This window comes from Fundulus heteroclitus, unplaced genomic scaffold (genome assembly GCF_011125445.2).
Source record: "Fundulus heteroclitus isolate FHET01 unplaced genomic scaffold, MU-UCD_Fhet_4.1 scaffold_53, whole genome shotgun sequence".
NCBI classification, from domain to species: Eukaryota; Metazoa; Chordata; class Actinopteri; order Cyprinodontiformes; family Fundulidae; genus Fundulus; species Fundulus heteroclitus.
In genome coordinates this window covers 1,158,402-1,296,837 of record NW_023396956.1, presented here as the reverse complement: position 1 = coordinate 1,296,837, position 138,436 = coordinate 1,158,402, and the positions used below count along the sequence as shown (strand labels likewise).

Sequence of the window (138,436 nt, the reverse complement as noted above, 5' to 3'; positions counted from 1 at the left end):
TAACATCTGCATTTCATATCTTCATTATGGAGGGAAATAAAACAAAGGCACAACCTTATTGTTCATGAATTTGATATATAGTCCCAACCTACAGCCCAAATAAAAAAATTTAATGTCCCAAAAAAGAAGTTGTGCAGTATACATCCATCGTCTACTCATCTTTATTCCTCCACATATACTTTGTGTCATTACTGTACAGATTCTCCTGAATTAGCATGCAGCAAGTCAACAGTAGACGGGTGCTTTCTCATTAATTTTACAGAAATCTCTCATAGTGAGCAAGTATATGGAAACAGTGGAAGGAAACACGTCCCTTTTAACAGGACAAAACCTGTAGCAGATCCAGATTCAGTGTGAGCAGCAATCTGCAGCAACTGACTGTGGGCTTGAGAAGACAGAGAACACAGCATTGTTCCAGGAGTACTTTCTATTTAAAGAAAGAGTAAAGAGCTAATAAGAGGAGGAACCAACCAGAGAATTACAGCTAAATAGATTAGCTTTAATGGGACCCTAATAAAATCTGTGGGATGAAAAAAAAACTGAGCATATTTACAGTTCTAGGCAGCAGAACAGTTCCTTCAGTGGCTTTGTCCAGGAGAGAGACGCGGTTAAAAACAGAAAGACGTGAGCACATGTATTATATACAGAGGAAGAATATGAAAGTCTTAAAGACAAACTGATAAAACGACTTGAATAAATAACCCACAGTAAATCAAAACCTGTGCCCCCAATTCTACTTTTTCAAAACTTATTGGAAATAAAACACTTCCATACTAGCAAAAGAACGGCATAAATAAATAATGAAAAACCCCAAATAATCAAGATTTGTAGCTGTTGTGGGTGGATGCAAACCGCTGTATACTATTAAAAATTAATTATTGGTTTAAAAAAAAAGCTGCTATGGTCTAGTTGGATCGGTTCTGGCACACGTGTTTATTTTTACACTCGTTAACAAATCGCAGAATGTGTCCATACGACCTTCCCAATATGGCGACGTCCATGACGTCCTGAACGTTTCATCTGCAGTACCACGTCCCCTCACCAGGAGGCGGTAAGGTCCTGGCTGGCTGTTTTCTGTAGCGGCACCAGGCGGATGTGACGTCAGCCGGTATGAAAACATGGTGGAACAGGCTGAAATCCGCGTGGTTCGCCAGGGAGGCAGTAAAATAACCTTCAGGGAGCCGGTTATCAGCTCCGACTCCAGGTTGGTGAGCCGTGGGACTCCGGTTTATGAAGCTAACGTCAGAGATCCGGCTGTTGTTGCCGAGGCAGCGGATGTCCGAGCCTCAGTAGCTAACGCTAACGCTACACCTCAGCGTCTGCGTCGCTGTAAAAGCTGCCGCTGCTGTTGAGATGAAGCCCACAGCTGTGACTCTGTGTCCGCAGGTTCCTCCTCTGCGCCTCCGGACACACCGTGAAGGTGTTCAGCACCGTGACCGAGGAGTGCGTCCAGGAGCTGCGCGGACACACGGACCTGGTGACCGGCGTGCTGCTCAGACCCTCCAACCACCTGCAGGTAAACGGCCAGAGCCCCCGGTGTGCCGATGGTCGCCCGTGGCTAACTAACGTCAGGCTTAATGTAGCACAGAATAGGTTTGTTACCGTGAGAAGAGCTGCTGTCACAGGAAAGAGTCCCCAGGTAATGTGTCGGTAAATAGCCACGCTGGGAAGGTGAGACACAAGCTTTAAAACCTGCCCACAGCGTCAGAATTCATAGAAACAGATCAGTTCTGCCTTCATTTAACCTACAGGCCGAAGGTTTGGGAGTAATTTAAGGTTTTTTCTTCATTATGTCTGTCATAAAAAAACCTAATATGTTCAGACTTACTGAAAGTTTAAGTCTCAAGTGGAAAGATAAAAGCTGGATTTAGGGTCTTAATTAGCTGCAGACCAGACATCAGAGCATGGAAGGAATGACACAGATGTTGGTTATTTCCTGGGTTTGTTGGGATGCAGGCGTGAAGGTTCTGGCCGCTGATGTTTTATTCTGTAGCTCACAGGTTCCCCGCTGACGTCTCTTTAATTAAAGGTGAGCCTTTATGTGGTTAAAGCTGTGTGTGTGTTGCAGGTCTACTCCTGCTCAGCAGATGGCACTGTCAGACTTTGGGACTTCACAGACGGGATTCTCATAAGGGTGAGAAATCCTCCTTCATCCTGTTTAACCTCCTGTCTGGATGCAGGAGGCCTCTAACAGACCCGGTTGGTATTTTAACCGGTTCTGCTCCTTCTTTCAGACGTACGTCATCGGATATCCCATCTTCTCCATCTTTGCCTCTGCCAGCCATGATGGGGTCGTCTTTATCGTTACGGCCTCACAGCGAGATAACAGATCCGGTAGGTTTGGTTTTACTCGGGTGAGTCTGGTTTTCCTGTGATCGACCACTGAAGGAGTCAAAGCGCTGCAGGATCACTTTAGCTGCTTTAGACGCAGAGCCATCAGAAGCGACTCCCTCGCCGTCGTCTCTGAGTAGAGCCGCGCTCTGATTGGCTGCAGACCAACCAGCTGATGTCTCCTCTGTGTCCAGACGCCTTCCAGCTGGTGGCCGTCCATCTTCCTGCCTGCGCCGACCAGCTGGTGGAGACCACGGAGCTGTCGGCGGTGCTCGGCGACGTCAGCGCCAACCCGGCGGCCATCGCCTTCGGCAGAGCGGTACGCGCCTCTGCTCGCTGTCCTGTCCGGCCTCCGTTAGCGTTCTGATCCGGTTTGATCCGGTCTGATCCGGTTTGATCCGGTCTGATCCGCTCTTCTTCTCGTCTCCACAGGGAGAATATCTGGCCTCGGCCAACGGCTCGCAGCTGGAGGTCTACTTCTTCAAGAAGAAGAAGTCCCACAGGTTCCCCCGTTTGTTCTCCTGCGGCGGCGGTTCTAGGCGGCGGTTCTCCTGGCAGGACCCGGTTCTCTAACGGTGGTTCTTGTTGGTGGCAGGTTCTCCCTGAAGGACGAGAACAAGAACGGAGGCAGGAACACGCTGACCTGCGTCGCCTGCCACCCCACAGACGACTGCGTGGCCACGGGGCACGAAGACGGTAAAATCCGGCTGTGGTGAGTTCCTACGAAGCGGTTCTGGTGGAGTTCGGGCCGAGGAGTCGGACCCAGGCGGTTCTGAGCTGCAGCTGAACGTCGGTGTTCTCCCTGCAGGAGGAACTTCAGCCACAGGAAGGAGTACACCTACTCCACGCTGCACTGGCACCACGGCGCCGTCGCCTCCCTCCGCTTCACGCCTGAAGGTAGCTCAGCGTTCTGGTTCTGGCCCGGTACCGGCCCGCTTCCTTTGTTCTGAATGTTGTCCTTGCTGCTCAGGGTCCAACCTGCTGAGCGGCGGCCTGGAGTCGGTTCTGGTCCAGTGGAGATACGAGCAGGAGAGCCAGCGGAACTTCCTGCCCCGCCTCGGCGCCGCCATCACGCACATCGCCGTCTCACCGGACGGGTCGCGGTTCTGCACGTCCCACAGCGACAACAGTAAGGAGCCGCTAGACTGACCAGAACCTGCTAGACTGGGTCAGAACCTGTTAGATGGGTCAGAACCTGTTTAAGCGGATCAGAACCTTTCCTCGGGTTCCATAAGGTCATAGCTGTGGGGAAGAACTAAGTCACCTCACGGTCGGGCTGGGTTCTGGACTTTGACTAGACCACTGCAGCAGCTGGCTTCTTTTTCAGCCGTTCTGGTTCTGTTGATGACCCGGTTGGACTCACTTTTGACTCTAGAATATTCTGGTCCAACGTGTCCGGTTCGGTCTCATCTGTCCGGGCAGCATCGACCCAGAAGTCTTGTCCTTCGTCCAGACCAGCTAATAGGTTTATAAAAACCCAAACGCTGCAGACGGTGTGCTTTCTTTGACCCTGATGAGGAGGTTCTGTTGGACCCGTTCTGTGTTTTTGGGGAAATATTAACAGAAATATTAAAGTTTTTCTCCTCGGCTGAAGGTTTAAAATGTTTTCACTGTTTTTCTCGTTTAGAAATCACAATAATCCAGAGTTGTGTGAAAGTGTCGTCCATCATTCAGGGTCTGGTCACAGGTGAGTTCATTAAAAATGGGCTTAAACTTTCATTTCTACACTTTCTGTGTTGCACGACTTTGTTTTTTACTTTTCCGTGGCCATTTTTAAAAATTATTTAAGTGATTAAAACATTCCACTCAGTTAAATAAGCCAATAAAATGTCACTTTGAAACAGGATTTAATCTGGAATCTGGGTTTATTTGGTGGAAATTAGCAGAATAAAGTCGTAGTTTAATGTGAATAAAGTCATAGTTTAATGTGACTAAAGTCGTAGTTTAATGTGACTAAAGTCGTAGTTTAATGTGACTAAAGTCGTAGTTTAATGTGACTAAAGTCGTAGTTTAATGTGACTAAAGTCGTAGTTTAATGTGACTAAAGTCGTAGTTTAATGTGACTAAAGTCGTAGTTTAATGGGAATAAAGTCGTAGTTTAATGTGAATAAAGCCTTAATAAAGCCGTGGGTTAATGTGAATAAAGCCGTAGTTTAATGTGAATAGTCGTAGTTTAATGTGAATAAAGTCGTAGTTTACTGTGACTAAAGTCGTAGTTTAATGGGAATAAAGTCATAGTTTAATGGGAATAAAGTCGTAGTTTAATGGGAATAAAGTCGTAGTTTAATGGGAATAAAGTCGTAGTTTACTGTGACTAAAGTCGTAGTTTACTGTGACTAAAGTCGTAGTTTGATGTGAATAAAGTCGTAGTTTGATGTGAATAAAGTCGTAGTTTAATGTGATTAAAGCCGTAGTTTAATGTGAATAAAAGCTGTAGGTTAATGTGAATAAAGTCGTAGTTTACTGTGACTAAAGTCACGCAGTCCTGACATTAATACGGTGCTGAACGGTTTTTCCTTATCGGTGAAACCAGAACCGAAGTAAAACCACCAGATACTCAACATTCCTCCTTTCCAGTCGGAGGTTCTGTCTGTAAAGGTTCTGGTCCAGTTCTCCATCCCAGCTAAAAGCACCAGAATCTAACTGAGGTGTCGGTACCGGGCCTCAGCAGAACCAAATGATGCTGATGAGGCGCTGCGGTCGTCGGGCTTAAAACTGACCCGATAGCAGTTCTGGAGGACTGGACCCGACGACCCCTGGCCTGTAGGAGCTCTGGCCCAATCAGAGCGAGCCGTCCAGGTTCTGCAGAACCAAAGCAGCCCGGATCATCTCACTACTACCACTGTGTCTGACTGTAGGTGTGATGTTCTGGTTCTGGGTCCTGTTAACAGCGCCGCTGTGTTCGTCCGTCCCCCTGCAGGTGATGAGGTCCAAACGGACCTGATGGTGGACCCGCGCAGCAAAGCGCTGGTGCTGAACGGGAAACCGGGTCACCTCCAGTTTTACTCCCTGCAGAGAGACAAACTTCTGTTCAACGTGAGTGTGGAGCCGGGCCGCGCCCCGCTGTGGTTCCGGCGCCGGTTCTGAACCTGCCGTCTCTCCCGCAGCTGGACATCGTGCAGCAGGAGTTCATCCACCAATCGGGTCTGGACCAGTACCAGGTGGTCCGGGCGGCGTTTGATGGTTCTGGCAGCTGGCTGGCCACCGTGGAGGAAAGGAAGCAGAAAGCTGCGGAGGTGGAGGTCAACCTCAAGCTGTGGGCGTTTGACGACCACACCCAGAGGTACGGTTCTGCTCCGGCGGGCCCGTCCGCTCCGATCATCGTCCGGGTTTAACAGAACCGCCGCCGTAACCTTGCTGCTGCTCTTGATCTCCTTCCGCTCCAGTTTCGTGCTGAACACGACCATCGCGGCGCCCCACGAGGCCCGGATTAGCGGCCTGTGCTTCGACCCGGCGGCCGGCAGCCGGACCGCCGTGCTGGTCTCCAGCAGCGCAGACGGACACTTCAAAGCCTGGCGGCTGGCGGCGCCGCCGGCCCACACAGACGGTGAGAGAACTTCTGGACCGGTTCCTGTTCTCTTCCAGGTCTGGTGGTCTGGATCCCTCATCACACGACTCTGCTGGCCTGGCGCTGACCCAACCAGGAAGCTCTTTAAATCTGTTTTTCCCACCGTCCTCTGAACGTTTGCCTCTCTGTCACGCTGCCGTTCTTCTGGACCCGACCCGGTGCCGACCCGGCCCGAGTTCTTCCAGGATTAACGCCATTCTCACAGTAATCCCCCTGTGCTGTTGTCTCCTGATCTCTGCAGACGAAGGAGCTTCCTGGTCATGTGACTTTGTGGGAGCCTATCACGGCCTGGTGCCTGGGTGCTGCAGCTTCTCTGCCGACGGCTCACTGCTGGCCGTCAGCTTCCAGGAGGTGGTGACCGTCTGGAGCCCCGCGTCCTGGGAGCTCCTGGCAACGCTGTCGCAGCCGCCGGGAGACGTCAGGTAGGCCAAAACTGACCCTCACCAGTGGTTCTCACTCATAATTTTTTATAATTTATAATTTTTAGCCCTAATCTTACCTACAGTCAAAAACATGTTCTCTCTGGAAAGACGACATGTTGGTTTTAAGCTCCTCATCAATGATTTAGTAATAATATAAACCCGATAATACTAAAGACGAACATCAGTTAGATTAAGTTTTATACTTTTTTAGGAGTTTATTAGTAATATTCATCTACAGACCAAACAGCAGGGGGTGCTGTTGTCACATTTAGAAGGCCTTTATTTTCTGGACAATAGACTGTTCTTACCTCCATGTAATACCTTCACATCCCCCTAGGGGGCGCAGCCTTCTATTTAAGAAGCACTGCCCTGATCTAAACTGAATTCACATCCAGTTACTAATCTTAACACCTAGCAAAAAAAAAGTGAAGCTCAGGAAAAAGTCACTTTGCTGGTAAGATATAAAAAGTGGTCCTGACTCGGCAGCACAGAGACGCGTTCAGCCATATTTTGCGTTGCCTTCCATTCATTTGAGTTACTACCTTCAGCCAAATGTGGTCCGGGGGCCATTTCAGGCCTCTGGACTGATTTGGTGTGGCCCCCAACTGCAATGCAAGAATGATTTGGCCCCTAGCACAGGTGGTTGATGCAGACTGAGACTTTTATTTTTAATCAGGCCAAAATCAAGTCAAAATCTTCTAAATGGAAAAAAGTTTACAACGCAAGTTATTCAACTTTTCACTTGTTAACCCAGTTGGGGCCGATTTGGGGCCCAGCAGAACCACGTCTATTTTATCAGGTTTTAAAGGGTCAGAATTTTTTTTTTCTGTTCTTAAATACCTCTAAGGAGGCGTTTATAAAGCAAGGCCCTAATTTTTATTCACAAATACTTCTGCTTTTACAGCTTTTTAAACATTGCTGAGTGTCTCAGCAATGTGTCTTCTCTCCAAATCCACAGGGAAACTAGGGAGTCCACCCTATAAACTAAATACAGCAGGTCTCGGTCCCATCGGGGCAGGTGAAGTAATTCCACTGCGTAACAAATCTTACAAAACTGCCAGTCACTTCCGCTCGCATGCGCTGGTGAGAACCCTGGGCTGTGATGAACTCAGGTTTCCATGTGAGGACGATCCACAAACCCAGACCTGACACCGTTAACAGAGTCTGGATGCTGAAGGTCTCAGGGGGAGTTGGAGGCTTTGTAATGGATGAGGGATATGAGTGATAAACCACAGGCTCCATCCTCGAGGTCCTGCAGCTGTTAGACGTGTCCCTGGTCCAACACTCCTGAATCAGTTCAATTCAATTTTATTTCTATAGCACCAAATAACATCACATCATCATCAAGTCTCTTTCCAAAGTCAGACTCCATCAGATCCTCCAGGTTGGTCAGAAAGTTTCCTCTCTAAGGAAACCCAGCAGGTTGCATCAAGTCTCTCCAAGCAGCATTCACTCCTCCTGAAAGAGCGTAGAGCCACAGTGGACAGTCGTCTGCATTGTTGATGGCTTTGCAGCAATCCCTCATACTGAGCATGCATGAAGCGACAGTGGAGAGGAAAACTCCCCTTTAACGGGGAGGAGAACCTCCAGCAGAACCAGAACCAGGCTCAGTGTGAACGCTCATCTGCCTCCACCCACTGGGGCTTAGAGAAGACAGAGCAGAGACACAGAAAGCACAGAAGCTCACATTGACCCAGGAGTACTTTCTATGTTAGAGAAGACAGAGCAGAGACACAGAAAGCTCAGAAGCTCACATTGACCCAGGAGTACTTTCTATGTTAGAGAAGACAGAGCAGAGACACAGAAAGCACAGAAGCTCACATTGACCCAGGAGTACTTTCTATGTTAGAGAAGACAGAGCAGAGACACAGAAAGCACAGAAGCTCACATTGACCCAGGAGTACTTTCTATGTTAGAGAAGACAGAGCAGAGACACAGAAAGCACAGAAGCTCACATTGACCCAGGAGTACTTTCTATGGTAGAGAAGACAGAGCAGAGACACAGAAAGCTCAGAAGCTCACATTGACCCAGGAGTACTTTCTATGTTAGATGGTAATAGAGGATGATCTGCCTCCCCTGATGATGTCACAGCTAACAGAACGCCAGACCAGGTGTACCTTCTATGAAGAGAAAAATGACAGAGAACAAAAAGTTAAAAGCTGAAATAACAACAAGCAATGCAAAACTGGAGAACAGCGATATTGAACAAAGCATGAAAACAACAACCTGAAAATCTCAGGAACTCCTTTGGTCTCCTAGCAACCAGCAAAGCGGAGTCTGGGCGCAATTTGGAGGTGTGTGTGTGGTTCCTGGTGCATCGACGTTCTGGTGTGCAAAGTTGTCTTTCCTACCTAAGATACCCAGCTGTGATGTTTCTGTAGATGAGCTAACATGTTGCAGCTAGCATGATGCTAGCACACCCAGTTTCATCAGGTGCATCGCCAATCTGGAGCTTATCCATCTCAGCTGCTCTGCAACCGGACTACAGCTTCTGCTCCTCCAACCAGCACGCATCCTCTTCATAGCCCAGTAAATGTCTGATTTAAGTTTAATATGGATTATATTAGAAAGTGCTGCAGCACGATGCATCATGGACCTTTTTTCTCTGGCTAGACCCGAACATCTTGGATAATAACGGCCTAAATGTGTTTGGAGAGAAAAACGTCTGAGCTGTGAAGTTTTCACTCACATGCACAGACCTAAAATATGTAAATTTAATTCTTTGTGGAAAGTAACGTAAACGTTTGACTCTGAGTTCAGGTTTTCTTTTCTCTGGGTGTGTTGGTGTTTAAAACCAGTTTCCTGCAGCAGAACAGGCCCTCATTGTGAGCTCAGCGAACAGAACCTCTGGCAGCGTCTTTCCTCCTGTTGGCAGCATTTCTGCGCTCACACGGAGCTCTGGGGTCAGCGAGGACACCAGACCACCGCTGCTCAGCTTACTCAGAAATAATCCGGATTCAGCTTTTTACCAACTTCAGCAGAAGGATCAGGGCGAACGTTTTTTCCTCCAGCCGCTCTGACCACATCAACGTCGGCGGTTTGGAAACGTTCCTGAACACGAGGAGAGTCAGGTGGGTCGTCTGAAACGCCCGCAGCTCCTCAGAGGAGCAGGATTTCTGTGAAGTCTGGCTTCAGAGGGAAGACCTGAAGCTCCGCTGTTGTTACAGCTGTGCAGCGCCTCTCTTATATAACCGCCGCCTATAGACCAGGAGGTCAGGTCTCTGCAAACTTTATACGCAACCGCAGACGTTAACGCCCGCGCCTCGGCCTGAGAGCTGCTGACACGGATTAGACCAGAGTTCTCACCCTCTGAGGTTTTCCATGAAGATCCAGGAGAAGATCGTATAAACGGCATCATCACCAATTAACCGACCGCCTCCTCACCAGCAGGAGTTTGGTGTCAGGCGCGTTGAAGCTTCACCAGCAACGCCCCCAGAGCAGCAACTGCTCCTCATAGACATGGAGAAGGTCATCTCCAGACCACCTGAGTGCATCATCCTGCAGAGAGAACATCTCAGCAGGATGGAGGTCCAGCAGCTTCAGCCCAGGAAGCTCAGAGAAATGACTGTTTTTAACTCCACTGAGAGTTTAATGCTGCTGATGGAGGTTCTGCAGCCTGCAGGATGGTGGTGGGCGGAGCTTATGTTTCTTCATGTGCAGCACATGGGTTTGTTTTCTGTTCCATGAAAAGTGGACCTTCAGTTTTCTCTGCAGCTGCAGAACAGCTTCAGGCTCACATCTGGTCCTCCTGAAATGGTTGCAGGTTCCTCTTAGGACGAGGATCCGCTCCAAACGCTTAAACCGCGTCTCTTTGCTCCATCAGGAATCTCTGCTTCGGCCGTCTGAGCTGCTCCAAGTATCTCCTGGGAACCACCACCAAGCTGCTCTGCTGCTGGAACCTCCTCACCTGCTCCTGTAAGCTTCCTCTCTGTGACTCTGACCTTTAAACGCTAACGAGACGCACATGCAGCTTCATGTCCGACCTGAACCCGTTTCTCCTCTCTGTCCTGCAGTGGAGTGGAGCACGTCCATGGAGGTCAGCCTGCTGCTCGCCGACCCGCTCTCTGAGAACATGGCCGCCTTCTGCCACCAGGACGGCTCCGCCGACCGTACGTCTGAACGCTCGGACTTCCTGCGGCGGCGGAGCTGTGACCGTCTGATGAAGCCGCTCTCTGCGGCTTCATCAGACGGTCGCTGCGTCGCTTCACGCCGCCGTCCAGACGCAGCGCTGCCTGAACACGATTAGTCAGAGATCACCGTGATCACAGCGGCACGCTTAGCTGCTTCCTGTCGTCAGGCTGAGGCGCTGCTGCCTGATTGGTCGCTTAGCGGAAAACGGCTGTTTTAGCATTTCTGATTGCCCAGAAGCTTTATTATTATTATTATTATTATTATTATTATTATTATTGTCATTATTATTATTATTATTATTATTATTATTATTATCCTCCTGGAGAAACAAACCATTTCATGTAACAAACGGTTAATTTTAACGTATCGGTCCGATAAGTAAATCGGGGCTGATGTTTATTTCCATCTTGTCATGGGGGGGGGGGGGTGTTATCAGCCACAGCAGCAATAAAAACATGGTGTTTATATCATACGTCTCCCATGGGTGCCTCAGGTTCTACGCAGCAGGAGGAGAAGCGTCTCTGAGTCTCTACCATCTTCTCCGTATTTTCCAGTGTTTGTCTTCAAGCCCAGCGAGCCTCTGCCGCTGTTTTCCCAGAAGGCCGTGTGCCCGGGGCGGGTGACCCGCGCCGTCTTCGCCCCGAGGGAGGTGATGCTGGAGAGCTGCGAGGAGAGCAGCCAGTGGCTGAACCGCTCGCGGCTCTACTTCCTGACGCCGCAGATGGTAAACCCCCTAAACTGTTTACCTGTGCAGGTAACGAGCGGAGGCAGAACCTGCGTCCTGCGCTTTGCTCTGACGTTCATCCTGGCTGGATGAAGCCTCTGGAGGGTTTTTGTTCTTTTAAACCATTAAAGGCGTCTGTTGTTGACTCTCCTGTGCAGGACCTGCTGACGTTCTCCACCAAAGCAGAGGAGCAAAGTCTGCTGGCCTCCAGCAAACAGGTGAGCTCCACCTGGACAGGTGATCAGGGCTGTGGATGAGGCTCAACTTTGCATGATAAACGATGAAAATATGGTTTAAAAATAAACCCAGCCAGCTGCTGCCCTCATATAGAGTCTCTCTGGAGACGATGGGGGGGGGGGGGGGGTCGTTAAAGCGGCTGAAGACGTGTTTTATGACGGAGTCGTGAGGAAATGAGGCCGTTTAGATGATTCTGCAGGGCTTGTTGTCTGACTTGTTTTCTCCTCCCCAGCTCGTGATTGACGACGCCGTCGCCATGACGCCCTTCTACCTGTTGCTGGGGAAACACCAACGGTCCGGAGCAGAGGCGCCGGCGGGCGGCCCGTCCTCCGGGAGCCCGGCTCTGCCTCAGAGCTCCGCGGCGGTCAGAGAGGTGCGGACGCCGCCGCCCTGCTTTGCAGCTAAAGCGCCGTGAACGTTGAGTTTAACGCGTCTGGTTTGTGTTGCAGCTCCTGCAGACGCCGGCACACGTCCTCCCCGCCGCCTCCTTCCTCTGCTCCGCCTTCCTGGAGTCTCTGCTCATCTCCGTCACCGACGACAGGTCAGTGCAACGATCAGGCGGACTATCATCCTCTGCTCCATGCAGAAAATCAGGATCTGAGCTAAAATGTGTCTGCACTGCAAAAAAGGAACTAAAACTATGAAATGAGTATTTTCCCATGGTTTGAGCAGCTAAATTACTATAAAATAAGAGTTTTGCACTTGAAATAAGAACAACTCGTCTCCATTATCTTATTTCAACAGCAGGACATATAATTCTCTGATTTTAGGGGTAAAAATACTGATTCCTTTGGCAAAAAGTCTTATTTTGCTGCTCAAATGAAGGAAAATTATAATTTCAAGAGAATTTTCCATACTTTTAGTTCCCTATTTGCAGTGTGTGATCAATCCAACCCAGTTTATTTAGAAAGCGTCATTTCACAACAAATCCAGATCGTTCCGGTACTTTCTACCAAGTTTAAACCCGCTGGGCTCCAGTTTCTCCTCTTTTCTGCATCTTTGGGAGTTTTTATTTATTTTTTATTTTTTTTAAACGATGAAAATGGGAGCAAATAAAAACTGATTGGTTTTCAGCTGATTCTTTGCTAAAGTTCTGGTTCTGTTCTGAAAGAGAAGGGAAAGGCCCAGAGAACGGCTGAGGAGGAACTTTTAGAGGAGTGAAAGAAAATTTAGCCTCCTTGATGGAAAAATAACGTTCTGGTTCTGGATCAGTAGAACGTCTCAGAACAAACAGGTCGTGCTGCAGCAGATAAAGGACCTGCTGGTTCTGGTAGTATCGGGTCGGTGAGGTTGAGGACCTGCATGTGACTCAGCATCCATGTGTTGTTTATCTGTTTAAAAGTCGCTGAGTCATGCTAACTGCGCTCCTCGTGTTCTCTGGTTCCACTTCAGGGAGGAAACCGGACCTGCAGACCAGGAAATGGAGAGTGAGAAAGAAGAAGAAGAAGAAGGTTCTGATGAGGAAACGGGAGCCGGAGGCACGAGACCGGAGGAGGCGCCGTCGGGCGGGGCCCAGACGGAGGGCGCCGCTCCGGGCCTGACCAGAACCCAGGTTAGGGAACTGAGGAGGGTGAGGAAACTGGACCACAGCTGGCTCGCACGCATCCTGGACTCCTGAAGATGGTTCTGGTGGTCCAGTTAACTGGGCTGGTTCTGGTCAAACCGGTCAGGAAGGAGAAGCAACTGGACACAGCAGAACCCGAACGACTCGGAGCGGTTCTCCAGTCAGAATCATGACTTTCTGACCCGGTTCTGGAGAACTGCAGAACCACCTGTCCTGTTGGACCGGTACCGTCAGGCGCATTTTACCCGCCTTGGTTCTGGCGGTTCTGCAGGTTTCCACCAGCTTGTTTGCCAATGTAACTTTTCACAGAACCAAACTTTTTATATTTTACGACACCTGGAAATAATAAATATTAAAAATAAAAGTTGTGTGTTGAGTTTCTGATCAGCCGTAACATTATGACCAGCTGAGCTGGTGGGGAACCAGCGCTCCGGGATCATTTGGACCTCCCAGGTTCTGTGGGTCCGACTCACAGAACCCCGATGGGCAGGAACCAGAGGTCTCCTCCTCCTGGCCGCCTCCATAAAGTCTCTTTAGTGCCGGACTGACCGGACTTCTCATGCTGTAAAGTGGACCTGCCCCTCCCCCACCTGTTGCTGGGCCCTGCTGGTCAGCTGGCTGAAAGAACGCTGCTCCAACTTTTCCCTTTATTCCAACAACGATCAGTTCTGCTGTTCTGAGGTCCTGTAGGAACTGGAGGAGCGGCGCCACAGGCCGGAATGACTTAGAAACCCAGGATTAAGCGACCGGACCGTTCTGTGTAAATTCTGCGGTACCGAGGGGGTCGACCCGCCGCAGGAACCTCTGATGGACCCGTTCCTGCTCGGCTCTGAAAGCAGCAGAGCTTCCTGCATTAGATCAGGCTTTGTTCTCATGGTAGCACATTTCTTCCCTTCCTTCCTTTGCACGAAAAATGCAACAACTTTTTTTTAAGACTATATATGGTCAGTTTGATGTTTACAGGCCCTACAAAGAAATCCTTTCTTTTGTACAAATATACTAAATGTAAAATCAGGTCCATACAAACAAAACTTCTTAAATTCTGCCTAAAAATAAAGAAATAAATTTACAAGATAATAAACAAAATCTATCCCTCTAATGAATTTATCAGACCTAAATTTAAGTTTGAAGTGTAAAAATCTTATTTATGTAATAAAGATGACTCAACAGAGCGCTTGCTCTTTGGTTGCGAGAAGATTAGTAGATTGTGACAAACTATACAAGAGTGCTTTCATTGTGAGTCCATGAATATAGATTTTAACAGTGATTAAATCTTATGACGTCATAAAATTTGGTATGGTGGTGAAAAAAAAATCAGAATTCTTAGTTAATAGCATTATAATTTTTATTAAGTTCTATATACACAAAAGCAGAGTCACTAAATCCCCCCAACATGGAATGCTCTTAAAACTGAATTTTTTCGCAAATGTTTAAAATTAATTACAACTGCCCATGAAAAAAACTAGATGATCTTATCTCAAACTGCAATTTGATCTAATGCCCCCTTTATCTTATCTCTGCATAAAATCGAATTCATTTTATTTATTTATCTACGCTATTATTTTGCTTTGTTTTTATTTTATTTGTTGAAATATTAAAATTTCATGTCATTCTTTTGTGAAAGCTGGACATAGACACCAGCATAGAACCTGCCTCGGTTCTTCAGGCCGCTTCATCGTCCGTTAGCTTCGTGCTAACTACAACCGGGTCGTGCTGTAGAACCTCATCAGGATGTTTCTGGGTTTTATGATGTGAGGATCGTAACGCTGCTCCACCAGTGAAGAACGTCCCTCAGGTTATTAGCAGAATATTGGAGTTAAACACGACTGATCTGTTGGTTAAGAAGCAGTGAATGGGACAGAAGATCCGGCTGGTTCCTGGGTCAAAACTGTGGTTCTCCACCCTTTGGGTCACGGTACCAGACCCAGATGGACCAGACGCCGTTGCTTCAGTTTAGGGGATTCAGAGATGTCTCTTCAGCACGTTCCTGGTCTCCTGAGAAACTCTGGAGACCAGAAAGGACCAGAGGAAGTTCTGGTTCTGATGGTCACCATCCGGATCTGGTGTCCATAGATGGAGCTCTCATCCATGATCCATCTTCCACTCCCAACAACACATGAAGGTGCAGTACTGAGGTCCAGAACTCTGAGGTCCATTTATCCGCTGAGATTTCAGTGACATGGACTCCAGAACCCTGGAAGAGGAACCGCACACTGCAAAAAGGGGATTAAAAATAGTGTAAATGTTCTTGATTTAAGCAGGTAATTAAAATGATCTGCCAATGGCGTAAGTATTTTGACCCCTAAAATAAGATAATTAAATATCCTGCACTTGAAATAAGATGATGGAGATGAGTTGTTCCCGTTTTAAGTGCAAAGATATTATTCCATTGGCATATTATCTAATCTACCTACTGAAATCAAGGACAAATGCACTAATTTTAGGAAAATATTTAGTTATTTTTAGTTAAATTTCTCCAGTGAAGGACATCTGTAGCTCCGACTCCAAACACCGTCACCAGATATTCCCTATTTTTAATCTAGACCAGCTGCTCTCTCCGTTGTTCTGGTTTCATTTCAACCAAATATCTTCTAATATTTCTGCAGAAACCTTCAGTTCAGCTCTGGATCTGTGTGGAAGACAAAGCTTCTGCAGCCGGCTCGGCTCTGGTGCCGTTCTTCTGGACCCAACGAAGCTGGCCTTCCTCAGCGTTGCCTGAGCTCTGTCTGGTTAACACATTCTCTAACGCTGAGCTGACGCTAACCTGCGCCGCCACCGGCCGGCCTTTCCCATCAGCAGCCTGACTGGGAGGAAAACAGGAAACGTGACTTTTCATTTCTCAGACCTTTGTTTTATCATGACCGCTCATATTTGCTGAACCGTCGCTCATAAACAGGAACATCTCCTCCGCTAACACTTATCTGCCTGCAGACGTTGGACTTTCACCTCCGTCTGCGAGTATCGCCTTCAGCACGATGAAGGTCCTGAGTCATCGTCCCTGATGTTCAACAGCACAAACAGTTCCTCTTAGTTTCTGCAGAGCCAGAAGGGTTCTGACTGTGGGTTCTACAAGCCTCAGCTGGAGCTTAAAGGTCATGACCCTGAACCAATCAGGCGGCTTGGAGGATTGAAGGACGTCCAGAGAAGCTCGCTGAAGCGTGGCCTGTTGCTCTGACCAGCAGCTCTCCATCCTGCCGATGACGACGACGTTCTTCACGCCCTGGAAAGGCTGGAGGCCGTAAATATTTCTGCTAAATGTGACGCGCCTGAAACCAGAGTTTCCTTGGTTGTTACCAAAATGTCGGCCAATCAAATCTGATCCAGAGATCTGTGCAGAAATGAACATCTGCAAACTCCAGAGAGCTGCATGGTGATCGTTGGAGGACACCAACTTCAGGGGATTTTATCTGCCAGACACTCTAGATGATCTTCAACATTTTTTACAAATAAACACCTGAAAGTTGTGGAGAGCAAGTTATCAAGCCCCCTTTACTCTGAGACCCCTAAAGGGAACGTCTTCAGGAGTCACCCAATCAACTGCTCTGCTTCTGGCCTCTGAGGTTCTCCAGAGAACATCATGGAGACAAAGGAACTAGAAGGTTCTGGTCCATTTTACAGCAGGTCAGGTTCTACAGAACCTCCCAGAGTTCTGATCATCATCTGGACCTGGAGAGAGGATGGACCACCTGCAGACCTACCAGGACATGTGTTTGTTCTGGTCCATCACAAAAACTCTTTAAAACGCGTGAAGTGAACGATTTTAACATGAAAAAATGGGAAGAAGGTTCCACCTCCCTAAACATTATGGGATGGTTCAGATCAGAGCTCAGTCACGGGTCAGAGTGGCCTAGTCAAAGTCCAGACTTAGATTCCACAGAGAATCCGTGGCAGCGCTTTAAAACTGATGTTCTCCATCCAGTCTGAGCTGGAGATGTTCTGATGAAACGTTTCGGTCGGCAGACGTTCAGAGCTGGTGGAGACCTGAATGTAATCTAATTCACTCCCTTTCTCTTGTTAATTTTTATTTTTTCTCTAAAAGCTTTTAATGAATGGACTCTTGAACCCTCCGTATCTTCTTCTGCCGGTCACGACTCCTTTGTCTCCTGTGACCCAGTTTCTGGTCCAGTGACTTTCTGAGGCCTCAGCCGTCTCCAGTGTCTGATTTAAAATGCTGCATCCGTCTCATTTACCCGAGTCACCATGATGACGAGTGACTCAGCATTTTCCCAGCCCAGGTTCTTCTCAGCTGTATCAAGCGCTGCATTAAACCTCCAAAAAAACTATATTTAATCACTAGTTCTTGTCATAAACATCTCAAGTTATTAACTTTCAGTTTTAAACTATTAAAGGTTTGTAAGGAATGAGTATTTTTAACCCTGCAGATCAGAACAAGTGGTTCCTGTTTCATAGGAAGGATGCTTGTCTCCTCGGTTCAGGCCAGGCAAGGAAAGACAAGAGGATCTTCATGAAAGTGATGGGTTTCTTCTGTTGTTGGATTTCTGTAAGGCTTTTGATTCTGTCGACACATTTAATTTATCACTTCAAAATTGGTGATAAATTCCTAAACATTATTCTCAGGTTACACACCTGAAGGCACCTGTGCCCGATTTAAAACAAGCAGAGGAACAAGTCCGGCTGTAGCCTTTCACCTCTCTTATTCCTTACAGTTGCAGAAACGTTATTCTGCATGAAAAACAAACCTGCTACATATAAATAGACAGAAACTGGTTGTTAGCCAATTAGCAGATGAGACAACCTTGTTCCTGAATAACAGAGCAAATCCCCGTAGCATTACAAACAGACTTCTTTTCTCAGGCTTCAGGCTTACACCTGAGTTTGGAAAAAGGTAAACTCGTTAGTCTCCACGGCTGCCCATATACATCAATATCGAACATCCCTGTCAAAGAAGAGGACAAATATTTAGGGATCAAAAGATTCAGAAGCAAGAGTCAAAAACAATGTAGAAAAAGCAACAGAAAAAAACAAAATAAATGAAAAAGCTGGCTTCAAAGTGACATATATCTTTAATGGGTGGATCATTATTAATAAAAACAGAATCTATATATAGACTCATTAATCCTGCATACTCACAAGTCATCCCTCCCCAAATTATAAAAACAATAAATTAAATTTGACTTCATCTGGAGACGGAAACAACACTATATCAGAAAGAGTGATTCAGTAAAAGACTTTTATGAAATAATTAACATTTTAAAAATTAAATGGCTTCAATCCCTTTGAGAATTTACAAAGAGATATGGTTTGCATTACCTTCTTTAGTGTTTAATAAATTTGGTGGTACAGAATTCTTATTGAAGTGAGACTTAGAAATTTCTAAACTTCCGATAAAACTCTGCAGTTCATAAACAGGTTCTGCTTTTCTGGAAAATGCAAAATGTTATTTAAGCCCAAATTCAGTCCACACAATGTGGCTTTATGGAATAATAGTCATCTTAAAAATAAGAAAGTCTATGTTTATGGATGAATGGGAAAAAATAAACATTTGGTCAATCAAGCATCTGATGAACGACAGAAGCTATATATACTTAAATTGTTCTTTTGGCTCATACAAAAAAATTATTAGAAACATTCCCAAACTAATTCATTCAGTTAGAAATAATATAGACAATATACCTCTACCCTCATTTAAAAAAAATAATGCTGCATGGTCTAAATATTTTTGCACAAAAAATGCAAAAACTTTTTTTAAGACTATAAATGGCAAATTTATTTATATATGGTCAGTTTAATGTTTCCAGGCCCTACAAAGAAATCCTTTCTTTTGTACAAATATACTAAATGTAAAATCAGGTCCATACAAACAAAACTTCTTAAATTCTGCCTAAAAATAAAGAAATTATTTTAAAAAATTATAAACAAAATCTATCCCTCCAATGAATTTATCAGACCTAAATTTAAGTTTGAAGTGTAAAAATCGTATTTATGTAATAAAGAAGAGTCAACAGAGCACTTGCTCTTTCGTTGCGAGAAGATTAATAGATTGTGGCAAACTATACAAGAGTGCTTTCATTGTGAGTCCAAGAATATAGATTTTAACAGTGATTAAATATTATGACGTCATAAAATTTGGTATGGTGGTGAAAACAATCAGAAAGAATTCTTAGTTAATAGCATTATGATTTTTATTAAGTTTTATATTCACAAAATGCAGAGTCACTAAATCCCCCCAACATGGAATGCTCTTAAAAATGAATTTTTCACAAATGTTTAAAATTAATTACAACTGCCCATGAAAAAAACTAGTTGATCTTATCTCAAACTGCAATTTGATCTAATGCCCCCTTTATCTTATCTCTGCATAAAATCAAATTCATTTTATTTATTTATCTACGCTATTATTTTGCTTTGTTTTTATTTTATTTGTTGAAATATTTAAATTTTATATCATTCTTTTGTGAAAGCTGGAGATAGGCACCAGCAACCCCTGCGACCCCATGAGGGATCAAGCGGGTCAGAAAATGGATGGATGAATCATTCTTTTGTCCCTTGGTTTTATATATATATATATATTTTCCCCTTTTTTTCCCCCTTTGGTTATATTTTGATTAGTGGATACAGCAGGCCTGGGCTCTGATAGCAGTCAGTGTCTTGTTTTGTGAAAATGTGTATATTGATGTCAAAGAATTTTTTTTTGAAAACTGAAAATATCGGGCCGATTTCTCTGTTATAATGAGGTGTGACATACATCCAAAGATGTTCTTACCTAATGTATAGTGATGTTACCGTTTGTTACTACATGGTATATCGGTTAGAAATAAAGTAAAAAAAAAAAAAAACTTCATGAAGTCACAGGGCCCCGGCCGCCATATTTAAAATTACTGTAGGAAATGCACACCGGAAGTTGGTTGTCCTAAATCATCCTAATTAATTTTTTATAAATATATTATAAATGGCTGCTGTTTGTACAGATGTTCTCTGTTCCTTGTTTACTTGATTGTCTACATGTTTGATAAAGTTTTTCAAACACAAAATCTACGCTGACGCTAAGCTAACATTAGGCTAATGCTAAGCTAACGTTAGGCCTAGCCCGGACCTTCTAGTCAAGTGGAAAAGGCTTTGCGATGCATAGTATTTATTCAATGTGTTTATAAAATAGCAAACATCTTAGAGACTATACCACTAGCCTCGTGAGACCATCCTGATCTCGCGAGCTTTCAAGGTTTCACTCGCAGATCAGTCTGGCTACCCTCCGTTAAAGAAAATTTGGAGCCGTTCACCAAACGAACGTCCAATCAGCGTTGGCTTTGAGGCGGGTTGAGGTGTGACGCAACGAGAAGCGCGACAGTTCAGTCTAAAGAACATGGCGGCTTCAGCCGATGAAACTAGCGTTAGCGTGGCTATCGAGCAAGTTTTATCGGAATTACAGAGTATTTCTTTGCTGAGCTAACGAGCCTTTACCTGCAGCAGCAAGAGTAGCTTAGCTTGTGGTTGTGTTTTCGTCGTCGCTCGTAACAGAGCGACGACGAATCTGATTGGTTCATTTGGCCCGTCTATCACCAACATAGGCCAATCAGCTACCAGTATTTTCGCCCCTTCCCAAAATTACTTCAACGGAAGGTTTCCAGATGGATATGCGGAGCAAATCTATCTGGCGGAGTCAGGTAACTATACCACACCAATTGGATGACAATTTTTTTTTTTTTTGTTAAAGTCATGTATTGTTCTCTATTTATGATATACCGAATTGGCTAAGAATAAGTAAATACATCACACAAAGAAATGTCTGAAAGTTCTGGTATGGACTGGATATATGGCGGCACCATGACTGCAGATGGGTTCTTGTCTCGTGTGCTGCTCAGACCGGGTAAACCAGGTCCCTGTCTGTCTCCGGGTCCCCCTTGAAGTCCGTTTTGGTCACTTTTGATACTGAAGACCCAACACACGGTCCATTTTTAATGCTGTTCTTTATTTCAAAACCTCATGCAGAACCACATCCTCATCATCCACTGGAGTGTGATTTTTACATAGAAACAAACCTGATTTCTTTATGATTTCACGCTCTTAACTAGAAAACTACAATACTGTAAGTTTATTTACACACATATTTATGTAAAGAAAGAGGTCATCAGATTAGAGTGGGGGGTATTCAAAAGAAATGCAATAAAAGCACAGATTACCACAGAAACGTCACAACAAGATATAAAAACACTTAAAAAAAACAAACACAACAAACAGTTCACACCCTTTATATTTGTCTACATTAAAGCACGTCTATGTTGTAATGCTACTAACGAGTTAATGGCCGTCTGTGATTTTCTTGGATGGGACTCGCTGAGAGGTTACATTAGAAAGTGACTTGGACCGGAGACTCCTTCAGTCCGGCGCCGTTCTGAGGACATGTGCGTTGATCAGCTGTTGAGGCAGGGTCTGGTGAGGCGCTCAGACGGTGAAAGGCAGCAGATAAAGCTACATTTAGTACTCACAGCAGAGCTATAAAGTGTTATAACATTAAGTAAAGTGGATAAAACTATTCAGAGATAAGAGTCACCTTTGGGATTCAAATATTCAATTGACTTGATCTGGTCAGTAGCTTATATCGACTCGTTTTGTCCCAAAACCACAGATGATCTGGATTATTCTGCCCAAGTCTGAGTTTTACCTAAAAAACTCCCAAATTCTTCAGATTTTCCCCCCAAAGAGCCAGACTCTTCTGAACTGGTCTCAAGCAATAGATCTCCAGACTTCCTGCAGCTTCTCTGGGTTTTCAGAACTCCTAAAGGTTCTTTCTGAGGCTCTGTCAAAGTTGTTCCTTGGACTTAGGCTGCTTCTTTACTATTTCTTCTCCCAAGAAGCCGACTGAGGAGGGAAATTAGCTCTGCCACAGGACTATAAGTTGGACACATACATGCTGACACTGACCTCATTGTAATAGAGAACAGAAACTAGACTGAGAACAAGTGATCAAGCAGCCAAAGTCCAAAGATCAGAACCATCTCCAGAAAGTCCAGAGTTCTCTTGCTGAAGACCCTTTCCAACAAAGTCCTGCACCTTGTGTGCGAAACATCAAGAAAAGTGATTCTGTTTAAGGATTTTCCAGCACCGAACAAAGTTTGACTTAAAGCTTAAACCTCCCAGCAACAGGAACGAAACTCTCTGGCCGGATAACTGAGACCTTCCACGGTGAACCACAGCGGTGCGGTTCCTCCAGGTCAACATGTGCTGTATAAGTGTTAGAATATGTGCCTTGTCTGTGTTTTCCACCACCTCCCGTGACTGTGGGCGGTTAGAGGGCGGGGCTTCGACCTTGTGCAAAGAGAAGAGAAGCTAAAACTGATCGAGTGGCCGGTGATTAGCTAGGTGGAATGACAGATGTCAATCACGTAAAGTGCCTGAGTAACGACAATCACAACAGAAATCATTCTAAACAAGTTAAACATTAAACTACCTGGGAAGAGGATTGTCTTCCTCTATAATCTCAATAAGGAATCTTCACACGAACTCGGGTTGTACTGCTGCTTCAGACAGAGAACGGGTTTCCCTCACTTCCTCTCACACCCCGATGCACACAGACTTTGGTAACTAGGAGCTGATATTGCGGTGCAAGAGTTCTTGTTGGTTTGGCACGAGCAAGAAAACACAATACTGCTGATAAAGTTTGTACAAAAACCGGCGTCTGCACGATGTGAATAAATAGTTAGACCCTTTTCGCCATTAACGAGACCAGTGATGTTTGGTTAAATGCGAGGCGTCCTCCCCGACAGGCGAGGAGACGCAGCACCACCGGGCCAGTCGCCTGCTTCCCTAACCGTCTTCTCCCGACTCGATCCGGGCGAACGGGAGAAGACCTCACAGGTACCGGAAGGCCCCGGTTCTTTAATGGAGTCCATTAAAGCCAGGAGGAGACGGATCCTGGACGAGACTACTGACTGTGTTAATAAGCGCAGACAGAGGCTGTTGGAGGGCCCCGTCTTATCTAAAGTTACGCTACCGGTTAGTTTTCTGAGACTACGATCCGTCTACTACCCCTGCTGCTGCGTTAATGACCGTGGAGAGCATCAGGATCCTAACAGCTACAAGCGTTTGCATTAGTTGGATATATAATTGCATGGCAGGGTCAGGCTGAGACCCGGACAGAGTCTCTGTGTTGGGGTTTCTACACGGTGGTGGGAAGTGAGGGACTGTCGTCCGTCTCCACCTTTTGCTCCGGCGAGCAGCACAGGAAGAGGCGGCTGCCCAGGCTCTTGAAGGCGAACCGGAAGTACATCACGTGACCCATGGCCACGAAGGACACGGAGATGATGACGAGCAGGCCGAAGGCCTCCGGGTTGGGGGCCAGGATCACCATGATGAAGTGCAGCAGGTCTAGGAGGTAGTTCATGGAGTTCTGGACGCCGTTGATTATGCCTCGCTCCGACTCGATCACATTTTCCTGGATGAGCTGGGTCACGGTCAGGTCGAAGGACCACAGGCCTGTGGGACAGAAGCAAGGACCAACCGTTAGCCCTAATCTGCCTTTAAAGCCCATTAAACACAACGTCTGACTCGCTTTCTGGAATCGGGAGCATTATTGGCATCAAAGGTTGCAAATATGGCTCTGGCATCCGGAGGAGACACGTAACCTTGCAATCAGTGTTCCTGCTGGAGTCACGTCAGGAAGTCGTGTCCATAGACTTTTATTATGAAAGGAAGTGAAGGTGCCAACGCAGCACACACAAAGATCCAGTCACTTCTCATTTCCTAAAGAACATCAGCGTCTGTTTGGATTTTGGCTCCACGTCTATCTTTTGCCCCCATTGCTTCATATTTGCCATCCAAACAGCAAGACCTTCTTCTTAATTCTAAAACGAAGCTACAAACAATAAATCTGAAGTTCTTTGGACTCTGGCTGCTGATTTGGTGCGTTTGCTCATTGTTTAAGTTCATACTGTGAACTCATGAGCCCACAGTCAGGCAGAAGGACCAGACTGAGAACCAGACCAAGAAGCAGCTGCCAGAGACCAAAGACAAACTGCACTGCAGAAACCGATCTAAAAATAAGTAAAATGTTCTTAAATTAAATGTATTTATCCTTGATTTGAGCAGGTAAATATGATCATTTGCCAATGGAATGAGTATTTTGACCCATAAAATAAGATAATTAGACATCCTGCACTTGAAATAAGATGATGGAGATGAATTGTTCCTATTTTAAGTGCAAAAATCTTATTCTATTGGCAGATCATCTTATTTACCTGCTCAAATCAAGGACAGATACACTATTTTTAAGAAAATTTTACTTATTTTTAGTTCCGTTTTGGCAGTGTGATGAAGATTGAAGGAAGGTTTGGCTGCTCAGCGGTGAATGCTGTCAGTCAAAGACTCGATGCAACCTGCTGGGTTTCCTTAGAAGACTTTAACCCACCGGTCTGGATGACATGTTGGGTGGAGGAAGTGTAGAAGGGACCAGGACCAAGGCGGTACTGTTCGGGCACAGGAAGCCACTCACCAACTCTTGCAGCGATGACGCCGGCAAACAGCAGGCTGACAGACATGTAGGACTGAAGGGGCGGCATCTCCAGGGCCGGCGGCGCCGTGGTGGCGTTCCCGGCCAGCGCGTCGAGGAGGCTGTGCTCGGCCTCCGGCAGGACCTGCTCCCCCATCAGGTGGGTGTAGAGGTCCTGGAAGGGCGAGACGCTCAGGTCGAAGGGGCTTCCGGGAGCGAAGACGGAGACGACGCAGAGCACCAGGCAGCAGAGCTGGGCCGTGCCCGAGATGAAGCCCGTCCGAATCAGGCCGCACTTCTTGCGGACCCAGGTGAAGGCGACGGTGCCGCAGATGCCGGCGATGGCGGAGGCCCCCATGAGCAGGCTGAGGACGGAGCCGTTGAGGCCCTGGGTGTAGGCGTAGCCCGTGGTGATGCAGTCGAAGCCCAGGACGGTCATGTAGAGGAATGCCAGGGACATGCCGGCCAGGAAGATGTTCTGGTTGTAGTAGGCCACCCAGCCGGCCTTGAAGGTCTGCAGCGGCCTGCTCACCTGCTCGCAGCAGCCCGGCGCTTTGGGAGAGGCGTTGGGCGGCGAGGCCTCGTTCATCAGCGGCTGAGACGACTCTTCAGGGCTCTGGCCGTTCTCACAATCTGTCAGAACCAGAGAGATTCAGACAGATTCCCTTCACAGCTCTCTACAAACATCTGGATGAATAATAGTCTTCTGAGGTTGTCCCAAACATCTGAGGTTGCATTCACTGTGAGGTCTTCTTACCTCTCTGGGGGCTGAGCTGTTTGAGCTCCTGCTGCTCCTTCTGTCCGGCCTTCACAGCCAGAGCCGGCGTCTTCTGGTACACCGTCCACAGCAGGGCGTACTCCACGCACATGGAGCACAGGTTCCAGCCGGAGATGAAGCCGCAGCCGATGAAGTGGGAGCCGAAGGCCATGATCTGGCCCACCAGCATGGGAGCCAGGATGTTGGTGAGCTGGTCGATGATCCGCACCGTGGCGTTCATGTCTGCCAGAGGAAACACGTTCAGGTCAGTCCGTCACTCTCCCGCTGAAAAAAAAACGGATCTAAAAATAAGTAAAATGTTCTTAAAATTTGTGTTTTTGTCCTAGATTTGAGCAGGTTAGTAAGATTATCTGCCAATGGAATGAGTATTTTGACCCCTAAAATAAGATAATTAATTATACTGCACTTGAAATAAGACAATGGAGATGAGTTGTTCCTATTTTAAGTGCAAAAATCTTATTCTATTGGCAGATCATCTTATTTATCTGCTCAAATGAAGGAAAAATACACTAATTTTAAGAGCATTTTACGTATTTTTAGTTCCGTTTTTGCAGAATATTTCACCGTGACGCCATTTCTGTGGAGGTCAGCGGGTTCACAGCTCAGCGGCAGCAAATCTCTTAAAAAGCTTAGAACGAGCAGCTGGAAGCAGCAGGGATATAAACGGCAGAAAATGAGAGCGAGTCAGCAGCTGGGTCCAAAGTCTCCTCCTCAGAAGATAAGGCGCCACCTGAAGCCGACGTGAAGGTGACGCGGAAACACCCACCTGCCAGCGTGCTGCTGTCCGGACCCGCCACCACCACCACCCAGTCCCGCTGGATGGTGATGGAGGTGGCCGTGCTGGCCAGGTTGGCGATGTTGGCGATGGAGATGACCAGAATGTAGCAGGTGGTCTGGAAGGAGAAGATGTTTTCAGAGTAAGTTTCACAGAAGGTCAAACGCTGACAGCGATGGTTTAAAGCGAGCTGCAGACACAAAGCCGCCAGGCTGCATCACTCTGAGGACATTTTCCAGATCTACAGCCAGAGAACTCCTCCTGATGTCTGCAGGAACATGTGCAGAGCAGGAGGAGATTCATGGAGCTCTGATCCAACCCGTTCACTGAAGCGCAGAAACATCTAGAACATCTGCATGTTCTAGATGTTCTCTCTCCGGTCTGCCTCGGGAAAGTATCCGACCTCCGCTACGTCTAGTACGCTAAGCTAAGGCGGCAGCGTATTAGGAAAACACGCAGTTCAGCTCATATTTCTTGATGCTTAATGCAGATCTATCAGATTTTTTCTCCATTCATTGAACGCAACAAACCTGAATGAAGTCATAAGGCAACAGCAGGTTTTCATGCCCTTAGAGCTGAACACAGATCAGTGACAGTTTAAACACACGTGGTTTAAATCTCGTTTAACTCGGATCAGCGACTCGGATCTCAAAGGAGACTGGAAATTCAGTGCATCGCTAAAAAAGATCATTTTCAACCAGAGTGTAAACGTACGTCTCTTGAAATATCAGACAAATTGATATAGTGACTATATTTGGAGGAAAATGGAAGATATGAGTAGAAGCAAAAGCTTTTCTGTTGCCTGGAAGCGCTGAACCCCAGAAGGACGTCCGGGTTGGGAGGATGAAGATGAAGATGAAGATGAAGCTACTTCCTGTGTTAGTTGTTAACATTTGAACGCTTGAAACATCAAAATGTGGATTTTTCACCTGCAGAGGAAATTATCGACCAGTCTTTCCACAGAATTAGTCTCTTATCTCTATTGATTACTACTCACTTCTTTATGCATCTTCTGTACTCTAAAATAAAATCTTCTTCAGGAACTAAAAACCCTGCATTAAAAACAAATATTTTAGAATAAAATAAATAAACTTTACTAACTAATCTCTAAGCTCTGCTCTCCAGGTGGGGTTTGTGAACGGAACAGAATCGATGCCTTTTTTTTGGAAAGGAATCTATAACTGTCTGTAAATAATTAGCTTTTTGCAGCAGCAGAATTTCACAGGTCAGCTGGAGTGATTACGACATAATAAAGGTGCTTAACGACCTAAACGGCACATTCTGACACGCAGTAAAACACGTTTCCACATCAGCTCCGTCTGATCGGCACAGCAGCAGAAATCCCTCAGCAGGCCCGGATAAGGAGGAGGATTTTCCTCCGAGTCACATGAACAACCTGCTGACTGGACAGCCCTCCACCAGCCGCTCTATCTCCAGTTTCACTCCGCTTTCTCCACCAATAGCCCCACACCAGCTGGCGCTCCACAACCCCCCCCCCCCCTTTCAGCCGGCAGACGGACAGGCCGCCTTTGTTTCTGCAGGCCGGCTGCTGAGTCAGCAGTCCTGCAGCTCCTACCGGGACCAGGTCCCAACGGTGCAGCGCTCAGGACGGCCGACGCGGCTCCATCTACGTTTTAGCTCCGTTTAAATGTGAGATCATAAGTTTGAGCTGGAGGTGATCCAGTCAGAACAGCCATAAATCCTATTGATGTGGGAGTTTGTATCAGTGGAGTTTAAACCCTGAGGTCAGAGTGCTGCAGCACGGCGAGCTGGTCGAAGCAGCATGAAGCAACGGCGGCTTTGGGGCTCTTACCAGAATCCATCCGTCGTAGAGCTCCACCAGTTGTCCCTTGAAGTGGAAGACCAGCATGAGGAGGACGCCGCACACGATGACACAGCTGTTCTGGACCAGCAGCGAGGTCTGGGCCACTGTGGAGACACCGGCATCAGCATCAGGGACACCGCTCTGACCCACTCCCTTCACAGCGCTGCCGAGCGGAGGCGGGGGCGGGGGGGCCGTGCGCTGACGGCCCATCCCCCCCCCCCCAGGAGCCGGATCAGCCGCTGCTGCTTTACCTTTCAGTCTGGGGTTCCTGTCCACCCAGTTGCCGATGTTGGCCCCCAGCAGGAGCACGGAGCCGGCCACCACCAGGCCGTACACGGCCGTGAGGAGCAGGCTGTTCCCGTAGAGCTCCACCAGGAACACCGCCACCGCAAAGTTCCACATCCGGTCCCCCTGGAAGGGTTTCAGACATTCCCGTTACAACGAATCCTCTCAAAAACCCAAACATTCCCACAAGCTCCACTTCCTACATCGGTTTTATCTATTTATCTTTACATGAATCCCATTTCTACCATTAAAAGCCTGCTTCACACATCTTAAAACTATACGTTCAAGCTAAAGTCCATTTTATCAGGATATAATGAGTTTTTCTCCTGCTCCTTACGGCAACTAAAGGAATCGTTACCTGAAAACGACCCAAATAAATAAATATATATAATATATATATATATATATATATATATAAAGTTATCAGATCTGAACGGTTCACCTACACTGAGAACAGATTCTTTACAGATTAGTTGCTTCTGCAGATTATTTATGTTTGGGACAAAATGCAAAACAACAGGAGCTTCATTTTTTTGTTTGCCATCTAAACCAGAACCGACCCAGGAACAAACGTTCCTAACGCAGAGGCTCTAAAGGACAAAAGCTTGATTGTTTTTTCTTCTTTATAAAGGACAAAAAAAGACACAAAGCTGTCTGGGACCAAAACTTAAATTGCAATTTTAAGGTAAATTAAGGTAATCTACATAAAGATAGATAGACCTTTATTTTAAAGAGTTTTTTTTGATATGATATAATAAGAAATAAATTCCTTTTTCCAGACTGCATGAACAATGAGAGCAGATCTGTGCTTCCTGTGAGCCTAACCACATTTATTTAGCTCTAAATGCAGTTATATTGTTGCATAAATAGACAATATTCCCCGGACAGGCCGTGTTTCTGCCGTACTCACCCATGTTGACAGGGCATGGCCCATGTAAATAAGAAACTTAGCCGAGGTGAAGAAATCCCGGATGGATTCTGCAAAGATCATTTCACATGATCAAAACTAATTATACAGCTTTTATTATTAGTTATTACCGTGACATGACGTGCATTATAGCTCACCGGTGCATGTCTTCTTCTTGGGTGCAGTAGTTTCCATTTTAAAGCGTCTTTAGGGCTTATTTTTCCTTCTTTTGTGCTGATAAAGGAGGTCGACCCTCGGCTATCTCTGCATTCAACCGTCGGCAGCGAGAGAGGAAAAATAAAAACAACTAAAGAAAACGCGACGTTTCTCCCCGTTTCTCCCTTCCGAACTTAGCTAACACTGTAGCTGAAGTTGGAAAGAAATGATCTTATGTGGTACCGGACGGGTTGGACCCACAACAGACCGGGGACAGAACCGCTGCTCCGACCGTTGCTCCGCTCGTCTCTGCTGCTCTGTTTACGTCGCGGCGCTTTATACCCACGCCGTCACGTGACCTGGCCTAATTTACATGTGCGCGCGCCCACCGCACGCGCTCATAATGCCAGCTTTAACGGAAAAAAAGGGGAAAAAAAGATGGCGGACCACATCTTCACCTTAAGCGGTGTTAGTGGATCAGAAGACAGAGAAAACCGGTTTAGTCGGTTTCTGTTCAGGTTTGGTGACTTTTATTTACAGCCTGGGGCTCCATTAACAACATGTTTACCTCTAAAACGAGCCGGTCGCTGTTTAAAAAAGACCCATAATGAATAAATGATCAGTCCCGTCACAAGTACGGCGACAAAACTGCTTTATAAAATCAAGACATGACAACAAAAACACACATGAAGATGAAGTAAAGTAAAAAACCAAAGAAAAACAAACGTTACACCAAGATCAATTAAACTAAATAAATCCAACAAGGTACATGGAACTGAGGGGCCAGTTTTAAGTATTAAAAAGTCCTGGGGAAATATAAGTTTTTAGCTTTGATTTAAAAAAAAAGGCCAGTTATAGATTAACCAAGAGTAACCAGGAATGGAAATATATTTTCCAGGATGTCTTTTTGTTGTTTAGTAAACAAATCAAACAGTCTTTACTTCCAAAGTCACATGTTAAAGCTACAGTTGTTTCTGTTATACTGGGTGAAACCATCCTTCCATCCTGACACTAGTTAATACATCATCTATTCATAAAAAGAAATAAAAACAAAAAATTAAATCTCTGTGGGAGCTGCAGGCCTGTAAAAACTGACCAATCCCTGCTCTGGTCAAAGTTTTGGTCCTGCTCTCCTCTGTCCCTCGGGTTCTGGGCGTATCACCTTAATTGGTTGTCCCATATGCCAATCATCCTGACATGGTCATGTAACGCCAGTGATCGTTCCTGGTTAGTTTCCTCTTGCTGGCTGCTTATGCGCACTTCTAGTGTTTATGCATCCGGTTAGCTCTACGGTTAGGTTAGGTTAGGTTAGGTTAGGTTAGGTTAGGTTAGGTTAGGTTAGGTTAGGTTAGGTTAGGTTAGGTTAGGTTAGGTTAGGTTAGGTTAGGTTAGGTTAGGTTAGGTGAGGGGTTCAGACCTCCAGTGGACGGGTGACTTGTTTAGGGGGACCTGACTCTGCTTGCAGCAGGGATTGGCTCCTTGACCCAATTTCTGATTTAAATGAGGGCATCAAGTGATTTCAAGTCCAAGTCAAGTAGTAAGTCTTGGTCAACTCACCAAATCTGACTTGAGTCAAGTCATCAAGTCACAGTCCACACCCCTGGAAAATAAATCACTTTACCTGCAGTCAAGACGGGACAAAATATGTGAGCAGACAAGTCCACCAGAACCACGACTAAAGGTTTGACCACTTTGACCTAAAAATTCAATTTGACAGCAGAGCTGGTGAAACATAATGAAACTTGGAATAAAAAACTACTTATTAGCCCAGTGTGCATCTCATCAGCTCTTTAACAAACAGGTAAATCATTGATTTGTTATATTATTTAAATCCATAAAAGACAGACGACTTAGTTTTAGTCATTTTCTTTTCCTGCTTGATGTCATCTTTACCTTCAGATGACACTATTAACATGTTTACCTCTAAAGAAGCAGCCAATCTCTGTCAATCAGTCCCTAAGTGGATAAATGAAGGATTATTGGCCAGAGTAACCGTGCTAGAATTACATGTTCCAAGATGGCCTTTTATACTTAAGTGAATAGCCACATGTTTAACTGATCTATGCATTTTTCAATTATGAAGTGAGTAAAAGGATTACAGCTTTATGATGACATCTGCCAGAGGATGGGACACAGACTGCCCTCCCTCAGGTGGAGGTCAACTGGTTAGGATGTTCAGGAACGACCCAGGATCCCAGGAAGTGCTGGAACACCAGCGTCATTGTCCTCATTGGGGTCAGTTCCACCAGAGAGGACCCCCTGCTCCAAAATAAAGCTGAGCTATAACTTACAGCAGCCTATGTGGACGAGGCCTCAGGCCTGGGTCTGGAGAATATCTTCATGGTCAGACCAGACGGAGCGGTTTGGTTACAGTTTGGGAGGCGAGGCTAAAACCTACAAACTGTCCAACACGGTGCTGGCAGCATCATACTGAGGGGATGTTTTACCACACGCAGTACTGGTGTAATATTTACGCAGTTCTTCAGATGCTCCTCAAATCAGCAGCTAGATGGTTGAAACCTGGACAGATCGGGGCGCTCCGACAGAACCATGGTCCCAAACCGATCCAGACTGGTTTTAAACGAAGCAGCAGGATCGCGTTAAGCATCTGGAACCCTTCAAAGACTTAAATTCAGCTTTTTCCCTCAGGAAACCCACAGATTTACTGTATCAGGCAGCAAGTGGACATTTCCTGCTGGTAGTGGATGCTTTTGAAGTAAGAAGAATGGAGAAGCATGACGAATTGTGAGGCTGTACAACGAGATCCGATGGATCGGCGTACGAAACAACCAAAGCTGTGAAGGTAAAGAGGTTACGGCACCAACAGCCGGTGAAATTGTCTGTTTCCATTCTTTTATTTGTATTTGAGTCAGAATTTCTGTAATCTGGGTCAGAAAATCTGGATGTTGGCTGTTTTGTCACAGGAGCACTTTATTTCTTTATAGGTTAAAGGTAAAATCTACAGTATGCACAGGTTTGACTTGACTTTACAGGTAATATTACCAAGCACTGGTTCACAGTAAGACAATTTTTGCAAAGAAAAAAACTTATAAAGTTATTTTTTTGGGGAAAGAAAACTATTTACAATAACGCAGTTTTTGTGTGTTTGTGTATGGATGAGGGACCTGTTGCATTACGGAAGAACGAAGCAGGAAGACTGTCAGCAACTTTACCTTCATCTTTGTTGCTTCTTTGGTCTTTACTTATTTATCCTGATTCTGTCAGTTATGTACAGAAAAACACAACTTTTAGAAGAAAATGCTAAATATAAAAAATAAAACAAACAAAAACTGTTTCTGGACTTTATTTTAAATGTAAAAAGAATATTAATGCAAATTAATGTTTTCTTTACTTATCTCATAAATGTTTTTTGTGTATTTTTTGTTCTTTTTCTGCCCAGAATCTTAAAGCATTTGTCGTTTATTTGACTCTATTCAACCCATCGAATGAAATAAATCCACAGGCATGTTTTCCACGGCTAATTTGTTCTTTTGTCTCAGCTAAAAACAAAAAAGGTCAAAAATAAAGTAATAATCCAGTGCATTAACAAGTTTTTTGGCAAAAATAAACGTTGTATAACCATAGCGCTACCTCAATTGATATTTAAATATAAACTTTTCATGTAGATAACAGTAATTCTGCATTAATCCTGCAACCTTTGCTTGTCATCCTGATGTTTCTCAGCGCGGTCAGAGGTTCATGAGCCTCACAGAGGTGAAGGTGGAGCACGGCGGAGAGAGAAAAGGTGATCCGGTAAACATGGAGCAGGAAAATCAAGGCCCGTTACTGCAGGCAGGAAGTCTAGAGTTTCATTCAGAAAACACAGAGAGGCTCAGATGGTGCTTAAAGTTTAAAGAGATGGCACCATTTCTCAGAAGGAAGGTGCCAATAATTAATGACGCGTCATCTCAGAGCATCAAGGCGATTTCTGGGCCTGAGTCAGATTTGAGGGTCTTTCGCTGGAGAGACTGCAGATTTATTTCTGTAGCAGGATAAAAATGTTCTTTTTGTGAGTTAGAGGAGCAGAACTGTCCTTTTTAAGAATACTTTAACTGTCAGGATGCTCCGCTGGTAGCCAATAAACATCATCACGGTCTGCCTTCTGTAACAGCGGTCTCGTGTTTCATAGGATTTATTCTGTGACACGACAAAGATAATTAGTGTTCATGACGCTGCATTTTGGGATAATTTAATTAACCAACGTATTAGAGAAGTAACTGAAATAAATCCAATAAAAAATGGTATAAAATAAAAAAAAATGGAAAAATACTAATAAAATAAATTCTAACTTTAAATGTGTAATAGAAAAATAATTGAATTACATTAAAATTAATCCAGCCAGAGTTTTCACAGGCTCACCATCTCAAATCCCAGTTAAATATATTTTAAATGTCCTGCCGTATTATTTCAATTATGTAGCGTATTTCAACCTTGCACATTTTTAACCTTTCAGGTGAAGCTGTTTACTGAGAAAAGGGGGTGAAAGAGGGAAAAATGCACGTAAAGCTCACATTCGGATGACTTGCATTTATGGGCCGTTTGTCAACAGGAGCGAATCAGAGGTGTAATTACACGCTGCAGCAGGAGAGCTGCTCCTGAAGCATTAAAGTAATAAACACTGTGAGGACACAAGGAGCGACGGATCACATGGATCCCATCAGCAGAAAGGGACTCCTGCTGCTTTTTGTCCAAGATGAAACCGTCTCTATTGTTCAAGGAGGTGATTTAGGATAGTCAGGGATGAATAATGCCCACAAACCCTGGGCAGCATTGTGTTGCTGCTTCTCTGTGGTTTCCACGTGTTCAGGAACAGGTTTCTGACTTACCTGTACGCTGATGTTGTTTTAAAGCTAAAAGTCACAAACCTTCCAGGCTGATCCCGTCTCTTTGACAGGCCATCCCTGTCATGTTGTGAAAGCAACAAAAAAAAAAAAGCTCTCTGGCATGTTTCAGTTCTCCCTCGGGGACAAACAAGCGAGGAGGCGCGGCCTCCACATTCTCTTTGTCTTTCGTCTGCAGATTTACGGCTAAAGTCAGCACAAGTGCAACATTTCCCCCAGAATAACAAACAAGAGTTCAAACTCCTAAAGACTTTAACTCTAAATGACCAAATAGTGGATTCTGGAAACTTCATGCATCCAAAAGTGTTCTTATTGTCCTGCAATGTGCAAAGTTTTTATTTGCTGCAGCACAACTAAAGCTGCTGCTTTCCTGCTTTCTTACAAACAACAGAAAACTGCTTAGTGCTCTGGGGCCTGGTCTGACTGAAGATAATACCTGTTCTGTCCTGAAAGCCCTGAGGGGGGGGGGGGGGGGGGGGGGGGGGGTCAGGGCTCCAGGTTCACAAAGAACTGACGTGCAGAAAGTTCAGGGGCGATTTTTCAACGTCAGATTACCAGACAGCTAAGATAAAGAAAATTCCCTGCAGAGTCACAGAAACACTGCAAAAACGTAACTTTAAATAAGTAAAATGTTCTTAAAGTGAGTGCATTTGTCCCTGATTTGAGCAGGTAAATAAGATGATTTGCCAATGGAATAAGAGTTTTGCACTTAAAATAGCAGCAACTTATCTCCATCATCTTGTTTCAAGTGCAGGATGTCTAACTACCTTATTTTAGGAGTCAAAATGGCAAAAAAACTTATTTACCTGCTCAAATCAAGGACAAATGCACTCACTTTAAGAACATTTTACTTATTTTAAGTTCCGTTTTTGCAGTGAAGAAGTCGTTGCTGTGAATGCAGTTGTTCAGGTCATGCTCCTCCTCATGTCGGACCGGTTCAGAACCAGAGGAGAACAATATAGACAATACTGGAGCTGCAGAGAGACGCTTTAAACCTGACTCAGCAATAATAACAATGTGCCATCATGCAGGAGTCCAAAAAAAAAAAAAAAAAACAGAACTGAAAAGTGTGACACTGGTTCCTGCTGAAGGTTCCACATTCAGCACATCTCAGTCCAGAGGAGGTTCTCAGCCTGCAGCTTCATCACGTCAATACGGACCAGAACCTCTCAGGAACGTCTCGGCCACCTTGTTGAATCTTTGGCACCAATCAGGCAGGACGATTGGGTCCAAACCCGGTACCAGCTGGGTGTACCTAATAAAGTGGCCGCTTATCCAGAGCTGTCAGTCAAAAACTAAAAAGAAATCACGACTTAGCTCCAGTTTCTTCATGATCTCCTCTCACCGGCTCTCCAGGGTTTCTGAATCTGTTTCAAAGTTTTTCTTTGGACTTTTTCTGATTTCTCACTAATTCTGGTCCGGTTCGTCCAGAACCGGAGAGGAAGAACTTTTTCCCACATCTTTCATCGACTCCATGCAGAAACTCTAACTCCCACAAAGTGATTCCCAAACACCTGTGAGCTGAAAATGTGACCAACGGCCGATGACAGACACAGATTTTCCTTCCTATCCTCACAGAAGAGAAATGTTTCTCTGCTTTTGACCCACGGGCAACAATCTGGGCTCAGACTGAGTTTTGAACCACCAACCCCTGCAGCCTCAGGACAGACACAAACACCAGCTGAAGCATCTGTCAGGTCAGGTCTTTAAACTGCATTTGCTTTTCTGTTCCTGTTGGAGATCATTTTTTAAAGGCCTTAAACTTCCTTTTGTCCCATTTCAATGTGTTTTTGAAGGAAAACTGCATCCCATGCAAAGAAATTCTGGGTTTCCAGCTTTATGAAATCACCTTGGACCCAAAGACGTGTTTCCTGTTGTGGCAAACTGTGATCTTTAGTATTGTGCCATAATTCAACTAAATAAACGGAGATAAATTGTGTATTTTGGCAAATTGCCCTAACAGTGAGCTTAACTTCACGGTTATCTGCTAAACTGTTGATTATAGTTTAAGGCAACGCTGGGTTTGTTCTTTTAGTAGAAGAAAGGACAGTTTTTAAACGTTGAACATCTATTTTAGACTCTGAAGTCGGTTTTCTTAAGGTTCCTCCTATCTGCACGATTTTACAGAAACTCTCCGATTCAGGCTGGCCATGACGAATTAAAGGCGTCACAGTTATTTACCCTTGGCTTTTAACTCAGTTTGAGAAGTTTTTGTTTTTATTTCATTAGTTTTATTAGTCTGATTTTTTATTAATTGGTGATAGTTTTATTGTATTTTCACTTGCTGTAGGTGGTAAGGGTATTTTATGAATGTACAGCTCTTTGTTCATCGGTGTTGTCTCTAAAGTGCTTTATAAATAAAGTTGTATTGTAAATGAGCAAACGGTGCGTGGCCACATGCGGCGGCTGTAAATGATGATAGAAGCGAGGCGGACGGACCTCTGGGTGCTGTCTCATGGCATGAGGGAGCACAACCTGCAGCTCTGAGCAGCACACGCAGGTATTTTGAGCGCAGAGACAACAATAGGCTCATGAGTGTCTTTGTGATCTATTCAGGGCCCAAACAGAGCCGTGAGCCCCGTGGAAGCCTGCACACAGACCGAGGCCGTGCAAACAGATTAGTGGGCCGGTGTGTCAGCCCGCCGGGCTCAGCTGGCTGTCATCAGCGGTCAGACGGCTGCTCTGTTATTTTCAGCTGCAGGTCTGTCCGCCTGCGTCTGCTGCACAACAAGCTGTGTTTACCGGGGCTAAATTTATCCCCGATGGATAAAAATATGAGAGTGACTGTCCTGCTGCGGCCTCACGCTCACGCTCCGCAGATAAAGGACAGATCCAGGTGGAGGATATCAACAATTTTCCATCTATTCTTCATGTGTGAGCCAAGCTCTTTCCAGCTGTTGCTATAGAGCCGTGAGGCGTTTCAGAGCCGAGCTCTTTGACCGTTTACCAAAGCCGAGCTCAAGCCGAGCTCAAACCGAGCTCAAACCGAGCTCAAAGCGGCCCTCTGAGGTCCCCAAAGGTCCGTGCCGGTGGTTATGATCACCTTCACCCGTTTTAAAACGCTCCAGCGCTGCGGTCTCTTTGTCTCTGGGGACATCTGGGCCCTAAGACTTTGATATGTGCCTACCGACTCCAGCGCAGAACAATAAACATCAAAGGTCACCGTCTGGCCGTGACGGCGTGGCCACCTTTCCCAAAATGACGGCCCTTCTTCCAGGGACAGCAGACAGCAAACATCTGACAGCTGTTTCCGATCAATAGCGCTCTGCAGCTGCGCGGGCAGCGCACCAGACGGGCCGGTCCAGCCCGGCGTTTGACCCGCTGCAGGCGAGTCAACACAGGAGTGACCAGGAAAACAGGCTAAAGGACGCAGAGGGAGGATAACAGGAGCTGCTCCTCCTGGGCTGGAGGTGCTAGTCTGGCCACAGCTAGGGTCCAAAGCTGCAATATCATCCAAAAGAAGTTAAACAAGAGTGCTACAACTAGTGTATTTTCCCAAAAGCTATAGCAGTGGGTGGAGCTTAACTCAAAGCAGGTCTGCAGGCCTCGGTAAGCACGCTAAACATTAAAGTTCATGATGGTTAGAAAAACACTCAACAAGCATGGCTGCCTGGACGGGACCTGCTGCTACTATTCCACTGTAATGTGCTTTCTGTTGCTTTATTTTCTCATGTTCTGTTCATGTTCAGCTCTTTGAATCGTCTTGTTACTGAAATGTGCAACAGGTAAACTTACCTGGCCGTGTTCTGCAGCCAGGGCCACCCGGCACCTTCAGTCACTGACTGGACCAGGACCTCCTCTGAAGACCAAAGCGTTCTAGAGTCCAACATGAGTCTGTCTGTCCAACAGCTGCAGTTCTGCCCCAACCGGGTCATCAACAGAACCGTGTCCCAAACACAGCAGCAGATCTTTAACAGAGCCGAGCAGACGTGAGTCCATCAGGTTACACCACCGACTCACATCCTGTAAACTAATGTTCCTTTTTCTGCTCATACTTAGGAACTGCTAAAGTTCTTCTCAGGGATCTGAATTTCTCAGTTAAACATGTGGTTGATGTTTAAAAAGATCAAAAATATCTCGCCCCATCCAACTTCTAAACCCAATGTAGCTTTTGTTGGTAAAAATACAGAAATAAAACAGTAGAAATTATAGTATAAACTGTTTTGTTTAGTTGGTTTCATGACCTTTAGTAGAGTACCAATTTTTGAAACTCTCTCTCTTTCTAACAAACTTCTTATCAGTTTGTCTTCCTAAGAATTGACTAATTGTCCTGCCGTGTGAACCGGCCTTAAAAACTTATTCTGTTTGCAGAACAATTAACAAATTCAACGGCAATATAATAACATCAAATGTTTTAGTTTAGTTGTTTTAGCTAAGACAAATGTGACAAATGTACATTTATGTGTATCCCTTTTGAACATAGATTATTAATTTAATTTTCCCTGACTCTCTGGTCAAGTTAAAGGTTTAAGAATAACTGTGGATGGGACTATTGTGGTAATAATTATTTATTTTGAACAACTTGTATAGCTTTTCAAAATGGATTGAGTTTGTTTTTAAAAATGTAAAGATTTTATAAACACTGGAAGTCACATTATTAAGGTTTCTAAGTGAAAAGACACTAATAGGTGATTTCAAATAGGAATTAGTCTCATCAGACAAACCCTTAAAATCTAATCTGTTAAAATCCACAGCAAGTTTAGACCAGTTGTATTAATTAGAGCTGTTAGCTCCGCCCACTGTCTGATGGGGAAGGCTAATGAGAATAAGCACTCTCTGTAAACCACATTTTAAAAGAATATTCATTTATTGAATTGTGTTCTTCCTAACAATTTTAATAATTAAGGACACATTTAAGTAAATAGCTTATTTATTGAATTCTGACACTTTTTTTTTACCTCCACATCCTTAATAAATCACAGAACACCTTAGAAAAAGTGAACAAAACTGGTGGATTGAGCAAATCAAGTTTTTTTTCCCCCCCCATTTTCTCTTAAAGCAAACATTTATTTCACTTTTCTTAGATTTCACATATTTCTGTGACATTTCTAAAGTCAAATAGAGAGAGGGATCAGTTCTGTTCTTGGGTCTGTCTGTCTGTTTAGATGCTGTGGAGCTTCTCCAGGATGAAGGCTCTGGACGGGGCGCTGGTGAAGATGGAGCCAACGAAGACGTGCGTTCCCCAGAGGCGGTGCCGGATCGCCCTGCAGCAGCCCAGGTCCTCCAGGTGGAAGCCCAGCTGAGCGTATCGCTCATCCGTCTCAAACAGCGTGTTGTTGGTGTAGGAGCCGAAGAAGGCCAGGCCAGAGGAAGGCTCGATGAAGTCGGCCCAGAAGCCTGCGACCTGCAGGGCCAGGCAGATCTCCTGGGCTCCCTGGACGAACCTCTCCAGCAGCTGCTCCCTCTCCTGCTCCACAGCAGCGCTCCATGACGTCATGTCATTCTGGGTCCTCTGGGTCACCGTGATGATCATCATGTCAGAGGAGGGCGCTTCTGGGAACATGGAGAGGAAATCTTTCCTGAGAGACTCCGGGCAGGAGAGCACGGCGCACTCCACCCTGGAGTCAGAGCCGGAAAGCTGAGGAGGAGGAAGAGGAGGAGGAGGAAGAACCTCCTGGGATCCATCTTCTCCTGGCAGCCCCCCGGTTATCTGGAAGGCTGGGAGCCTGTAGTGCTCTCCTTCTGCCTCCAGGGGGCGCTGTGTTCCCGCTGGGTCAGACAGGTGAAGGTCCAGGAGGTTCTGGTCGGATCCAGTTGGTCTGAATCTGGGCGGACCGGAGCTCCTCACCGCGCAGGATGCCGCTGCGGACTCGGACCTGTGCGCAGCCATGCTGTGAACCAGCACGTTGATCCCGGGAAGGTACCTGATCAGCCTGGTTCCGCCACACAGAACCGGACTCAGACAGGCCATGCTACCGAACCGCTGCCCGCACAGGAGTACCTTTTCCCCTAATGATTCTTCGTCGTGCTTTTATTTAAATCACAAAAACTCGCGTCCTTGTAAACTCTCCTGTCATGTAAACTTCCGCTTGCACATGCGCATTTCCGACCTGCTGCTTCTTCACCTGAGCGGTTGATATCCAGTTGGATTAATCGCCCCCTGGCGGTTTGGAGCACAAACTCCGCACCTTTCATCCAAAGAGTTGGTTGGAGTTCTTAGATGTGTCGCCATATTTATCTCGATTAAACCAAACTGGGCTGAACTGACGCAGCGGCTGGCTGGTCCGGTGTGTATCCCTCCGCCGCAGACAGCCGCCGTTCTACACTAATGTCCCTTAAATGGACTTTAAGGGAATTTAGTGTAGACCGCACAGCTTTCCGCGTGTGTTGCCTATCACAATATGGCGATGACTTCACCTTGTGACGATCCAGCGACATGAACATAGACATTGTGTACATAGAAGCCTGGAGCGCATCCTGCAGTGCCGCCATCTTGGAAGGGTCTCGGGTCAAGGAGCCAACGGGAGTAAACACAGAGAAAACATCTTTCTGCAGGGAATAACTACTGAAACTAGAAATTATTGTTAGTGTATGAAGAGGGTTCAGAATTGTACATGTGAGAGTGAAATACATTTAAATGAGCAATCCAACTTGTTTCTTTATCAAAATATAAAATGTATGAATTTATACTTTTATTGATTTGTAACACCACCTGTCTCTTTAAGAGCATAAAATAAAGTATTTCAGCATAAAAGCATGTATTTATTTACATATTTAATATGTCATACCACATGTCTGCCTTTGTTAAATAGCGTAAAACAAAGTATTTCAGTATGAAATCACCTATTTATACATTAACATAAGAGCGTAAATTTATGAAATACGTTGTTTAAACAACGCATTTCAGCAATAAAACGTGCTTTTTCATGTATAACAGCGTCCTGTATTATAACCACATCGCTGACATTTCTAACAAACCAAACCGTGTGAATATTGGGCAAAAATTTTAAGAGTTATGATTTATTTAGTTGGTCAAAAGCTTCCTCGGTAGAAATAAATGCATTGGGGTCGCGGGAGAGACCTATCCAAGATGGCGGCCGCGCTGAAACGTCAGCTCCAGTAGGCAGCGTCAGTATAATCTACCTGTATAACGTCTAAGGTGATGAAAGCGGACATGCGGAATGGGGGCGGGGCCTAAACCCGGCGCTAAACCTGCTAGCCATGCGGCTGCTAGCTTCTGTGGTGTCTTTCTGGGAGCTAGCCTGCCGTTAGCTTCTTCAAATTGTCTTTGTTTTCGGCTTTTTTGGACAAAATGTCTTCGAGAAACTCGGACAATAGCGACAACGTGAGCGAATATTCAGCGTTGAAGGAGGAGCTTAGCAGAAAGGTCCGTTAAAAGCAGTCTTGTGCCGGCTAGCATGCTAACAGAGAGCAGCATAAACACGTTAGATGGCTTTTAGAGGACCTGTTGTTAACTGTGGTTCCATGTTTTAGGTGAAGGAGCAGAAGGTTATTGTGGACGAGCTCTCCAATCTGAAGAAAACCAGAGTGAGTTTAGTTCACATCAACAATTCCCTGTTGTTCCAGAAACATTTAGATAAAATCAGGGTTAGAATCTCATACAGGGATCAGCATTAAAATGAGTTTTCACTAAACACACACAGTATGAAAGATTCTGCTATTCGTGTTAAATAGTCTAAGGTTACTGAGATGTGCAACAGTTTGGAATTTTGAAACACTGTTTTCCAGACCTTGAAAAGTCTTGAATTTTGTGTGAAAGTCTTAATAAAGTATGGGAAAAAAATGTATGGTAGAATTTTACAGTACGCTCAAAGGCATTGTGAAATGAGAAATAGGAAGGTAGGCTATAAAACTATAATTTTACTAACTGGTCAAACACTTGTTTGATGTGAAATTCATGTACTTGTGATTTTCATGTTTTGAAACGTTTTCATCAGTAAAAGCATAATTTACTGTGAATAATGCATTTGTTCATTGAGTACTAGCCTATAAAAATTAACATTTCTAATAAACAGTTTGTACAATCTCAACCAATGAAGTAGGCAGTAGGCACACAAGTATACAAGTACATAAAGTTAAGGTCTTGGGAAAAAAATATCAGTTTTGAAAAAGTCTGGAATTTTAATTTGGAAAAAGAGCAAGCACCCTGTAAATGTTGCTGTTCTAACTGGAAGCTGCTCTAAAAGTGACAGATTTAAATATATGCATTAATGATGGCACACTGAAGGTCAAAGGTCAAGCTTCTGTAGTCCTGGTTCCAGCTTGCCTAGATGTTAGATGTCTTCAGAACCGACGTATCTAATCATAATAATAATAATAATAATAATAATAAACGTGTTTTCCAGTTTGTGCTGAAGCTCCTTTTTTCTTTTTATTTCCTGCAGAAAGTTTACGTCCAGCAGAGGAACAGCAACATCTTCTTCCTGGCGGACAGAAACCAGACCCTGAGCTCCTGTAAAAGTGAGTAAGACGGCTGATTTCTGGTGGAGCTCTGCTGCCTGGCTGTCTCGCTGCCTTGCTGTCTCGCTGCCTGGCTGTCTTGCTTCCTGGCTGTCTCGCTGCCTGGCTGTCTTGCTGACGGTGCCGTCTGTCTGCAGAGGACCTGGACTACATGAAGAAGGAGCTGCAGGACCTGTGACATCTCCACCGCCATGTGTGGCATCTTCTGTCTGCTGAGTCGGTCTGCGGCTCCGTCCGAGCGGGACGAGCAGATCCAGGAACATCTGCGGAGGAGAGGACCCGACTCCAACCGGGTCGTCACGGCTACAGGGACGGACCCCGGGTACCGGTGCGTGTTCTCCGCCCACGTTCTCCACATGAGGGGCCTCCTCACCCCTCAGCCGCTGCAGGACGGCGCCGGGAACGTGTTGATGTGGAACGGCGAGGTCTTCGGGGGCGTGGCGGTGGACCCGGAGGAGAACGACGCGGCCGTGCTCTCCCAGAACCTGGAGTCCTGCAGGAGCGCTGCGGAGGTTCTGGCGGTTCTGGCGGCGGTCCGCGGGCCCTGGGCGCTGGTCTACCACCAGAGGGCCGAGGACCTCCTCTGGTTCGGCAGAGACTTCTTCGGCCGGCGCAGCTTGCTGTGGAGGTCTGCGGCGGGAACGCTGACTCTGACCTCGGTGGCGGCTCAGGCGTCCGGGTCCGACGGGTCCGACGGGTCCGACGGTACCTGGGAGGAGGTTCCGGCAGCCGGCGTGTTCAGGGTGGACCTGAAGGAGTTTGGACGGACCGGTTCCGTCTCCCTGGAGCTGTTCCCCTGGGATGGCGCCGACAGTCCCACCGCCGCTCTGGAGTCTCTCCCCAGCGCCTGCAGCGTAATCAGGAACCCCGCCGGCCCGGTTCTGCCCGGCCCGGTTTGTCCTCTGAACGTCTCCCTTCCCGCTCCGTCAGGCGGGGCGGCACCAGAACCAGAACCCCGTTCATCCGCCCCGGACCTGGAGGAGCTGCTGGCAGGAAAGCGGCGGCCGGAAGAGGAGGAGCTTCTACTGAGCGTGCTCAGTGAGGCGGTGAGGAGGCGGGTCCAGCCTCGGCCCGTCAGAACCCAGCCAGTCTGTGACGGTTCTGCCAGCGTGGCTCTGCTTTTCTCAGGAGGGATCGACTCCATGGTCCTGGCCGTCTTGGCGGACCGCCACGTTCCCCCCCAGCAGCCCATAGACCTGCTGAACGTGGCCTTCAGGCTGCAGGAGAACCGCAGCACATCTGGAAAGAAGCAGAAGGAGAACCGCAGCACATCTGGAAAGAAGCAGAAGGAGAACCGCAGCACATCTGGAAAGAAGCAGAAGGAGAACCGCAGCACATCTGGAAAGAAGCAGAAGGAGACGGCGGACTGCGGCGCCGACCCGGCCGCGGTCCAAACCTTCGACGCCTTCGGCGTTCCGGACCGACTGACGGGGCGAGCCGGCCTGGAGGAGCTGCGGCGCCTGAGTCCCGACAGGCGCTGGAACTTTGTGGAGATCAACGTGTCGCAGGAGGAGCTGCAGACGATGCGGCGGGAGCGCATCCGTCACCTGGTGCATCCTCTGGAGACGGTGCTGGACGACAGCATCGGCTGCGCCGTGTGGTTCGCCGCCAGAGGAGCGGGCGCCGTCATGGAGGACGGCGGCGCCAGAGCCTTCACCTCCTCCGCCAGGGTGAGGCTCCGGCTGCAGGCGCCGTCCTGAACCAGCGGTTCATTTAGTGTTTTAATGCAGCGATGCAGAAAATACAGATTTTCTGTTTCTTTGAGGCTCGATCTGCAGATTCTGGTTTTTATTCCAGAACCAGAGACGACGGTGAAGCTCTGCGTGTTTCTGGACCGACTTCACTTCAGCTCTGATGCTTTTAATCAACAAATTTCTCAGTTTTTGATCAGCAGTAAGAGCCGACTGAGGCTGTAAGATTTTAGGAAATAATCTAATTGCAATTTTTTTTTTTTTCATCGTATTATTGCGATTTAATGCAATTATTTTTTCAGTTTAATTTATCACGTCTTTTTAAACATATACAAACAACAAATCAATATGTTTCCTTGCTGTGCAGATCAGGCGCTAAAAGAGCCGCTGCGTCTAAACTCGGAGCAGAAATGATGGCGTTCTGTCTACGATTTTGACTTTTCTCTGCATTAACCACAAGCAACAAAAATGGCCTCTAAATAAAGACGTTTGTAAACAAGGACTATTTAAAACAAGAACTTTTCATGTTTTTATTAATCAGAATATTATTCAATAGAACAGCTTTTAGTTGATTTCAATCCTTGTTGAACATAAAGTGCAAGAAACAAACCAGTCTATTTATTAAACCGTTTAATCAGTATTTAATGTTTTAGATGCTTCTCTGCTGCAACGCCAGCCTTTGATTGGTTGACCAGGTTTCTGCAGCGCTTAGCGGCAGATAGGGGGCGCTGCAGGGGCACAGCTAAGGCAGGCCGGGCCCCGGGCCCCTGAGGGATTAGCACCTTTTTAAGGTTTAAACGGTGACTGTGTTGCTGCCCTGCAGGTGGTTCTGACGGGGATCGGAGCGGACGAGCAGCTGGCCGGTTACTCCCGCCACAGAGTCCGATTCAAGGCGTCCGGCCCTGAAGGCCTCCTCCAGGAGCTGCGCATGGAGCTGGGCAGGATCTCCTCCAGGAACCTGGGCCGGGACGACCGAGTGATCGGAGACCACGGGAAGGAAGCCAGGTACGGGTCGCCCTCCCTGGTTTAACCGCCTGGACTCATAGATTTATTATTTCTACCAAATGATTCAACATCCGGGCAGCTTGAGGGTCACCAGGAGGAGAAATAATTAATTAGTTTTCTTCAGAATAAAGTTAAACGTTACTGTATTTATTAGACTATCAGGCGCACTTAAAATCCTTAAATCTTCTCATAAACTGATGCTGCTGCTTATCTATGATCACCGTTGTGTTTACTGTGATTTATGTGGTACAAGAAATCTGTTAAAATGTGTAAATATGCTCCTCAGTGGATATTAGGAGCATTACGGTACACTGTGTCTCTACCTGAGGACCCCTGAGCTGTCTACCAGACTGCCTGACTGTAATGTCTAAACTAGAAGTGCATTCATGTAAGGCCTGGAGTACGCGCTAGCAACAATAAACCTAGTAAGTTAATTAAATATAAAAGTTTATTTTGGCCTGATAGAAACAGGGGAGTGTAGTCCAGCTACTCTGTCCTCCAGAGATGACAGAGAGCTGTGGACGTGGAGGCGCACTGCAAAAAGGGGACTAAAAGTAAAGTTTTCTTTAAATTAGTAATTTTTTCCTTGATTTGAGCAGATAAATAAGACTATTTGTTAATGGAATGAATATTTTACCCCTAAAATCAGACATCCTGCACTTGAAATAAGATGAATTATTCTTGTTTTTTAAGTGCAAAAGTCTTTTCCCATTAGCAGATATTCTCATTTAGCTGCTCAAATCAAGGGAAAAATTACTGATTTAAAGAAATGTTACTTTTAGTTCCCTTTTTGTAGTGGAGTGATAAATATTACACAGTTGAGAAGAATATTTAATGCGCCTTATAGTCCTAAAAATACGGTAAGGGTTCAGTGATTAAAGTCTAAACTATAGAATAAATCAGAACCATCTTCATGCTGATCCTGTTGGGTTGGATCAGCTTCGCCTCGAAGAAACTCCTGGTTTAATAAATCAGATTGTTGAAATTAAACTCATTTATAGGTGGAGGAATTTAGTTCTTTAGTGATTAAAGAACTAAATTAATTTTTCCCTCCAGCTTAGATCCACTTTAAACTCAGACTGGCTTCTTTTTCCTCCCCATCAACCCGACGGCAGGAGAAATTAGCAGCAACGTCCATTTTTATCCGTTTTTAATCCATTTTTATCTTTTAAATAATCAAAGTGTGTTTTTTTTAATCATTCTTTATTAACAAATTTGTAAATTAACGGAACATAAACAATCGTCACCATCTGGGCCACGGAATGAATCAAAGCGGCGTGTTTGTGAAGCTCAGAACCGGGTCGGCTGGTTCTGCTAACCTGGTTAAGAGAACCAGCCGCTCCGCTTCATTTAACAGGATTATTTTAACTGTTAATTAAAATTTAACAGAGTTTTATTCTGCTGCGGGTCTGTGTGGTCCGGACGGTTCTGGTCGGAGCGCCTCAGCCTGACTGGACCTGTAGGTGTAGTGAAAGCCACGCTGTCCCGTCTGTCCGCAGGTTCCCCTACCTGGACGAGGACGTGGTGAGCTACCTGAACTCGCTGCCCGTCTGGGTCAAAGCGGACCTGGTTCTGCCCCGCGGCGCCGGCGACAAGCTGCTGCTGAGGTCGGCGGCGCGGCGGCTGGGCCTCGGCCAATCGGCGGCGCTGCCCAAGCGGGCCATGCAGTTCGGCTCGCGCGTCGCCAAGATGGAGGACAGGCGTGAGAAGGCCTCTGATCGGTGCGGGCGGCTCCTCACAGCGTGAAGCGTTCTGGATCCGATGGAACGTTCCGGGTCAGGCTGGTTCTGGTTCTTCTACACCATGTAAGCCGTCTCCTCCTGAAGGTTCTCCCTGAAGTAGCGCTCACACTCCAGGTACGCCGGCAGGTTCCCCACGTCGAAGCGGCCGGAGACCTCGTGGACGTAGACGGGTTTCCTGACGGAGACAGAACGGTCAGAACCGACCCAGATGCTCAGGAACCGCTCCACTAGAACCTCGCTCTGCGTTACCTCTGAATGAGCCAGGACAGGAAGTTCCCCGGAGCGTCCTTCTCTTCAAGCGGAGCGTCCTGATGAGGGAAAGACGTTCAGAACCAGAATCTGTGCAGGAACCCAGAAGTGTGAAATGTTGGGGTTCTACCTTCTTCTCCTGCAGGAAGGAGTCCAGCAGAGGAAGGGTTCCCCTGGAGAACACGTAGAAACACGGACACTGAAAGGAGAACGCAGTCAGCCGCTGGGTTAAAACAACGTTCTCCCACCGAGAACATTTAGTTCCATTAAGGTTTAAAACTCTGACAAGGTTCTCAATAAAAAATAGGTTTGAGAGCAACTTTGCTGTTTTCTCTGATTTATTTTATAAATGTTTACAATTATTTCAAATTATAATAATTATTTTTTTTGCAAATTATTTTTTTTTTGTTTGTTTTCCGGATGGATTCTCTCTAAAAATGTTGTTGCTAAAGTTTGTTTATGGAGTGAATTTTGTTCCATTATTGCTGCAAAAAATTTGATTTGCAATTGGAAATAAAACAAAAATGCAAACCAGAAATTAAATGTTGAAAAATGTCTTAATCAAAAAAAAATGTTTTTGTTTTATCAGATTTTATTTTTATTATATGTTTTAAGAGAAAAGAAACATGCAATTTTTTTCACCTTTTATGTTTTAAATGACTTTTTTCTTCAAATTTCTCTTTTCAAATCGCGGTTTTCAGATCACGTGCTCTTTACTTCTGGGGGCGGGCCTTCGTCTGGTGTCAGGACCGAAGGCGCATTTCTATTGGTCAGCACGGACGTTAGCAACGTTTCTATTGGTCAATGCGCGTCAGGAGCAAAAAGTGAAGCGATGACGATTAAAATGCAATTTGAACAGAATGCAATCTGTAAAAATCTATCTAAAAAAGAGATAAATAAATAAATCTGAAAATATAAAATGGAAAAAAGTTAAATTTGTTTGAAAAAGTAAATGTTTAAAAAAAACACAAAATGTTGAGAAAAACAAAAGTAACTTTCAAAACCTTTTTTGATTAAGAACCTTTTCAAAGTTTAATTTCTAGATTGCATTTTTTCTCAAATTTACAAAAACGTTTTCTTTTCAACAATAATGGAATAAAATTCCCTCCATAATCACGTTATGAGACACGGTTCTGGATCAGCGTCCAGAACCTTTGTTCTGGTGGTCCTTTAACACACAAAGTTTAAGTTACTAGGATGTGACAGACGGTTCTGGTTCTGTTCCTCTGAGGTTCTCCAGAGTTCTGATCAGAGTTCAGAACCTCCCAGAGCTCTGATCATCATGTGGTCCTGGAGAGAGGATGGACCACCTGCAGACCTACCAGGACATGGACGTCCACCTGGACTGACAGGCTGGACCAGGAGAGCATTGATCAGAGAAGCAGGAGGACCATGGTGGCTCTGGAGGAGCTGCAGAGCCCAGCAGCTCAGGTGGGAGAAAACCCAACGAGAAGCACCTGGAGGGAGGCTGGTGGTCTAGTCAAAGTCCAGACCTCTACCTGGTTTAAATGGTGGGACCTTCAGGGAGCTGAGCAGAACCCTGGAAGGAGGAGTGGACCAGAACCGTCCCACATGGCCGTGAGACTAAAGTTCTTCCTCTGAAGGACTCACGGCTCTCCTGGACTCGGTCTCTGACGGCTCGGGTTTCTCCTTCATGCGGAGAACGCGGAGGTCACGGTCCACCTCCAGGATCCCGTACTTCTGGGTCTCTGCGGAGAACACGGGGTCCGTTAGTCGGCCGGTACCGAACCGGACCTGCTGGGAGGTTCTGCTGCTCACCTCGGTCCCCGCACTGGTAGGACAGAACCAGGCAGCCGTCCTCGCTGCTCGCCTGCAGCCCGCAGAACTTCTCTGCCACGGCGCCGAGGCTGAAGTCCTCCCTGAACAGCGTGTCTCTGCAGAAACACGCAGAACCGAGCCTGAAGTCCCTCTGAGACCCGCTTTGAGGTCCAGTTTAGAGCAGAACCTCACCCCCCGATGACGACCACGTGGTCCTGGATGTTGAAGTGCTTGATGGCGAGCTGCAGGCAGGCGACGGCGCCGAGGCGCTCCTGGGACGGACGTGAGTTTGGGTCAGCGGAACCGTTCCACTGGAACCGTTCTCCGGTTCCTGGTGTTCATTAACGGGCCGGAGGAGGTACTTACATCGTTGGTTCTGGTCTGGTCGCTGAGAACCTGGACCTCTGGGAACTCCTCGGCCCATCGCAGGAACTCAGCCTGGTGGAGCGCGTTGGTCTGCAGGCGGACAGAAGACGGTTCTGAAAGGTTCTCCAGAACTCAGAGGAACCATCAAAGGTTCTCCAGAACTCAGAGAAACCATCAAAGGTTCTACAGAACTCAGAGAAACCATCAAAGGTTCTACAGAACTCAGAGAAACCATCAAAGGTTCTCCAGAACTCAGAGAAACCATCAAGGGTTCTACAGAACTCCTCAATAGAGACACAGCATTATTCTAGAACTCGGCACCTAAAGAATTAAATCACTTTTAAAAGTGGACTTTGGTTCCCTGGTTCCTCTCCTCCTTCTGGACCTGGTCTTTAGGTTCTGGTTCCGCTCAGTTCTGTTCTCCACAAAAGCAACTAAAATCCTGATCCAGTGTCTCTGCTTCTTGTTCTGACCCGGTCCATTCGCCTGAGCTTTTATCTGCATGTAGACGGGACAGCACAGACCGCAGAACCTGGCAGCTTGGTTCTGGTTCTGGTTCTGGTTGCTGTGACAGGTGGACTTCCTGTGCTTTGTAGTTCTGGACCCTTTGTGCTAAAATCGTATTTTTTCGTTTTAAGCACCTGACTAAAAGTTTCACAAACTCGGTCTAACAGAACCTGAAAGGTCCAGTTCGGGTAGATTCTGGTCGGGTTAATAACCGAACTGGGTCTAAGGTCATCTAGAGGTGGTAAATCAGTTTGTGGTTCGGATTCTTTTTAATCCTCAAACTAATTTATCTCCAGCCATCCCGGTTACTATCACTACAGGAGGTTCGGTTTGGTTCGGTTCTGTTCTAATCAGGTTCGGAATAAAGTTGTCCTGCCTCTAAAACAGTTTTTGATTTAATAACAATTAAAGAACAGATTTTTTTTGGGGGGGGGGGGGGGGGTCCTACCACCACATAGATCCCGTCCACGGTTCGGGACCGGTTCAGAGCCCGGACCCAGTGGGTTATCAACGGGAACCGGCCCACCGGCAGCAGCGGCTTCGGAACCCCCACCAGGTGAGCGAACCTGCCGCTGCGATCAGCGGAAACATCCCTCTGCAGCCTGGTTCCGTACCCGGCGGCGAGAATCACGGCTTTCATTTAGAACTCTGACCGGGACTGTTCGGATCCGATCTGGGTCAGGGTTCTGGTACCGAGTCCACCTTAACTGAGTCAAAGTTCCCACTCTTGTTTGGGTTTCACTGGAAGTTTGGAAGGAGCTCCTTCGGCCTCTACTGCCCCCTGCTGGAGGGCCAGAACCAACTCTTCTACTGCCCCCTGCTGGACAAACAGAACCAACTCACTGCCCCCTGCTGGAGGACCAGAACCAACTCTTCTTCTACCGCCCCCTGCTGGAGGGCCAGAACCAACTCTTCTTCTACTGCCCCCTGCTGGACAAACAGAACCAACTGTTCTTCTACTGCCCCCTGCTGGAGGACCATAACCAACTCTTCGACCCGAACCGTTTTAGACTGTATTACTGGCTCCAGAACACCCAGCTGAGCTTAACTGTAGATTTTCCATATTAATATTTCAGACTAAAGTTCTTTGGATCCGTTTTTTATTTTATTTCATACCAAGGACCGGTCCGTCCGTCCAGGTCCAAACTCTGGGATGATGGAGCTTCTTAGGAGCAGCACCCGGACTCTGGAACCAGCACCTTCTGGATCTGCGCTCCACCACCGATCCAGGACGTTCAAATATTGGAACCTATTTATTAGCAGTAACCAGAACCCCGGGTTCTTTACCTGTTCTGATGGTTCTTTGCCTGTTCTGGTGGTTCTTTGCGTTTCTCGGTATATTTTTATTGTTTTTTTGTAAAGTACCTTGACGCCATGTCTGGCTGTGTAGTCTGTATAAATAAATGATTCAAGTGAAATAAAAACCAACCAGTTTAATTATTTAAATGTATAAGTCCATCTCAGAATATTGTCATCTAATGTTCCTGTTTTCATGTTAAAGCGTTCCTGCTCTACATGTTTAGCAGAGGGTGGAAGCGGTTCTTCTTGGTGGTTCCATCCACGTTCTGAGCCTCACCTGTGGATCCGGATCCTGACTGGAACACAAAGATCCTGGTACTGAAAAGTTAAATGCATCGAACCAAACGCACTTTATGTTCCTGTTAATATATCAGAGTTCAAAAAATTTAACATAAATAGAATATTTGGCTGGTTTTGTTGATTGAATGACTTTGAGCATTAATTTGAAACTAATAAATATGGATATTGGAGTCAAATCAAATTAAGCGGAGCAGAGAATTGTATCATCCTAGCTGACACCCAGCTCTGCTTATAACGTTAAATTATTCACTACAAGGTCACAGAAGTCACTGACTTGGTAATTAACTCGTAGGAACAACGTTCAGCACCTTTCATCGTCTTTATTTCACGTTTCAAACGGCAAAATCATTTTATTGAACCAGCTTCTAACTTTTACACATTTAGCAGCGTCTCTGAGCCCCCCCCCCCCCCGCCTTCTGCTCCAGCGACGAGGAGTCGACGTTACGTCACAAAGAAGAAGAAGAAGAGCTGACAGAGGCGGCGGCGGTCCGATCTACCGGGAAATGTCCCGGTCCTCCTGATTGGCCGCTCCAGGCCCGGTCAGACAATCTGCCACCTTTAGAAGCAGAACATTAACCGGGTCGATTCAGAACCACCAACCTGAAGGCAGCAGTGAACTGGACCGCGGGTCGATGAAAACAAACCCAGACGAAATAAAGACATTAAGCTCAGCAGTTTGATCAGAACCTTCTGCAATCAGAACCGACCGTGTTGGACCTGAGACCAGACAGGAAAGATGAAACAGAACTTCTGATAATTTTATTTCCTCCCGTTTTCTAAGAATCAACAAGAAAAAAAACAAACAAACAACAAGAACCAGAACCAGAATTCTGGGATAAAGGAGAGAAATGTTCATCTACTCCACATCCTCCGACCCGCTTCCAGCTTCTGGTGCCGCCGGGTTTGGGTCGGGTTCTTTGGGCGACTCCGGCTGATCCGACGGTTCGGGCTGAGAATCCTCCATGGGCTCCTGGTCCGGTTCTGGACGCGGTGTCGGTTCCTCTGCGTCCTGCGACAAGCCGTCCTGCAGAAAAGTTCCCCAGACTTTAGCCAGAACCTTTTCTGGGTTTCCAGGGTGGAACGATCAGACAGAACCACGAACAGAACTTTCTCTGACCCAACTAATCACACAGGCTCAGATATATACATACTGCTGCTGGTTCTGACCATCAAATGCTCCTCCAGGTTTGGGTCGGACCCGCTCAGAACCTTCTCAGATGGTTCTACTGGTTTCCCTGAGGAAGGAGGAACCGGTGCAGCCGTGGTTGTTCCTGAACATCCCGACCCGTTTCCTTCCTGCAGTTTGGTTCTGATCGCCGGTCCGTCCAATCAGGGGCGGACCCAGCAGAGCAGCTACCGTGTCGACCATGGCCACTAACCAGAGGTCCTGGTTCTGGTCCGGTTTCAGCGTCAGCTGCTTGTATTGGCCTGTATGTATATATCTGAGCCTGTTTGGACCAGAGGAAACCTGCAGCAAAGTTCTGGACCGGGTTCTAGATGTCAACAAAGGTTCTGATCGTTCCAGCCTGAAAAAGCTCAAACTGAATAAAGTTCTGAAGTGATTCTGGTTCTGAATCAACGTCTCATCACAGCGAAGGTGACGCTCACAGAGGCGTTACTGCAGACGGGTTCTAATCGGACCTTCACACAGAACCGGCCGGTGCTGGATCCGCTGAACAGAACATCTGCAGAACATCTGCAGAACATCCCTGAACGCTCGGACCCACCTGGGAGACGCTTTCCAGGGTTTCATCCAGAACCGGCGGGCCGGCCTCCTCCTGCTCCATGGGTTCCTCCTCGTCCTTCAGAAGAACCGGTTCCGGCTGGAGCGGTGGTTCTGGTTCTGCGGGCTCCATGACAGGAGGTTCTTCGGCAGCGGGAGCCGGTTCCGACTGGGTCAGAGGAAATCGGTGAAACCCAGAAAGACCAGAAGGAGACTTGCTACTGAACACAAAGGAGAAAACACGGCTCACCTCCTCCTCTGGTACCGGTACCGGTACCGGGTCGGCGGGCTTGGGTTCCGGCTTCTTGTTGGCTTCCAGGACGGCCATGATGGAGGTGGGGATGTGCGCTTGCTGTGGGAGACAGAGGGCAGGAGGAGGGTCAGAACGGCGGCGCCGGTTCTGACGGGTCGGTTCTGACGGGCCGGTTCTGACCTGGTGCGGCGTGAAGGCCAGGACGTGCTGCAGCAGCGGCGCCCTCATCTCCGGGCAGCGCTCGAAGACGCTGGCGAGCTGCGGCGGCGGCAGCTGCAGCAGCACGCTGTAGGACTGCGGCTTGGTGCGCTGGCAGCACTTAACGAAGCCCTCCCACACCTTAGGGTACTTCCACACCTGGGGGACAGGACGCCGTTAGCCACAGGAAGACGGACGGAACCGGAACCAGAACCAGAACCTGGTGGGCGGAGCCGGCGGGGCACCTGCTTGACGATGAGGCGCGACAGGATGTTCATGACGAAGCCGCCCAGCCGCGGGTACATGGTGAGGGACTGGATGACGGTGCGCATCAGCAGCATGGGCAGCGGGCTCTGCTCCATCAGCTGCTGCATCACCACGGCCAGAACCTCAGAGGTGTAGACGTTCTTCTCCCCGAAGCACAGGTTGGTGGCTGCAGGCGGAGGAACGGAGCCGTCAGAACCTCTGATTGGCTGAGGGAGCTAGCCTCCCCGCCACCAGGTGTCAGCACTGAGCTGCTGGATCGTCTCATGACTTTAAAACGTTCACAGCTGCGTCTCTAATGCAGAAAACTTTTAACCTTTTAAACTATTTTTTTATCTTTTAAACTATTTTTAACCTTTTAAGCTATTTTTAACATTTTAAACTATTTTTTAACCTTTTAAACTATTTTTAACATTTTAAACTATTTTTTAACCTTTTAAACTATTTTTAACATTTTAAATTTTTTTTAACCTTTTAAAATATTTTTTAACCTTTTAAACTATTTGTATCCTTTTAAAACTATTTGTATCCTTTCAAACTATTTTTTAATCTTTTAAACATTTTTTTTACCTTTTAAACTATTTAACCTTTTAAAACTATTTTTTTAACCTTTTAAACAATTTTTTAACCTTTTAAACTATTTTTAACCTTTTAAGCTACTATTTCTTACCTTTTAAACTATTTTTTACCTTTTAAACTACTATTTTTTACCTTTTAAACTATTTGTATCCTTTTAAAACTATTTGTATTCTTTCAAACTATTTTTTAATCTTTTAAACATTTTTTTTTACCTTTTAAACTACTATTTACCTTTTAAACTATTTGTATCCTTTTAAAACAAAATTTTAATCTTTTAAACATTTTTTTTACCTTTTAAACTATGTAACCTTTTAAAACTATTTTTTTAACCTTTTAAACTATTTTTTAACCTTTTAAACTACTATTTTTTACCTTTTAAACTATTTGTTTACCTTTTAAACTATTTTTAGTCCTTTTAAACTATTTTTAACCTTTTAAACTATTTTTTAACCCTCCTGGTAGGAGTCCAGCCGTCCTCCAGAACCAGAACCGTATCAGTTTGTTAGAAGGTAAAGAACGTGGATCTAAACCATCAGAGACGCCCGTCTGAGTTTGGACCGAGTTAAAGACAGACGGACGTCTCTGAGGGACCAGGAACAGACCTTAGTGCCTACGCTGAGGGAGGAAAGGACACAAGGGAGGAAAGGAGACAATGAAGGAAAGGAGACAAGGAAAGAAAGGAGTCAAGGGAGGAAAGGAGACAATGAAGGAAAGGAAACAATGAAGGAAAGGAGACAAGGAAGGAAAGGAGACAAGGAAAGAAAGGAGACAATGAAGGAAAGGAGACAAGTAAGGAAAGGAGACAATGAAGGAAAGGAGACAAGGAAGGAAAGGAGACAAGGAAGGAAAGGAGATAAGGAAGGAAAGGAGACAATGAAGGAAAGGAAACAATGAAGGAAAGGAAACAAGGAAGGAAAGGAAACAATGAAGGAAAGGAAACAAGGAAGGAAAGGAGACAAGGAAAGAAAGGAGACAATGAAGGAAAGGAGACAAGTAAGGAAAGGAGACAATGAAGGAAAGGAGACAAGGAAGGAAAGGAGATAAGGAAGGAAAGGAGATAAGGAAGGAAAGGAGACAATGAAGGAAAGGAAACAATGAAGGAAAGGAGACAAGGAAGGAAAGGAGTCAATGAAAGAAAGGAGTCAAGGAAAGAAAGGAGACAATGAAGGAAAGGAGACAAGGAAAGAAAGGAGACAAGGAAAGAAAGGAGACAAGGAAAGAAAGGAGACAATGAAGGAAAGGAAACAATGAAGGAAAGGAGACAAGGAAGGAAAGGAGACAAGGAAAGAAAGGAGACAATGAAGGAAAGGAGACAAGTAAGGAAAGGAGACAAGGAAGGAAAGGAAACAATGAAGGAAAGGAAACATTGAAGGAAAGGAAACAATGAAGGAAAGGAGTCAAGGGAGGAAATGAGGAGACAAGTTACTAAAGGAGGAGACAATGAAGGAAAGGGGATAAGAGAGGAAAGGAGGAGACAGGAGAAAAGGAGACAAGGAAAGGAGACAAAGTAGGAAGGAGGAGACAAAGTAGGAAGGAGGAGGTTCTGGTGGGTCTGACTCGTTGCCCCAGCAGAACCTTGAGGTTCTCTGGACTCGGACCTTTGATGATGGACTTCATGTCGCACTTGGAGGAGTCGATGTTGTGGAGCGCGATGAGGAGGTCTCCTGGAGTCAGAGGAGACACCGACGAGCTGCCCTCACCTGCAACACACACACAGGCCCGCCGGGTCAGAACCGACCCGTCCACTCAGCAGAACACGGGCTGGAACAGAAATCACGGGTCGGTACGTTTCCGCTCCGCCTGGAGTTAAACCCAAGGTCCAGAACTCGGCGCTGATGTTTGGACCAGGTCCATATTTGTGATGCTCAGACAGCCTGGAGTCCCAGCTGTACCTGAACGCATCACGAGCTGGGAACACCTGCTGAGGGACCCATTCGGACCAGAACCAGTGAAATCTGGTTCAGTGTTCTGGCCCGGTGCGGCTCTGGACCTTATGGCTGCTGAACAAACGCAGACAGAAAGTTCTGGTTCTACACAGAACCTGTAGAAAACCAGGCTGGAGCGGTCCGGTACCGACCCGGCAGGGCCGTAGCGGACCCAAAGCGTGGCCCGCTGCGGTCCTGGCTGTTACAGAACCAGAACATGTGCGGTGTGAGAGGGAGAAGCGGGTGAGCGGCGCCCCCTGGTGGAGACCTACTGTGCTGCGTCCCCAGCAGGCGGTTAAAGACTTCCTTCACAACAATCGGGTTGAGCTTGATGAGCTTCGGCAGCGCCTGGACCACCTCGTTCTGAGGGGAGAGAACCAGAACCACGGTTAGACCCGAGAGAACGGACGAGGAACCCAGAACCTCCTCCAGAACCTCCTCCAGAACCGCACCTTCTCCAGGCCGTTGATGACGGGGATGAGGAAACGCACGTCTGGGACGCGTTTGTGGTACAGGTCCCGCACTCGCTCCACCAGCTCCGGCGACGGCGGCACTGAACCCAGGACAGAGCTGCATCAGAACCAGAACCAGAACATCTGCGCCTCCTCTACGCTGCGGGTCGGAGGCGGTCTACCTTTATCGGTCAGGATGTGCAGGCAGCGGGTCACCAGGGTCTCGGCTCCTTTGGGGCAGTTCTCCACCAGGAGCAGCAGCTCGGGCGAGTTCATCCCCATGCCGCGGATCTGCAGGAACCCAAACACACGCCGGTACCGTTAGAACCCCGCCCGGCTGATCCGGTACCGTTAGAACCCCACCCGGCTGATCCGGTACCGTTAGAACCCCGTCCGGCTGATCCGGTACCGGCGCTGCGTCCGATCACTGCAGCCTAAAACGGGTCAGACACCCGCGGTGCTTAGAGTGCAGCCGTCTGGCCGATCTTTAAAAAGCTGATTCTGATTTATTTACTTAGACACCATCAGCTGTTAGAAGAAACCTTCAACATTTAAAACTCATCCTGAAAAACGTTAAACATTAAAAACTCATAATCAGAGTTTAGGGCGATGGTTTTCAGACCATAGCAGAGGGAGATGGGATCGATCAGTGCACCTCTAATAAAACGACTCGTTAACTAATTAAATGAACGCCAGCGTTGGGCGGACAGGAAGCGGAACCAGAACCGGTACCAGAACCGGTACCAGAACCGGCACCAGAACCGGTACCAGAAGCGGTACCAGCGAACAGGAGGCGAACTCACGGGCTGCTCAATGGCGCGCAGCACACTGCGCTTGATGTCGGCGATGGCCTCGGTGTAGACGGAGGCGAGCTCGTGGACCAGCCGGTGGTTGAGAGGAAGCAGGGACAGGTAGAGGAAGAGACACTGTCTCACCGTCTCCTCCGTCCACGGAGCCGCCACCTCTGAGATTAGAGCAGACGTCAGGAGAAGCTGCAGCTAAGCTTAGATTATCCATTAATAGGACAGAAAAAGACTCATTTACACTTCTTATTAACAAATAGAACATTTAGACAGAGCTGATGAGCTCACAGGTGTTCTGTCACCATAATATTAGGTAATAAATAAGTTTCTAATAAAGAAGTTTATGTTATGAACAGGATTTAACACAAAGAAGTGAAGCTGTAAAACTGGGGGAAATAATTGGGAATAACGAAGCAACCAGAGCAGAAACTGACAGTCAGATAAACCAGCAGCTCATTTATGGAAATCCTTCATGCTGCATTTATCCTGTTTAAACTCCAACGACGTTTATTCTACAAGTTTCTCTGATTTATCTTCAAAGGGTCAAACAGGATGTTAGAGATTTAATCCTTTTTATTCCTTCATTTTAATGGAGTCCTTTTATGGATGTTTATGTCTCATTTTTCTGTTTTTTATTCAGCTCTGCCTCTTATTCTGAGTGTCTCACCAACATTTAATCATTGTTACAGAACAGTAAAGATTCATGAACAGTTAGTTCAGAGTCCTGCTCCTCTCTCCCATTCAGTCCCTTCACTCAGACTCCGTCAGCAAATTAAAACTTAAAGCTTAATAAACATAAATATGATTATCAGAATGAGATTATATTCTGGTGTATTTTTAGGATCCATAATCTGAACTCTGGTTCTGATGAACTCATGAACTCAGCGCTGCAGCACGGATCATCACTTCCTCCTGTTCTCTAAACAGCAGCAGGAGTTCTCCACCATCTCAGAACCTGGTTCTGTTCTCAGAACCTAAAAGAACCAACACACCTCTGCCTTTATTGTTGTTTTTTGGAAATTTATCAAACGTCAGACTTTCTACTTTAAATAAATCTTGGTGTAAAATCTCCGGTCATGATCGATTATTTGGTTTTCAGCCCAAATAATCGAGGCTTTATGAATAATTTCTTTGTATTTAACCCAAACACATTTCAACCTGATCAGGGAAGGTTGAGCCGTTTTCTCATCGTTTGTAGAATTTACTCCAAAAAAAAAAACAAAAAACACCTGAATTTGAAACCAGCGCCTCGTTTACGTCGCTCTGCAGCCAATCGGCATCGCCGACCGGCTGCAGGTGAGTTAGCGGCTCCGCCACACGGACGGCTCATGAAATCCGCTGCCGACGCTGTAAATTTTGCATTTTTATGGATTTTTATGGATTTTATGGATTTGTCGTTTCACTGATGTCCTTTCTGCCACGCCCTAACGGCGCGGCTGCTGATTGGCTGGTGAGGCGTGAGAACCTGTGTCCTTGTCGGCGCCGAACAGCAGAGACGGCGGGTTGGGGTGGACCAGCAGCTGCAGGTAGTTCAGGGCGAACTTCTCGATGTAATCTCTGAGGTGGTCCTTCTCGTACATTCGCTTCAGGAAGGCCAGCGCCGTGCTGCGCACCTGCAACGAGATACGGTCCGTTTACGGAGGAACCTTTACCCACAATTCACAGGCAGTGTCTTTTAAAGACCTTTTAATAGAAACTTTCAGCAACGCATCTGTCCTAAATCATTTAAAAAGGATAAACTCGGGAGGTTATAAAGAAAAAGCCTTAATTGACCACAGAGTCGTCCAAAAGTAAACACACCCCTAAAACTTTTCCACGAAACTTTTCATTTATCGGGATTTTATGCAACACAAAGTGGAGCATAAGTGTAAAAATCTGAAAAGTGCGGTGTGCATCTGTATTCAGCCCGTCCCTGGGTCAGAACTCTGCAGAACTTCTTCTGCCTGTGGGTCCAGCAGCAGCTCTGCTCTGGTTCAGACTGGATGGAGAACATCTGAGAACATTTGTTTTCAAGCCTTGCCACAGATTCTCATTAGCACTCAGTCTGGACTTTGACTAGGCCGTTCTGACCTATGACTCTGCTCTGATCTAATCCATCCCATAATATCTCAGGCTGCAGGTTCTCCTGCTGGAAGGAGAACCTGTGTTGGTTGTTCTCCTGCTCTGGGTTTATTCAGGCGCTGATTAGAAATGAACTTCTGGTTTTATTTTTAAAGCATTTTGAAAAGCTGGACTCCTTCCTGTCCACCAGCGTGCTGCAGGTTCTGGTTGAGACATAAATGTCAAACTGTCCCCCTGTGGGGACGTCTGTCCCTCTGTCTCTGCAGCTTCACCTTCTCCTTGTCGTGGGAGCTGAGGTCCAGGAGGACATGGAGGTACTGGAACTGCCTGGATGGCCTCTTGATGATCAGCTCCTTCAGCGTCGTCATGCCCAGATAAACCCGCGACTGAAACAGAGACAGCAGGTCAGCGAGGAGGACACGTCCTGGAGGAGGAGGACACGTCCCCCAGGAGGAGGAGGACACATCCTGGAGGAGGACACGGTGTCTCACCTCGTCCTCACAGTACCGCCGGATCACCTCCAGCGCCGACTCCGTGATGATGGGAGCCTCCAGAACCAGCTTGGTGAAGAGCCTGGAGGAGGAGAGAGCTGCTGGTTAGATCCAGAGGAGACAGGAGAGGAGACAGAGGAGGAGACAGGGGAGGAGACAGGAGAGGAGAAAGGAGAGGAGACAGGAGAGGAGACATAGGAGAGGAGACAGGAGAGGAGACAGGAGAGGAGACAGGAGAGGAGACAGGAGAGGAGACATAGGAGACAGGAGAGGAGAGAGCTGCTGGTTAGATCCAGAGGAGAGAGGAGAGGAGACATAGGAGAGGAGAAAGGAGAGGAGACAGGAGAGGAGACATAGGAGAGGAGACAGGAGAGGAGACAGGAGAGGAGACATAGGAGAGGAGACAGGAGAGGAGACAGGAGAGGAGACATAGGAGACAGGAGAGGAGAGAGCTGCTGGTTAGATCCAGAGGAGAGAGGAGAGGAGACATAGGAGAGGAGAAAGGAGAGGAGACAGGAGAGGAGACATAGGAGAGGAGACAGGAGAGGAGACAGGAGAGGAGACAGGAGAGGAGACAGGAGAGGAGACATAGGAGACAGGAGAGGAGAGAGCTGCTGGTTAGATCCAGAGGAGAGAGGAGAGGAGACATAGGAGAGGAGAAAGGAGAGGAGACAGGAGAGGAGAAAGGAGAGGAGAGAAGAGAGGAGAGAGGAGAGGAGACAGGAGAGGAGACAGGAGGAGAGAGGAGACAGGGGATGAACGGAGGAGACAAGCTAGGAAAGGAGGTAGGATGCGTGAACAAAGGGCTTAAGTAGGAACCCCAGAGACAGGGAATGTCAGGAAGCAGGAAGCGAGTGAAAAGGAAGGAGGGAAGGAGAGAAGGAGGGAAGGAGGGAAGGAGAGGAGGAGGCGAGGGGACAGGAGAGGAGGAGGAGACAGGAGAGGAGGAGGCGAGGGGACAGACCCGTCCCGCTGCTCGGGCTTCTCCTGCAGGCCTGACAGCAGCGTGTAGAGGCAGTGGTCGTAGCCGTCCAGCAGCCCTGCAGGCAGCTGGCTCAGGTAGGTGTTGTACTCCTGGTAGAGGAGGGAGAAGGCCAGCTCGCTCCTGGTCCTGATGTCCTCCAGGACGAACTCCAGGACGTCCTCCTTCATCACCCCCTCAAACTGGGTCACCAGCCTGGAGAGCAGCTTCACCCGCACCTGCAGCACCGGCTCACCGTTAACCGCACACCTCCTCCACCTCCTCCACAGGGGAAACTTTCATTTCAGCTCACACAAGTATAAAAAACATTAAATTAGCACCTTAAGCCCAGTTTATACAGTTTATCTGTAGATAAAGTTTTATTGGGGTGAGTTAAACTTTAAACTCATCATTCTGCTTCACTTCTTCTCTTTCTGGACATTTCTGGGTTGTTTTAATGTGTTGTTGAGAATCTGACCTCTAGTGGCAGGATGCTGTTACTACACAGTAAAAAAAACATTCACTACAGGAGGCTCAGTTTTAGCCCATTTATACACTTTAAAGGGATTTATGCCTCTACTTTATGACATGATGTGCCTTTTTAGGCTCTGGAGGGCCGGATAAATTGCCCTGACGGCCCAGATTCGGCCCGCGGGCCTCGAGTTTGACACCACTGAGCGTCTATGTGCTCATGTGCTGACTTCCTGCAGCGACTAATTATTTTACTGCCTTAATCAAGCTTAATTCAGGAGAAAATCTGATTTAAATCAGAAACACTCATATACATATTAATACAAATCAGCTGAAAGTTAGTTTACATGATTATGAGTTAAATACTTTAGTTTATCTGCATTTTAATAATATTTCCCCCTGATTAATCAGGCCTTTTTATAATAATTTAAATGATGAATTGTGAACGTTAACCACAGCGTCTCTACGTTTAGATTTAATTGAACAGTTTAATCAAATAAATGTTTTTTATTATCTCTACAATATACCGTGATACTGAGGTCAGTTTCTAAAGCAGCCGTGTGGTAAAAGGCACCAGCTTATTATTATTATTATTATTATTATTATTATTATTATTATTATTATTAATATTATATTATATTTTACTGTTAAATCTATAACATTGAGCTTAATCCTTGAATAAAATCTTATTCTTTATTATTAAAACAAAGAAATTAGGATTTAGTCCTTCAGAGAACAGGATAAGGTTTGAAAACAGGTTTTCCTCCGTCTTTAATTATCCAGACAGGAGAAAATCTTTTCCACCAGGACCGTCCTGACAGAATAAATTCTGAATCCTTACAGAATAAATTCTGAATCCTTACGTGGGACATGCCGCTCTGCGTGATCGCCTTCTCTGAGTGGAGAATCCTCCTCACCGCCTTGGAGGACAAGACGCCGATCTGGGAGTCGGACAGCGGCTGGACGGCGTCTGCCAGGCGGAACACCTTCTTCCTGCCCACGGCCCCCGGCGCCCTGCGGGGGCGAGAGAAGCCCGGTCGGTGAGCAGAACCTGGAACCAGGAGCAGAACCTGGAACCAGGAGCAGAACCTGGCACCAGGAGCAGAACCTGGAACCAGGAGCAGAACCTGGAACCAGGAGCAGAACCTGGAACCAGGAGCAGAACCTGGAACCAGGAGCAGAACCTGGCACCAGGAGCAGAACCTGGCACCAGGAGCAGAGGGTGTGGCGCCGTCGCTCACTTGGCCTGTGCGGAGGGCAGGATGGGCTCAGGGAGCCTCTTGACGGCCGGAGCCTCTGCGGTGGGCGGCTTCTCGCCGTAGCCCCCCACCACGGAGATGGCCTGGCCCATCATGGAGGACAGCTTCCGCTTGATCAGAACGTCTTTGGCCGCCGAGTCGTCCTCCATCTGCTCCTCTCTGCCCGCCTCATCCTCCCTCGCCCTGCACTGCTCCAGACCTGAGGGGCAAACACAGCTTCCTGAAAGCCACAGCTGGAACCAGATGTTTACATACAGCCCACAGCTGGAACCAGATGTTTACATACAGCCCACAGCTGGAACCAGATGTTTACATACAGCCCACAGCTGGAACCAGATGTTTACATACAGCCCACAGCTGGAATCAGATGTTTACATACAGCCCATAGACCCAGAACCTTCACTGCTCACGGTCCGGTTCTGCTGAATGCCACAATGAGGATTTCTAAACCTTTAAACTATTTGGGAAAGCCCAGACGATGATGATGATGTCATGGCTTTGCTGGCCTCTGATTGGTTCATTTACCAGACCTGAGTTATGTTCGCTTGGAAGGATTCAGCGCAGATATCAGAACCAGAACCACAGACCTCCACCAGTCGGGTTCATCCTGAAGGTTCCACCTTCATCTGTTCTAGTTTTTATCTGCAGCTACAAGCATCATGGGAGCCTTCAGGAAGGAGGATCTCTGGGTTCTGCTGTGAAACGTGTGGATCAGCCCCAGAATCAATGCTAAAGACAAAGCACAGAGGTGGCAGCATGATGCTGGGGGCTGCTTTGCTGCAGGAGGGACTGGTTCACAGAGCAGACGCATCATGAGGGAAGACCATCATGCTGAAGCAACATCTGGACACATCAGGAAGTCAGTTGAGGAGAACCAGAACCTCTGAGCCGAGTCAGACGGTTAAAGGTGATTCTACCAAACATCGAGGAGACGGAAAGCCACGAAGAAACCTTATTTTGCTGACATTTAAAACTTATGAGCTATTTCATTTAACCGTAACTGAGTTAGAAGAAGAAAAGTTGAGTCTGACTTAATGAGGATAAAGACGTTATGCGTATTTTTATACTAAATGCATGAAGATACAAATGCATAAGAGCCTCTGCGCTTCATAAAGTCTGATGTTGGTGATGTTCCTCAGATGGTAAAACTGGATCAATCCACACTCCCAAGTTATTAACCTTGTCCCTTCATTTCATGACGTGCTCACAGATCTTCAAGGTGAAACTTTGGGACACATAGTGACATTTTTAAGGTCTGATGACCATTAAATGTGTCTGATCAGCGTTAAGAAGCAGGATTTTTTAGATAACCAGCCCCTAATTGCAGAAGAATCCCATCAGAGGTCTCCCTGGTGGATCATCTGCCTCCTTCCATAACCTCCTTCCTCCTCCTCCTCTCAGCACATCCATTAACTGTGCCGTCTGTCTGTCTGGTGGCACCACCGCCTCCATATTGCGCAGCAGGTCTCACCCTGACATCCGTCTCCACCTGCATCCCTCTAACCCAGACAAACGTGGTCTGCAAACATCACGACACGTTCAGCGCCTCTGACCTGGGCCGATCCCCGCTGCAGTCATCTGGGTCGCCATCAGCCGGGCCAGATGTTTGATCTGGGCGTCGGTGCCGGCTGACTCCACAGGTGTGTACGTGGCCTGGAAGGAGGCGGGCATGACGTCGGGCAGGTACACCATGCTGATGAGCACCTGAGCAGGGAGACAGACATCCGGGGGGGAGGGGTTAGAAGGTAGGAGGGGTCGGGGGTGAAGCCGACAGGTAAACCACGGCGCCCCCCCCCCCCACCAGGTTGGCCACGTTCTCGGGGGTCAGCAGCGGGCGCAGGAAGTCAGCCGTGAGGTCGATGGCGGACTGCGCGGCTGGAACGGCAGCTGGCTTTGGGGCGGCGAGGGGGGCCGGCTCCTCTTTGTCCTCGTCGTCCTCAATGAGCGCCGGCTCTGAGGACAGGATATAGAAACATTAACGGGTTAACAGGAGAAGGTACGGGAGTAAAACTTCCTGAACGCTCGCCGCGGCTCACCCAGCTTGACCTTCTTGCCCTCGGTGGATTGGTCGTAACGAGGCCGTTTGCGCTGCTCCCGCGGCGCCGGAGTGTATCGGGTTATCTCGGTCTGCGGCATCCCCAGATCCAGCAGAAGGGTGCTGATCTGAACCTGGAACTCCAGGCTGCAGGGATGCTTCAGCACCGCCACCAGGTGCAGCTTCAGGTTCTTCCGCACGCTGCTCACCTGAGACTTGGCCAGAGTTGGAGGCAGGTTTGCTGCAAGAAAACAAATCAATCAATCAATCAATCAATCAATCAATCAATCAATCAATCAATCAATCAATCAATCAGTTTAAAGGGTTTCAGCACCAGCCAGACTGCCTGTTAGGAGATGATAAACCTCCCAGGGGAGGATCAGAAGGTTTTTCTGCTGCTAACGCTCACCGTGCAGCGTCTCGTAGGCCTGCACCACTTCAGACATGAACATTGGCCTCTGGCGGGCGATGGTGGCCAGAGAGCCCAGGGCGGTGGTCAGGTTGATGCTGGAAATGGCCGGGTGGACCATGAACTTCAGCAGCTTCTCCAGGGCGGTCTTCCCCTCCTCACACAGGGTGTCTGTGGAGGATCCAGCACAGGGCAGATCACCTTTAGAAACTGACCAGAAGCATTTAAACGCCTCAGGACTTGCTCTGGGCCTGGCCCCCGGGTACCGTAGCGAATGTAGGGGTGGTCTCTGGGGACTTTGTCCAGGCTGATGTCCCCCTCCTGTCTCTTAGGGACGTCGGACTCCGGTATCCGTGGCGACAGCGTGATGATCAGGGACTCTGTGAACTTGATGGCGTGGGTGCGAATGCCGTCGTTCTCTGAGTCCAGCATGGTCAACACGTCGCCGGTCATCTGTGTGACCAGATCCCAGCACGCCTCCTGCATCTCCGACACCGTCTTGGAGCGGACGAGCCACTGAAGGGGAGAAGGAACGCCATCGGAATCAGGGAAACGACGACACGACCCGCTCCACCGCCCGCCTGCGTCAACCTACCTGCAGCGCCACTTTGTAGAGCTGGGTGAGGGTGAGGATGGCCTTCTTCACCACGTTTACGCTCTCGTCCTTCAGCAACATGTTGAGGTTGGCGATCAGCCTGAGGAGGAGCTCGTTGTCCCGTTTGCTGAACAGAGAACAGGAGACGTTCTGCAGCTGTAAACCTGCAGCGTTACCACGGCAACAAGCAGATTCCTGACAGCTCACCATGCTTCCTCTATAAACCCGATCACAAACTTCCTCACTTCAATGGACCGGTCCGTCTGGAAGGCGATGATCTCCTGAGCAGCAGAAACAAAAGTTGGCAAATATTAGTATTTAAAACAATAAACAGCTAAAGTTTGGCAGCGATTTCCACTCATGTTTAATATAAAAACTTGATAATCTCACAAACTGACAATCTTTATCTGGCAGGGAAACAACATGAATTCGGGTAAAACCACAATCACTATAATAAAAACGTGACTAAAACAGAATTTAAATCTATATTTCTATTTTAAACAACAGGTTACGTTGCTGCAGCTATAAAAGCTTATTTTATTTTAAGGCTTTTCACACAGCGGCCCAGTAAAGGTGATAGATTAACAAAACTGAAAAAGACTTTATTGTGACGATAATTATAAAACAGTTATTGGAATTCTAAATAGCATCACTGAGTAAAACATCGGATTCTTTATTTTCCACTTACATCCAAAAAGTTGTCAAGAAGAGAAGGATCCTTGTTGATGATGAGCTCTTGAACCTGATAGAAATTCACAGAATCGGTTTTTATCCAAGTGAGTTTCTGATCCAGCTCTCAAAAAATACTTTTTAATAAAATAATACTTTACATTTACACAAACATCAAATCAAGTTTGATTTATATGTATTAAAACAGATTTAATGATAATCTTCATGTTGGGAAATGAGGCAACGAACCTGTTTGAGAACATTAAGCTTTTCATCGGTGGGAATCAGAGCCGCCTGATTCAGAAGCTCCACAACCTGAAAGAAGCCAAAGTTTCTGTCAGTAAAAACACGACTAGCTGCTGATCAGATCATTCCAACCAGCAGTGTGAGGCTTCAGTCCACGAGCAGATACGAGTTCTCTGGTTTCTGAAGGAGAGAACCTGAGATTTCTAAATAGTTTTACTCACCAAACAGCTTCATTTATCACATCTGCAGCAGCTGCTGTTGCATAAAGATCCGCCTCTCTACGAGGTTCTTTCTTTCTTCCAACAATCAAGAGTCCTTATTATCATTGTTTAACCACAATTAAGTTTTGGTGAGACTCCAGAATTCACACATAACACACAAACCAGGACATAATGTTCAAGTTGAACTCCTCCTTCCATCAATGCTTCCACCTTTAAGGACAACCGGACTAAATCTCATCTTCTAAGCAACATTTAGCAGGCCTTCCCCGTCCAGAAGTGACATAAAGTCCCTGCAGAGAGTTTCAGGTTTGATCCAGGATCCCAGAAAACCTCCAAAGGGAGGCATCATTATCAGAGCAACCATCCCAGACTCCTCCTTTCAAAGAGGAGAAGCAGCAGCTTGACTCCAAGCAACATCTAGACGACTAAAACTGAGACCTGAGTGACGGTGATGGACCTGGAGAGCAGAATCAAAGGCTTAGTCCACCTCCTGACGGCATCCTCTGCCTCATCCTTCCTTTGTGTTTAAAATAAAGCTTTCCAATGCGACAGCTACTCACTACAGCTGTCCTGAGTGTCCAATAAAAGCCTATTTCCCCCCTTAAAGATGTTATGTCACATTTAAATGCTTCAAATCAACAACTTTCCATTTGAAACAAAGATTCCTTAAATTAAAAAAAAACTAACTGATGTATTTCCTCTACAAACTGCTGAATGATGAGCCTCCAGTTTCACCAGACCTCTGATCCTTTGGTTGAATAATTACCCTTTCGCTGGTGGTGATGTCGATAACAGAGGGGGGCTTCCCCTCCTTGGAAGGACGCTCCATGGTGCCTCTCAGAAAGGTTCACTGCGTGAAGAACATGGCGTGGAAAGATCCTGGAACCCCGGATAAACCTGCTGAAATGAACACGGGTTAAAATGCATCAGCCTCAAACCGGCTAAAATCTGGACTGACTGACACACAAACGCAGCCGATAACAAACTCACAGCAAACGGCCCCCAAACTGCGCCATTAAAAACATTTAGCATGCCGATCAAAACAGATTTAACATTAGTATTTAAAATCTTTCAGTAACACTATTAGCTTCACCCCGAGCTGTTAGCCGCCATGCTATGCTAACCGGTTCAGTTTAAACTTTATTGTTACAGTTTATAAACAACATACCGTTTTATTACTGTTGTCGGGTTAAAATAATTACTTTAACCCACCGGCAGGAAAGATATTCCTTACAAGAGTATTTACCTCATTCAATCATTTATTACAACAAAAAAACAACTGTCAGCGCGGACTGCTAGCTGCCGCTCTTCTTCGGCTTTTTTTAGGTTTTTGGCTGCAGAATAACGTGATGGAGCTGCAGCGCCTCCTACTGGAGCGGGGTGAAGATGCAGGTCTGAAATGTATTTTATCACAATTTTATAAGTCTAAGGGACTCTTTTTGGAGAACATCATAATTTCACAGAAGATTTTATTTTGTTTAGGCTTTCCTATTCTGTAAATGGCTGTCAGATTTATTTAAATATATATATATATATATATATATATATATATATATATATATATATATGTATATATATATATATATATGTATATATATATATATATATATATATATATATATATATATATATATATATATATATATATATATATATATATATATATTGCTTTATGATATGTGAGCAGAATATGAAGAATATTGACAATTATGTTATTGGCTTTTAGGCAATCAGATACTGACCAATAATTAATACGAGACTGTTTAGACCCATCATTATTACTCCAGGTGAAAGTGGAGTCCAGTAAAAATGTTTCTCTCCATTCATCCTTTAAATTGTGTTTCTGCATGAATGATGAACGAAAACTGTTTTAATCTTGAGCCCAAAGTGCCCATTTGTCCCGTTGGTTATCTAATATTATATTAAAATCCCCTTCTATAATGATAATTGCATTGGGAAATTAATAATCTAATAATCAGTTAGATTATTTTCTATCAGGGAAAGAATTTGTGAGTTTTTCCGTCTTCAGTTAAAACCATAAATATTAATGGTTATCAAGATTTTATATCCATATGATTTAAAATATAGACATTTTTAAAAAAAATAGATTATAAATAAATATATAGTTTAATAATGCTTGTCTACGATGTGTTCCGGTTGGTGGCGGTAATGCACCAGAAACCTTGCTTGCCAACCACCATTAAAAGAGAAGAAGAAGAAGTGTCGTTATTAGCCAATGAGGAAGCGATCAGGAAACGCTAATGTTTACAAGCAGCAGTTTCCTGATAAAAGCAGAGATTTCGGTGATTCTGCGGCTCTGTGGGAAATGACAGTTAGATCATGTCTCAATTTAAATGACGAGGTTTCACCTTCAGGTAAGAACGATTCATTTTATGGCGCTTTTTGGCGAATATTTTAACCGAGCTTATTAGCGCTTAGCTTGATAAACAGATAAGCTAAACTGCGACTAAAACTTTGTCTTTGAAGCGAGTTTAACCTTAACTTCAGACGGTTTGTGTGTATTTATGGCTCTTAACAACCTCGGTGTTGTTTATTGTGAGTAAAAGAAAATGATGCATGATTTGTTTTTCTAATTTGTAAATAAAAGTGTAGAACGCGTTTGAATTCAGCTCCGTTTATCACATTAAGCCTCATTAACGTCCGCTGCAACCCAGCAGTTCCAGCCTGTAACCAGAGTCCAGCTGTGGTTTAATCTGCAGCTGGACTCTAATGTTCTTCAGAGAACATTAGAGAACAAACAGCATCAGGGAGACCAAGGAACTATAAGGTTCTGGTCCAGTTTCCAGCAGGTCAGGTTCTACAGAACCTCCCAGAGTTCTGATCATCATGTGGACCTGGAGAGAGGATGGACCACCTGCAGACCTACCAGGACATGGACGTCCACCTGGACTGACAGGCTGGACCAGGAGAGCATTGATCAGAGAAGCAGGAGGACCATGGTGGCTCTGGAGGAGCTGCAGAGACCAGCAGCTCAGGTGGATCAGTCCACGGGACAGCTGCGTGTTTTCACTCTGAACACAAATAAGAGGCTTGGAGTGAGAGTTTTACATGTTTTCCAGATATAAAGGCGCCTTCAGGAGCAAATTATTATTATTATTATTATTATGCCAATTCTGTGGCAAGACTTTAGACTGATGCTCTCCATCCAGCCTGACTAAGCTGGAGATGTTTTACGAAGAAGAATTTCAGTCTGCAGACGTCCAGAGGTGCTGGAGACAGAACCTAAAAGACCGGCAGCCAGACGAGGTTCTACAGAGTTCTGAGTCGGGGTGCCGGACAGATTTTTGTTTGTTAAAATGCTGAAAACTGTGACTAATTTCTCTGTAAATCACTTCTCTCTGTTGGTCCGTCTCATAAAACAAAGTGTAACTGGACTGGTTCTGTGTGTTCTCAGCATCCTGATGGAGTGGGTGTTCGTCATGAACCGGATGAGCTCTCAGGGCAGCTCTGCGTCCCAGCGCAGGCGCATGGCCCTGGGAGTGGCCATCCTGCTGCTGGTGGACGTCATCTGGGTGGCCTCGTCTGAGCTCACCACGGTACGGGCTCGCCTTCTCAGCAGCAGCACAAACACTTTAAAACCTGATATGACTTCTTTATCCAGACCAGATTAGACCCAAATGTTAAAATGCTGAAAAAGGTTGAAGTTTGTCCACCAATCAGATCAGAGACCAGCATGTTCTCCCTGCTGGTGTCCATAGGTTAGTCTGGGTCAGGTACCGAGCCCCAGCTCAGTGACCTGTAGCCTAGCTGTTTAAAAAAAGGATCTTCTTTATTGCAGCTCGACTCTTCATTGACATGTTTTATTACAAATTAAAACCCAGAACCCCCCAATAACTTGTATTTTTGTTTACCCTGCTCCGTAGTACATCTTTAAGCGGCAGGAGTACAACAAACCCTTCTTCAGCACCTTCACCAAGACCTCCATGTTCGTGCTGTACCTGCTGGGCTTCCTGCTGTGGCGGCCATGGAGGCAGCAGTGCAGCGGCACGCTCAAACGTCGCCAGTCTGCCTTCGTGAGTCCCTTCCCTCTCACACTTTGTTTATGCACACAAGCCACTTTCTTCTGTTATTTAGCTTCAACTAACCTGAAAAGGAGCCACAGCGCTCTGAAGTTGCTTATTTAAACCTGTTTAGGATATTTTAAATGAACCAACGGGTTAAGATCCTAGTAGTAAAGCAACGCTTTGAGGAAAGGAGTGACTCTTTGGGTTTTTAGCATCAAAGTCAGGATGTTGGCTGCTGTTGTGCTTCAGGCAGTTGATGCTGTGTTGTTGTGCAGTTTGCTGATGCGGAGGCCTACTTCGCTCCCTGCACCACTGACAGCACTGTGAACAACTGCTTGGTATGTAGCCCCCCTGCAGAGGAGCATGTGCTCAGGGTGGCAGCAGCTCTGTAACGGCTGCTGCTCTGTTCTTGGTTCTGCAGAGCGAGCCTCTGTACGTCCCGGTCAAGTTCCAGGACGCAGCAACGGACCCGTACGACTGTTTGACTGCAGACTGTGAATCCTGTGAGTACAAATCTGCTTTTTATTTTCACACGAAGCTGCAAAAAAAACACTGAGGTCGTTGATTCTCTAAAAATGTGTTAAATAGTTTGCAGCAGCCAGGTGCTGTTGATGAAATGCTCTGATTTACTCATCAGTGAGTTTTAAAACTCGCCTTTATTTTTGTTCTTTGGCGTTTAACACGTTGAGACTTTTGCTCTTATTCCTTTTTATATTTCTTTTGTAATGTTTTTTTTTGTTTTTTCATTTTAAATGTTTATTGATTATTGTCTATAAAGCACTTTGTTGCAGCTGCTGTTGTTTTAAAGTGCTTTATAAATAAAGAAAAAGAAGAACCTGCATAGCAGCAGGAGATCTGACAGTTTGCTGAAGCATGTCTAATCACAACACCAGGGTGGAAAGACATCAGCAATGACCACCAGCTTCCCCCTGCAGGGTTATGGGGGGCCGGTGCCTGAGTTCATCTCAGACACTGAGAGCCCAGAACAGATCAGAGCAATCTGTTAAGCCAGCAGTCATGTTTCTGGACTGTGCACTGCAAAAAGGGAACTAAAAGTAAGTCAAATTTTCTAGAAATTAGTCTATTTTTCATTGATTTGAGCAGGTAAATAAGACTATTTGTCAATGGGATTAGTAGTTCTACCCCTAAAATAAGATAATTAGATATTGTGCACTTGTGAAATGATGATGGAGATGAAATGTTCCTACTTTAAATGCAAAAATCTTATTCCATTGGCAAATAATCTTATGTACCTGCTCAAATTAAGAAAAAAATCACTAATTTCAAGACAAACTTACTGTTACTGCTAAAATTACTTAATTTCAGTTCCGTTTTTGCAGTGTGAGAGGAAGACGTTGTTAATTAGCCTCAGTCTGTTTCTGTATGATATTATTTCTGCATCACAAACATGAGTCACAGCGTTATATTGCCGTCTATCATGTTTTGACCCTTATGAATGAATGAATGAATGAATGAATGAATGAATGAATGTTTTTACCTCATCCACACATCCTCTCCGCTCCGTCGTCCAGCCTCCAAGAAGCAGCGGGTCCGTTTCAGTAACATCATGGAGGTGCGTCAGCTGCCGTCCACCCAGGCCCTGGAGGCCAAGCTGTCCCGCATGTCCTACCCGGCAGCCAGGGACCAGGAGGCTTTGCTGCGTACGGTGGGGAAGCTGAGCATCACCGACGTGGCCAAGATCAGCTTCTTCTTCTGCTTTGTGGTGAGTTACAATCTGCTGCTTTCTGCCAGCTGTCCTCCTTGTTTATTACAGACAATACGGTAATCTTTTCAAATGATCTTCATTCATATTTTTATGGGGGTTGTTCTTCACTAATAAATACCTTAATCTCCCATTTAATTTAATGCTGTTGTATTTAATTGAGATTCTTTCTCTACAGTCTCTGAACTGCGTTTTGCTTCTATCACTCGTTATGTTTTATTATTTGTGCTGGTTTGAGCTGTTTTAGTCTCAGCAGCGCATTGATTTAACAGGTTGTGTTTTTAAAAATGTGCTTTACCAGAACAAATGTGTTTTATTTTGTATTACGGCCATTAACATTGATTCAGGAGAAGTTTGTTTCATTTGGTAATCATAGATCTGAGCAAACAAAGTTACCTGTGGAGTTCCTCAAGCTTCCGTTCTGGGTAGGGCTGAACAATTAATCGCATTTTCAATACAATCGTGATTTAAAATAACGCAATTTCCAAATCGCAGAGTCTGCAATTTTTGGCTATGTAACAATTAGGGAATTAAACGCGTCCTTTAGGTGTTGGTAAAATGTTTAAAGTGGGTTTGCCTCCACATGGAAGGGAAGACAGTTGCAGCAATGAGATAATCTAATTTTATTACTTGTTTTAGAGTTTATATAATCATACATAGCATTAAGTACAGGTCAATCAGTTTAATACATAGACTTGCTTGTTGGTTGGACTTTATCTTCAACAAGGATTGATGTCCAATTAAATTAAAAGCTGTTCTCTTGAATAATATTCTGATTAATAGAAACATTAAAAGTTCATATTTAAAATAGTCCTTGTTTACAAACATCTTTATTTAGAGGCCATTTTTGTTGCTTGTGGTTAATGCAGAGAAAAGTCAAAATTGCAATTTTGATTGAAATATATTGTAGTCAGAACGCAATCATTACTGCTCTGAGTTTAGATGCTGTGGGTCTTTTAGCAACTAATCTACATGGTGAGGAAACAAAATGATTTGTTGTTTGTATATGTTTAAAAAGACATGATAAATTAAACTGGAAAAAAAATCGCATTAAATCACAATATTAAGAAAAAAAATCGCAATTAGATTATTTTACAAAATCGTTCAGCCCTAGTTCTGAGACCATTTTATATAAGATCTAAACGCTTAGCTGGACCAGATCACGGAGCACTGCGCTGCTTATTATATGCTGATGATACACAGTTATGCTTGTCACCTTATGATGACCATAATCCATTATTTTATGCATTAGCAATGTTTGTGTAGTTCAATCAGCATCATTTGTGGTCTAAAATGTCTGTCGCTGTAGATTTGTGTCTAACGGCTCCAATCAATACTGAAAGATGCTTTAATGAATGTTTTAATAACGCCTGACATGGACTGAAAACACGTCACCATCTCTGTTATTATCTGAACTTATGAACACGGTTTCATTCATTTAATGAGATCTGTGGTGTCCCACAGGGATCCGCATTTGGTCCTAAACTGTTCATTATCTACATCGGTTATATTTATACATATACAAGTTAGCAGTTTTTACAGATGGTAATTATTTTTTTGTTCTGGGTGAAATTTACTTTAAAATGTGTAAAATGTAAACGTGCTTTTTACGATAATAACTTGTTAAATCAAAGTAAAACAAAAACTGTTATGTGGGAAAATGTTAAAGGAATTGTGCAAAAGCATAAAGATGCTGAGGAGTCTAATAAATCAGATAATGTATTTAAATTGCTCTTCAGAGGTTAGGAGCAGAACATATAAAGGTTCTACAGTCATTTAATGTTGTTGAAAAATGAATTTATTACAGTAACTCATCACCAAGTGAAACATTAAATAGATTAATTACCACAGTCTGTTTATTTATGATGATTTTCTGCTCACAGCCACTGAACATCAGACCAATAAAACATATTAAATAGAGAAATGTGGACTTGATGAAAAGTGTGTTTAATACCAAACTTTTCTAAAAGTTTTTCTTTTTAATCTGACAAATGAGTCTCATCAGAACCATATTTACTGAGAATGTGTGCTGCAGAATATGGCTGTATGGATAATTAATAATAGGAACCAGATAAATACTTTTTTTTTTTTTTAAATTAAGGATCTTCACTTTATCTCCCTAAATCTCCCTCTAACCATCACAACACGGTCAGAACGGGTCTGGGTCGGTTCCCTGGCTGTGGAGAACCAAACTGGATCTGATGTAGAACCCGTTTAGGACCGGCTTTAGAACTGGAGCCGCTGTGAATCAGATGTTCTGTTTGTCTTGCAGTGGTTCCTGGCCAACCTGTCCTACCAGGAAGCTCTGTCGGACACGCAGGTCGCCATCGTCAACATCCTCTCCTCCACCTCAGGTGACCTTCCTCCTCCTCCTCCTCCTCCTCCTGCGGCGCTGGAGCCGTACTCAGAGGTTCTGGTGTCGGTCCGCAGCTCGCTGACTGAACTGTGCTGCTTCCTCCTCCTCAGGCCTCTTTACGCTCGTCTTGGCCGCCATCTTCCCCAGCAACAGCAGCGACCGCTTCACGCTCTCCAAGCTGTTAGCCGTGGCTCTGAGGTGAGCAGAAAGTCCAGCTGCAGCTTTCTGACCAGCTGGAGACGTACGCTGCAAAAAGGAAACGGAGAGGAAGTCAAATTTTCTTAAAATGAGTGTATTTTACCTTGATTTGAGCAGCTAAATGGGATTATTTGCACTTAAATAACAACAATTCATCTCCATCTTATTTCAAGTGCAGGACGTCTAATTCTTATAAGATAAGATAGTCTTTATTGATCTCACAATGGAGAAATTCACTCCATTGTATCGGCTCATACAAGAAGGTGCATTCAGTTATATACAGTGAATCTTCATATATACAATGGATAAAAAAAAATACAAAAAAAGAAATAGGAATGGGCATATGGTGTCTTATTTACATTCATAGTTCTATCTATCTAATACATTTATACATACATACATACATTTATACATACATACATACATTTATACATACATACATACATACAGTATGTATGTATGTATGTATGTATGTATGTATGTATGTATGTATGTAGCTTGATAGCAGCAGAAGTCACTACATCAGGATTATTGCACGGGTTGTAGTACAGTGTATTAATTAGATTATTGCACATTAATTATTACAGTTATTTGCACATTATTGAAGGGGTAAAATACTCATTCCAGTGGCAAATAGTCTCATTTAGCTGCTCAAATCAAGGGAAAATGCGCTAAAACTTTTGCCTTTAGTTCCCTTTTTGCAGTGAATACTGAGCTCATGCTGAAGGCTTTGAGCGTCAGGTTGAAGCTAAACGGCGTAACGCGGTCAGAAACGCTCTCTTAGTGCCCGGCAGCCATCGCCTCTGAGGGCGGGGGGGGTAACGTGTGTGGGCTGCTTGTCTTCCAGCATGGGAGGCGTCGCCCTGGTGAGTCTGTCCAGCATGGAGAGCCCCGATGAGAAGGGAGTGGCAGGTAAGGGCTCTGTTCCTGCGTCTGAGTTTGTCCTGGCTGCTGCAGGCGTTCAGGTGACGGTGGAGCATGAACCTTCTCTGCAGGCTCCCTGTGGTCTCTGGCGGGGGCGATGCTCTACGCCGTCTACATCGTTCTGATCAAGAGGAGAGTGGACCGCGAGGATAAGCTCGACATCCCCATGTTCTTTGGTAAGGCGCCTCTGAGCATCTCCACCTATCGCCCGTTTAGTTTTAATGTCCTGAGAGCCGGGGAACGTTTAGGGACGACCAGCACCGTCCTTCAGTGAGATCAGGAAACAGAACTTCATCCAGAACCTGGACCAGAACCACAGGAATCCGTTTATCTTCTGCTGCAGGCCCAGTTTTCTGCTCTCTGGGAATTATCTTAAAAAAAGGAGCCAAAGTCCAAAGAAAAGCTTTAAAAGAACACCAGAAAGGAACTAAAACTTTTAATAATCAAATAACTTAACCTACCCAGGCTGGAGTCTCTTACTGGTGGAAATAAAAGTAATTAACGATTAGGACCAGACCTGAGCGGGCCTGCCAGCCTCACATGACGTTCATGTTTGCTAACTTTAAGGTTTAAATGGCCAAACTGTGGGTTCCTTCATGAACGTTGTCTAGCTGGAGCTGTCGCTGTCCTCAGGCTTCGTGGGTCTCTTCAACCTGCTGCTGCTCTGGCCCGGCTTCCTCCTGCTCCACTACACCGGCTTCGAGGCCTTCGAGCTCCCCAGCCAGCTGGTGTGGACCTACATCCTGATAAACGGGCTGATCGGGACGGTTCTGTCAGAGTTCCTGTGGCTCTGGTGAGCGGCCGTAGTTTATCCGCCTCCTTTGGGTTTGATGTGATGATGAGTAACGGCTCGCTGCATCTTCTGCCCTCAGGGGATGTTTTCTGACCTCGTCTCTCATCGGGACTCTGGCTTTGAGCCTCACCATCCCTCTCTCCATTTTAGCAGACATCTGTCTGCAGAAGGTAAATGTCTGTTCTCTGCAGAGAGAACTCTGGTTCCTCTGGTGTCGCTGTTCAACGCAGCGTTTCTCTCCAGGTGCGTTTCTCCTGGCTGTTCTTCGCCGGAGCCGTTCCCGTCTTCCTCTCCTTCTTCATCGCCGCGCTCTTGTGTCACTACAACAACTGGGACCCCGTCCTGGTGGGGCTGAGGAGGCTCTACACTTTTATCTTCAGGAAACATCGCATTCACAGGTGAAGCTGGCTTAAAACCTTTAAATCCATCTTCTCTGTTCTAATCTGCCATTAAGATCACAGCAACTGCTGCACCTCCATCGTCTACACCTGCTTATCCTGGCAGCGATCCTGTCGCCTCTCTGCTGTGGGCGAGAGGCGGCGTCCATCTTGGACAGGTCACCGCTCCATCACACTCACGCTGTAGGGGCGGTTTAGAGAGACGGGTTAATCTCACCGTCATGTTTTTGGACTCTGGGTTCCATCATCTGCAGGCCTCAGGTTCTCCTGCTGATGCCGGTCCACCTCCAGGTTCTGTTCTCGGTCCATTTGGTTCTGGCTGTTCTCAACAGCAGCCGGGCCTCAGGTGTGGTTTAAACAGGCAACAGTGCAACCAAAAAGAATATAACCCTTTGTTCCCTTTCGCCATCAACCGTTAGGTCCAATTCAAAGCTTCCCTTTTTCCTTAAGATTTTGGAGAAAAGCCGATTTTTTTTTTTTTTTTTTTTTTTTTATTTTTTTATTAAAAAGCCTTTCAGGAGGAAAATGAGGTGCTTGAAGTTTGTCAGTCTGGCTTTAAACGTCTTCACAGTGTCGTTGAGGGTTTCTAACGACTTCTTCCTACTAGCAGATTCTAGAAAACCATGAAATCCTGGTTCTGTTAGATTTAAAGGGATCCATGGTTAGTTGTAACAATGGACTTTATTTGAGAAACATGAATTTTAGATGTAATAATACAGTAAAAATACAGTCATTGTTTTAGTTTTTTTTTAAATGTAAGTAAAATATTGTCACACGGACGTTTGCGCTGCAATGCATTCTGGGTAAATTACTTATACTAGGTCCATCCAGCAAAAACAGCAATGAGCAACATTAAAGTTTGAACTGGAGCGCGTTGAAATTTATTATTATTATAATAATAATAATAATAATAATAATAATAATAATAATAATAATAATAATAATAATAATAATAATAATAATAATTAATAATTAAAGACATGTACCGCTCGTACAAACTGTCTAATCTGGGTAGTAATGCATTGAGTCCAGTGTCAGTTTTGTTCGTACAAATTCATTTAAATTTTATTTATATCACACCAATTCATGAAGCATGTCATCTCAAGGCTCTTTCCAAAATTAAATTCAGTCAGATTATTCAGATTGGGTCAGATTATATAAAAATGACTCAAAGTCTTCTGGAAAGAAGAATGTGGGTCATTCAGAAGTTCTTTTTCCAGCAGCTCTTTTTCTTTTTTCATGTGGGGATCGATAAAGACTCGCCTCATTTCTGTAGTTTTCTGTTTTTAAACTACAGCAAACAGCGACAACATGTGGCATTGTCTAAATTTAAACCATAAACATCTCTGATAATGGCGTAGGTTCCAGTCATGTAGCTGCATCATTTACCCAGCATGCATTGCGCAGGAGAAAGAAATGAAAATATAACAAAGGATGTACAATTCTTGAAGTAAATGGGTTTATGAGGACTGAATGCTGCACATTATGAACCGCTCCTTCTGCAGAATAAAAACTCATGTAGTTAAATCTGCTCTTCTTTGACCTGATAAAAGCTGTTCATTTATTCTCATGTTGTACTTTCTTTTTATCCTGGCATTTTATTTCTACTTTTAAAGCACTAACATTTAGTTAATTTATTTAAATTCCTTTTGTGCAGCCTGTGGTCAGGAGCTGTTTGCTGCATAGATAACGCTGACTCAGCTTCTTCCACGATTAGCCGTTCTGTTTTCCAGAAGAAAAGAACATTTTCCAGTCTTAGCGGCCTGATGGCTCCCCTCCGTTTCCTTCGCCGCCACCTTTCAGGTGCCGTTACTGAGGGATTGGTGGCGCGGCTGCAGAAGGCATGAAAGCTGCTCCGCATCATTAATGGGTAAAAAAAAAAAAACCTGCCTCCATTGTTGGAGGAACACGGCGGTTATTTGTGAGACGGTCTGGATGAAAGCCCATTAACGTCTGAGCAGGAAGTGAGCTGTGGATAAACTGTTAAAGTTCCCTCAAATGGGCTCTTTCTTTCAAAGTTCAAGCTTTTTAGGTGTCAAAATAAAAAGTGGATTTCCTGGCGCTGCCTATTAAAGATCTGGAAATCAAAGTGACGCACTTAGTCTGCTGCTCCGGCGCCGTTAATGGACTCAGAGCCTCGCTAAGTTCAGCCGGTAATCGCTCCAGCATGCTTCACTGACTCGCCTCCATGCAGCAAACCTCGGGCTCCACGTCGGTGATTTTTAATAACGCTGTTTGTGGCGGTGAAGATGATGATTGACATCCTGCTTGTTCTCCACAGACTGGCAGACCACAGCGAGCAGAGCGAGAGCCTCATTCCTCTACACACCGTTTCCCCTCACGAGTGAACCTCCGTCCTGAAGGTGAGCCGCTCTGACCTTCATGGTGCTCTCCGTCCCCGATGGTCTCCATCCCCGCTAACCCAGAGGATAAACTCCATTAAAACCCGTAAATCTGAAGAACAGCATCTTTAACTGCTTATCTAATAGTTTCACTTTGAACACGGAGCTGTGACTTAATTTAGTTATGTTGGTCAACTCCCAACAAAAAGAAATAAATCCAGGAATCCCAGTCTAGTCTGACCTGTTGACGGAGCAGAAACAATACATTATTTTCTCTAATATTGTGTTTAAATGTTTCCTGCTTATGTGAAAATTAAAGATCACCTGGAAGCTGCTTGTCTCCACCTGCAGAAATCCTGCTGAGTCGGGGATTCAGGTCAAAGCTCAGGTTCAAAGTCGTAGTTTAGATTTTATTTCACAGTTTAGACCTTTACCACTTTATTTATACAGCACTGTTAAATGACAGAGCCGACACTTTCCTCCAGTCTGGAGCCGCCGCTCACCTGGTGTCACGGCTCACCTGGAGGATTTTATTCCCCATCCTCTGACCAGAGAGACTAAGTGAATGAGGAGCTGCTGAAGGGACTCGTCTCTAATAGTGATTGTCGACCAAAGCGGCTTTAATATTACATTTTTGTATCAGCCTAAATGTTCATATCGGTGCATCTTTAACATAAATGTAAAACGGAGAGATTTAAATAAAGCAGCAGGGTCAGAAAAGCCGATCTGGTTCTGGTTCAGAACGGCCGACACTCACTTTGTTCTCAGCTTGGAGGAAATTACACTGCAAAAACGGATCTAAAAATAAGTAAAATGTTCTTAAAATTTGTGTTTTTGTCCTAGATTTGAGCAGGTAAATAATATTATCTGCCAATGGAATGAGTATTCTGACCCCTAAAATAAGATAATTAGACATCCTGTACTTGAAATAAGATGATGGAGATGAGTTGTTCCCATTTTAAGAGCAAAAGTCTTATTCCATTGGCAGATCATCTTATTAACCTGCTCAAATCAAGGACAGATACACTCATTTAAAGAAAATATTACTCATTTTTAGTTCCGTTTTTGCAGTGTACAGCAACCGCTATGAATGTGAAATAATGATTAAAAGAATGTGTCGAGGTTTTAGTAATTATTTTATAAATTAATTTTACTCTCTAAATGTCACATGAAGCCTTAAAGAAAACCGGAGTTCAGGCTGGAAAAGTTTAAATTCTTGTTTTACCTGTTTTCCTCACATTTAGCCAGCAGTGATAATTTTCTGACGTTTGGACTAGAAGCTGAAATTGTTGGAGACACACGGATGTTTCTGGAGCCTACAGCCTCTCCTCTCACGTTTCTCTTCTCTTCCAAGGTGTGCGGAGTGGAGCCCGCTGAGCCGACAATCTGGAAGCTTTCATGAACATTAAACCAGCCCAGTGCCTCCATTTGGACTAATTTATTCCTCTGACTTTCTTCATTGTGCTCAGACGGACATTCAGCGCTGATTCTTCTGTGGAAAGACGAGTTTTTAGGCAACAGGGATGTTGATTCTGATCAGTTTGCTCCTTTGCTGATTCGTACCTCCGTTTTGTGTCTAATTCCATCTTTTACCTGCGCATCAGTTTATTTTTTATTATATGTTTGGGATTTTTCATCACTTATGGAGCTAAATCTCAGGTTTAGTTAAATTCTTACCTGAGATCTTCTGTTTATTCTGCTGCTGATGCTCATAAAACGCGGCAGATTATAACCCCACATCCTCCCACGGTAACGCTGAGTCAGCACTACTGGAACATGACTGGGTTAGAGACAATTTATTTAAAACGTTGCAAAAGACAAACTGATGCCTGGTTGAGGACGGTTGTGCACAAAATGACCAAATCTGCAGCGTTACGAAACGGCAAGAAGGACCAAACGGCTGAATGACGACGGTACGCTGATCTTTACCATAACACTAATTTCTCATGGTGTGAAGCATTTAGCGCTGTGGGGGGGGGGGCATCCTTTAGGAACTGACAGGGGATGTAAAGCTCTGTTAAAGAAGATAAATCAGCTGCTCCACCATTTAGGAAATGATCCGGAGGTCCGGCTCCCCACATCTGGCCACATCTGCCTTCTGCTGGGCGCTACGTGACGTCCCCCCCCCCCCGTTAGACGCGGCGTGTTTACTTTAGACGCAGCGCTGGCTTTAATGAAAGCAGATCAGCAGTGAGAGGATTTCTCTCTTCTGACACGAAGCTTCATGGAAACACAGACGGAGGAGAACCGTCAGCGTTCTCCTCTCGTCCCGCTAAACCTCAGATTTTATTGCACTTGTGATTAACCGGTCGGATGAAGCAGACGAGGCGGCGCTCTTAAAGCTGTTTTCTTCGTTGCACTTTTTTTTTTTTTTTTTTTGTGATTTCAGCTGAAAACGATTTTAAAGAACTTTGTTTCCACAACGAACGTTAATGTTTTATCTTTTGTCAATGGTGCTTGTGAAATCATGGGTAGGGTTTTTCTTTCTCAGGTTCTTTGTCTCTTCATTAATGAGGACGTTGTACAACATTTATATATGTATGAGAATGGCTTAAGAAGCCGTGATGATAATCTCTCCTTTATCAAACCAACTCTTTAATAATTTTATTTTTCAAAACTGTTTTCATACTTCAGTGCACTATTAAAACATATCTTTGTAAAACTCAGAGTGAAATGTGTTTTAATTAGCGGCTGAAAGCTCTCAGCGCTGGTGGCTTTTTATGCTCCGTCTTTTCATGATGATAATAAATAAAGACGTATTTCTGTATAAAGTGTGGAGCAGCTTTGCTGGGTTTCTCTGTGTTGCCCCTTAAAGGATCCTCCTTCCCTCCTAATGGAGATAAACATCAGCAAACCTGCAAGAACAAGCAACGCAAAGTTAAAAAATACCAAAGTTTTGTGAATTTGCAGCAAATTAAGGCAGAAGGGACCTTAGGAGGGACCTGATTTTGGATTAATGAAACACAACGGACAAAAAACAGTTTCTTCAGCCATGATGGGACTTTTTCCAGAGATAAGGCAAACCTGAGATTAGCAGACAATGGGAGGTAAATAACGTTCTGAGAGGAGTGAGTGGTGGAACCAACGCTGGATTTTATTTCCTTCACTTCTGACGGGGAACATCTGGCCTCGTGGAGCCGCCGCTCTAATTGATGGAGGCTGACAGCAGCTGTCAGCGTCAATTTAAATCTCTAACTGAAAGATTTGCCTGCAAAGTTGAAGGAAAATGTTGTTTTCTGCATGTAACATTTCCCAGCATGCCTCTGGGATGAATGTAAAGTTGGTGATCATCTGTGGAAGGCCTGCTGTTATCAGCCAACTTCCTGTTAGCTGAACTTCTGTCCTTTATCACCCAAACCTGCCGTCCACTTGAATATTTGTCTTCTGCTTCGATCTTATTATCAGCGTCGTTCAGCCACCTCCCAGCTGCTAAAGGATAATAAATGAACCAGACGTGTACAGAGAGGGCGGCTGTGTTTCTCTCTGCCCTCAGTCGCTCAGTCATGGTGGGAATCTCTGATTTTATGACTCAAACAGCATCTGCTGAAGCTCCAGGAGATAAACTTCCAGGCTGAACCCGGAGGCCGGGGTCCGGGGGATTCACACCTAAGGTCAATTTGAGACGGCCAACCAAACTGAGGTTTCTGGAGCGTGGCAGGAAGCTTGGAGTACCCAGAGAGAACCATCGCCTGCTCAGGGAGAACCAGCAGACCCCAGGCTGGGATTTCAACCCAGGACCTTCTTGCTGCAAGGCAGCAGAGCTCCCTGCTGTGAATAGCGTTACAGAAAAAAAAAAGATTGTTTCTAATTTGGTAAATGTGACTGAAAATACAGAACTGCTCAGCTTGAAGCACATTCATTGCTACGGCACAATATTTTAACCTAAACTAATTTTAATGGACTCAAGTGAAAGATAAAGTATATTTCTAACAGAAAAAGGCTTTGGCTGATATTCTGGTAACTTTATAACGGCTAAAATAATACAGGAGCTTTTATCATGATGGCTAACTTTAGCTTTAGACTCGATCTTCCTGCTAACTCTGCTAATCGGAGTGTTTATACTTTTATATTTCTATCCATCCTGAATAAATGTAGACCCGGTACGACCCGGGCTTGATCTGTGTCCGTTACTCCTTTTTTAATTCAGTTCTTACATTGAACACATTTCCTCTCCACTGTGGCTTCATGCATGCTCAGTATGAGGGATTGCTGCAAAGCCATCAACAATGCAGACGACTGTCCACTGTGGCTCTACGCTCTTTCAGGAGGAGTGAATGCTGCTTGGAGAGACTTGATGCAACCTGCTGGGTTTCCTTAGAGAGGAAACTTTCTCACCAACCTGGATATAAACTGGACTGAATGATTTGATGGGATCAACCAGAATGAATGTGTGTGACTTGGATTCTGTACGATTAGCCTGATTTTAATTTTTTTGTAACGTACCTTGAGATAAAGGGGTTGCGAATTGGTAACTGAACTGAATAGATTTCCTATATCATGAAATCAGCCACACATAATGGACATTATCCGTCTGAGAAGATGTTAATTTTTTGTTTGGATGCATAGCAGTAAAAAAAACATTATCTGGTTGTGCTGCTAATAACCGTTAGCCACAGTCTGCTGGGTGTGACAGTATATATATAGCATGCCTGCTATGACTCATGTTCATGCTAACTTTAAGACTTTTTAAAATATTTCACTTTTTGTGCGATTTTTTTGTCTGTTCCCATTGAAATCAATGCAAATTGATACAAATTCCTTCAAATTCTTCACATTCTTTCAATTCTTCTAATTGTTCTAATTCTTCAAATTTTTCAATTTTTTGAAATTCTTCAAATTTTTCACATTCCTTCCCATTTTTTCCACTATGTTCAAATTCCTTTAAATTTTTCAAACTCTTTCAAATTTTTTCAAATTGTTCAAATTGTTCAAATTCTTCACATTCTTCTTTCTTCTAATTCTTCATTTTTTTTCAAATTATTCAAAGTTTTCAAATTATTCAAATCCCTTCAAATTCTTCATTTTTCCAAATTATTAAAATCCGATTTCAATGTTTTTTAGCTACTTTTTCCTCTAATGCAGGGATCTTCTGCATCTTCTGCTCAAATCATTCTGCAGATTAGCATTCTCACTCGCTGCTACGCAGGAACAGCTTTTTCTAGTTATTATTATTTTTTTGCATTAACCTAAATTTAAAAGCTACAAGCTCACATTAAATGCAGTTGTATCGATCCCAGAAAGTGAAAAAACTAAAATGCAACGGACAAAACTCAGTTATTCAGTGTTAGACAGGATTTTCCCAGCATGACTGTCCCTGTCAGGTATTTAAAGGTTGAAGGAATGTAAACCACGTCCCCACAAATACCAACAGTATGAATCTCACTCAGCTCATTAACAGAGTCTTCACTCTTATTTGGGATTCCTGATAAAAGTTGATGTAAACAGGAGAGAGCATTAATGCTGATAAGGCAGGAGAGCGCCGCCTGTTTAATGTTTAACGGCCCAGCCCTCCTGGCAGGGAGGAGGAACCTGGTGTGAGGTAAATGTGGGCCGAGCCTTGGCTCTGAAACCGAGCTGAAACCGAGCAGAACGTGCACACGGATTTCAGAGGAACCCGGGAGACGTTCCGGTTCTGTCCAGAGGGAGACGTTCCGGTTCTGTCCAGAGGGAGACGTTCCGGTTCTGTCCAGAGGAAGACGTTCCGGTTCTGTCCAGAGGGAGACGGGCGGACCAGAATCTGAGCCAAAACCCTGGAATAGGTTCTGATTCACAGAGTTTGAAGAGCAGAAAGCGAAGGAAAGTCAAACCTGGGCTGTTGTTTTTCAGCTCTGTGTTTCCAGAACTTCTGGTTCTGTCAGGAATATTTTATATTTATTATTTTTAACAGTCGTCTTGGCTTTAATCTGCCGCTCTGAACTCTGGCCTCTTGCTCCGGGCGCCGTTCAGGCCCGGCGGAGCTGATAAGCCCATCAGGAACAAATCTGGGCTGCCCCCCCCCCCCCTGCTGTCATGGCCGAGGCCAACGCCACCGACGGCACGATCGACTGGAGGAAACTGGAACCCACCGCCTCCGTCAAGGTCTTCATGACGGTGCTGTACAGCCTGATGCTGGTGACGGGCATTGTGGGTAACTCGGTGACCATCAGGGCGGCTCAGGTGCTGAAGCGTAACGGCTACCTGCAGAAGAACGTCACCGACCACATGGTGAGCCTGGCCAGCTCCGACCTGCTGGTGCTCCTCATCGGCATGCCCGTGGAGCTCTACAGCGCCATCTGGTTCCCCTTCGGCTCCGCGTCGGGGAACGTGTCCTGTAAGATCTACAACTTCCTGTTTGAGGCCTGCAGCTACGCCACCATCCTCAACGTGGCCACGCTCAGCTTCGAGCGCTACGTCGCCATCTGCCACCCGTTCCGCTACAAAGCCCTGGGAGGCAGGCGCACCTCGGCTCTCATCACCTTCGCCTGGGTGGCGTCCATGCTGGTCGCCTTGCCGCTGCTGATCGCCACCGGAACCCAGGGCCACATACCGACCCGAGAGGACAAACCGGTCCAGAACCTGAGCTTCTGCACCAACCTGAGGGAGCACTGGGTGATGTACAGAGCGAGCATCTTTGGCGCCTTCGTCCTCTACCTGATCGTGCTGACCTCTGTGGCCTTCATGTGCCGCGCCATGATCCTGGTGCTGAAGAAGCCTCTGGGCTCCGTGGATCGGGGCATCAACGGCACTCAGAGGCCCGCCAAGCACCAAAGTGAAGTGGCCAAGACGGCACGCAAGCAAACAATCATTTTCCTTGGTAAGTCGTCGATATGGTGCATGCTTCCTAACTGCTTAACTAACGTTCTGCCTGTAGGGAAATTATTAAAGTGAGTTCAAGAGATATGGTTACTGTCATTTCCTTGCATGTCTTGCATATACTTGTGTCTGTTAGGGTCCCTATTAGCTTCACATGTTGTGCAGTTCCATAAAACCACCTCTTGGCTGCATGCTAACCCAGATCCTGACCCGTATCAAAGTGATGCCCTTAAATTATCTGTACCATGATCAGGAACACCGCTGGGTCTCTCCACCACCCTGATCCTCTCCTTTCAGGACAGCCGATGCATAAACCCATCCCTCCAGGCTGCATCTCCTCTCCAAGCTCTGGTCTGGTGGTAACAGCGTTCTCCGCATGGGATCCCGTAGTCCAGCTGGTACCGGCTGCTGGGTCAGCATGGAGAGGCTCCTGGTGATGCTAAGAGTCCTCATGGGCAGATGTGCGTCTTGTAGTGTTTGGAGAACAACACAATGGTCCTCCATTGATGAACATCTGTACTATATGTAGCGTTGCATGATGAAGCAAACCAGCCTCATGATAACCTACAGAGTAACGCCGTGAAACTCCAGCGGAACCGTCTAATGGATCCTGGTTCTGCTGTCTTCCCTGCTAAATCATATCCCTCCCCGTCTCTGGAGCCAGGAGTCTGGCCCGAACCGCTCTGGTTGCTCTGGCCGTGTTTGGGTCAGATGCTCTCCAGACTCCAGCTCAGATAAAACTGTCAGAACGTGAGGTCTGCAAGGAACATGGCAAAGTTTCAGACTAAGCCGTGAAGCCCTCTGAGGATTAAACAGAGATAAAAGATCCAACAAAGACGGAATATTTTTCCGAGGCAGTCAGGTGTTCAGTGGCTTCCAAGAGTTTGCCAGCTCAGATAAAATATTAATGAGAGAATCTGCGGGATAAAGAGGCTGTGAGCAGCGATGTGGACGAGAAGCAGGACTCCTGTGAGCGGCAGCTTTGTCTCGGTCGGCTGGGCCTCAGCCAGGATCACCGAGGAGACGGACGAGGAGATGTGAGCAGATGTCGGCATGCTCTGCTGCGGATGTGCTGAAAGGAAAACAGGAAACAAAGCGACGCATTCAGGGACCAAAGTCAAGCATGCACAGCCTCTGGGCTCCCAAAAACAATGAAAACATGAAGTGAATTACACTTTCAGCGCAGAACGATGCATAAAACAAGAAAGCTGCATAAATAAATGGGTAGCATCTAAAACTACAGTTTAGAAATGAAGTGGTAACAGTGTCATTGATTAAAAGGCTGTAAGTTTAGGTAATATCCTGGAGTTCGTCATCATAGTAACTCAGCCATAGCATTAATGTTCTTAGATTTACAGTTAAATTAATCACATTCGTTCGCTTATAATCGCAAAGAATGACATTAAATGAATGTGAATATTTGGTGTTACAATCAGTCGGCCTTCAACTGGACGAGATCCACAAGATTTATGGGAAATCAACACAAAAACTGACACTTTGTCAGATGATTGGAGAAAACTTTCAAAATAAAGAATCGCATTTACTGGAAATGTTGTCACTAAAATCTAATCTGTAATTATAATTGAGCAAAAAAAAGAAAGATACTAGAATATTTCTGCTGAAGCGGTAATAAAAATTAAAATGGTAATTTAAAAAATATGCATGGAAATATGTCTCATCAGATTTTGTGTTATTGTCACCATGTGGTAATTATGGTAACATCAAAACCAGCCTGGTCTGTTATGGTGCACCGCGTCCATCACAAGGAACAATCTGCCCAGTAAAAGTTTTATTTATGCTCGAAAATCATAGTTTTGTGATGGTGACATTTTTAAATACCCAAAAAAATATACAAATATTTATACTGGAGGATTTGTTGGGAAAAAAACACACAAAATGTTTTTTTTAGTGTTTAATTTGAAATAGTTGTGAAAAAAGAAACCCTGAGAACAGAGACGATAACAGAACCTCTTCCTTCTCGTATAAATAAACATAAAAGACCAACAAAACTTTGTAGAAACTTTCCTGTTAATATTATATAATTATTATTTGGTCGTTAATGAATGATCAATTCTCTCCATGGTTAAATTAATCCATTAATGAAATTATTAAAGGACTCGTCGTGTGTTTAGACGTTGTATTGCAGCGCTCACATTAGGAAGGTCCGGTCCGGTTGTGAGCGTTCAGACGAACAGACTTTAGGTCTGAATCTTCCTGATTGGATCTGAAGCCTCTGCTCACGTTTCAGGAGCTGTAGAGACAGGGGCGGTTCTAGACAGGGGCCAACAGGGGCCCATGCCCCTGTAGAAATAGTCCTGGCCACTGTTATGGCCCCTTTACTAAAGACATGATATTAAACACACTTCTCATAATTATTTGCAATGGCAAAGAAACCATAACTGATTGGTCACTTTGACAAATATTATTATTATTTTTTACCTAAACAGTTTTACTCTAAAAAGAATTTAAAACTTAAGATGTTTCACGTTTAGCTTTAGCTGTATTGATCTCGGGGAAAAGTTTTCAACTGCTAGATCGGGGGTCTGAAACCTGCAGTTCCAGAGCCACAAGTGCCTCACTTAATATTATTACAGTTAAATATTACCATTTTATTGTTTGTTTTTTTGTGCCCCTGTGAAAAAATACTGGCCCCACCTTGGCCCCCCTGGTAAATTTGGTCTATAACCGCCACTGCGTAGAGATGAACGACAGGTTCAGGAAACAGAACCTGTTGTGTTTCTGTTTAGAAACGCTGCGGAGAACCAGAACCGCTCCATCGCCTCCATGCTGCTCCGTTTAGTCCAATCAAAACCTGTAAACTTCTGCTCTGATGTGAACTTTGTGGCTGTTTTCTGCTTTTTTGGACGTTTCCTCCCTGCAGCTACGCTGAGGAGGCGCAGAGCCTCACCTGGGAGGAGGCGCAGAGTTTGGGAACAAGTTTGCTGATTTCTAATCAGCCGCCGGGTCCCTCCTCCAAACAGGGCTGATCTTTCAGCCCCCCCCCCCCCCCCCCCCCCCCCCCGCCTCGTCTCCATACTCTAATAACCAACACTAGAATATTGATGCATGTATAAATATTGATGAAGACAGATATTGAGTGTAGTTTATGGCAGAAATACGTCTCCTGATTCATTTTTTAATATCTCAACATTTATTACATCCAAATTAAAAACTGGAGCGTATGCACGATTATCATAAAACCTTTTTAAGCCTCATCACAGACTGTGACCTGACTGGACAGCAGATAATGAAGCTTTACAGCTGACTGCTATACTTTTAGGCTCCTGGTCAGCCGCCACTAACGGGCTGGACCTTAAAACAACAATTAATCCTGATTGGACTTTGGAGAGCAATTAAAAACAGAGAATATCCGTCTCATATATTTTATTTACTGAGCCACTAATATTTAATAAACACATTTATTTCTGTTTTTAGCTGTAATGTTGACTTAGGATAGTTTTGACCAGCAAACAAAAAGCTGAAGAAGAAAAGTTAACACATATTTGTTACAGTTTTTTAACTTTTTTCACAACATGGCAGAGTGCCATTCATTATGAACAAATAACACATTTATGGCAAAAAAACACACTTTTGTGAATCTAGGCGAAATTTTTTTGCTGGCTGTAAAATGATTTAAATCTTACATCAGAACAAAATCACAACAGGTTAAACACATCCTGATCTAACAAAGATGAAGCCAAAATAGTAAAAAAAACTGTGTGAAAAGTAAGAACACCCTTCATGCATTTAGAGGGAGAGCATTACTATCAGTTTATCAACCTGTTTTATTATCAGCGATCTTATTGCATCATTTAACAGGGAATAAAAGTGGTTTAAACATGAGAGAAATATCAGTTTTAAGGGTAAAACATCACTTTTTAATTGAACAGTTATTATTTTGGAGTTGCTAACAGATTCCAGAATTAACCTTTTAGCAGCTGGTCTCTCTTTTTTTGTTTTAACCTAATAATTAATCATAGAAACAAAAGATAACAGAGACTATGGCGTCAACTTGGAGGGGACTTTGGACTTGAGAGTGAATCAGCACCGGCTGATCAAACGGCTTCACCAAAGGTTTGTCTGAAATATGAAACCCGCCTTAAATCTGAGGGAAGAGTCTGGGGAACAGAACGGGGGGGGGGGGGGGGGGGGGGGGGGCTTTAGAACCTTATCAGAAACCAAACAGCTTGCTTTGGTCCGGCGTGTCATCCCTCAGTAGGCGGACCGGGTCTCTGGACCCTCGGCTGCTCTGATGCGGGGGAGTCTGCTCAAACCGGCCTGAAGACAACAACTGGAGGTTCTGTAAATAATGTTGCTACCCCCCCAATAATCATTAAGTTATTTATAGTTATCATTAAGTTATCTATATTTGTAAAGATTATGAAATCAATAAGCAGAGAAGCAGAGTTCATCTAGAGGACATCCAGGAACAGGTCATGTGGAGCTGGCCTCTGGGGGCCTGGAGGTGCTACGCCCCCCTGGTGTCATTCATGGGGGGGTTTGGGTCACATCCCAGCACCGTGGTTCTGGTTCTGGCCCGCCCGCTGGGTTGGTGGTTCCATGGTCTCTCCTCTTTCTAACCTCTGGCTTTCTCCAGGTCTCATCGTGGGATCCCTGATGCTCTGCTGGCTTCCCAACCAGATCCGTCGTCTGATGATGGCCGCCGTACCGAAGTCCGACTGGACCCTCTCCTTCTTCTGGAGCTACGTGACCCTCCACCTGGTGGCCGACACCTTCTTCTACCTGAGCTCCGTCCTCAACCCCTTCCTCTACAACCTGTCCTCCAGACAGTTCAGGGAGGTGTTCCTGCAGGTGCTGCGCTGCCGCCTCACCATCGAACACGTCAACAGGCGCACCGTGCGGCCGTCCCCCGCCTCCTCCGCCCGCTCCCTGCGGCCGCTGCTGATGAAGTCGCTGCGTCACGGCAGGCCCGGCAGAACCACCGTCCAGGAGAAACCTCCACCCACCTTCACCACGTTTCAGGCCGACTCTGGGGTGGCGTCCTGCTCTCAGACGTCCGTCACTCTGACTGAGGAGCCGGGTTTGAGAACCGGAGAACCATCAGAGACAGAAATTTAAGGTTCTGGGTTACCTCGGGTCTCCTGAACCCGAACCGTCAGTTTGGCATGAAAACTAGAGCTGAAAGCTGCAAAGCGTTGTAAAGCTACTGTAATGGTGACAGCAGGGTTCTGCCTGATGTTTAAAACCTTTGTTTCAGTGAAAGTTTCTGAAAAACCAACGTCTGTGTTGAACATTAAAGTCTGACTGTGTCTGGAAAAGATAAAGAGGTAAACACAAAAGCAGCTGATGGGTCTGCAGAGGTCTAACAAACAAATCTCAAACCTCTGGAAGTTCAGCTGGAAAATCCAGAGCCCGGCAAATCGGCACCAGAACCTCCAACCAGCTGCGAAGCACGGTGGGGAAGGAGTAATGATGGGGGCTGCAGCCTCACAGAGGACCAGCATCTCCTCTGTAGACCAAAGTATTCTAGGATCTGATGTGAGTCCAAACCACGATCCCAAACACAGCAGAATGGCTGCAAAGGGTGAGAATCAAGCTGCTGCAACGGCCTAGTCAAAGTCCACGCCTCAACTTGACTGACGCGCTTTGCAGAACCCTCAGTGAACTGAAGAGCAACGTGAAGGACTGATGAAGTCAGACTGCTGGATCACAGGGTGTACTTAGTTTTCCCAGAAGCTTTTTGGTTCCATCTTTTTTTTAATAAATAACGACAACATGGAATCTGTTGTGTTTTTTTACAGTTAAATTTAGATTTAAATTGTTTCAGAACCTAGAACCATGTCATTTGGTCATTCCAGAAAATGTAAAAAACAAATCAACTGGACTTATTTTCCGTAGTTGAAGACGTTTTTCTTCCTCTCCAGGAAGCTTTCTCAATTCAAAAAGTCTGGAGTAATGATGAGTACCAAGCTTTATACTACTGCCAAACAAAGGCCTGTAATGGCTTAGATAACATGCAGATTCAACAGAAACAGGTCCACTCCTCTGTAACGAGGAGTCGTTAGGGTCGTTATTGGCTTAAAGGCAAATCATCGCTCCTTTAGGGTCTGCAGTTCCTCCAGATCTACCACTGGAGCTCTGGGAGATGTTCCAAGCTTGGGGTATTGTTTTGTGGGATTGAAATGAAGCCCGCTCAGATCTCTTCTTGGTTTTCTGGGGGGCAACAGACCCCTGAGAGGCTCCTGGTGAACTGCCTGACCAAAAACTTCCAAAAATGAGAAAATAGAAACCAGAACAAAGCTGGAACAGTCAAATAAATCTGGGACTAACTTGTCTGTTCAGTGACCGTCAGCATTTTTCCCCTCTTAGGTCATGACGGTGTTTGAACTGTAACCACCACCTCAATTAATGAATTATTTTCTAAGCAGCCGTAAAGGTGCAGCAGTAAAAGGCTTCTGACCTCTGATAATAACAGCCTGCTTGATGGTTTCTGCCTGTGGTGCCAAAGCAAACTGTGAGCAGATAAGAGGAGTCCTTCATGAGGAGCGTCAGCAGCATTATCTGCTCTCAGAGGCAGCTCAGGGACATTTCCTCTGTAATAAACACATCTGCAGGCTTCATGCGTCCCTCCATAAATCATCTCTGTTGTGATTAGGAGGATAAGTGTAGTCCACCGCTAAAGGTTCAGAGGTCTACTGCAGCTTTACTTGGTGCCTCCCGCCGTAATGTTATTTTGGTAGTGAGACATCGTGTGGCGTTGACATCTTTTTTCCTCTAAAACATCCAGCTTCTGGTTGAAAGGCGTGAGAACCTCTATGGTGCTCCACAGCCCAGCCACACAAAGGCCAGGAAGCTGAAATCTGTAGAAATAAACTGATGTACAAGATTTTAACCACAGAATATTCACCCTAGACCACGATGAGATATTTGCAGCTGGCGCTCCAAATGTCTTTTGGGTCAGAACTCTTCAGCCAGAGCAGAAGTCCATCAGCGTCTCCATGATCAGAGTCTGAGCAGTCAGGGAGGAAGGAGGCAGGAAAGGAGCCTGGATGCTTCCTCTCTCACCTCCTTTAGCCTAGGAAGCTTGCGACGTTCCTTACCGACACTAAGGAGCTGTAAGGAATCCCACATCCATGTGGATCAGAGGCCTTTGGTCATCATAGAGTAACGGCAAAGCTTTAAATCAAAGATCTCCAACTGTGATGTGATTAAATATAATGTATAGTTTAATTAAACTCTGAGTATTGGTTTATGTTGTACACATCTTTTATTTAGCATATCTGTATACGCTGCAAAAATGGAATTAAAATAAGTAAAATCTACTTGAAATGAGTGTGTTTGTCCTTGATTTGAGCAGCTAAATAAGATTATCTGCCAATGGAATGAGTATTTTTACACCTAAAATAAGATTAGATATAATGCACTTTGAATAAGATGATGGGGATGAATTGTTCCTATTTTAAGTGCAAAAACCTTATTTTATTGGCAGATCATTTAAACCTGCTGGTCAAATCAAGGATAAATGCTCTCATTTCCAGAACATTTAACTTACTTTTAGTTCCCCGTTTACAGAGTCCACCATTTTCTGTTAAAAACAAAACCTACCCGTAAAATTTAAACAATTAAAATAAATAAAACTAAATCATCAACAGTATATCAACTCAGTTTAAGGAGACAATAACAACTAAATGGACCGGTTCCTGTTAGAACTAAAAAGTTTTCACAGCTCTGAACCTTCATTTAAAACCAGAAGGGTCTCTATAACCTGCTAAAGCCACATAAAACTCTGTAGACATAGAATATACAGCCCAGAGTATTCACTCCCTGCCCTGACTCACTAATGAACCTCAGGGACTTCCTGTTCTTCATCCGTAGGTTCAACGTTGGTCCAGCCTTCACAGCTCTGACAGCTTCAGCTGTTCTGGGAAGGCGGTCCACACGGTTCTGGGGTGATTGTGGGAATTTTTTCCGATGCACATTTCTGAGGTCAGACACTGATGTTGGACAACAAGGCCTGGCTCTCAGACTCCCCCCTAATTCCCCCCCACAGGTGTTCTGTTCTGACGTCTGGCTGGGATTCAGCCGCTCGGCCATGAAGGTCCCATGAAGCTCTCCATGCTCGGTTCTGGAGATGATCTGAAGGCCACCTGACGGGTGGAGGTCCGTAGCAGGTGGAGTTTATACACCTGTGGCCTGGAGGTGGTTGGAACACCTGATTTAGATTATTTGGATGGGGGGTGAACACTTTTGGCAATATGTGGAGTCACAAGAGGTTTCTAACATTCAGCGTCAAGAATAACTGCGATATAATAACGATATATAACAGCGGTTCTGTTGGAGCTCACTCAGCAGCAAAGTTCTGTCATAACTTGGGTTAACACTCATAGTTTGTAGAAGGTTCTGTCAGAACCCTGAGCCGATCTTTATTTACAGGAATCCTGATCATGGTTATAATGTTCAGAGAAACGCATTTAGGTTCTCCGACAGGAGAACAACCAGTTCTAGGACCGGTGCTGCAGAACATTCCCATGGCACACAGAACCGGGACTTCTATGGCGCTAAAGCAGCGACATCAAAAAGACATTTGGCATTTTAAAATCAAACACTGAAAAATCAAATGTTAGAAAGTAAAAACTTGATGATGATATTCTCATTTTGTGCTGCAGCTTTGTTTAAATTAGATGTTTTCATTGTCAGTTGCCATCGGGGGCGGGGCTAAACTAAAGGCCCCTTCATGGACCCTCCGTTTTTCCGCTACTCATCATCTACCTGCTGTCACTGGTTTAGCTCCATGTCTCTACAATCATTAGCTATATATGTTAATGAAGATAATATTATTGAAAATAATTCCCTTTCTTGTGGTTGAGCAGCGGTACTTCACCGGAGCGTTCCATAAGTTCACTAAAGGTAGATGATGAGAAGTAGTGGAAAAACCGAGGGTCCATGAAGGGGCCTTCAATTTAGCCCCGCCCCCAACGGCAACTCTGCACTGAAAATGAAAACATAAAGAAAAGCTGCAGCATAAAATGAGAATATGATCATAAATTTTTACTTTCTAACAATGTTTGATTTTAAAATGTTTGATTTTACAGAGTCTAAATTTACAGTGTCTAATTTTAATACCAAATCTCAGTTTAATGTCGCTGCTTTAGCTCCGTAGACCTCCTGCACAGCCACAGTCCAAAGAACAACGTATCGGGCCTCTGTGAAGGAGGACAGGCCCAGAAGAAGACCTCTGAAGGCTGCTCCATGTTTGCCCCTCGCCACATGAAGGTGACACTCTGTCAACACACTCAGATCCCTCATTCAGAAAATCTGCTGCAGGCCGATTGGATTATTTCTACCGTGAATAATATTTGTCTGGGATTTACAGACGTTATGATGACGATTTAACAGCGAAGGACCTTCAGTTTTCCTTCTCTTCAGCAGGCGGTGTGAGACAAATCCTTCCCTCATCAGCCACCTTTCATGGACAGGACGCCATTAATTCAGAGGAGATGTTCCAGGGCTTAATCGACCTTTTGTTCAGTATTTTTGCCAGTTTACTCTTGAATCCAGAGAATAATCCGACATCTTAAAGTCATTTGGCTTTTTTATCCTTCTTTAAATTGCCTGACGTCTGCCAGGCGTTATCTAAATGAGCCTGGTAGTTAAACCCAATTACCTGGCAGACAGAACGGATTAATATTCATCTCTTGTGCTGAGCGGGGAACCTGGAAAAGCTGCTTTAACCTCTCTGTGGCTGTGAATCAGCAGCCGTTCTTCAGGCTTTCAGGGACGTTTTCAGTGGATTTGATGAGGTTTGTCTTCCTCCACGGCTGCTTGTTATCCGCCGGACGGCCGATCGATGAGCCGGCCTTATTTACTCTGCTTGGTGCCGGACTCACACTGATTTTATCCTTTACTTTTATTTCCTGTCAAACACTTAGGGACACTTTTAACTTACTTTCCAAGAGACACTTGGATTTCCTCTGTTTTTGCCATTTTGTCCAATCAAACGTTTCAGATCAAAGTAAAGTTAGTAATTCATTTAAACTAAAGTATCTGAGATTACATCAGTAAATACAAAATTATTATATATTTTTTTCAAATAATGGTTTCATTATGAATTCATCCAAGCCAACCAGGTGTAACGTAAAAAAGTAATCACACCCTAACCCTGGCTCTTCCTCACGTGTTCCTGGTTCTGGTTCTGAGTCTTCATCTAACTGTGGAGGAATTGGACCCGCTCCGCTTTGCTGAATAGATCCAGACTTGTTGGAGGGTTTCCAGCAGGAACGGCGCGTTAAAAGACACGACGCAGCGTCTCAATCCAGACTTTGACTAGGCCAGTTCAGGTGGATCGTTGTCCTGCAGCAGAACGTTGATCCCAAGGTCACAAACTGATGGATGGACCTTCTCCTTCAGGATTCTCTGCTAGAGAGAAGAATTCATGGTTCTGTTGATTAAAGCAAGTCGTCCAGGTCCAGTGGCGGCTGGCCAGTAGGGGGCGCTCGGGCGCCGCCCCCTTTAAATCGTTTAGATAATAAATGATTTCTGAACTGCAAAGTACTTAGAAATGTATTTATTCATACTGTGTGTCCAATAGACATGTTAGAATTTATTAAAATAATAAATACATAATTCTATTTAATTGCTCACATTGTGCACACTTCCTCCTTTCCTATGTGCAGGGCGCCGGTCTAATGGGAGTGAATGTAGCCGCGTCAACTTGGGCAAGCACGTGATCTGAGGCTGACTTTTAATTGGTTATCTAGGTTTTTGCATAGGGGCGCACGGCTCTGCGTCCCGGACACACCCATTCTGTTGCGTCATTACTGGTAGAGTGTCAGTACTGGCTAATTTTTTTAAAAACATTGTATGATTGGACAATCCCCTATTCGACTCAGCTCAGCTGCAGTTCGTTAGGTTGATTCACGGTTATGCTTGCAAAGTTGAGTAGTTTCAAAATGAGAGAAAATTCTGTTTTGTCTTTACAAAAAAATGATTTTACAAAGCGTTCACTTGAAGAAAAAAAACAGGATAAAGGAGCTTGGACCGGATCGTCTTAATTTACAAATTCAGCAGCAGGCAAGTGACCTCTCCACTCCATGGTTGGACAAAGCAGTGTAGGTAGTAGTCAGCCAGTGAAGAAGCGTTGGCCACTCAGTGTAGAAGACCATGAAAGGATTGCTGCAGAGGTGAGTTGTTGTGGAAAATCACTGTTACACTGGTTTATAGTAATGTTATTTAATATATTAGGAAGATGTGCTTTGTAGTTAGAAATACCTTTAGTTGTGTCTATGCTGTGTAGGTATGTTGATGTAATGTTTGTCAGCAAGATAATTTATTATTTAAGTTGTACTGAAGTTTATGGGTAATGGGGAATAAAACATTTGGTTACTGAATTTTGTATAATCTTGTCCCACAAAAATGCTGTAACACATTTCATAACACAGCCTTAAAAAATGGCAGCAAATGTTATTAAAATCAGGAAAACAATCTAGAAGAAGTTTTTTCAGAAACTGTCACGCTCTTGAAGATCCTCATCACCACACCCATGACCACAGCTGAAAGCTGAAAGGTGCTTTTCAACTCTGAAAAGAATCAAGACTTTTCTGAGAAACTCAATGACTCAGGACAGGCTGAATGCATTGGCCATGTTGTCGATGGAGAAAAGACTAGTCACAGAGATGACTGACTTTAACAAGAATATAATTGAGAAATTTGCTGGGCAGAAGGAAAGGAGGGCAAAATTCATGTTCAAATAGTGCTATTTTTTAAGATTTGCTTTGTTTGTTTTTCATTCGTTTGTTTGTGTGCGCCCCCCTCAGTTTTTTTAGCACCAGCCGCCACTGTCCAGGTCCTAAAGAAGCAAAGCGGGCCCAGATCATCACACCACCACCTCCAGGCTGAGCATGATGTGCCGTTGATCCGGCCTGGGTGCGGCTCATGAAACTGATAAAATCAATGTGATTAATCACAACTGACTCAGGATTTAGTTTTTAAAGCCTTCTTTGAATATAAATGCACACATACAGCACTTTCAGTTGATCTATAACATAAAATCCTAATAAAATACATTAAAAGTTGTGTTAAAAAGTGATCAAACCTGGAGGTTAAAGTCAATGTATTTCTACACATAAAAGAAAAACGACATTTTCTTTTTTCATATGAAGCTTCGCCTGTTTCCTCCTCTAGAGAAGCTTGATTTAAACACAAGTTACTGCAAAGACAGATGCTTAATTGTTCCAATAATCAGCTTTAACTGGGGTCTGAGCTGTTTTCTTCTTGCAGAGGACCAGCGGTTCTGTTCTGACTCAGGCTGCTCAGCAAACTGACTCTAATAATCAAGATTTATCAGCAACATGCGAGCCGTCAAAGATGCACCATGCAGCTTCCCAACCTGAGCTGCACACAGACTCCTCTGCAGGGATATTGCTGATCTGTGCTGACTCAGTGGCAATTTTCCACGCCAGCGCTTCGCCCGGGATCAATGAGCCACAGTGACAGGTGGAAGCAGAGAGAAAAGAGTCATCTTAAAGGAGGATCCTGCCATTAGCTTCTCAGCCTGCCGCCTGGAACAGGGAATTACCACCACAGATAATAAAAGCAGCCATGTTGGCCAGCAGCTACGACACGCTGAGCTCCTGTAAGCAATGCTTTTAGAAAGTCTGCAGGCTTTTAAACCCCCGACAGACGGCTTTAACGCATAATTCAGGCAGGAGTCACGGATTCAGACTGAAGCTCCGTGCAGAAGGGCGGCAGCATGAAGCCAGCCTTCGTGCGGGAACAGAAACATCCTATTCAGGATGGATAAGTGCAAAGCTTGGTGGAAGGACAGACATGCAGACGATGAGAGGATGGGAGGTTCTCACAGGAACGGCCGTTTCTCACTGGTCAGACATGTTTTCTTTGTTAAAAACCCACCATGACGCTTTAATGTTCCTGCAGGTTTTAAAGGCCAGAACTGACTCATCCTCCTGTGAATGATCAGGCCTGTGACGGAGCGAGGTTTAAATGTTTAAAATCAACCTGTTGTTCAGTAGAAAATGCTCATTGTAGCATTAATGTCACGCTGACAAAAAAACTGAACACTCCAACCTTTACCTGAGTGCATTCATGCTGTGCAGAAGGAAACGATCCTGGATGAAGCTTTCTAACGTCGTTATCAGCCACTTCCTGCTCTGGTCCTCAGGACACCACCTCCATTCTGCTGGAAGGTTTCACCAGGCTGATCTCACAGCTTTGCTGCAGGACGTGGGTCTGGGCACCGAGACGCTCATGGACCAAAGCGCCAGAGTTTTACTTCAGATGTTCTGGTGTTTCAAAGACTTCCTGCAGAAGAGAAGCCGGCCCACAGCACCACGGCTCCTCCACGGTTCCTCACAGCGGCCATCAGATGCTTTTCCATGTCGTCGTCCAGGTTGCCTGCAGTGTTTGGTGCAGGAAAGCTGCAAGGTGCGTTCACACTGAGCACGAACCAGGCAAGAATTCACCAGTTCTCCTGACGTAAAGGTGCGTTCAGGAGCAAATTAACGAGCGGCAAAGTCAGCGACGCGATCTGGGCAGACAGAGTTCAACAGTTTGAACTTTTCTACGTCGCTTAAAAGGTCCTCGTCCGTTTATTTAAGCCCAAAACTGTTTTTTATATGTTACATATCTAGACAGAACAATTAAGCCGTATTTCTACTGAGCAATAATTAATTTACTGACTGAGGACGGCTGTAGTTTGTGTCCCGGAGGCATCGGCCCCCTGATGCAGGGCAGACGCTCCTGGACAGATTAAACCGGCCGTCATCCAGACGCAGATCCAGGTGGAGGTACTCACTGGGACGTCGTTGAAACGGCTGCCATGTCAAATGTCAAGCGACCAGCGTCAGGCGATCAGCGCGGTACGTCCGCCTCGTTTAAGTTCTCCGTGAACCTTAACGGGTGCCATGGAGACTTAATTAGTGTCCAGCAGATCAAATGCACACCTGCCTTTCCTTAATGGTGTTTTCTGGTCTTTCCCATTTTGAAGAATGACTAAACGAAACATATTTCTGCGTTGCATCATATTTATACCCCAGAGAGAGAGGAAGTCTGCAGACACTCATTTTGTTTCTCTCTTGTTTTTACAACAGGATTATTTTAGCTTGGTTATTTCTTGCTGAGCTCTTTCTGCATCATTTCCTTCTCTTGTTTGTGGATTCCTACTTCTTTCATGTGTTCTGCTGTAAATGTCAGTCCTGTTTTCTCTGGTTAGTAGATCTGTGTTCCTGCTGGGTTTATTCGTCCCTTTGTCCCGGTTCCCCTGACCTGCTTCTCATCAAAACTCCCAGTAGTTTAAAGCTTCTCTGGTTCCTCTCCTTCCCACCAGATCTTCCAGATTTCTCCCTGCTAGTTCCCAGGGCTCCGGTTGCTTGATTCTGTAAGATAATAATGGTGAAAACAAATATTTCAGATATTCTTTTAAATGCTTTCTATACCTTTATCAGATAAGAGAAGAAGCTGTGCATCATCACCCTGCTGACGTGTTATGTTATCGTACGGCTGCAGTATCCTTCCCTGCCATAACGTGGCCAACAACACTGTCCTGCTAGAAGAAACTGATTTAAAGCTGTTTTTCCTCTTAGGTGTTTTCTTCAGCTCTTGTTTGCTTTGTTTAAAAGCCATTTGACCAAGAAACCGACCTGCAGTGATAAGACGAGTGGCTCTGCTAGGCAACCGCATGCTCTGAGGCTGATCTTTCCATCCAGCTATTAGGCTGGAGTCACATCGGCCCCGGGCCCCACACACGCGCTGTGTTTACACACATTAGAGCTGCTCCTGTGGTTCTGAAAGCCCGGCGCTGCTGCAGGCTGCAGGCTGCAGGAACTGAAGCACCGGCAGCTCCATAACAGCTCGCCATCATCTGGCTGCACGATGCCTGCAGCCGTTCTCTGGAGATGCAGGAAGTTCCACTCAAACCGAAAAACCGTTGGCATTTTCTGTTGAATCCCATCAATCCACCTGGAGCTGCAACTTCCATTAATCTGCACAGTTTCACAGGTTTTTATCCCTAGTTGTTACATTTCTGGACGTCCGTCTATTATCCCAGATAATATAGTAATAATATCATAAATCTGTTTTATTATTGATCAACTCATATTTATTCAACAAATGGAGGAACAACAACAACTGAAACAAAGGAAGTTTAGTAACACTCTGATCCACAGTCACTGGTTGGATTAATTATTAACCACACTGAACCTTTTCGTTTTACTTTATTTATTCAATTCAATTCAATTCAATTTTATTTATATAGCGCCAAATCATGAAACATGTCATCTCAAGGCACTTTACAAAGTCAAGTTCAATCATATTATACAGATTGGGTCAGATTATACAGATTGGTCAAAAATGTCCTATATAAGGAAACCAGTTGATTGCATCAAAGTCCCGACAAGCAGCATTCACTCCTGGGGAACCGTAGAGCCACAGGAAGAGTCATCTGCATTGTACATGGCTTTGCTGCAATCCCTCATACTGAGCAAGCATGAAGCGACAGTGGGAAGAAAAACCACCCATTAACAGGAAAAAAAAACCTCCGGCAGAACCGGGCTCAGTATGAACGGTCATCTGCCTCGACCGACTGGGGTTACAGAAGACAGAACAGAGACACAACAAGAGAAACAAACAAGCACAGAAGCACACATTGATCTAGTAATCTGTTCTACTTTAGATGGTAGTAGCGGGTGAGCCGTCTTCTCTGGATGATGTCACAGTTAACAGAACGCCAGACCAGGTGTACCTACTATGAAGAGAAAAGAGAGAGAACAGAAAGTTAAAGCAGAAATGACAACACATAATGCATAATTGAAGAACAGTAGAATTCAATATAGTGAGAAAATTAGACCCTGATATACTCCAGTAACCTAAGCCTATAGCAGTAAAACTATAAAGGTAGCTGAGAGTAACATGAGTCACTAGTTATAATTTTTGTCAAAAAGAAAAGTTTTAAGCCTAGTCTTAAAAGTAGACAGGGTGTCTGCCACACGGACCAAAACTGGGAGTTGGTTCCACAGGAGAGGAGCCTGATAGCTAAAGGATCTGCCTCCCATTCTACTTTTAGAGACTCTAGGAACCACCAGCAGACCTGCAGTCTGAGAGCGAAGTGCTCTGTTAGGAACATACGGGGTAATCAGAGCTCTGATATATGATGGAGTTTGATTATTAAGGGCTTTATACGTTAGAAGAAGAATTTTAAATTCTATTCTTGATTTAACAGGAAGCCAATGAAGGGAAGTTAAAATTGGAGAAATATGTCCCTCTTGTTGATTTTCATCAGAACTCTTGCTGCAGCATTTTGGATCAGCTGAAGGCTTTGAACTGCATTTTGTGGACTTCCTGATAGTAAAGAATTACAATAGTCCAGCCTTGAAGTAACAAATGCATGGACCAGTTTTTCAGCATCACTCCTGGACAGAATGTTTCTAATTTTGGCGATATTCCGGAGGTGAAAAAAGGAAACTCTGGAAACCTGTTTAATATGGGATTTAAATGACATGTCTTGGTCAAAAATAACACCAAGATTTTTTACTTTATTACCAGAGGCCAGGTTAATGCCATCCAGATTAAGTGATTGGTTAAGAAGTTTATTTTTTGAAGACTCTGGCCCAAAGATTACAACTTCGGTCTTGTCAGAATTTAGATGCAGGAAATTTAAAGTCATCCAGCTTTTGATGTCATCAAGACATGACTGCAGTCGAAGTAATTGATTGGATTCATCAGGATTTATGGATAAATATAGCTGAGTATCATCAGCATAACAGTGGAAATTATCCTTCATTTAATCAGGCAGAACAGATTAACTGCTTATCCTATGAGAAAGGAGGAAAAGGAATAAAGTTTAAACAAAAACAATCAAAACTGCCTAAAATCTACACAAATTAATCTTGTTGCTAATAATAATATCTGGTTAAAAGTTGCAGAAATTGTTCATTATAAAACAGGAGCTGCAGTATTTTGAAGTTAGTTTGCAGGTGGAACGCTGAACGCCTGCTGGTGGGAATTACATTTAAAATATTTCTGTTGTTAGGATTTGTTTTAAAACATGAACAGAGACTCAGACCGTTCCTTCCTGCCCTCAGCGTCTCCATTTCACACATGGAGTAATCCTGCATGGAGACGCCCACCCAGCCTCACCAGCATCAGCGCTGTGGGCCCGCCTGGCCCGGTCCAGCCCGGCCCGGCCCGGCCCGGTTCAGCCCGGCCCAGCACCTACACTTCATTTAATAATTTATTGTTTAATGATCAGGACGTTCTGGGCCCACATAAAGCTCCTCCGTGCAGAGGTGGGCTGTCAGGAAGTCTGCAGCAGCAAGGAAACGGCTTCTTGGTCTCAGGAGCTGCTGGAGGCAGTTTATAAGTTTATAAAGAGAGGAAACGACTCTCTGCCTGTTCATAATCAGAAACGTTCTGTCTGAGTTCTTTAGGAAATGTTTCCTACTAAATCAGTTAACAGTTAAAGTGCTGCTGAATGGAAATTACTTCTGTCTCGGAGGACGTTGGCGATCTGTCCGTAAAAACTGTAGGGCCAGGTTAGATTCTTTTAATTATTTTTATTCTTTAAAAGAATAAAGTTAGGAGAATGAAGCCAAAGGAATACGAAAATAAACTTGTAATATTATAAAAATATAAATATTACGAATATAAAGTATATTCTGGAATTAAAGTCCCTCTGATACTGTTTAAATGTTTGAGTCTAACTGCAGATTTGCCACATTCAACATGGCCGACGCTCTGACGCATCGCAGCAGGTAGAACCCGTCCAACCAGGCGTCTACAGATATAATGTCTATGCCTTCAGCTGTTTCTCAGCTAGCTCGACACATGTGCACCGCTAGCATTAGCATTAACTAGCATCCAGAAAAATTTCCCGTATTCCCCACAATACTAATCAGACTTAGACAAACTTAATTGTCATTTTGTATGCATAGAGTGCGTACAGAACGAAATTTCATTTGCATACAGCTTAAGAATTTCAGTGAATTGCAGTGGATTTCAGAATAAAGTAACTTTGCAGGATAGTTTCAGGATAAAGTGCAGCAGTGATTTCACAGCACAGCAATTGAAATGTAAACAATGAAAGAAAGTACATAACAAGACTCACGATTTAATAATCCCTTCAACTCTTACCGTTAACTATCTATGTGCATAAAAATACATTTTACTGAGCTGTGACAGAAAAGATGAGACACATTATGCTTCTGTTAGCATCTATCAGGAAGGTTTCGTTCATCTCCTTATTAACGTATTTCTGATGGTTCATGCTGCTGCACCTGTTTGTTGCTCCTGTATTAAAGGACTTTGTGGATTTATGAAAAGCTTTTGATTGTGGCTTTGATCTCAGTTTGGGCCACTTAACTCGTAAAATATGATCAAACCAAATCTGACTGAAGAACCGTCCATCAGTGGAAGGGACCTGACAGAGAGACCTCTGGAGGTCAAAGGTCACATCAGAGGTGGGTTTGTGCATCATTTTGGATGAAAAGTTAAAAAATCTGCTCATCCAGACGAGTGAAAACTTTATTCTCAAAGCTTTGTTGTTGCTTGTCTGCAGAACCAGTAGCCTCACCAATATCTGGTGTTATTAGGTGACAGGAAGCCGGTTCTGGATTAAAAGCCTCATTAAGTGGCCTTTAAACTGGTTTCACCTGAGGAACTGTCACCGTCTCTTTGTTCTTTAGCACGGGGAGCAGCGATAGCCGCTTCTTGATCCGCTTCGAGTACCACTGGGTAGTTTTTCTGCAGATTTGCACCTGATTCTGATCCTTTCAGCCTCTGACAGCCAGCAGGTTCGATGATTTGCATCGACGCCTCGTTGTGTCGAAGCCCTCTAAAGCGGATAATTCCCCCGGCATGTCTGGGACCCGGTCTCATGAATAAATGTGTTTTTATTGGTGCTGCTCAGCAGGACGGCTGATAATTTGCACTTGTTGAGCGGCTGTTTAGTCTCAGAGTCGTTTCCATCAACAGCCCTGCAGGGATCCAGATAAACAGCAGACTAATGACGGAGCACAACAACATGGCAGCCTTCTGATTGTTGGCTTAAATAGTCTTTTTCAAACATCCACTGGTTTTATTTCTAATTCTCTGATAGTGAAACTGCCTTATAAAGATGTTAAGGGACATGTATTAAATGTTTTAGACCTCTGGTTGACAAGCAGAACCAGGCAGAGGCAGCAATGACCGTCTCAGCTTAGAGACACCAGGCATGCAGCTGCAGCTTTAGGAGGATAAATCAGTTCAGGAGTCACAATCTAACTAAGTTAGCATGTCTGGGATCACCGTCCTGCACCGACCGGGTCCAACATGGCCGCCGTACCAGAATCTGACTGGACTCTCCACCTTCTTCTACCTGAGCTCCGTCCTCGACCCCTTCCTCTGCAAGCTGTCCTGCAGATATTCAAGAAGGAGTTCCTGCAGGCGCTGCGGTGCCGCCTCACCAGCGAACACGTCAACAGGCGCAGCGTCTGAACTGTCAGCTTGGTATAAAGAAAGACAAAAGAGCGAAGTTTGGTCTCCTGATGTATTTAAAACCTGGGTAAACAGGAACAGTCAGCAGGACAGAGGTCTGCAAAGTCACATGGGAACAAACCACCAGATATTTGTTAGAAAGCACAGAGCGCCATGCTAGTGGTCATAATGTTACGCCTAGTCTGCTAGCTTCTGTGACTTCTTCTTCCCTCTCTGGTTTATTTTCTTCCTGCATCCCCTTTGGCAGCAGAAAAGTCCCTGAACCTGAAACAGGTCTGATGGGTGATAAAATAAAAAAGCTTTAAAGATTTTACTCCATGATGGAAGATTTTATTCTCCTCCTCCTTCAGCCTCCTCACCCTAACCATGAGCAGAATGAAGTCTGAGCTGGGCTCTGACGGAGGATCAGCGGTGGGTTGTTCCTGATGGACGCTCCGTCTGTCACAGGTTTCCATCGCCGTGGACCAGAGGCTGTAACTGCAGGACCTTCTGTCTCTCTCAGGCTTTTATTCAGCTTCCACCTGAACTTACTGACTTCCACTGATCCGTCGTCGTTAGCAGCACCTGAGTGTCTCTGCTGGGGCTCGGTTTCACTTTGGGGGCTCAGTCCTTAAATATTCCAGGTTTTTCCTGAAGGTGTTCAGCAGAAATCTGATCCCTCGTTGGTGACTTTAGCTGCAGGGAGCGGCACAGAGGTCCTGGGTTTGAATCCCGGCCTGGGGTCTTTCTGCACGCCGTTTCATGTTCTCTACAGGAACTCCAGCCAGAAAGATGTTAGCTTTTTCTCTGAGTTGCTGTCTTCTGCGTTGATGCCTGAAGCCACATCATGTGAACTCTAAATCTATGAAAAGTCATCGATTTAAAGGAGTCTGTGAAGAAAAGCAGCACATGCAGCTGTAGGATGGATTTATTGGCGCTCAAAGGATAAACGGGTCTCGGAGCGTTTGGACGGAAACGTTTTACGGACCAGTACAGAAACATGAAGCTGAGCAGAAATAAAAAACACAGAAACGGAGCTCAAAGGTTTGGAGGTCAGATGCTCCCAGTAATTCCTGCTTCTACTTCAGTCCTCCTGCTGCATGAAACAAAACGCTGCTGCACTTTATCTGAACATAAAGAGACATTTTCCCCTAAAACAGAAGATAACTATCTTCTCTTGACGTCTAAAAACCGACAAATAAAATAAAATCTGCAGAATAATCGAGTTGTTGGCAGCAGTACACCACATACATTGTTAAACATGTGCAAAAAAAACAAAACAGGAAAGAACAATATTAATGAATAATAATCATAAATTTTTTAGACAATAACAGGTTTTTACTTGAAGGTCTGAGGACCGTCAGCTTCACAGAAACATCTTTAAAAGTTTAAGCCGCTGATGAGAAGCTGGACTTTACCTGAATCAGCAGGTTTTTGGACATGTTTTAGGAGTTTTATGAAATTCTAGTGTTTATAATTAATGTTCAGATCACAGAGTCATAATGTCCTGATGATAAATGTGAATATTTCAGTATTTTGCTAACAAACTGATTCTCTCCCAGAGCAAACCCGTAACATCTCCTCCATGAAGAGGAACATAAAAAACAAGAATGTTCTGACACTTTTCAACATGGTTTTGATCCAACTTGAAGCTTTTGCTTTAGGGTTAGATTCCTGCTTGATGAAAAGAGCGCTGCTGCTGCCTCTCCTTGTTCACCTGAGCAGGTAAGAATCTCCTTGTTCACCTGAGCAGGTAAGAATCTCCTTGTTCACCTGATCGATCGGTGTCGGTGTTTCTCCTTTGGGTCGGCGGTGGTTCTGGTCTTGAATCTCTGCCATGGAGGCGATTTTTGTCCAGTCTCTCTTTATTATTCTTGAACGCTGACCACTGACCTTACTGAGGCCTTCAGACCTTCAGATGATGTTCTGGGTTCTTCTGGTTCCTGCTGGATGAGTCGATGATGAGTTTATAATTTTAGACCAGGCCAGGTTGCTTTGGACAGTTTATCCCCTGAATACATAAAGTCTTTAGTGTTTATTCTTATCCTCGTCTGATAATAAAATGAGTTCATGAACCCACTGAGGTTTCTTGTATGTGCAAACCTTTAACCAAGAGCTTTAAAAACTACTTGGATGTCAGTTTGGATGTATTTTTATGTAGTTTGATATCATAAAATTGAGGTTTTCAAAAGAATAAAAAAAAAAACAGACGTCGCCAGCCGCGTAAACCAGGATGGATGTTGGCACTTTAGCGCCGCCTAGTGGTGGTGCAGACAGCAGTGCGACTGTAGCAGGTGGCAGAAACGTTTCCTCTATTAACTATTTATCTATTTAGCCTCTATTTACACCCAGAAACCATCTCTGTGGTGTCGGTCCCCCCCCCCCCCTCCCCCCCTCCCTTTGAGAAGCAGCTGAGGGGCGACACTCAGAAAAGATTCAGCAGAAAAGGCGTTATAGTGATAATAATAATAATTATATGTGAAAAGCAACTTTAATTACAGTGAAATCTAAGCTGTTGGTCAGAATGTTTAACTGTAATCTGGAACAACTTGTCTCTCATATATTTATTGCACCCCCCCCCCCCCTTTTAATCAGCGAGCTGTTCTCCCACCATGCTGGTTATAGTCATGCAGCAGAAATGATGAATTTCAGTTAAAAATAGGATCTTTTCTAACGTTAAACTATATTTTCGTTCTTTCCTGCTGATTTTATTGTGTGCATCAACAAAACTAACAGGAATGAGGGAATCCTGGTTAAATCCACAGATGTCCTCTTCCACAACCCCTCTGAGGGGGGGTGGTGGGGGGGGGGGGGGGGGTGTCAGCGCTGTGACCTTCACACGTGAAATGAACCGATGCTGACGCGCAGGATCACATGTAAAAACACTCCACACGTGTGAAAGCACAGACTTCAGGGCGGCGTTTCCAGACTCAGTCTCTGCAGCGTGGCGTCCAGCCTGGTCAGCAGAGGATGGAGTCCTGCAGGAGGAGCAGGAGGAGCAGGAGGAGCAGGAGGCCGGCGGGGACCCGGGGGGGCTGCAGCGTGACCGAGGCGGCGCCCGAGGACTGCGGGGTCCGCCTCTTCTGCCTGGGGCCGTTGCACAGCGGCGTGTTGCAGCAGGTGATGCACACGGAGTGCAGCCTGCCGGTGCAGAACTGCTGGTAGCCGGAGGAGGCGATGAGGCAGGCCCCCGAGGAGGCGCAGGACTTCCTGTAGTGAATCCCTGAGAGGAGGAGAGACAGAGGACAGTAATGAGATGATTACAGGCTGAGAGCGCGGCAGAGCCAACACACGCCTGATGGAGGTAATTGGGGATAAATTGCATCTATTCTTTCATCTTGGGGATCTGAACTTGAAAGGAAAAAAGCTTTTAGAAGCTTTTTTTAAATCGAACTTTTCATGCATTTAGTGCAGCAAAGTTGGATTTGGCTGTTTTTGTCAGAAACAGTCGGCGTAACAACCTGCTGAATGACGGATGAGGACCGAATCAATCTGCCGCTGCTCTCCGGCGGGTAGATCTATTCTGAATCATTAATATTCTGACATCTATGAACCAGGCAACAACCAGGCAAAACATTATGACCTCTGGAGCAGATGAGAGGGAAGAAGGAGAAAGAACAGCACTGCAAAAACGGAACTAGAAATAAGTAAAATATTCTTTAAAATGAATGTTTTTGTCCTTGATTTGAGCAGGTAAATAAGATCATTTGCCAATGGAATAAGATTTCTGCATCTTAAAATAGGAACAATTCATCTTCATCATCTTATTCCAAGTGCAAGATGTCTAAATATCTTATTTTAGGGGTCAAAATACTCATTCCATTGGCAGATAATATTATTTACCGGCTCAAATCAAAGAGAAATACACTAACTTTAAGAACATTTTACTTATTTTTAGATCCGTTTTTGCAGTGAGGGTGAGGAGCATCTCCAGGTCTGCCGGGGTTATTCTCTCCGACCCGTTGGTCATTGCTCTCATCTCTCAGCCTTATCCTCACAGGGAACCTCGCTCCATGCTCTGGAACCCCCCCCAGACCCAAACATCCACTTAGTGTTGCAATAAATCTGTTGATCGTTGTCTCCTCAGAGTTTCTCTCATGTAGTTTGCCGCCAAACATGACCTGACCACCCGGCCTGGTTGGAAACATCGTGGATGGGAGCCGGGATCCAAACAAACCGGCTCCGATGTGGAACAGAAGAGCAAAGGGAGAAGAACTGTGTCTAAAGGACAATAGATGACATTTCTCCACAGTTAATTAACACAAATGTACTTCTATCTCTAGAAAGTTTGACTAAATGTTGGTGACTGGATGTGAGGCTCTAGATGTCAGCTGTTGGTGTGCAGACGGCTCGTTTAGGGCAGGAGACGACCTCACAGCTTCATGCTGGACAGTGGAGGAGGAGAAAATCATCTTTTCATAATGTCATTAGACATAACCGGAGGGGAATGATGAGCCTCCTCTCAGCAGATGGAGACCCCAGAGAGAAGCGCTCTGATGGCGTCTCTCCTGCTGGTGGCCAGAGCAGCTTATGGATGCATGGACCTCTGCGTCTGCAGGCTCTTTGAAACGATCTTAAGACCAGAGCAGTTGGCGTGAATCACGGAGCTAGACTGATTTTTATTTATGTGACTTCAGCTGTTCTGAAAGTGTCTGAGGCTATTTTCCAGCCTCGCCGTCCTCTCCTTCATGCAGCGCCGCAGTCATGATGACACAGGCGGGGTGTTCATGAGCGTTCAGGCAGAAATTTTCTTATTAAGGAGCTGTCGAGGCCATTGTGGGCTGCTTCACACAGACAGGACGTTATTGAGTTCGCTCCTCAAGCAGGGAATAAAAAGAGGCACTCCAGTGTTTACTGGGGGACAAGTGTCCTCTGGTGTCTGGGTTATAACAAGCCGCAACACAGAGACACGCTTCCATCACCAACCGCTGCAATTTAGTCCACAAAATGGGCAAAAGTGGCTGGAAGCCCCCTCTGATGCACTCAGACGCACCCATTTCTGCCAATAAAACACTTTCTATAGAAGTTTATAAAACATTAGAAGCTGCTGGTTCTGCAACATTTACGACCCAAACAGACGTTTTTCTCATTCTGCCCGAGACACAAAGTCCTCACGGCCTTCAGAAAGCAGACCTGCTCAGTCCTCGCTGATCAGGCCGACATGAAACCACGTCTTAGTGTCTTCCTGCTTTGGGTTCTTCCTAACATGAGACCCAGAGGAACCATCCAGCCACTGGGAGATACATTTATTTCACTGTTTCCACCTCATCCTCTGGCTTTCTTGGAAAAGTTGCATCTCTCTGAACCTCCTGTTTTGCTCATGGAGAGACAAACAAACATTTGTCATTCGCTAATATTCATTTCATCCAAAACTGTTTCTCAATATTTGGTGATGTTGTGATCACTACATAAAATACTAAATCATTTATTATTGTGACACCGGCACCTAGAACTCCTCCGCTTGAGAGGTCCAGTTAGGACCCAGAGGGAGCGTCCCACCTGACTCTAAATGATAAATCCATGTCTAACCAAAACATGGATTTATCATTTGCTAGAAAAGAGTCTCTGAGAAAACAAGACGTACGTTAGAGAGCTGTGAAGTTTTCAGCGATCGCCTTACAGAACCAAACAGAACCAAACAGAACCCTGCTTCTACTCGGGTCACTTTAGATTCTACCGCTGGTACACAGCGGAGGGTTTCATGGTTAAAATATGTCTAATTAAACAATAATCCTCTGGAAAGGTTCCCAGTAAGTGATTTATTGAGCCCAAAAAATGAGCCAAACTAAAAGATCTGACTCACCGTCGTCCTTCACCAGAACCTCCTTCTGGCACATGTCCTGCACATTCACCGTGCAGTTGACGATGAAGTCGGGCGTGGCGCAGTCCTGCGTCATCTCACACTGGTAGCACTGGATCTGGAGGGCCAGTCCTGCAGCGCACACACAGAAACACGCTCTGAAGTCCCTGTTTGGACCGGAACATCGAGTCCTGGCGCTGAGATTAGGACCCAACCGCTGCGAGGAACATTTCAAAAGCACCAGAACTCCAAATCTGGCTGTGGGTAAAGCCGACCAGCAGGAGAAACCGGGGAGGATTACAGGTGATTGACCGCTAACAAGCCTAGCAACAGCCAGAACCTGGACCCAGAACCAACAGACAGAACCCAGAACCAACAGACAGAACCCAGAACCAACAGATTACACATCTGAGGACATCGCTCTGAGAAAGTGAAAACATGTCTGGATAGATTGCAGGTCTGCTGGTGGTTCCTAGAGTCTCTAAAAGTAGAATGGGAGGCAGATCCTTTAGCTATCAGGCTCCTCTCCTGTGGAACCAACTCCCAGTTTTGGTCCGTGAGGCAGACACCCCGTCTACTTTTAAGACTAATCTTAAAACTTTCCTTTGTGACAAAGCTTCTAGTCAGAGTGGCTCATGTTACCCTGAGCTACCTCTATAGTTATGCTGCTATAGGCTTAGGCTGCTGGAGGACATCAGGGCCTATTTCTCTCTCTCTGCTGAGTTCTCCTACTGCTCTCCAATCTGCATTGTTTGTTGTTATTTCAGCTTTTAACTTTTTTGTTCTCTGTCATTTTTCTCTTCATAGAAGGTACACCTGGTCTGGTGTTCTGTTAGCTGTGACATCATCAGGGGAGGCAGATCATCCACTATTACCATCTACCATAGAAAGTACTCCTGGGTCAATGTGAGCTTCTGTGCTTTCTGTGTCTCTGCTCTGTCTTCTCTAACATAGAAAGTACTCCTGGGTCAATGTGAGCTTCTGTGCTTTCTGTGTCTCTGCTCTGTCTTCTCTAACATAGAAAGTACTCCTGGGTCAATGTGAGCTTCTGAGCTTTCTGTGTCTCTGCTCTGTCTTCTCTACCATAGAAAGTACTCCTGGGTCAATGTGAGCTTCTGAGCTTTCTGTGTCTCTGCTCTGTCTTCTCTACCATAGAAAGTACTCCTGGGTCAATGTGAGCTTCTGTGCTTTCTGTGTCTCTGCTCTGTCTTCTCTAACATAGAAAGTACTCCTGGGTCAATGTGAGCTTCTGAGCTTTCTGTGTCTCTGCTCTGTCTTCTCTAACATAGAAAGTACTCCTGGGTCAATGTGAGCTTCTGTGCTTTCTGTGTCTCTGCTCTGTCTTCTCTAAGCCCCAGTGGGTGGAGGCAGATGAGCGTTCACACTGAGCCTGGTTCTGGTTCTGCTGGAGGTTCTCCTCCCTGTTAAAGGGGAGTTTTCCTCTCCACTGTCGCTTCATGCATGCTCAGTATGAGGGATTGCTGCAAAGCCATCAACAATGCAGACGACTGTCCACTGTGGCTCTACGCTCTTTCAGGAGGAGTGAATGCTGCTTGGAGAGACTTGATGCAACCTGCTGGGTTTCCTTAGAGAGGAAACTTTCTCACCAACCTGGAGGATCTGATGGAAGCTGACTTTAGAAAGAACCTTTAGATTATGTGATGTTGGAGCTATAGAAATAGCTATAATAGCTTGCTTGCTTTCGGTTCTGTCAGCCTGATGTAGAGAAGTGTGTTAAAATCCAAATAATCTTGAAACAATAGGATTTACCAAGACTGGACTCCAATCAAGACTGTTTAGGGTCACAGCTCCTTAAAGGTTCACGTTCTTTATACATTTACAGAAATGTCTGACAACATGTTTTTCGCTCCGTCACTATGGGCTAAACACCGGTGGGAACTCAGCGTAACAAAATGTGGAGAAAGTGAAAGGGTGTGAATACTTTCTGCTCCATGAACCGCATCGATTCACTGAAGTCCTTCTACTCCTGACGTTCAGGGCGGACACAACAGCTTCAGTTTTCTCTGTCTTCACTGAGAGAAAAACTGGAAACTGTCTTTATTATGATCAGCTAATTAAACATTTGTCTGAAACTCTGCAGCTGAGCCAAGAATCAAAGGAACCATCAGATTTTATACGTTTACCTTCCTGTTGAGTCCAGAACCAAACCACCAACTATTCTTTCTCATTTCTCACTGCTCTGAACACCAGACACCTTCTCCTCCAAGGACCTTCCATCTACAAGACCGTCTCACCCCACAAAGCTGCCGCGTAGAGGTTGTAAGGTTGTGGGTTTGAATCCCACAGCCCCTGAGCCCCAGAATGCTCTCTGAGGGACGGCTCAGATGCTGAGGATGAATTTCATAGGGATGCATGTTGCAAACACAGATAAAGATGATTATTATTTTCTGTTCTACGGGTTCATGTCATCATCTTTGTTCTATTTCACTAACACGCGTCTGTTTCAGCTTCTAACAGCTTTAAACACCTCAGGAAGGAATTTCCTAACGCCTGGTCCTTCAGACAGTCCTGCATCAATGACCCTCATCCGTCTGCCGCTGACAGAACCTCACGGTGCAGGGATCAGTTTGGAGACCCTCTGCCTGTCACCGACTGCAGCAGGACTCAGAGACCTTCTGGGATGGACCAGGAGCCACCAGGAACGTGGACCTGACAGACCGGTTCTCCAGATGTTGTCAGCGACCGGTCCCTGCAGCTTGGAGATGGATGCGTCATGCTTTGGGCTCGGATTGTTTCCTCCTCTGTGATGGCAGGACCGGTGCTGAAGGGTCCAGCAGAGACTTTAGAGCGACATCTGCTGCCTTCAGGGCCACAGCTTCTCCAAAGACGTCCATGCATCTTTCCCAAGACGAAGGAAAACCACATTCCAACGGCCTGGCTGAGGAAGAGGAGGGTCCGGGAAATGGACCGGTCAGCTGAGGAAGGTGCCGGTACTGCTGGAACCAAGAAACGGGACGATTCTTCCAACAAATGCATCTCCTGGAGCTCTTGGTGCCAGAAGCTTCCCCAAAGAGGAGAGAAGCTCTAGCTTCATGCGTCTCCACCACTTCTGTCTCTCACTGACAAACATGTTTCATCTCTGCTGTGAATCCACGTCATTGATTTCCTGACTGCGTCTAAAGTAACCCTAAAGCAATTATTAAAGCCGTTTTCATATTATTATTAATAAGCTACAATTATGCTTACTAATAATAATAGTTTTCCATCTTTAACTTGTTTTTGTTCTCTCATAGTTCAGGACCTGTAAATATTAAAGAATCTGCAGATTTATCCACCTTAAACATCAATAAAAGCAGAGTGGCTGATTTTCTGTCTGGCCAAACTCACCTGGAGCGGTTGTTGCGCTCAGAGCGCAGCGCCGCCGACATTCAGGCAACATGAAGGTTGGAGAAGAGCCACTTTTATCAGAGTGGGTCCAACCTGAGAGATAAAACCCAATAAACCTGCTCACCTTCACAGGTGATCCCTCCAAGCGGAGCTGTTACCTGGGAATGAAAACCCAAACCCCGATCTGTCGCGCTGGGAAGTTTGGGAATGCCGGGAGGTGTGTGGAATGGAGGCGGAGGTTCCGTACCTGAGCCGCAGAGGAACAGCAGCAGCGCGGAGAACGTCCAGAACCGCATCCTTCCAGCCGGAGACTCGGAGAGATGCTGCGCTCCTGCGTCCTCCTCCTGCAGCCGCTCCGAGTCCCGCTGCTGGTGCACGGGCATGCGCGTGCACGGCCGCCTCTTGCGTCACGTGATCAAACCCTTTATGGTTTTTACTTTCAAACACTTTTATTTTATTACCATTGTTCATTTCAGTGGTTCTGGAAACAAAAATCTAACAGAACTCAAAACAAAGTTAAGCGTCCCTTTAAATTCAGAACCCAGCAGAACCACCAGAACCCTAATGCTGTTATAACCAATGTTTCTAAACCGGAAACAACTGTTTGCAGAAATGACCAAACTTATGAAAAGTTATTATGTGTTACCATAACAAGATGTTGATGACATTTAGTTTTTATAAATCTGAAGAAGGATTAATATAATTATTCAGATTATTCCATATTTTTACTGCATCCAGAAACGGTTTATGATGGAGGACAGCATGGCTCTTCACCTGGGCGCCATGACCCAGAGGGGCGGCCTGAGCAGCTAAATAATTTCATTTTTAAGTGCATGCAGTAGCTCTCCATCTTTTTCATTTCAGTCCGATTTATTCATCCATCCCTCCATGAATCCTTCTGTTCGTCCGTCCATCCATCCACTTTTTAGGCAGACCTGTGAAAACACCGTTGCAGTGATCAGTTCTACTAAAGATAAACATGGATTAGTTTCTCCAGATCCTGCTGAGACATCAGTCCTTTAATCCTGGAAATGTTCTCCAGGTTCTAGAAGGTCCACTTTGTCTTCAGATGGAGGTTCAGGTCTGAGTCCATCACTACTCCCAGGTTTCAGGCCTGATCAGTGGTTCCTAGCTGAAGCAGCTGAAGCTGTGAGCTAACTCTGGATCTCTCCTCTATTGGTCCAGAAATTATTCCTTCAGTTTAGTTTTTATTCAGTTAAAGAACATTTTGTCTCATCCTGCATTGATTTCTTCTATTTCCTCAGAGGCTGAACTGGTTCATAGTCACCTGGTGACATGGTGATGTAGAGCTGTGTGTCGTCTGCATAGTGATGGTAGCTGATGATGTTTATGATCTGAGCTAGAGGAGCATGTAGATCTAGAACAGGAGGAACCCAGGATGGAACCTTGGGGAACCCCACATGTGATTTATGTCGTCTCTGATGTAAAGTTACCTGCTGACACTAAAAGTCCTTTAAGTAGGTTCTTCCACAGTCTGCATTTATATGGATGTCATTAAACACCTTGACTAGGGCGGTTTAGGTTTCAGTTTCAAGCGTCCAGCATCCTGAGGTGAGTGAACTCTCTGCACGGTGTGGTGGGACATTCTGAAAATATGAAGAATTGCTGCAACATTTGTGTTGCATCTGCATTGATCCGTGCCTGGTAAATATAACGCGTGTGAGTGCTGCTGTGCTCAGAGCCTGGCATGTGGTTAAATGTGCAGGAAGGGAGCCAAGGAGCGTCTTTTATCACCACTGAAATGAAGGTCAGACCGGACCAGAGAGCAGGCAGATAATCATCGGGTAAATATCCCAGGAAGGACAAGACTGGGCAGCAGGAGACTGGAGGAACTATTTTCTCTCATTAATCCTTCTGATTGTTTCAGACATCTGAGGAAGAAAAGCTGGAGCCACCGCGGGTCCAGAGTAGAGTCAACAGTCCATGTGTTGAACTGCTTCTCCTCCAGAACAAAAATGTCCTCCAAGAAGATCTTCCACAACCCAGGAACGTTTTGATGATGATGAAGGACTTCAGAGCAAAGTGAGATGAAGGACGGGTCAAACCACGTCTGTGTCTCCAGCTCCCTGCAGTCGGTGTAAAAACGGCTGCAGTTTCCATCCAGACTCCTTTTAATTAGTGGAAGGAGCGGCGAGTCCGTGATGCATCCAAGGGCTGCGGGAGAAGTTGTTTGTGATTTACAGCTCTAATCGGCTTAATTGGAACTCAGATAATTACACATTAAGACACAATTAAACAATATGAGTCGGCCGCTTTGGTCGAAGTCTAAATCAGCGTTTGTGTTTTAATCAATGAGCAGATTTACAGCAGCTGAAATTAAATCTGCAGGGGAGGTAAGGAGAGCTGTGGGGATAAAAGGCATGATGAGCAGCTGCTGAAGCTCTCACATGATTGACAGTCTTTTATTCTAAAGATGTTTCAGCAGTAAATTAGTCAGTATTTTCCACTCAAAGCAGCGGATTATGAGCTCAGAGGAGAAGTTTATCCTGTTTTCACACGATTCATTTTATATCTGTCTACTGATCCGTGTGACAGCTGCAGGATTCAGGATCCAGCATTAAGGCAGAGGTTCTCCATTAAGGGAGAGGTTCTCCAGATGTGCAATTCTGGAGAATGCTGCAGTTTGGTCACTAGCCTCTTAGTTTGAGTCTGACGTCGGTTCTGGTCTAATGAAGTTCTCTGGTTCTGGAATCAGGGGTAAAATCGTGTCTCCAACTTTAAACACCTAAATGTGACTGAGAAGCTGCGTGTTAACCTGATCCAGAGGATAATAGGTCATGTTCCTGCTGATGTTCTGCTCCGTTTTACACACGGCTGTTAGCTAATGAAGCGAGTTCAGTCCAGACATCTCAAGCTTCAAACCATCTGTCCATCTTCTGCTTAATTAAGGTCCAGAAGGAAACCCCAGACGTCCTTCCCCCACCAGCAGTCTCCATCTCCTGCTGGAGAACCCGACAGCCTCCCCGGGCCAGAGGGAACGGTTCTGGGCCGGTTCTGGGCCGGTTCTGGGCTGGTTCTGGGCTGGTTCTGGGCCGGCCCCAGGGTGTCCCTGAATGGGGACGTGTCCAGAACTCCTTCAGACGGCAGGGCTCAGCTCATTTCAGCGTGAATTATCTCAGGACCATGGATGATGGTTGGGACATTAATTAAGCAGCAAGCAGGGAAGTTTAGGAGCAAAGCTTCAAACTGCAGAAACAGAAACTGAGGAAATTAAAGATTTAATCGGATTTTTAAACAGAGTTTGTACAAAAACACCAGATACATTTCTGCAAATTACTTTTTTACAGCACAATTAATACAGCAACACAGTCCAGAACCTTTCTCTGTCTTCTCTGAAGTGGTTTATTTTTATTTATTTATTTTATATTCTTTGCTCTTTTCCTTAAAAAAGCTGCCAAACATCAGGGAGGAACCCGTTTTCAGTCAACATATAACATAAAGTTGGTGTCTAGAAAAGCTGTTAAGTAAAACTTTAGCTTTACTTTCCGTAAAATTCAGTTCATGCTCTGATGATGAGAGGATAAAGAAAGAAGTTTCAGGCCAAAAAGGTGAAATGTGACTTTATGAGCAGCTGCTGGAAATAATCTCAGCACAGTCAGGTGGAAGTACTGAAATAGTTTATTTTTGGACATTATACAGAGATTACCAGTCAGAGACGACTCTGAGTTTGCTACGGTGACCGTCACACGAGAACATCAATTATTGGATTCAGAAAAAAAAACAAAAGCACTGCAACAGAGAGAGACAGTTTGTGCAATAAATGTTCAAAACACTCATCAGTGCTGAGTTACAAAGACGTTAGAGTAAATGTTAGAAAAATACGACCCGCTCCATCCGCCCGGATCAGACCTGCTCCCTGATCCTCCCCTCTCACACGTACGCTACAGGTTCTATATTTCACTTATTTCACTTTTAAAAGTCCCGATCCGATCCCCGTTAATTTACATTTTCCAGCAAACACAAATAAAACTGCACTTTGCTTTCCTGAATTGGCTGTTCTTGGTTCCCCAGACGTTCTCTGAGTGCTTTATTAGTCGTTTTCAGTCACGTTGCACCTGACGGGCAGATTAGCAAAGAACCGACAGCAAACCGGATCTGCAGACAAGAGGACTTTATCTCCTTGGTGCCGCCTGGCAGGACGTGCCGGGCCCTCAGAGGCCATTCATCGTGTGCAGAAGTGGACATGAGTTAGTTTTAGAGGAGCATCTGAACCCTGCTGCTGTTTTTGATGAAAACTAATTCTGATGCATTTTCCTCCTAAACCAACAAAACATCAGCAGGTTCTATTAAAGCAGATTAAAAATGAATCCTGGCTGAAATGAACCTCCTGGTTTAAAGGAGCTGCTGCAGACGCTGCAGGCAGGAAGGATCTCCTGCAGAGGTCTGGGTTACAGCGGCTCTGAGGAAGACTCTGTTGCTGTACGTCTGATGAAGAGGATGCTCAGGCTTGTCTGTAATGCTCTTCATCTTATGTTTGGTTTCCTAGAGCCAGAGAGGCAGAACCGAGCTGCTTCTGAAATCACTTCACTCGGTAAATGAGAGCAAAGAGTTTAAAATGCCCAATCAGCTCCTTATCTCTGCATCGCCCCGCTTTAGCAGTGAAACGGCTCATCAGAAAGCCTTTAGCTGTTAGCTAAACAGAAGCCTGAAGCATCAATTAGATCTTTTCTAGCAGTTTTTATTTCAATTATTACTCTCTGCTCCGTTTTCTGATGTTTTAACGTTTAAGATTGAGATGAACGTTTGATAAACTGTTGCTGTTTGTTAACGTGCACACCGTTTTTTAGAGTCTCTGCATCCCATTTTTAATCTCACCCACCTGTGTGAAGTTAACGTAGACATAAAGCAAATTTTAACCAGACAAACTCATGCAGTTAATAATTACAAGTTATTTATAAGTTTATGAATATATGAATACATTAAAATAGTTTTCTCTTTGAGTTGCTGTCATGATCTTATTTGACTTTTGAATACTCAACCTTTTTTATTTCAGGATCTGTGAATATTTATTTATTTTATGTAGTTTGTCAATTCTGGAACTTAATTCTGAAAATCTTTAATTTTTGTGTGTAAAAAATGTGAAAGTAAAAAAAAAAGAAATTGAATCAATAAATTATTTGAAAAAGTGATTAGCGGCCGCTGTTTTAATTTTGTCTACAGATGTTCCTGTTAATTAATTTGCCTGTGAGAGGAAACAGGAGTCAACTTGTTTCCTAAAGATCCGATTCAAATCCGGTTCTTTGCTAAATCGTCTCTTATTTTTCAGCATAGCGCCGGTTCATCTCTCGGGTTTTCATGTCCGAGTGATTTATGTTGGACCTATACAGAAAACAGATAAAAATGCATCCAAAGTTACACGAAAACCCTTAAAAATCCTTCAGAAAGCCTGAAGAACCGTTGACCAAGATCACTTTTAAACTCTGGCTGCTGGGACTGAAAACACAAAGAAATGGGGAACCGGATCAGAACCTTTCCTGCAGTAAAAACAGCTGCAGGCTGCAGATATTTTGAAAAATGACCTTCAACAAACAGTATAAACATGCAGCAAGTGAGCTACTGGAGCTGAAAGGTAAAAGCAGTACGACAATCAGATGAAAGCGTGCAACGCTACAGTGCTGCGCGTGTTTAAACGTCCACTACTGCAGGCCAACAGGATATGGCTATATTCTGATATGTAGATTCAGTTGCATTCGTTTTCTGTGAGGGTGTTTGGAGAGTACCGTATCTACACATGATCAGCAGTAAAACAGACAGAAGAAACATCAAAACGTCATTATTCCAGAAAGGAGAACATAAGCAGCGCTGCGTCCAACCATCAAACGGAAGATAGAGGATCTGAACTGAAATGTTTACAGCCCAACACATCCACGGCATCGATCAGAGACAGAAAACGGTTCTTTTCCCTGAGCAAGTAAGACTTTGCTGCCACGTTGTACTTCCTAGCAAAGGTTTCATGCAGAACCCGTCCTCCTGATGTCATCACTGTGGACACAAGGTGGAAATGCATTTCTCCAGCGGATTCAGTTTGGGAGCGCGACGCACAAAGCAGTGACAGATTCTCTGAAATGTCTCTGGAATATTTAACAGAAAGATTCAAGTGATGGATGTCAGGACGTTGTAGTTCTGGGGTTTGAAGAAACACAAAGGTGAATTCATGCAAGTAGAGCTAAACACTGTGGCAAAAGAAAGCTTTAAACACACCTAAATATTCACATTTCCTCTGTCAGGTAGCTCAGTCATGGAGCTACATATTCATATCCAACCTTTTAGTCCTGATGTTAGAACGTTTAGAAATGTCTTAGAAAGTTGATTTCAGATCAGACCTTCCTCTTAGTTCCAGATTCACATCTTTGAACAAACATTTACAGAAATGTTGAGACACAGACGGAAAGAGGAAATGGGCACGACTCCGTCGTCCTACACCGAGCCGGCACCATTATGAAGGTCTGCCTGCAAATCCTTAAACCTGCTTTAAAGGTTGGAAGAGGGGTTCTGTGCAGCCAATGTAAGGAGACAGCATCTTACCTCTGGAGTGTCTGATCAACTTTGAATAACTGCTGTTCGTAGCAGAACCGGTTCTAAAGTGGACTTCTGCCAGTTTTAACATGTAAAGGCGGTTTATGTGAAACTCTGTTCTGTGTTAGAACCAGGAACCTTTTCCAGGAACCGGGCTGGTACTTCCTGAAGGAACCGGTGTAAAACCAAAGTACCAGGGTTCTAGTTCCCCCCTGGTGGCCTGGTAGCCTGGGTGGTGGTTTTTCTATCAGAGGGTGATAAATATTTGTATTATGGATAATAAATATGTGCAGGATTTTTTTTTTACATTCTTGAACTGGTGATATTGCAAATGTTTTTGAAGGATATGGTATTGTTGTAGCTGCAGTCACATTTTAATAAGTTGATTTAGAACAATAAAAAGAATAAAAATCCGTTTTGTGTCCTCAGTTCTTGACAACAAATAAAAAAGTATAAGTCAAAAGCACTCACGGGCCACCCCCCCCCCTTACATTTTAGGTAAAAAATGTAATTACCCCAGATTGTACACAGCTTTTTTATCCTGCTCTACAAAATATGATGCAATATTTTACATAAAGAATAAAGATTTTCTGAATGAAATGGATGCATAAATCGCTGCTGATACGTAACTTTAAAGCAAATTTATCTTATTACAACATGGTTATCCAGTTTACAAATTATTTTGCTAACTGGATGACCATCTCAGTTTTTTTATCTAATTTTTGTCTATTCTCTGCATTAAGAACAGGATTTGGGTCAGTCTATCTTTGAAAACAGTTGCTGTACAATGTTAATAAGAGTTAAAGGCAGATCTTTGTGAACCAAAGCCTATTTTTGAGTAAAAGTCATTGGACAGATGTGGTTCTATTCACTATGAATTTAAAAAGGATACAAAAGATGTGGTAATTAAAAGTTTAATACTTTTTTTTGTACCCAACATGTTCAATTGCAATAAGATTTTACTTTGTCTGTAATAATTTTGCTCTGAAAAGTGTAAAAAGGATCCATCTGTATCAACTACCTGAGCTTTTGGGCCAAATAATTATTGAATTGCAGTTGGGGGACCACACAGCCGTAACTGGTTTAGAGGTTTGTTAAATAGTATTTGGGTGAAACACAACAACAGTCTTAAGGCTGATTTTGTTTAAGATGGCAGAAATTTGAAGGTTAGCAAAACTGTGGAAAAACCTGAACGGTGTAACATCAGTAGGATACTGACAGCTGATAATTTCTCAACAGAGCAGCTTCAATAATCTTCCAGGTAGCATTAATTAATGCAACATTAACCTCTATAATATGTGCCGTGCTTAAACTGGATGCTTTGTTTAAGTCTCAACTACTAACCTGTAGAAGTTTAATAAGACAACCCAGAACAATAAATAAAGAGATTCAGTGAAAAGCTCCAGTTTTACTGTTTAACTGCTACCATTTCCTGTGGTTGACTAACTACACAAAGCATGAGTGAAGATGTGCAGATATATTCATATTAAATTCATGTTTTTAAAATTCTTGTTTTGAAAATATACATAAGCTCTTTTTAGTTAAAGAAACAGGTGTTTGAATTTGGATGAGAGCAGCAGAAAAAGTTACTGTCACCTTTCTGTAACTTTTTATGCTAATATAAATCTTTTGTAAACAGCAAAATGTTAAGGTGACGTTGCTTAATTTAAATTTATGCATTATAAATAATTTATACATTTTATTCTTTGACTAGGGTGAACATTTGCTTCTATATTTTTTTTATCAAAATAAATGATAGCTTTTAATATGTGCTGATGCTATTGATAGCATGCTAATCTCAAAAGCTAAATTTTGTATCTTATTCAAAAGCAGCAAAAGACGCTGATCAATGTGCTTCACTGTCACAACATGCTGCAGTTTCAAATACAACAAAAAATTATCTGCAATCAAATATGAAAGAGAAAATATGGGGAGCACAGAAAAAAAGATTAACCGACGCTAACATTAGCATTTTAATGCTAATGATTAGGAGTAATTATTTAAATTTTGAGAATTTAGAGACAGAAAATGCATTAACAGAGTAATTGCTCTAAAAAAATGTGTTTGTCTCTTTATCAACTTTTGCATGATTTAAACAGGTTATTGCTCTGATATGTTATAAGAAATGTTTTTAACATTATAATAATAACTGCAGGAAAGCAGTTGTATCACAATAAACATAAATAAACACAAGATCTGTTAGAAAACCAGCTCCTTTGGTGCTGAAATGGCTAAAATATGAGAAGCTGTTATTAGCTTGCATGCTAACGATGGTTAGCCTGATCACCGCTGGTTTTAGGACAGGTAAAACTTTAAGTTGAGGTGACATACATCAGAGATGTGAGCTCCTACTTCACAGGCTGCATCTTCAGTTGCATGGTTTATTAATTAGCTTTTCATTGCTAATATTCAGAGGATTTTGAAGGATGTGACATTGTTTTACCTGCAGTTAGCTTTGTGGTGAGTGGATTCAGTAAAAAGAAAATGGATAACAGCTGATTAATGTGATTATATTTAATCTCAGTGATATAAAGACAGACGATATGAGTTGCAGCTTGTTTTTGTTCTTTTTTGTTTTTGTTTTTTTTAGCAAAAACAGCTAATTTCCCTCCAGATTTTAGATTGTTCCCCCGGTGGATCCTGCTGTCGGTTATTTATGTGACATTATACAGTCATACCTGGTGAACAGCTGTTCAAAAACACCTGGCTACCTCTGTCTGCTACGTCGTCCTCAATATAACAAAGACAATACGATGAGCGGGTGAACGAGATGGCGTTTGGAGCAGAGTTCTAGTTTCACAGCCGAATCCAAAAAGGCGCAGACCTCCAGAATGGCAGCCAGTGGGTTTTTTGAGCAGATCTGAAATGCGGTTCTGTATCTCAGCGTTTCACTGAGGCCGGCTGGAGGAAGTCCGCTTTGTCCTGATCTGTGGGCGCCATCCTGATACGCCGACACGCCGTGTTCAAAGTGTTCCTGCAGCGATCGTCTGCGTGAGGTGAGGAGATGATTCCAGTTCAGGTTGACATGCTCTGGAATAAAAGATGGAGAACGGAGGGAAGAGCTAAAACAACTGCTGAAAGAAAGTAGCACGCTCTTCCAAGAGTTCATCCAATATAATTCAATATATAAAAAAAACATACAGCAGAAAAGTAATCATCTTACAGACTGGTCTGAATGATAGAACTGTTCCACACTTAAGGTCCCTAAAGGATTTGGATCAGCTCGGTTCCAGAAAGTGGTGCTCGATTTAATTTGTGTGTGGGAATAATTTGTGATGTTGCGTCACGATGAAATTACATCATCATGTTTTGCTTTGCGTTGGAAAGAAGTTGCATCATTATCATCACCCAAGCCTGACCAAGAATTATACAAAGAAAAATGTTGTTTGTCCAGCCAGGGTGAAAAGACGGAGATAGCGACGGTAAACACACAGTTCTGTAAAAAGCAGAGGCCCCTTAAAGAGACAGAGACCATAAAAAGCTAGATGTGTAACCTGAAACACGGTTTATAAACGATTACTGGCTCTATGAGCTGCTGGAGGAGCTTCATGCTCCTGCATCATTGAACGCATCTAAATTCTTACACATTTTGCCATAATCTTACCCCATAATAATAATTTTGTGTCCTGAGAAGTGTTTCGTTCAACTGAGGTTCTGTGGACTTTAAAATCTTGGTGGGTCCAGTTCGTTTCCATCATTAATGATTTGTCCTTACGGAGCAGGTCGGTCCTTAACAGGGAGGGTTGATCTTCAAACTGTGACTTCTTTGTTAATCCTAATGAATCGCTCGTTTAGATGGCGACCTGGGGATACCTTTGCAACGCAGCGGCGTATTTAAGGACTTCATGCTGCGATCACGCCCGCCGGGACACAGCAGTAATGCCGGCGTTTAATGTACTGCAGTCGGATAGAAGTAATGTTTGGGAAGCTAGTGTCAGTCAAGTGTTGAGCTGCCTGCGGCCGTTAAGTTCGCCTCTGCGCTGTGGAGATGGAAATTTAATGGGAATGGCTTTTTTAAGCACAGTTTAGTTTTCAGGCAGCTTAGATATTTTTACATGGAGAAAGTTTTATTATTGCCACCAGCTAAATGTTTGCCGCTGCAGAACGGGCTGCAGATAGACCGCATCACACCGGGCCCCAGGAAGCAGATTGCACAATCATCCCAAGAATAAACGAGCTGCAGGTCCAAATTTTTCAACACCATAACACTATAAACATGTAAAATATATAAAATACCTATATAAATACCTGTTTTACCTGCCAAAATGTGTGTGATGCTGTGAATGAATGAGTATAAGAAAGTCTTACAGTTAGCAAGCTGAAGTCTTGTCTGGACTTTCGGTTGGTTTGTGGTGGCTCGTGTTTTGGGTTTGATGTGGGTCAGCTTCTTTGGTTCCGTCCCACCTAGAAAAACACAAAAAGAGAAGCTAATTAAAACCACTGAGTCAGAGGCGTTGAGTTTTCACAGTTCTTCATATTGAAACATTATAATTTGGGATTTAAAACAACCAGAAAGTTGCCATGTTAGTTGTCACACTCAGGGAGACACATCAGTGACACATTTAAGTGCTTTAATCACAAAGAACTCCCAGCAGCAGTCTGATCTATCTAGCTACATTTAGCATTACCTCAGTCCATAGCTTACTTATGGATGTCCCGCTTTTAGATTGTATACAAAAGATATTATTCCTCTTGACAAAAAAATATTTATTAGATTTTTTTTCTTAAGTAGAAACTGTTAATTAGATTATAGTACATAAAATAAATAATAATAGGTATAATTGAAATTATGCATAAGTGGTCATAATAGTAAATACATTGTCCAGTCTCAGGAATGTTGATTATTTTATGGATGAAGCCATAACCAAGCGGTGCGTTGAGATTAAATTATAACATACTTTCTGCCTCAGAATCACTCTGTGAAATACAATCCAGCTGTCATTCACATTCAGCCCACTAGATGGTGGTAAAGTTAGCTTAATGTGACCCTTGGTATGCGTAGAAAATGCATCAACAGGCAGTTCATCAAGAGAGGTTGAGCATTGACCTGTTTTTTTTTAATTATCATTTAATTAATTATTTTAGTTGGGTGGGTTTTTTTGTTGCGTTTGGGCTGGAGACTGTCAACAGGCGGTGTTAAAGCCAGAAGTAGGCAGAGGCACTCTAAAAAGGAGTTAACAAACGATTAGCTCAGACATTTGGCTTACTCGTTTAGTCAATGATGAAATAGACAAAATGTTAAGCTTAATCTTTAAAATAAACTAATAAACTTAATCATTTAGTTTAAGAGAGCTTTAGCTGAGACATACTAGTTCAAATATTCAGGTTAGTCATTTAGTTTAAGATGTTGACTAAACAATTTCTCCAAGTCATTTAGCTTAACTTAACATCTAAAACCTTTTGCCCAATCACTTAAATAAAGGTACCTTCAACATTTCTGTCATTCATTTAACACGAGTTAACATTAGCTTACTACTTTAGCTGAACAAAATATAAGCTGAATTATTTAACATAATTATATGATGGACACTAGTATTAAGCTCAAGTTATAGGTAAAACATTACAGTAATAATTGTTAACCTCAATCTATAATTAACTCAAATATTTAGCCGAATCATTTATCTGAAGGATAACATTATAGCTCAAGAATGTAGTTTTATAATGCATCTAAAGATAAAGGTATTGCTCAAATTTGGCTCAAGCTAAAACAAGAAATGAAATTAGCTACATTTATTATCATGTAACATTGCTCAAGCAGTGTTGGCCTATTAGTTAATGCTAGCCCAAATATCTAGCTAATAATTTAGCTTTATAATATAACAGCCTTATCATGTAGCTTAAGGTAGCATTATCTTAATTATTTAGCAACATATTGTCAGTCAACACAGCCCATCATATCTGTCAGGTGTGAACTGCAGGTGTTCTCTACACGGCCTCAGAGTTAAAGGTGATACACTTCATGGAACCACCACCTGTTGCATGTTAAAGGCTCTGCTGAAGGCTGCGTTACCTCTGGGCGGTCTGGGCAGCCTGCTCTGGGTGTCACACACACTGGCTGGGGTGATAATGGGTTGAGGCGAGGGCTGGATGGGCTGGAGGAAGGCCACAGTGGGGAAAGGCACTGACGGGATATGGATCATGGAGGAGTCGGACAGCGAGCTCGGCACTCCTGCGAGGCTGCTGTCCTTGAAGCTGGAAGGAACCCTCCATCGGGGTAATGGAGAAGGGGACACGTCTTCACTGGAGGAACCGGGAACACTGGGGGGGCTGAGGGACTGCTCGGGGGTTGACGAGGATTTGGGTAGGAAGTTGAGGATGGAGGAGAAGAAGGAGCAGGATTCTGGGAGGGGAATAGTCCCGATTCCACTGTCCAACGTCCGCATCTTGCAGCCCGAGCCTGTGGCACAAGGAGGACAGCTGCAGTGGCTCAGGGTGGGCAGAAGGAAGGGATCATAACAGGAATGAGACAACATGGAGATCATGGCTGAAGTGATGCTAAACTACCTTTTCAACATGTGCACAGCTTATGAATGAGGTAATTAACTGGTTCGTTAAGAGGAATGTTTATCTGCTGCTTCTAACTTTGTGTCTGAGAGCAAAATCAATAGAAGGTGGCTTCACTGTGCAAATGAAATCTGATTGACTGATGGCAGAAAGAGGAAATGAGGCTGTGATTTAGGAAGAGAAACCCAAAGTCTACATCATTAGTAAGAGATCTTTGCTTTTGAAATTCTGACTCCTTGTTTTTCTCTAACATTGCCTCTTCTTTAAAGTTGAAATCACAAAATGGCAACAAAATCCAAAAATGGACCAATTACATGTTGGTACTACGACACAGCATCACTCCTACGACACATTTCATTTCACCTGAAGCACAGCTTTGCTTCAAAGATGTTGTTGGGTGAGTTTTATCATGCACCGTCTGCAAAGCAAATATGAAATAATGGTATAACATGTGGTGTGAAGTCTAAATGCACCTGAGCGCATTTTATTTCTGATCTTTCCAAACGGCTGTAAAACTATTGATCTGGATCATTTAAAATGTTACAAGAAATTAAGTCTGCGATGAAATAAAATATTGAGAGAGGAATGAGCACCTTTGACCAGGTGTTAAAAACAGCTGAGCTTTAATTTTCTTGCGTGATCATTTTGTATAAACGACTTCACACTGCTGTTTTCCAGCAAAACAAATAATTAAGCACATGGCAGACATCCAGAAAAAGCAGCCAGCATGCTTCCAGTCTGCAACATGCAGAGATTTCCTCAGGCTGTTGTCATGTTTTCTTCTGCAGCCTGGAGGTGGAAAGCTTTCCGGTACCACCGGAGCCCAGAACACGGCGGCTTTCTGTTCACTCAGACAAGCACACCACAGCTTTCATCCTCAAGGCTCCTGAAAGCTCATTTTCTGTTTTTATTTCCATTCTGAGCACTTTAAATAACAGGGTTCTTTATGTGAGTACTCTCAACTGATTTAGTCAAAATAAATGAGGACACTGACAGATAATTGTCCTCTTGAGACACAGAACGGAGGCGTTATTGATCGCCTGGTTGCAGGCTGCGTGTCAAAAGCGATTCCTGTCACGTAATCTTCCCCGGAAAGGCAGAACGACAGACGCAGGTAGTTGCTTGGCTTCAAAAAGCCTCCAGTGTGGATGGGGAGGATGTTTGGTTCCTCTGGGCGATCTATACTTTACTAAACTTGATCAATTCTAGCTGGATCTCACAGCAGAACAGCGCCGAGGCGATAATGATGCCAGAGGAACGGTAAAACCAAAGAGCTCGCAGTTCTTCTATTTCACTTATGAGAACATTAAAGATGATCTGTTCAGAATCAGGTTGTAAAATTATTTTTTTCAAAACTCATTGTCCATCAGTGGTGTTATTTTTCCCAGAACAGAACCGGGCCTCCTGATCAGTTTATCAGCTGCAGATCTGCTGCTGCATCAGACCAGAGAGGATGGCTGATGCCTCCAGAGGTAAAGAAGGTCTGCAGCAGCGCCCCCTGCAGGCCAGGAGACCTCAGCCTCCTCAGCAGGTAGATTCTGCTCTGACCCATCCTGTAGAGAACGTTATGGGTCCAGTTTATGGTTCTGGTAAACACCCAGGTACTGAGGAGAGTCCACTATCTCCACATCAGCTCCCTGGATGTTCTCCTGGGTCAGAGAGGTGGTTCTGGACCTGAGAAAGTCCACTAGCAGCTCATTTGTTCCCCCTGCATTTAACCTGAGGTGGTTCTGCTGGTACCAGTCCACAAAGTTCTGGATCCACTGTCTGACCTGTGATGAGACCGTCTAGCAGAGTCATCAGAGAACCTCTGCAGGAGGGAACCTGGAGATGGAGAAGTCTGCAGTGCAGAGGCTGAACAGAACCGGTACCAGCACAGTTCCCTGTGGTTCTCCATGCTGCAGGTCAGCCTGTCAGAACCACAGACCCGTGTCCTCACATACCGGGTCGACCAGTGAGGAGATCCAGGACCCACTGGGACGGAGGTCCAAAAAGAATCAAGATGTTCTGATGGCTTTGTGAAGCGTTTCCAAAGCTGCTGGGTGCACTAAATATTCACTGACTGATCTTTTAGCTCTAGTGTCATATTTTTTTACTAAATAATGACAGAGTAAAAAGTCCAGGTCCAGAAAAGTCCGCTGGTTCCAGTCTTCAAACCCAGAGCAGGTATGACTCCTTCCTGGTTGGAGTCCTTAAATACACCATGATGAATAAAAATGAGAGAAATAATTGGATAATTTGAGGTAAATTTCAGTCTAAATATTTCTCTCTCAGGTGTTTTTTTTTTTTTGCCCTGTTGATGTTTTTCCCACAAATGGGTGGTGAAGTCATCTCAGACCTGGAAGTTAATTTTCTCTGAGGCGACTCGGCTGATCGTGCTTAGCTGGTGCAGAGCTGAAATTTTAATGAGGTGATTAACCCTGGAGGTCGGCCGTCTGTGCGTATAAAACATATTTACCGCACCTAGCCAGTGAAATTCCACCTAAACGTGTCGCTGCTCCTCTACCTGTTCCACCAGAAAACTTTAACAAGCAGCGATTTCCACTTCTCCACTAAGCCGTCATTAAAGACAGACAGAACAAAGTTTTACAGCCATGTTGTTTTCACTCCCTCTCACGTTGTGGAATGCTTTAAAGGAGCATAGAGAAAGTTCCAGGTTTCTGCACAAGTCTGCCCCCTGTGGCGACAGGTTGAAATGACACCAGTGTTCTGCATGTGTACAGGACTTCCAGCAGCAACAATAAAAAAAGCTACAATCTATCATCAAGTTTATATATATATATATATATATATATATATATATATATGAAGCCACACAGTGGCTTTTCCACCTGTTGTTACATTACACAACCACAGACACAATATGTATTTTGTTGGAATTTTATGTGGAGGACGAACACAAGTTGTTAAGTAGAAGGAAAATAGTTTTGAGCTTAGCAGACAGGCGAACGCAACGAAAAGTGTAAAAAACGGCAGTACAAACAATGACTAACACAGTGAAAGTATGAACATCAAGCTTGCTTGATATGCTTGCATGTTTATTTGAGGTTAACACGCGGTTCTTTGTTGTTGCTTTCGCGTGTGCATATAGTGAATGGCAGGGCAAAAACACATGGAGTTCTCGCCGTAAAGCAAGACCGACTCTCGCCGTCTTGCACCAGACTTCTGAGCCTGTGTGTGCGGGCCGAGGGCTCCTGCAATTGCAAGAACGGTATTTCCCCCACAGACCACCAGGGCGGCCAAAAAAACCTTTGTTCGACCTGAAATGACTCATTTAATCATCCAAAACGGTATGGAACACATTAATTAACTGAAAAATGTTGCATAGTATGCCTTTAAGTGGAAGGAAAGTTATACATGATTTCTTTTTTTTCTTCCAAATAAACTGAAAAGCGCATTACGCAAAAGTATTCACCCCCCAGAGTCAACACTTTGTGAAACCACCTTTTGCTGCAGTTCCAGCTGCAAGTCTTCAGGGTTTGTGTCTGCCAGCTTTGTTTTGGGGGAGTGGTGGTCTAGTGGTTAGAGCAGCGCTTGCACTCAGAGAAGGATGCAAGTACCCGGTTCGATCTCCAGCCCCTGCACTCTGGGTCCCTGAGCAAGACCCTTAACCCCAGATTGCTCCCCGGGTGCCGCACGTGGCAGCCCACTGCTCCCCAAGGGGATGGGTTAAAAGCAGAGAACAAATTTTGTTGCTTCTACTTGTGACAGTGCAATGACAATAGAGTTGAATTCTATTCTATTTGTTTTCAGATCCTGCTCAGATCTGAACCCCCCCCCCCCTCCTTAAGGTTTCTATATGATGGAAATCAATACTTGACAAAAACATTGACTTTAAAATTGACTTTGATGACCCAAACCCACTTTTTTATCTATTTGGGGATCTGCTGAGGGTCAGTGAACCGTCGCTTGTGTCTAGAGGTTTTGCTTCAGAAGCTCTTCATGCTTTTTCCCCTCATGATGCCATTCTTTAATCAAGGGGGTCTTGGACTAAAAAGCTTGAAGACCCTGGGTTTAGATCTAAGCAGACTCACGGGTTGGAATGGCCTAGTCAAAGTCCAGAGCTGAAATCAACTGAGATTCTGTTAGAAGACTTGAAAACGGAGGCTCCCAGACTCAATGTGCGGAGCTAACGGAGCAGTAATCAAAAACATTGGCGTGCTAACTGGACCTAAAGGTTGCTCTACAAAGAATACAGTCCTGCTTAATTTTTCCTTTCACTTGACAATTTTGTGCTTCTTTTTGTTGGTCTTCCATATAAAACCCCAATATAATGCAATCGCATTTGTGGTTGTAAAGTGACAAAATGTAGATAAAAGCTCATGGACTTGACTAGCTCCAGCCTCTCCAGATGACGGAGTTTCCTAATTACACGGAATGAGCCTTTATATGCAGGTTTTAGTGCATGAAAATGTGAAGATGGAAGTTAAACCAGGTAGAAAATGTTCTTGCTGGAGCAAAGTCTAAATGGTGGAGGCTTGTGGGGAAATGGTCCTTAATGTCTTGGAGTAAACGCAGAGCCGGAACGGATCGAATGAACACATTGATGTGATGGAGAAGAAGCACAAACTGACAGAACTCAGCATTTTGCAGTTTGTTTGACTGATTTTAGCGTATTCATCATATTTCATGACTTACACACGTCTGTCATATTTGGTCTTCACTTCTGTCTGCAAACTGTAAAATGGTAAGCACAGACAAAACCTTAATGCTGGATGCTTACAAAGAGCAACCACTAGTTTAAAGCCAACTCATTATCATGCTTCTTTAAGGTGTTTTAAGCTGTTTAGGACTTTATCTGGCACCCGATCCAGCAGAGAACAGAAGAATCTGACCTATTACTGCATCCTGGCTGGGGCTCTTCACGATGGATCCGTTTTCACCATCAGGTCTTCGGTTCATCATCTGCATTTCCGTAGAAATAGAAACGATAAGCAACCAAAACGTTCTTTCATGTATAAATCAACACATTTACAGTTTGGCTCTTTTTCTGTTGCTTATTTTCTGCCATCTTCGACCTTCGTTGGTTCCTGCATGAACATTCATGAGATTCTTGGGCAGCGTTTTCAATAAAAGATTCAGAGACGAGCCTCGCTGTGAACCTCGGCCTCGTTACAAGTCGGCCTTCTAAGCTGGCAGATAAGTCCTGCAACTATGTGTCCAGAAACATTTATGCAGCCACATGTTTATGGTAAATTACTTTCCCACTTAAACATGTTCCTACAGCAACACCTGAAGCAACCCATTGCTGTCTCTGCAGCTTACGCTCATGATTTGGCGTCAGCGGCTCATAATTTAGCTCTTTCTTCTTTGATTATTCCAGTGAAGCTGTCTTAATGGTTCAGCTTGTGAGATTTTCATCTAAAAGGTGAAAGAGCCCAGTAGGATCTCTCCATGGGTTTACCTGAGGGTCCCCGGTGATGTTGGCATGTCCTTGGATCTCACTGAGGGTCATCCCTGGGCAGGGCATTGAGATGCAAGCCCGCACTGCATCATGGGACTCTCTCATTGCCACCGAGCTGAAAGAAAATCGATTTGTGATCCTGTGATAGTGACTCCAGCAGCCAAGGCTGAATCAGCAGATGAATTACTCAGCTATCACAATCTGTCTGTGGTCCTCTATGAAATATGTCTGGACATGTCAAAGTATTCTGCTAAACGTGTCGAGCTTGATTTTCTAAGAAAATATGTCTCGACTCGAGAAGAAATGTGAATATAGCTGATATTGTGTAAGAGAACCAGACTTGAAAGGTGGCGTTTTAACCACTTACCACTCTTTTCCATCACTTTTCCTTCTGTCTTTCTTCTTGTCTGACTTTGTGCTCTTCCCTCCCAGCAGAGACGTAATCTTTTGTTCTCGCTTCTCTTCTTTCACTTTTGGTGGATCCGTCTTTTTGCTGCTTGGAGCAGGAAGCTTGCTCTTGCGAAAACCAAACCAACTTGCGATGCTTGAGCCAGACTTTTGCTTTACTTCATTGGTTTTCTCATGTTCCTGTGACTTGTGCAAGTTCTCCTCAATTCCAAGCATCACTTTCTCCTCGATGGTGGTTATAGTGCTTTGTCTCTCGGGTTCCTCGGACACTGGCTCTCCAAAGGCGCTTGAAAACTGCTGCTCGATCTGAAGGCGCCTAGCCTGCTCCCGCTGGAGCTTTAGACTCTGGAGTCTTTCACTGGAGGAACCCAGATGTGAGGGACCCGTCAATCCTTCCTCAATCAAAAAGTTGTTCAAAAGGGATCTATTCATTGGAAAGTGGTAGCTACTGGAGCAGCTCATGCTACCTGGAAGGACATCCCCAAGAGAATTCAGTGAGCTCCCTGAATGGGTTTTGATCTGGGTTCGGACCTTTCCAGATCTGTTGAAGCTTGGTCTGTCCATGTAGCGTGCACCAAAGCTCTGACTACGAGCCTTAGCTCCGTTCATGCCCATCACTGGCTTGAGAAGAGGTCGGGTCGACACCGACACGGAGCGTTTAAACAGCCAACCTTGCTCATCGAATCCCCAATCTAACATCCCAGTGGTGTCGGACGCAACGGGCTGGAGAGGCTCAGAATCCAGGGAGTTGCAGCGGGTCTCAATCTTCTTGCAGGACTTCTCCCGTGCACCATATTCATGCATCACCTGGGGATCACATCTGAATGTTTGAAAGGTCTGAAGGCCGTTTGCGTCTTCTGTAGTCTGACTCCCAAAAATCAGGAAGGTACTGGTGTTCTGTCCAGAGATTGCCTCCTGAGATTTAGCATTCACAGGAAGGGCCCTTTTTACTCCATTCGAGGCAGAAGTCTGGGGATTGCTGGGAAGCCCATGGTAGTAAACGTTAGAGAAAGCAGTGGGCAAGACTTCGGAAAGTTTAGGCTCACTTATACTCTGTTGGGATCTTTGTAGGACGTTCTGACTGGTTGATATAACTGGAGGTCCATTCTCATTGTAGCATGTGGTGAGTCTACCCAGCTGAACTAAATCTGGGCCTTGGGACTCTTGAATGGCGCCACAAGGAATCTTTGACGCATTGGTAATGTGGGTTTTGACAGGGACATCTGTCGTCTGCAGGTCAGTGCGTTGATTTTCTTTCATGACATTGGATTGTTGAGTCTCTAAAAGTGAACTAAAATCTGTATTTGTCTTGGCCACAGCTGATGACGGCTTGCCAGTGGTTGAACTTTTAGTCTGACTTGCCATTTTTTGGTCTTTGGTTGCGTTCTCGGACCCAGTTCTAAGGAGAAGAGAAGTGCTTCGACCTGGTGGCAGTGGCGGCGATGGAGATCTTCGCTCTGAAGTGAACGTATCACAGCGCTGTTCTTGGCGTCTCTGTTTCCTCGGTGAACAGGGCAGGTTGTCATAGATGCTCTCTTCAACAGATTCATTGCTGGAGACTCTGGCGGGCGGCTTTGTTGGACTTTTTAGGCTGTCCTTGATGCCTGGTGACTTAAGAATCTTTGACTGTTTTACAGGAGATGCAAGTGGGGACAGCTGCTGCACACACTCAAGGGACTTGGAGCCTACTGACGCTGAAACATCTTGATCTTTTTCAGTTTTAGGTAATGTACACTTGCTCGAACCGTGTGGGTTTGCCCTTTTGCTTGGAGCGCTATGCCCTGCAGGATTTGGGTTTGTCTGTGCTTTGGGCCTTTGACCCTTGATAAGCTTTTGATGTAGAGGAGAGTGGGTATGCTTGAGTTGCTCTTGGCCTCCATCTGCACTCTTGCTTCTCAGAATAAAAGCCTTCCTTGCTGAGTCACAAAACTGAAGTTTTGGTTTCCTCTGGGGAGATTCTGAGCTGGTCCAGTCGCTGTTTTCCTGATCTGCTTGATTTGCCTGGTCTCTGCAATGAGGCACTTCCATTGAGGAGCTCCGCTGTCTGGCTTCATTCATGCAGCTCAGGGCTCTTGTTGCAGAGTGCTGAACTGAGGAGCTTACATCATTCGCCTCTGCTTCTGGCTCTTTGAGAGGAAGTCTGCCTTGTTGCCTTTGGTTACAGTCAACCCTGGATTTACGATCAGTGGACCGTTCCTGGTTATTGTTTCTATCGCTGATCTTTCCCACTGATGACCTGTGCTTGTCTGCTGAGTTCTGGTTGATTCCTTCAGACTTTGTAAGGCTATCTGTTGGGCTCACACCAGGTTTGACTGTGGGACCATCTAGAAATAGAAAGTTGTCAAAGTCGGGTGACGGGAAAAGACCAGAGTTAGCCGGAAGAATCGAGTCGTCTTGAGAACCTTTGTCGTCGTCCCCAGAAACCTCCAGCGTGTCCAAATGAAGGTGTTCTTTTGTCTCTTGGTCATCAGCGTCTCTCTTAGGTAATTTAGGTGATTCCTCATCTGCATCATCAAAGTCCAGAATGGAAGCCTGTGCTTCAGCTATGAAAGGCTTACTTGTTGGAGTTTTCTTAACTGGAGACGCTTGTTGGCGGGACTTGACACCAGAAGAATATATGCCCTCATTGGAGGTCATACAGTCTTTGCAGTGTGGCAGAGCTGCAGCTGAGGTTGCCTCCTTGGGCTTGTTCATCTGAAGATGCTTTAGGCCCTTCAGAATATGGCCCTCTTTCCATCCCAAGTCAGTTTGCTCAATGAACACTGAATGATTGCTAGATACCGAGCCTGTGCTCATGCGCTTGTCGCGGCTGGAGGCACACTGCGGAGACATGGACAATTACTTAATTGGTCTTTATGCTTTAGGTTGATGATGCAAAAGAAGAACAGCTTAAAGCAAAACAACAAACGTACCTGCTTGGAGAACCCGCGTCCGTCTGCCCAAGTGTGAGACCCACTGGAGTATTCGCTGCAAGTGCTGGAGATTGACAGCTCGCTGCTACTGCCGCTGCCACTGCTCCGTGGGCATGTGAGGCTCAGCAGGCTGGGCCATCTTCCTGCAGGAATACTTTTGGCTTTTCCATTTCTTTGGACCTCCTGAAAAATATTTCACAAGTGATCACGCACGGGGAATCACAGAACACACAGAGCCAGAACCTTTGATTATGCAAAAACCCAAGCCAACATAAAAACAGGGAGACAGTAAAACAGTTATTATTAAAGATCATTATAACTGATGTGCCAGTCACAGTGAAACACATTTATACATTCTATGATTTAGTGAAATGAGAGCCATCATGGCTGCATCGTTCACCTTTTTGTGATGTTTCATTGAACAGACTGGAAGCATAAAACAGACAGTGAGAATGCCCCTCAGCTCTCTATTTGTCTGTCAGGGTTTAGCGAAAATCAATATGGCGTCTTCTATCTGTCTCTTTTAATCTAAACACTGAGGACCAGAAGGACATTTTCCACTCCACTAGTCAGAAGCCTCCAGTTTTAAAATATATCTTTCCGTCTTGAAGGTCTTGCAGGTGAGCAATGGTCATTCTGGAGGTTTATTAGAGAAACATTTCATAATAATGACTTTTCTGTGTCAGTAACAGCTGCTGAACTGTGTCTGCAGTTGAAATTTTCTGCATCACAGCACAAGATGAAGATCCTCGCATCGTTCCAGAAAAACAAAATGAGCCAGGACCAACCAGGGATTGAACAGTTCAATGGTTGCTGTTGATGTTTTGGGTTGACTTGGTCCGGTACATGTCCCTCTCCATGCCTTTACCAAAAAGACCACAACGACATAGATGCAATAATTCAAGTTGTACAGTGAGCTTTGTAGGCTAAGCATGCCAGAAATGTCCAGAAATGTTTGATGTTGATCAACGTCAATAAATAGAAATACTTAAGAAAGCTGTTTCTGGCCGAAGACGTTTGCTATAGCCTGGCAGTAAAGTTACGAAAGCCACTGTTGCCTTTAGTTTTCAACCAGCACTGGTCTTTGCAAATGGCCTTTGAGTTTCCTCATGAAGCAATGCGGATGGTTGAGAGTTGATATGATTTTCCACGGAGGGAAAATCCCACACCTGTGGTGCCAATGTGTCGCCTTGGCCACAGCGTCCCCTGTTGGTGGTACGTAGAAGTGCATGTACCTGGCTTCCAGGGAATCCTCTGGTTATTTTCAGGTGTAGACTGCAGGATGCACGGCTCGTTTACTGTCCTCTGTGGGTTTGGACCCCTTAAAACGACTCTGTGAGGACCCACTGAGAGCTCAGTCTCTACAGAGTCTCCCAGGATTGCAGTTTAGCCATTTTAAACTCAGCACAAGTTACTGTGATAGTCGGAGCGTGCTGTCATTTTCCCTAAAGCAAACAGTCTAAAATTGTTCATTTTTGCACATGTTTTTAATAAAAGATGCTTCCTGGGGGCTTTCCAGTACATCCCACTGGGAGGAGAACCCGGGAAAGACCCAGAACTCACTGGAGGGATGACATATCAGGTCCGG

At 44.9% G+C, this 138,436-nt stretch overlaps 10 protein-coding genes across 23 annotated transcripts in view; 4 read left to right on the top strand and 6 right to left on the bottom strand.

Moving 5' to 3' along the window:
• The first annotated feature begins 1,072 nt into the window (after positions 1-1,072).
• Positions 1,073-13,342, top strand: wdr75 (WD repeat domain 75). The gene is made up of 21 exons (XM_036132656.1): positions 1,073-1,204; positions 1,387-1,516; positions 2,069-2,134; positions 2,235-2,334; positions 2,526-2,650; positions 2,764-2,834; positions 2,927-3,043; positions 3,140-3,228; positions 3,302-3,460; positions 3,959-4,018; positions 5,252-5,367; positions 5,439-5,614; positions 5,718-5,878; positions 6,141-6,321; positions 10,146-10,237; positions 10,336-10,431; positions 11,008-11,177; positions 11,336-11,395; positions 11,647-11,787; positions 11,864-11,955; positions 12,807-13,342. The coding sequence occupies exons 1-21, from the start codon at positions 1,119-1,121 to the stop codon at positions 13,030-13,032; spliced, it is 2,514 nt and encodes an 837-aa protein (XP_035988549.1). The 5' UTR covers positions 1,073-1,118; the 3' UTR covers positions 13,033-13,342.
• Positions 13,343-20,884: 7,542 nt separating this feature from the next.
• On the bottom strand, positions 20,885-29,481 carry slc40a1 (solute carrier family 40 member 1). Its single transcript, XM_012851066.3, has 8 exons — positions 29,150-29,481; positions 28,995-29,062; positions 28,051-28,210; positions 27,788-27,903; positions 25,966-26,092; positions 25,179-25,421; positions 24,425-25,054; positions 20,885-23,409 (listed from the first exon to the last, which is right to left on the bottom strand). The coding sequence occupies exons 1-8, from the start codon at positions 29,184-29,186 to the stop codon at positions 23,093-23,095; spliced, it is 1,698 nt and encodes a 565-aa protein (XP_012706520.2). The 5' UTR covers positions 29,187-29,481; the 3' UTR covers positions 20,885-23,092.
• A 9,359-nt stretch (positions 29,482-38,840) lies between these two features.
• LOC105916526 (cobalamin trafficking protein CblD-like) lies at positions 38,841-40,234 on the bottom strand. The gene has a single exon (XM_036132719.1). The coding sequence runs from the start codon at positions 39,897-39,899 to the stop codon at positions 39,090-39,092; it is 810 nt and encodes a 269-aa protein (XP_035988612.1). The 5' UTR covers positions 39,900-40,234; the 3' UTR covers positions 38,841-39,089.
• Positions 40,235-41,082: 848 nt separating this feature from the next.
• On the top strand, positions 41,083-47,415 carry asnsd1 (asparagine synthetase domain containing 1). 5 transcript variants are annotated; one of them, XM_036132632.1, is made up of 7 exons: positions 41,083-41,315; positions 42,334-42,409; positions 42,547-43,646; positions 43,680-44,079; positions 44,924-45,105; positions 46,605-46,880; positions 46,974-47,415. In XM_036132632.1, exons 3-6 carry the CDS (start codon positions 42,601-42,603, stop codon positions 46,849-46,851), a joined length of 1,875 nt encoding a protein of 624 aa, XP_035988525.1. In that variant the 5' UTR covers positions 41,083-41,315; positions 42,334-42,409; positions 42,547-42,600; the 3' UTR covers positions 46,852-46,880; positions 46,974-47,415. The 5 variants fall into 5 exon arrangements, with proteins under 5 accessions (XP_035988525.1, XP_035988524.1, XP_035988527.1 ...); XM_036132631.1 differs by having other exon boundaries at positions 41,084-41,315; positions 46,605-47,415; XM_036132634.1 differs by having other exon boundaries at positions 41,085-41,315; positions 43,746-44,079; positions 46,605-47,415.
• On the bottom strand, positions 46,300-50,521 carry zgc:136439 (uncharacterized protein LOC678627 homolog). Its single transcript, XM_012851067.3, has 8 exons — positions 50,197-50,521; positions 49,242-49,331; positions 49,068-49,147; positions 48,876-48,991; positions 48,708-48,805; positions 47,227-47,295; positions 47,097-47,155; positions 46,300-47,022 (listed from the first exon to the last, which is right to left on the bottom strand). The coding sequence occupies exons 1-8, from the start codon at positions 50,386-50,388 to the stop codon at positions 46,902-46,904; spliced, it is 825 nt and encodes a 274-aa protein (XP_012706521.3). The 5' UTR covers positions 50,389-50,521; the 3' UTR covers positions 46,300-46,901.
• Positions 50,522-52,015: 1,494 nt separating this feature from the next.
• Positions 52,016-68,327, bottom strand: sympk (symplekin). 5 transcript variants are annotated; one of them, XM_036132614.1, is made up of 27 exons: positions 68,209-68,327; positions 67,729-67,862; positions 66,745-66,810; positions 66,515-66,568; positions 66,034-66,107; positions 65,827-65,953; positions 65,498-65,747; positions 65,232-65,402; positions 64,824-65,063; positions 64,589-64,740; positions 64,341-64,491; positions 62,770-62,986; positions 62,392-62,542; positions 61,061-61,296; positions 60,097-60,178; positions 59,878-59,991; positions 59,010-59,157; positions 57,545-57,705; positions 56,924-57,032; positions 56,742-56,842; positions 56,562-56,652; positions 55,963-56,064; positions 53,767-53,954; positions 53,504-53,680; positions 53,321-53,422; positions 53,075-53,239; positions 52,204-52,371 (listed from the first exon to the last, which is right to left on the bottom strand). In XM_036132614.1, exons 2-27 carry the CDS (start codon positions 67,789-67,791, stop codon positions 52,204-52,206), a joined length of 3,660 nt encoding a protein of 1,219 aa, XP_035988507.1. In that variant the 5' UTR covers positions 67,792-67,862; positions 68,209-68,327. The 5 variants fall into 5 exon arrangements, with proteins under 5 accessions (XP_021165438.2, XP_035988507.1, XP_035988509.1 ...); XM_036132616.1 differs by having other exon boundaries at positions 68,131-68,294; XM_036132615.1 differs by having other exon boundaries at positions 67,729-67,859; positions 68,131-68,294.
• An 855-nt stretch (positions 68,328-69,182) lies between these two features.
• LOC105916530 (solute carrier family 35 member F5) lies at positions 69,183-82,387 on the top strand. Its single transcript, XM_012851072.3, has 15 exons — positions 69,183-69,337; positions 70,378-70,519; positions 70,847-70,996; positions 71,263-71,325; positions 71,409-71,490; positions 72,520-72,710; positions 74,983-75,064; positions 75,177-75,264; positions 76,112-76,176; positions 76,260-76,364; positions 76,822-76,981; positions 77,061-77,151; positions 77,225-77,379; positions 79,661-79,742; positions 81,076-82,387. Exons 2-14 carry the CDS (start codon positions 70,385-70,387, stop codon positions 79,725-79,727), a joined length of 1,434 nt encoding a protein of 477 aa, XP_012706526.2. The 5' UTR covers positions 69,183-69,337; positions 70,378-70,384; the 3' UTR covers positions 79,728-79,742; positions 81,076-82,387.
• Positions 82,388-85,306: 2,919 nt separating this feature from the next.
• Positions 85,307-92,274, top strand: gpr39 (G protein-coupled receptor 39). Its single transcript, XM_012851073.3, has 2 exons — positions 85,307-86,514; positions 91,111-92,274. Exons 1-2 carry the CDS (start codon positions 85,731-85,733, stop codon positions 91,590-91,592), a joined length of 1,266 nt encoding a protein of 421 aa, XP_012706527.1. The 5' UTR covers positions 85,307-85,730; the 3' UTR covers positions 91,593-92,274.
• A 16,135-nt stretch (positions 92,275-108,409) lies between these two features.
• Positions 108,410-115,443, bottom strand: LOC105916502 (ly6/PLAUR domain-containing protein 1). 3 transcript variants are annotated; one of them, XM_012851040.3, is made up of 3 exons: positions 115,331-115,443; positions 111,739-111,867; positions 108,410-109,158 (listed from the first exon to the last, which is right to left on the bottom strand). In XM_012851040.3, exons 1-3 carry the CDS (start codon positions 115,377-115,379, stop codon positions 108,896-108,898), a joined length of 441 nt encoding a protein of 146 aa, XP_012706494.2. In that variant the 5' UTR covers positions 115,380-115,443; the 3' UTR covers positions 108,410-108,895. The 3 variants fall into 3 exon arrangements, with proteins under 3 accessions (XP_012706494.2, XP_035988622.1, XP_035988621.1); XM_036132729.1 differs by lacking the exon at positions 115,331-115,443 and adding an exon at positions 115,208-115,299; XM_036132728.1 differs by lacking the exon at positions 115,331-115,443 and adding an exon at positions 115,084-115,182.
• Positions 115,444-118,704: 3,261 nt separating this feature from the next.
• The window catches only part of LOC105916503 (nck-associated protein 5), a 60,350-nt gene continuing 40,618 nt past the window's right edge, over positions 118,705-138,436 (bottom strand). Inside the window, exons 8-14 of one of the 4 annotated variants that reach the window (XM_036132596.1) lie at positions 136,849-137,031; positions 133,896-136,756; positions 133,529-133,643; positions 132,960-133,029; positions 127,631-128,017; positions 125,929-126,024; positions 118,705-124,650 (exon numbers count right to left, since the gene is read on the bottom strand). In XM_036132596.1, the coding sequence (XP_035988489.1) occupies positions 124,649-124,650; positions 125,929-126,024; positions 127,631-128,017; positions 132,960-133,029; positions 133,529-133,643; positions 133,896-136,756; positions 136,849-137,031 (3,714 nt within the window). In that variant the 3' untranslated portion in view covers positions 118,705-124,648. Of the gene's footprint in view, positions 124,651-125,928; positions 126,025-127,630; positions 128,018-132,762; positions 132,802-132,959; positions 133,030-133,528; positions 133,644-133,895; positions 136,757-136,848; positions 137,032-138,436 lie in introns of those variants that run through there. The other 3 variants (XM_036132597.1, XM_036132599.1, XM_036132598.1) reach the window with 3 other exon arrangements.

What these genes read in the sequence shown, in the direction of transcription:
- wdr75 (XM_036132656.1), top strand. Translation starts at nt 1,119, where the DNA reads ATGGTGGAACAGGCTGAAATCCGCGTGGTTCGCCAGGGAGGCAGTAAA. An exon ending in ACAGCGAGATAACAGATCCG is followed by an intron (nt 2,335 to 2,525) that starts GTAGGTTTGGTT and finishes CTCTGTGTCCAG; the next exon opens with ACGCCTTCCAGCTGGTGGCC. An exon ending in CACGTCCCACAGCGACAACA is followed by an intron (nt 3,461 to 3,958) that starts GTAAGGAGCCGC and finishes TTTCTCGTTTAG; the next exon opens with AAATCACAATAATCCAGAGT.
- slc40a1 (XM_012851066.3), bottom strand. Translation starts at nt 29,186, where the DNA reads ATGGAAACTACTGCACCCAAGAAGAAGACATGCACCG. An exon ending in CAGGAACCCCAGACTGAAAG is followed by an intron (nt 27,904 to 28,050) that starts GTAAAGCAGCAG and finishes GTGTCTCCACAG; the next exon opens with TGGCCCAGACCTCGCTGCTG. An exon ending in ACAGCTCAGCCCCCAGAGAG is followed by an intron (nt 25,055 to 25,178) that starts GTAAGAAGACCT and finishes TGGTTCTGACAG; the next exon opens with ATTGTGAGAACGGCCAGAGC.
- LOC105916526 (XM_036132719.1), bottom strand. Translation starts at nt 39,899, where the DNA reads ATGGCCTGTCTGAGTCCGGTTCTGTGTGGCGGAACCAGGCTGATCAGG.
- asnsd1 (XM_036132632.1), top strand. Translation starts at nt 42,601, where the DNA reads ATGTGTGGCATCTTCTGTCTGCTGAGTCGGTCTGCGGCTCCGTCCGAG. An exon ending in CTGCAGGAGAACCGCAGCAC is followed by an intron (nt 43,647 to 43,679) that starts ATCTGGAAAGAA and finishes GAACCGCAGCAC; the next exon opens with ATCTGGAAAGAAGCAGAAGG. An exon ending in GACCACGGGAAGGAAGCCAG is followed by an intron (nt 45,106 to 46,604) that starts GTACGGGTCGCC and finishes GTCTGTCCGCAG; the next exon opens with GTTCCCCTACCTGGACGAGG.
- zgc:136439 (XM_012851067.3), bottom strand. Translation starts at nt 50,388, where the DNA reads ATGAAAGCCGTGATTCTCGCCGCCGGGTACGGAACCAGGCTGCAGAGG. An exon ending in TGGACGGGATCTATGTGGTG is followed by an intron (nt 49,332 to 50,196) that starts GTAGGACCCCCC and finishes GTCCGCCTGCAG; the next exon opens with ACCAACGCGCTCCACCAGGC. An exon ending in CTACCAGTGCGGGGACCGAG is followed by an intron (nt 48,806 to 48,875) that starts GTGAGCAGCAGA and finishes TGTTCTCCGCAG; the next exon opens with AGACCCAGAAGTACGGGATC.
- sympk (XM_036132614.1), bottom strand. Translation starts at nt 67,791, where the DNA reads ATGGAGCGTCCTTCCAAGGAGGGGAAGCCCCCCTCTGTTATCGACATC. An exon ending in GGCCTACGAGACGCTGCACG is followed by an intron (nt 65,064 to 65,231) that starts GTGAGCGTTAGC and finishes GTTTTCTTGCAG; the next exon opens with CAAACCTGCCTCCAACTCTG. An exon ending in TCATCAACGGCCTGGAGAAG is followed by an intron (nt 56,653 to 56,741) that starts GTGCGGTTCTGG and finishes CTCTCCCCTCAG; the next exon opens with AACGAGGTGGTCCAGGCGCT.
- LOC105916530 (XM_012851072.3), top strand. Translation starts at nt 70,385, where the DNA reads ATGGAGTGGGTGTTCGTCATGAACCGGATGAGCTCTCAGGGCAGCTCT. An exon ending in GCACTGTGAACAACTGCTTG is followed by an intron (nt 71,326 to 71,408) that starts GTATGTAGCCCC and finishes TTGGTTCTGCAG; the next exon opens with AGCGAGCCTCTGTACGTCCC. An exon ending in GCTTCTTCTTCTGCTTTGTG is followed by an intron (nt 72,711 to 74,982) that starts GTGAGTTACAAT and finishes TTTGTCTTGCAG; the next exon opens with TGGTTCCTGGCCAACCTGTC.
- gpr39 (XM_012851073.3), top strand. Translation starts at nt 85,731, where the DNA reads ATGGCCGAGGCCAACGCCACCGACGGCACGATCGACTGGAGGAAACTG. An exon ending in GCAAACAATCATTTTCCTTG is followed by an intron (nt 86,515 to 91,110) that starts GTAAGTCGTCGA and finishes GGCTTTCTCCAG; the next exon opens with GTCTCATCGTGGGATCCCTG.
- LOC105916502 (XM_036132728.1), bottom strand. Translation starts at nt 115,135, where the DNA reads ATGTTGCCTGAATGTCGGCGGCGCTGCGCTCTGAGCGCAACAACCGCT. An exon ending in GAGCGCAACAACCGCTCCAG is followed by an intron (nt 111,868 to 115,083) that starts GTGAGTTTGGCC and finishes TGTGCGCTGCAG; the next exon opens with GACTGGCCCTCCAGATCCAG. An exon ending in GGTTCTGGTGAAGGACGACG is followed by an intron (nt 109,159 to 111,738) that starts GTGAGTCAGATC and finishes TCCTCCTCTCAG; the next exon opens with GGATTCACTACAGGAAGTCC.